General features: G+C 37.5%; 5 protein-coding genes and 1 pseudogene across 6 annotated transcripts; 4 read left to right on the top strand and 2 right to left on the bottom strand.

Annotated features, from left to right (window-relative positions):
• The first annotated feature begins 27,768 nt into the window (after positions 1–27,768).
• On the top strand, positions 27,769–70,744 carry LOC121423772 (serine/arginine repetitive matrix protein 2-like). Its single transcript, XM_041619258.1, has 6 exons — positions 27,769–27,820; positions 46,904–47,055; positions 55,971–56,111; positions 62,401–62,468; positions 63,220–63,391; positions 64,609–70,744. The coding sequence occupies exons 1-6, from the start codon at positions 27,797–27,799 to the stop codon at positions 67,493–67,495; spliced, it is 3,444 nt and encodes a 1,147-aa protein (XP_041475192.1). The 5' UTR covers positions 27,769–27,796; the 3' UTR covers positions 67,496–70,744.
• Positions 70,745–72,137: 1,393 nt separating this feature from the next.
• On the bottom strand, positions 72,138–76,219 carry LOC121424044 (annotated as a pseudogene).
• A 2,986-nt stretch (positions 76,220–79,205) lies between these two features.
• Positions 79,206–95,556, top strand: LOC121423880 (alpha-N-acetylgalactosaminide alpha-2,6-sialyltransferase 3-like). Its single transcript, XM_041619398.1, has 5 exons — positions 79,206–79,570; positions 82,015–82,347; positions 91,756–92,183; positions 93,702–93,809; positions 94,720–95,556. Exons 1-5 carry the CDS (start codon positions 79,499–79,501, stop codon positions 95,144–95,146), a joined length of 1,368 nt encoding a protein of 455 aa, XP_041475332.1. The 5' UTR covers positions 79,206–79,498; the 3' UTR covers positions 95,147–95,556.
• LOC121423881 lies at positions 83,988–89,194 on the top strand. Of its 2 annotated transcripts, none has more exons than XM_041619399.1 (3): positions 83,988–84,367; positions 87,083–87,235; positions 88,825–89,194. In XM_041619399.1, exons 1-3 carry the CDS (start codon positions 84,274–84,276, stop codon positions 88,953–88,955), a joined length of 378 nt encoding a protein of 125 aa, XP_041475333.1. In that variant the 5' UTR covers positions 83,988–84,273; the 3' UTR covers positions 88,956–89,194. The 2 variants fall into 2 exon arrangements, with proteins under 2 accessions (XP_041475333.1, XP_041475334.1); XM_041619400.1 differs by lacking the exon at positions 83,988–84,367 and adding an exon at positions 85,975–86,176.
• Positions 95,557–97,157: 1,601 nt separating the features above from the next.
• Positions 97,158–108,343, bottom strand: LOC121424382 (indole-3-acetic acid-amido synthetase GH3.2-like). Its single transcript, XM_041620047.1, has 8 exons — positions 108,062–108,343; positions 101,561–102,277; positions 100,581–100,892; positions 99,826–99,961; positions 99,298–99,462; positions 98,732–98,880; positions 98,253–98,328; positions 97,158–97,740 (listed from the first exon to the last, which is right to left on the bottom strand). Coding segments are annotated over exons 1-8 (1,686 nt in total). The 5' UTR covers positions 108,192–108,343; the 3' UTR covers positions 97,158–97,739.
• Positions 108,344–112,625: 4,282 nt separating this feature from the next.
• On the top strand, positions 112,626–119,012 carry LOC121424508. The gene is made up of 5 exons (XM_041620220.1): positions 112,626–112,916; positions 114,609–114,755; positions 115,018–115,158; positions 115,475–115,582; positions 117,843–119,012. Exons 1-5 carry the CDS (start codon positions 112,854–112,856, stop codon positions 118,074–118,076), a joined length of 693 nt encoding a protein of 230 aa, XP_041476154.1. The 5' UTR covers positions 112,626–112,853; the 3' UTR covers positions 118,077–119,012.
• Positions 119,013–144,179: the final 25,167 nt, after the last annotated feature.

Genomic DNA, 144,179 nt, shown 5'->3' with positions numbered 1-144,179 from the left:
TAGTGCTCCGACATAAGGACTTGTGGCATCGATGGGTGTATTGTTATCGTGCACTTAGCGAGAAGAACCGGTGCTTCTAAATGTGAATAATGCTCACTTGTTCAACAATCTGATGGCAGTTACGATCGGTAAAAATCATTTGACGATGCACTCTTAACTACCGTCGTAAAACTGTGCTCCTCTCTCCCCATTCTCTTTTTGTCTCCGCCTGTCTATCTCAACAAAAACACATCATCAATGACAGCCAAACATAGTACATGTAAGTCCAAATTATTCTTCTTTCCCCCTCTCATCCCTTTTCTCTTCTTGTACATCTTCCTAGCCATGCCGCCTCAGCTGTCAACTGATACACCCTCCCTCTCCCACCTTTCATTCTTTCTTTCTTTCTTTCTTTCTTTCGCGCTCTCTCTCTCTCTCCCCCAATGTACATTATCGTCTTTACAGTGTATCTGTGTTGCCAGCTTTTCCTTTCCTTTCCTTTCCTTTCCTCTCCTCTCTCTCCTCTCCTCTCCTTTCCTTTCCTTTCCTTCCCTTCCCTTTCCTTTCCTTTCCTTTCCTTTCCTCCCCTCTAACCCCCTCTCTCTGTCTGTCTCTCCCTTTATACACCATTCTCTCTATTTAACCTTTAAACGTAGTACGCTTAAATGCCGTCACAACAACCGCATTCGTACTCTAGTATATACTCTCCTCTTTTTCTCAACACTTAGTCGAAAATACTCATCTCTTAAGTTCTATACGGACTAGTTAAAATTACAATCTATCTTAAAACCTATTTATTTTCACTGAAGATCCGAGAATATTTAGGTTTAAGCACCCATTAATTCTGAACGATTTGAATAACTACAAGTCTGACATTAGACCTTTATAGGGAATGTAAAGAAATCGTTCTTTTATGGCATTTCTACCCCCAATCTCTTCCTATAACATCATCGTTTTTACCTCTCTGTATATTATCCCCTTCTTATTTCTCTTCAAGCCCACACCTCGCCAACCTTTCCCTAAATCTTGTTTTCCGTTTCCCTGTCTCTCTCGTTTCCTTTTCTCCTCACCATCATCTCCTTATCCTTTCTATAATCTCTCTTCCCTTTCCTTCTTTATCCATCACCACAAACCCCAAAGCCATCAGTTGTCTTCCCCTTTCCCCATTCCTCCGTTACCCGACTGTCGCCATGGGGAATAAAAAATGGCGGGAAGTGAAACAAGTGATAAATCGTCTGCAAGGCTGTAACACTTGGAGAAATGCGACTGTGAAACCCGCCATTTTTAGAATGCAGGTATAGTTTAGATACATCAATAAAACATACCTTGCCACCAGGCGATGAATTGGAACGTCACTCTAAACCCCCCTTCGACGTAGACCTAAACCAAGCACGTGCATAATGCTAAAAGTGTTTTACATACCTCTGATGAATTCAGAGTATAGTGTTCTGCTTCTACAGACCCTAATTGCCTTTTTAATTCAACCTGAAAGTTTTTGAAAGAAATCCATTTAATTATTATGCGTCGTGCACTCTTTGAGCTAAATTTCGACATGCAGCTACAGCATCATTTGCGGCGGAAGCCAACAATTCTAGGGGGGGAGAACAATTTTTTGACAAGCAAAAGAAAAAGTTTATCAACCAAAAAATTTATTGGTTTGGGTTCCGTTCCTTGTTGTGAATGTACCATAAGTTGAGTAGGTATACTGTCATTCACTTTCTAACACAGTACAATACACATTGACATCTAACATAGATGTGAAACGATCAGTCCAAAAAAGAAAGCCTACCCTGAAGCATAACATCTCTTGCTCTTCTCAGCCATCCCAGCATTCTCCCTATCTCCTAATCCTTTGGGGCCATATTTCCACATGATCATCGCTAAAAGGATTTCTTATATCACCTGTCTTTATGACATTTACGAGCGTCGTCAGACCACACTCCGAAATGTCAGGCGGACAATTCCTTCTGCTTCTCTGCCCCGGCACCCTCTCACCCCACTGAACAAATCACTGCTTGGATGACAAAAGGGATCAAGTGACATTCTAACAAAATGTATGTTACTGAGATAACAATAACATGCTCTGCTTTCGGTTGAACTTCATTCATGCGCATTCAGCCTGCTGGTGAAAGGTCAGGCAAAGTTTGATGGTTGGTCGTTTGTACTGACGTGAGCAGTGAACTTGACGGATACATTCTGCTCTTTCACGCTAATGCCACTTTCGGCATTTGTTAGCTTTTTGCTATCATAGGGTAGAAATACAAGAGGTAGAGAGGGGCAGTCAGAAAAGATGGGAGAGAGCGAGAGAGGAAAAAAAAGAAGAGGAGAGAGAGGGGGAGACAAAGGAAGAGGAATCGCCATGGGTATAATGTTCATCCAAGCGTTTAGTCACACTCTTCTTAATGTTTATTATTGTATCTCTTATCTGATCATTTGGTAGGATGGTTCGAACGGAGTAGATGTTTGTATCCTCTCGCTTGAGATCCTTATGGAGGCCATTTTATACTTTACTCAAAATGTTTTATTTCTAAAACGCTACGTCGCGTTCATGTTGAGCCATTTTGTATGAACAGAGGAATGTGTGAGAGGGGGAGAGGGGGAAAACGAGAGGGGTAAAAGAGAGGGACAACGAAAGAGGAATCGTCTCGGAGAGAACTTTTAGATTTCATTGAAACAAAGTAATTATGAATATTCCTTCGTGCATTTGAACATTTCTTATTTTTTTCTGTTCATTTGTCACTTAATTTGTATTCCATATGTATTTATTAGTAATTGCATTTGCTGATTCATTTATTCATTCATTTGTTATTTCTTGATCAGTGAGATTTACCCATTTTACATGTTATAATTCAAGCAATTCGAATTCCATACTTGTGATTTTTGTTTATACAACATTGTATAAAGCAGAAGCAATAATATTTTTGTTCTTTCCTACCGGGCGCCCGATCAAAATAAACACAAATGTAAAACTGCAATTTTTTTCCAGTAAAGGACATTTTTGAACTTATATATCTTCAAAACCATAACTGTGTTAGGCAGGCAAAGTCATATAATCTAGTAATGAATTGAAAGTGTATAATGTACTTTTGTTTTTTCGGGATTAACACAAATTGAAATATGCGTAGTGTATATGATAAAATGTGGCTCAGAATTATGAATCTTTGTTAAGAAAAAAGACAACAACAAGCACCCATATAATTTGCGGGAGTATATAAATTTGAAGGCGTCACCAAAGTGATCTGGTCGGATGGACTTCCCCCGGCAGACGGAATTTCATCTCCGTTAATACCACTAAAAATCCCTTTCCAATATTCCTGCAATTTTAATCTTTCGATTCTTCCAACTGGGAATGGAAAAGAAATCCACAAATTTTGCCAAAGATTATCAGGCCCCTTCACCAAGAGTCAAACATCTCCTTAAATCACTGACATGCAACAAGATCAAACCGAGTGTGTGGGTTGAATAAACCATAGCCTCTAGTGGGTATTTCTCAATCAAATCCTGTGGGTTGAGGGTTTAATATCAAACAGACCGCCGAATATCTCTGCTAGAATTCATCTCTATTCCTTGATGCCGGGAGGCCCTTTTCGATAATCTTTCTAAATGCAATTACCATTTACAACGATGTCTTTGAATGGGATGTTTGATCTTGAAATGTCTGGATGAAACAAGATTGTTCATGATCCAAAAAACTCAAAACTATATAGTTTTATTCTTGCAAAGTTGAGGGGTAATGATAATAACGATTATAATAACAAATGTAAGATATAGCAAGCTCAATCACCAGCATAATTTGATACTCAAGGCGATACTAATCTACCCAATGTTGTGCATGTCAAAATTTATCCATAAACCTGTAATGGATATACCTTTAGCGCATATTTTAGCTTAAAATTTTAAGAGAGTATTATAAAAGAAAGCAACAAGTAGTTACATCCCCACAACATGAATTTTAATCTAATTCACTTGAAATTCATAATCATTTCCCATTGTTGCAGTTCAAGTTCAGGTTTATTTTCCATTTCCGTCATATACTGCGTATACATAAGCAAATACAATTGTAATTACAAATCAACAAAAGATAGATAATGAAAAAATATACTATAGTATTAGCAAAAACTTCTTTGGAAATGCGAGGTACCCTGAGAAGCACTGCTCGTACACAGCAAAAAGTGTGGTGTTAACCGGTGTACATAGAGGACCACACCAGATATTTTACACCGGTGTTAAATTGGTGGTGTTAGTTTTACGCCTATTGGTGTTATTACAACACCTTTTGTTGTTATATTTACACTCTTTGATGTTACGTTTAATCTCTAAAGTGTAATTTTAACACCTCAGGGTGTGGTCCTCTATTAACACCAATTGTTGTCAGTTTTAACACCGCAGTTTTTACAGTGTATTAGCAAAAACTTCTTTGGAAATGCGGGATACCCTGAGAAGCCCTGTTTATATAGAGCGTGGATCCCCTATCGAAGTAAAGGCATTCTTTCCCGTGTTCTTTGGGGGTAACTTTATCTTTATAGATGTGGCATACTTTACAATATATGTTACACTGGATGATCAGATGATAAACTATGGGAACGATTATCCACCGTTAAATCATGCGAAAAGTTCCCTCCAAAACGAATAAACAAAAATCCGTTCCTACAGTATAACCTCTTTCTTTTCTGCATTTTACTTTTTTAAGAGAAATATCGTTCGATGTTTCTACTTTCTAACAAAATCAAACTGAACTTCCTTCCTGAAATCATGTAAAAGGCTATTTCTGTAACATCCCTGCAGCTTTCAAAAACATCTTACTTTCTATTCGATTTTAATACGGAAGTCGGGTCTATTTCTGGAGTATCGAAATAAAGGAATGCCAATACATTTTCTTTCCAAACAATACATAAATAAAAGAAACAACTGAAACCTTTAAACAGAAAATACAGTGCATATTTTACTGTTGATATTTAGTCCGGTAGCTAATGGGAGAAGGGGGGGGGGGGGGGGTTATCGTCGTTCTATTTTCTCGGAATTTTCTTCCTAGAGTCAAATTTCCAATAACGAAGGACAAATTCAAATTTTCACTTGGTTGTTAGGATTATGAAAAGGTCAAACCCGCTATCTACCCACACCTCATTAACTTGCAATTTACCCAAACACGCCTACACACAATGCAAAAATGTCATACTTTATCATTTCTTCGCTCTCTATCAAGTAGTACATGTATATCCAAGAATAAAGGCATCTTTTTCGATCTTTCTGCGGGAAGCAGGAAGGTTGATGTTGGCAAAGTCATGTTCCCTTGATATCTATTTTTGTAATGATTTCAATAAGCTACTTGCAAGCATGGCTATGGAGTTTGAAGTTCAAGGCAAAGTGTGTTTTCATTTGCTTTTAATTGGTAAAAACTGTCTCTTATGTAAATGAACAATGAATGAACCGGTCGACTTAGTAAAACAATAAGGAGAACAAAAAGAGAGCTATGCTAGTTCACTTTACATGTTTTTATTGGCTTCTGTAGTTTGGCTATCGTCCCGTTTCATCAAGACAATAAAAAGAAACACAATCAATATAACAAATTGAAAATTAGCCAATCGAATCAAAATTAATGATTCTAATACAGTAACTTTAAAAAGTAATTGCAAATTTGTTTGTGTATCAGGTGATGGCTCCCATGCAGGCTCGACTTGGTACCTTAGATTTTTTTAATTGGTAATAATTATATCATAATGATTGACAAGTTAGATGGTCACTTCAGTAGCCCGTTTCATAAAAGACTTGTAATGTAATGGCAACTACCTTGGTAACCTTGATTCTGATTGGCTGCTGAGCCCTGTTGCCATGGTTACTGCCAATATGCCAAAGTTACAACAGTTGCAAGTCCTTTATGAAACGGGCCCTGATGAATTTATCTGTTAATGGATTTGGTCTTTGCTTTTACGTTTTCGATGATCATGTAAAGACAAAGGTTACAGTATATTGCAGCAAATCATCAAAAAACATCTTGAAGCTTGATGTGTATTGCTCTTTATGATGTTCATAAAGATATTAACAAGACACCAAGGAAGATGAAAAAAAGATCATGCAAACTGTTTTTAAAAGGATTTAACTTTTTTTTAAAGAATTTATGTGGATGAACGTAAGGGTGTAATTGTAGCACAAGTAGTATTGAATGGTGTTTGGGACGGCATTTCCTTTGTTTTTCTCTTTCTTGAAGCAGTAATTAAATCTCGCGTGCAATTTTCCAGAGCTTCTTTTCTACAACATATCAGAGAAAAGGGTGTTAAATGGGACTTTGCAGATCAGATTCTTACAAGGCAAATCCAATATCTTTAATATTTAAGAATGAATATTCTAAAGGGACATTAATAGTGTTATATTGGCATTGCGATTTATAAAACAGCGTAAATGTTTTTCGCTGTTTGAGGTATGTTTGTTTATATTCCTCGGTATACACACTGCCCAAACTAATTATCGTCAATGAATATGCTTTTATGAATGGTTAATCAATTTCAAGGACAAGGTCTGTGCAGTATGTCGTTGGATTGCAAAAAAGAGAAGGTCGCAACCATATACGATTAATGGAATAATCCCGTAGCAAAATGATATTGCAATTTGTGTGTGGCCGGGGAGAAGGAGAAATAGATGGATTGATAAATCGTTAAATAAATTGTTATTATAATACTATTAACACTCGTCCCTTTCGCTCTCTCTCTCTCTTTCTCAATCCCCTTTTCTTTCTATCTACTTATCTATTGATATATAATGTATTCATTTATATATCTATCTATCTATCTATCTATTCATCTATCTATCCATCCATCCATTCATCGATCCATTCATCGATCCATCCATCGATCCATCTATCTATCTATCTATCTTTCTTTCTACCTATTTATCTAAAATATATTAATTTATCTTTTACATTATCTGTTTATCTTTCTGTATATATATATATATATATATATATATATATATATCTCAATCTCTCTCGCTTGATTGAGATATAGGGTGAGTTATATATATATATATATATATATATATATGGAAAGATAAAAAAATAGATAAATGAATATATTATAGATAAATAGGTAGATAGATAAATAGATAAGTAGATAGATAGAGAGGGTGGTTGAGAGAGGGATAGAGAGAGAAAGGGACGAGTTAATAATATTGTTTATTTAATTCATTTCCCATTTAAAGACTACAGTCGTTCTCTTTCAAGAGGCGCATCCATTAATTGAAAGCAGTTTTGATTTAATATTGATTACCGGGAATTGAGTATATAGATCGAGTATTTTGATAGACGATTTAATCTATTCCGATGAGGACGAAGCGATAGCTTTCACAACCAAGGGCGACTCTGATTGGATTAAACGCATCCACTAGATCAAATGACGTCATGGATTTTCACACGAGGATTTGTAAGAGATGGATGGATGGATAAGGGGAAGGGAGGGTAAATTGCCAATTCGTCTATTGCCAACTCGTCCACTCATCACATGGTCTACCTTCCTTTAGTCCATGCCATTCCGTCCATCAACATTTCATCTAGCACCCAATTCGTCCTAAAAACCATTTGGTCCAATAATCACTTCTAGTCGTCTAATCACCAGTTGGTCTATGACCATTTTGTCTCATAACCAGTTGGTCTAATATCCGTGTTATTTTCATTCATTTCACCCAATTTACACTTGGTCCAATTAGACCAAATGGTATATGGAATAAATGGCTATTGGACCAACTGATAAGTAGACGAAATCGTAAACGGGCGAAATGGCAATTACACCATATGGATAGTGGACGAACTTATGGTAGACCAAATGATAGTAGACGAGATAGTAATTGGAAGAATTGGCATTAGACGAATTGGAAATAAACCGAAGAGAGAGGAAGAGAGTGAGGAAGAGAGAGAAAGAGAGAGAAAGAGAGAGAGAGAGAGGGGGGGGGGAGATACCGGGGAGTGCCCAATCCATTTTTAAGGGGGGGGGGGGGTGGTCACGATAGATGACAACGTGGTTAACAGCCTCAAATCAAGGAAATACTAAAGCGCAATGGTTGGATTATTAAACGTATTTTTACTTTACATACATAAACTGCAGTTTATTAAAAAAAAACATGAAGACAGCATCATTAAACATTGGCCCGTCATTTTGATTGTGACACAAGACCGTGTCACTACATTTGACATATAATTTTGATAATTTCAAATGTTCAGATATATTTTCACTTTCTCATATTACCACCCCCATCTGCCATCGTTTATAATCAATTTTTTTTTCTCTTTCTAATTTCAGGATCATTTTACAAAGCAGAGGAGTTTGATTGCAGTACCATCAAGGTAAGTTTATATATTATTTCACTTTCCGGAAGTGGAGATCAATGCAGTATCCATTGAAAAGTAATAGGGCATTTCTGAGATTGATCGTACGTATATAATTGATTGCTTCCTAGAGTTTAAATGTTGACATTTTATCGCGAATTTCTGTTAAAAGATGGTGAACACGATTTCATTAACATGATTAATACGTTCCTCTGTGTTTGTCTTTTTGTTTAACAGCAGCGTCATTATTAACTTTTCTAAAGATGTTACAAATGGGTGGGGTCAGGCGCGTACACAAGGGGGAGGGGGGGGGGGGGTTCGGGGGTTCAAACCCCCCTTTTCGTTTCCTTTTTTTTTTTTGCTTGTCTCCCCAGAGGTCGGTCTGGTCAAGGAGTTATCGGGCAAGAGCCTGATAAATCCTTGGTTTGGTTACGGACAGTTCCCCTACCCAATAATGTATATGACAGCAATCATGGCAATAGTGAACAGAATCTCATGTTTCCGACGAAAAACACAGAAAAAATTTCCGCTCGTTTCGCTCGCTCCATTTTATTATATCTTTTATTTCCGCATGTCGCCGACATGATCACGGTATCGCCATTAACAAGGCCATACATGATTATCATGATGTATACTTATGAATACAAGTGAACCAAGACAAAGACATACGTTTTCTTACAAAATACGTTTTACCAATATGAAAACCAAAATGACGGAAAACGCTAAAATGTCGGTTAGCTCGCTCCGCTCGCTCGTAATAATTTATGAAATTCCATAAGTATCTAGTCTCCTGTTCAAGGCCGTATTATGAGTGTTACGAATAGAAGGACATGTAGCATCGACTAATACTTGATTTACTAACAAACTATTGACAAGAAATGTATGTTTTGACGGGAAAACGCGAAAATTTCGGCTCGCTCACTCCGCTCGCTCGTAATCATTTATGAAATTTCTTAAGTTTCTAGTCTCTTGATCAAGACCATATCATGAGACTTACGAGCAGAAGGACATGTATCATCAACTAATATGTAATCATTACCAACAAGCTATTGAGAAGAATTGTATGTTTTGACGGAAAAACGCAAACATTTCGGCTCGCTTGCTCCGCTCGCTCGTAATTATTCATGACATTTCTCAAGTTTCTAGTGTTCTGATCAAGGCCATATCCAGGCGCGTAGCCAGGGGGGCGGTCGCCCCCCCCAAAAAAAAAACGTCCCCAAAAAGAAAAAAAAAGAAGGGAAAAAAGGAGAGGAGAAAAGGAAAAGGGAAGGAAGGAAAGGGAAGAAAGGTAGCTTTGTGTTTTTTCTATTTATTCTTTATTTTTTCTCAAAAGAGAAACTCCTTCACTCTTCTTGCTTTAAATTCATATATGAATTTTGCTTCCGCGCTGCGCGCGGTTAAATGACAATATTGAAGTTCTCCATTGTTCCCCCACCTTTTCTCTAACCCTGTTTTTCCACCTCAGCTATGTGCTTCTTGCCAGTTAAAGTTAAAATTGTATACATTATAGGGCATGAATTTGAGTAAGGTTAGGCCGAAGTAAATGTATGAAGTTATCTTTTTTTTTCAATTGATCGCGCAACTTCTGGTCTGGTCGGCTCCGAGCGGGTAAAATCTTTATATCAGTTTCTGCCGTCACCTCCATAAAGTCAGCTTCTCCCGCTTTTCAGCTCATTACTATAAACAACCATAATTTGGGGGCAAACAGGTTCCTAATTTAAAAAGAGGAAGGTATGGAATTCGTGTCGTATTAAATAAAAAAGTATAATATTTTTTTTTATCAAATTGTATTAAACTTCATGTCATTTCCCTGTATACATTCATCTCCTGTCCTGTTTTGCGCCCTCAGTTTGAAATTTTGAATGACACTTAAGTTTCTTTATATTCAAAATGAAGCGCTTCAGGATAGGTCAAAAAAATTAATTATCCTTTATTATATAGATAGATAATTTCAATAAATCACAGAAGTTTCAACTTTATGCGCACTATTTTCCTTGTAATGAAGTTCAATAATCTTAGAAAATCAATTGAATTAGAGACGATTGGGTATTAGAGATATCTACATTTGATGAAACGTCCGCCCTTTGAAATTTCAGAGTTTCATTGCTCATCGCGGGGAGGAATATCTTCCTCTACCAATCTTCTCCTCTGTTTTGCGAGTTAAAAATATGCACTGATGCTAAATTGTTTGTAATCAAATCTGATCTTTCCAAAGAAAGTTTCAATATATCTTTGAGAATACCCTTTTCTCGGGACCCTTTTTATGGCAAGAAAAATTGATAAATCACTTTAGCTTCCGCGCTTCGCGCAGAGTTATTATCATTTTAATTTCCTCCATTGTATACCTCTTTTGTGCGTTTACAATCACTTTTGAAAACAAGGTTCAAAATCGCAATATAGTCAACCGAATTGGAGGTACTAGAGACAAGAGAAACGGCTCCTTTTCATTTTAATTTATGAAACACTAAAAGCTTCGCGCTTCGCGCGCTCTGTAAGTGTTGGCACGCTTCGCGTGCATTTACCGCCCCCTCCAAAATGAAATCCTGGCTACGCGGTTGGCCATATCATGAGTGCTACGATCCGAAGGACATGTAGCATCGACTATGATACCAACAAACTATTGACAAAAAGGTTATGTTTTCAACGCAAAAACGAGAACATTTCTGCTCGCTCGCGGGTCATGACCGCACTGTTACATACCCATCCCCACTTAAATGTTATTGTCTTATTTGCAGCGCTGAAAAAAAAAATCATCACCTCCCCCCCGCTCATCACTTTTTAGAGACTGGGCGGGAGATTTAAAAAAAAAAATCAGCTCGAAACCCCCCCCCCCTTTCAAAAATCCTGCGTACGCGCCTGGGTGGGGTTTCATGTTGATATCTGTGTTTTTAGGAGACCCGTTCTCTTTTCGGGCAGTATCACCTTTTGAATATAATGCTCATTAACTATGTTCCAAACATACACCGGTGACGTGATGTTTGATCATGGTTTGGCTAGCGTGACTCCCGACAGCGCTCAAGGATATTATGTTCATATAAAGACGCGTGATATAACAGATGCATTGCTTCGCCTCATGAATGCATCGATTGGTAGTTCATTTTATGTGCAGGCATATAATGTATTTTGTCCCAGGGCATGGGTTTATCTATTCTGTGGGCAAAATAAAGACATGAAAGAGGAGGCTGAATGCGTGTAGGCGGTGATTTTTCTCTCATAGTTTCCCCTTATCAAACAAGAATTATCGTTTGAATAGGTTAGATATGAATTTGCAATACCAAAAATGTTCTATTCTACCAGAATTCAAAAGGAGAAAGATGGTGGTGATATAGGGTTGAGTACGAACAGATGAGAAATGGAATGGAAAGCCATTCAAATCAATACAATTTCCCTCTTTTTTTAGGAGAACGTGATAATTCTTTAACTTTGTGACAATTATTTGGATTCACGTTTTGAGTAAGATGAAAACAAGAATATAAATATAAAAGGGGAAACAAAGGGGGGGGGGGAATTATGATGCTCGTTTATTTTTCCACTGGATTATAATGAGCGAGGGCAAATCTTTGTACCCATGTGTTCATCGCTAACAAGATACTCGTAATGAGCTGGCTTGCTGCTTTATTTTCCTCACCCAGAAATATATATAGCTACCACAGAGATCTTACAACATGAACGATGGTTAATTATATCTTATTTAAACTAAAATAGCCAAGGAAAGGCGTAGGATTTAAGGACTTTTTCGTGTGTTGTTTCAGATGAGATGGTTACCAAAATAAGTTGTTTGTGGTTAATTATCTCTTGGACAGTATTTTAGAAGCCAATTTATGTAAGAAATACCCCCTTTTGGAAATAATTGTGAACTAATGACCAAGTTTTCAAGAGATACTCTGATATTTGACCAAAATATTATGATGGTTTTATTTTGTAATGCAAAATGCAACTATATCAATCAACAACCATTCATAAAGACATATAATCATTCATAAAATAGAAAAGTGTACCTTAACATTTCACATTCCTGAATGAATAAATATGTTAAAGAAGCAACAAAAATGAATCCCTTAAAAATGACAATTTCTTTGTTTTTAATAATACTTTTAAGATTCATTCAGCTCAACTCATGAAAAGTTCATGTAATATACTGTATAAAATGTTCGATGGAAAATGTAACAGTATAAATCAACTGCCTGGATCAACAGATAAATTCACCTGGGCAGGTATTTTGTTCATATAACAAACCGACAATCAAATAGCCATTAATATATACTAAGAATTCACAAATAACACATATTTTTTTTAATAGTAATCCATTACATACAGAATTCATATCCCATTGCTCAATAATTCATGACACTGGATAGAAATGTAATGATAATTGTATACGTTGATGTCGATATCATGGAGGATTAAGGCTCCGTACATTTTAACGGCTGGTCCACGATCCGATTTTTGAATAAATCGCATTTTTCTCATTTTCTAAAAATGTGAATGAAAAGTATCATTACATTGGAGGTTCAAATTAACAGTAAGAATACTATTAAAACAAATTTCGATGATTACAAGTCTTTATTGTTTTTAAGTAAACGCCAAATTACTTTCAAATCATAGGCAATCGTATAATTGCTGTGAGGTCATTGCAACTGGATATCGAATTCGGAGATTTACAGATTCACAGATTTGAACATATATTATTCGTACGATGATTTAAAACATTAAAAAGTAAAATGCTCCATGTCTCAATATTAACATCGAATTCTACTACGTTTTGTTCGAAAATCGATTTGCAGACCAATCGCAAGGTGTGCGGTGGCCTTAAGACTCACTCGATTTTATTTCATTTATTCATTCATTTTCATTTCAATTAGCAAATGGGTTATGAAAATAATGATTACACAATTTCGACTTATTCTTACTAATCGGTCAAGGAAGAGCGTGGAATATTATGTTCTGAACATCTCGTCAACATTAATGTCGCAAAATTATAATTTCGATAAAAAAAATGTCATCATAACTTAAAGTAGACATTTCTCCTCAATTTTGTTTATCACAACGCCACTGTTAGTATTCGTGTGATCTTGTTAACTAATGGTATCATCATTTTGACTATTTGGACGATACTAGTCATAAGAGTCAAACGTGATCGGATTTATTCTTGTGGAGTGCTATCGTCACGTTGTAACAACCTTGTTTCTGTCATGTTTTATGGAGAGTTACTCGACGGGAAGCACTCTCATATTGGTCGACTTGCTTGATGCGGAAACAAAACATTAGCCGTTGCCTTGACGACGATTACATTTGATCGATCTTTGATTTTGTGCGCGGTGAAAATGGGTTTCGAACGTCTGCTCGTTGCGCAGGCCATTTAGTTTTTAATACGGTTGAAGAAATGAGTGAATCCTCGTGCTTTGACAATGGTTAATTAACCGTTACCATGTTTGTACAGCGGCATTTTTTTGACTCAATATTATTTTTCTTTTTGAACAAGATAATGGATTTAAGAAGATATTTCTTGGGGGTATCGAATATACCTAGAGAGTGAGAAATTCTGAACATGGTTAAGCAGAAGGTTTTAACAATAATTGTTATCTTGGGAGGTATATGAAATGTGTAGAAGAATAAACAGAATAACTGAGAGATATAAAATAAATAGAAATCAAAAGACGATGAAGTTCTAACATGGCATTACTTCTGGAAAGGCGAAAAAAAGAATAGGAAAACCAAAATTAGAGAGAAAAGAGAAAAAAAATCAGAAAAAAGATCTCGGTCCCTCTTATTGTACAGAGAGAGGGAACAAAAATGCGTCACTTTGGATTGTCCTGCTCCCCATCAAAATATCCTGGCGATGCCTCTCCATGTAAGTATTCAAATTCTAATTTATTTCCACAGTTAAAAATATACATATATACAATCATTGACCTTAAGAGATATATTACACGTTGAGGGGTCAAAGAAAGCACAACCGCTTGTATAAATTGGCCCCAAAGTAAGAATAAATCATATTAATACATGTACATCAAGTATATGGATAACAGAAAGGAAAATGGAAGGAGCAGAATAGAAAGCATAGAAAAGGTCATAAGGAAAAAAAAGAACAAAACAAAAAAAAACAAGAAAGGGAAGAAGAATGGGATAGAGAGAGAGAGAGAGAGAGCGAGCGAGTAAAGGCAAGCATGGGCGGAAATTCCGGGGGGGGGGGGGGACAGGGGGACGTGTCCCCCTACTCAGAAGGGTGGACACAATATCAAATGTCCTCCTCCTATTTGTGGTATTTTATGATGGTAAGAAATACATCATTCAAAATCGAAATAAAACATGTATTTTAGGACGAGATGACCTTACTTTTGGGATGATAAACTTTTTCCCTTTTTTTTTGCTTGACAAATTTTCCAGCCCCTTGTCTCCCCTGTCTTTTGGAAGTGATTTCCGCCCCTGAAGGCAAGAACGGGATATAGATGACTTCAAATCTGGATTTAAAAAAAAATCGCAGTGAGGTGACGGTGGAAAGAAAGATCAATCATGAAAATTGATATAATTTGGTCTGCACAGTGGAGGAGAGTATATGGTATACCAGGGACAGATCATGGATCATATACTAGAACGGGTGACGGGGGGGGGGGCACTTAATACAAGTGACCAACTTTCAAAAATAAAAGTGTTATTATCACTTATAGAGACTATTGTCCCACGAAACAAAAAAGACTAGAAAAACAATATGATTTGGCGGAGGATCATTCAGAAAAAAAGAGAAAAAAAGAATAGCAGAGTGGGATGAAGGTCACCCCCTCCCCCCACCGATACGGGCCTGCTCTATAGGTGACAGACAACAGGAAAGGGCCAGGTTGAGATTACGCTCAAATATACGCGATGGACCTCGACGGAGCCTATGTATAATAAAAAAGAAAAAAATGAGAATGGTTGAAAAGACATGTCAAGTTCTATTCTTTTGAGAGGCGAGTACATTTTAAGGATTTATCATCTTACATCAGCATCCCTACCATATACTCATATCTAGTCAAGCAGAAAGATCCATTTTAATACAAAGAGAGACAAAAAGGGTACATGAATAAAAGAGAGAAAGAGAGAGCGAGAAGGGAAAAGGAGGGGAATCTTTGAATAATTCGAGCGGAGCGGAGGATCGTAGTTTTAGGTTGAGCTTCCTCCCAAAAGGTTTTACTCGACACTAAGAGTGGAGGTAAAAACCTTTAGGTGATGCTGACCTCGCGTTTCCATGGCAACGTAGACGTTTGTATCATCCTTCAGCGCGATATATGGGTTAGTCTTATCCAGGCATCGCACATCTTTTTTTTCTCCTTCTTTCTTCTGAGTTTAATCCCTCATCGTTATCATCTTTTGTCCTATCATACTTCGAAATTCATCCTCTCCTCCCCCATATCCATAATGATATCTTGATTTTTTTTGTTCACAATATCATATCTAGCTTTACCCACTATTTTGTTGCTCTATGCATGCATGTATACCACATCAGCAAATATATATTTTTTAAAATACATTTAGCTGCATATTTAAGGTACATTTGTCATGATCAAAGCTTTCCTAAAGTTCGACATATTATGATGCATTACCATGAAATAATTATGCCCGACTGTTATCACTATCATCAAAATATTCAAAGCTACTCAAAGTATAGTGACGGTTTCATTTTTTTTTAATTTAAAAATTATTTCGGTCATATGTGTTACCTTCTCTGAAATGTTAATCATATCTCCCACAAAAAAACGCGTACAATAGATTTATCTATTTTTTCTTCAAATATCAGTTATCGTATCCAGGTTTTGGTTTATACTCTGTCCTTGTTTGATGCCGGACGAATTTGTCTTAAATATACTAAACACGAGGTTTTATGCAAGAAATGACCCCAAACAGCCCCTCAAAATGAAATACTGTTATGGGATCCCCATTTCCTAAAGTAAACTTTGGAAATTTCCATGTTTAATTTTACCTCTTCATTAGATTGATAGATTAAAAAAAGAGGGATAAGACATAGACAATAAAAATCAATGATTACCAGAATATTTTTTTTATCAGAATTATTAAAGAGTTCAAATACTTCCCTCATATCTTTGGTAATAAAGAAGCAATCCATAGATTACAATAATCTTGGCAATGATACTTACCCTCTTAAAATGTTGGGCAAAATACTGTCCATACAACAATTGGTTAAAAAACTTATCCAACTCTGGGTAGTTTTCAACAAATACTCTGTAATTTTCACCCATTATTGGTTTAAGACTACCCAGAGTTGGATAAACTTTTAACCATTGTTGTGTGGACAGTGTGTTCCCCGACATTTTTAAGGGAACATGAGATGTGTTAAGACCACGTTTTACATTAGGATTGGCCCTACACCACTTTACATTGGTAAACCTTTTGCTTAGTCCCGTATTACCGTTCATTCGTCCTCCTATATTATGCTGAAAAGAACTGAAAGATGTAAACTAGCGAAAAAGACTACTATAAGGTGAACTCTAGTAAGTTCAGGTTTTATTTCTGGCAGCTGTGTAATGGATATCATTCCTCTGGCATAGTCCATTAGTATAGATGTAGCAACGGAACGTATACATTGGTCATTAAAAGGGTTGTCATGAGGGAAAGGATTAGCAAGATGAAGACTTTACAACTTTTCCCTGAAATGTGTGCATGCGATGTACTGCTACTCTATAGGTGTCAAGAGAAAATCATTTAGAAGAAGATGAAGTAGTAGAGGAAGCAGTACCTGCTTATTATTACTATCATCATCTTTTTCTTCGTCTTCTTCTTCTTCTTACTACTACTACTACTACTACTACTACTACTACTACTGCTACTACTGCTACTACTGCTGCTGCTGCTGCTGCTGCTGCTACTGCTGCTACTGCTGCTACTACTACTACTACTACTGCTACTACTACTACTACTACTACTACTACTACTACTACTACTACTACTGCTACTGCTACTATACTGCTGCTACTGCTGCTACTGCTGCTACTACTGCTACTACTACTGCTACTTCTACTACTACTACTACTACTACTACTACTACTACTACTACTACTACTACTACTACTACTACTACTACTACTACTACTACTACTACTGCTGCTGCTACTTCTACTACTACTACTACTACTACTACTACTACTACTACTACTACTACTACTACTACTACTACTACTACTACTACTACTAGTACTACTACTACTGCTACTACTACTACTACTACTACTACTACTACTACTACTACTACTACTACTACTACTATTACTACTACTACACTGTACTACTACTACTACTACTACTACTACTACTACTACTACTACTTCTTACAACTTCTACTAACACTCTTTAAAATTATGAAACATGATTGTCTCTTACATTAATTGGGTAAAATCTCATGCAATGTTTATGTAGCCCATCAAGCAGAAAATAGACAGAATTGAAATTTATTACTGCATTTTCTACTCTACTCTATACCGTAGGTACAACGCTGTTATTTTGACTAGAGTCAGTACGTTGGGTTTCAAAGGTCGCCTACAGCAGAGCAGTTCCCCGGGCGAATTGACACCAAATATTGGTTGATCAACAACATGACATTTTAATGCACTTTTCTCCGCATGGATTAACTCACGAGAAGTCTTTTTTAACGTTTGCCTTTTTTTTGTTAATTCTAATCTTCAAGTTTTGCTTCTTTATTAGTTATCGCTTGTCATAGTTTTTTTTGAGCGATTGCTATGTCACTTTGCAAACATGTTTACATCGTGAACGTGCATTACTGCATTACTTGCCCCTCTCTCTTTATCTCTTCCTCTCTCTCTCTCGTATTTCTTTCGTCTAGTGCCGTCTTTTATTTTCTCTCTAACATGATTTTCCGATTTTCTTTTCCAATAGGTTCATTACTTTTTGTGCACTTTATTGTCATGTTTGATTTGTTATCTTGTTCATCTTGTAATTATGTAATACACATGGGACGCAGAACCGGGGTTGGGAAGAGGGGGTCGAGCCCCCGCATTTGAAGAAGAATTATGGTGATGATGAAGACGGAAGGAAGTAAGGTTGAAGAAGAGGAAGAAAAAGAAGAGAAGAAGAAGAAAAAAAAGAAGAGGAGGAGGAGGAGGAAGAAGAAGAGGAAGAAGAAGAAAAAGAGAAAAGGGAACAAAGAAAAGAAAAAGAAGAAAATAAAGAAGAAGAAGAAGAAGAGGGAGGGAGGGAGGAGACATAAAGACAATAAGAAGAATTGTTATTGACGATTAAACGAAACAAGAACGAAATGATGCAAAGAGAACTATATATACAGTGCGTATCAAAAAAAAGTTTCCACTTTGAAAAAGCCCTGGCAAATAAACAATATACAGCATGTGGGTATTTTTTTCACATAAATCTTAGGTTTGGGTCTCATCTATCCAATGCAAGTAAAAGTTTTTACAGAATGTTGCACTTGAGTGAGCACTGTCCATTTTTGTAAAGCTCGCAGAAATCTGTTTGCGCAGAAATGCTCGTTTTCACGCTGTGTCAGGGAGAAAGGGCGAAATCAAATTTACCCTGCTAAACATTTCTTACGCATTTCCTTTGCAAGTTTAGTCAATTGAAATAAAACAGATACATTCAAGCATTTTGGAACAATTTTGCCACCCAAATTGAAATTTCAACACTTAGTAAGCACTACCTTTACCCTGTTTGTGCCAGCTGGATCTGAGGACATAACTAAGTCTGAACAAAATTTTATAGCAGACATCTCAAGCATTTTTTCACTAAGTTTTTATCATTTAAAGTGGGTTCACATTTAATTTTTATCTAATACTTGTTTCTCCTTACCTTTTTCAAGCTTGACAATGATTAACAAAATGAAAATCAAGCCTAAGCCATTTCATGTAAATTACAGCTCAGTGCAAAGCATCACGATTGCCTCGGTGTGTGGGGGAGTGGGATGGGGCGCAATGCAGTCTTCGATGTGTTTTGGGCAAGGAAAAAGTCTAAAATGGTAAAAGATATCTTCAAATCAATTTTACTAGCTAAATGCCAAGTATTCTTCATTATTAAGGTCTACTTTTATTCCCATAACTATTTTAAAGCTATGCGCAATTCATTTTTCACTAACTTTCAAAAGTAAGTGGTGCTCATTCAAGCGGAAATATTTTTCGACAGTTATATCGTCATTTGCTTAAATGGATCTGTATCAATGTTAAAATGTGGAAAAATCTTCAGGATATTACAAATTTATAATTTTACAGGATTTTTTCTAAGTGTAAACTTTTTTTTGATACGCACTGTAGTGAGTACAGGAATTTCAAAACATAATCCAAACCAATACATATCAGAACAACTGGAAATTCTTGGGAAGGTTATTGATTCCACATCAATAGGAAGCATGTTAGAATATCACATGGGCTACAATGAGCGGGTATAGAAAGGGCGCCACTAGCACTCTGACAGTAAAATGTTAGAGAAGAGTAATCATGAACAATTCCTGTAAAAGTGTAGTTATCCATTATGAAGCGATCATCGTTACCGTTAACCCGTTTTAAAATGAAATCTTGTTTTTTGGATCTGCTATTGTTATGTGATATTAATATCTATGATGGACATTAAACAGTAACCTCTTATATTGATTTTGGACTGTGTTTTTGTCAGTGTTCAAAATTAGTTTTATTCCACACCGCGTCAATAAACTGATAAGCATTCATTTGAATTTCATTTGCGAAATTGATTAGATAATTGCTGAAATATTGAAAGAAAGTAAACTTCATATTATCACTAGGATTCAAATTATAAAAAGGGCATTTGGGTAAAAAAAAGTTCAGGAGTAAATCAACATTTCAGTATAATTGAAAATTTAAAGCCAAGGATTCGATGCATTTGAGAGGTTTTCTTCCGCTCGCAAAGGTAAGGCCTACTCCGCTCGTCCGAGTTGTCATCCATCGAAAGCTTAACTATTCATCTGGTGCCTTCGTTCATACACCCACTCCGACATTGCGTAGGAAGGTAATGAAAGAGATTCATTACACCTCGTCTCTCGCGTATCAAGTCAACTCCCCCTTAAAGAGGACAGGGATCCCGGGACAGAGTTTAGAAAGCGATTATGGGTAGATGAGATGGCGGGATTTCCCTGCGTCCAGGTCGGAAGGCTCGGGTTTATTATTTCAAGGAAGCCGTCAACCATTATTGCCCCTCGAGTGTTGTTCTTAAAGGCGATCAGTTCCCACGCTCTTAATAGTTTCAAATGAATGGGTATTGAGGCTAAAATGCCTGTCAAAGATTTTGATTTATCGGGTATACAATGGATATTTTTTTTTCGCCTTCAAAAAGTGTAGGCATAATGAACTTGATCGTTTGGCAAAAGTTATTCCTCTTTTAAAGAAAAGTGGTGTTTCGATGGGAGAAAGTGTCCAGGGCAATCGTTAAAAGTGTGCACCTTCCAATTTTTATTTGTTGCCGAATAGTGGCGTATGTTCGAAAATGGAGTATCATACTAAATTTATAAATAGTTGCGAGCGAGCAAAAAATTCAAAATTGTCATAACAAATAAACAAATTTTGTGATAAATTTTGATAAAATATTCAGAAAACAGTATCGAATTTCAGCCTTCTCTCTCTTTTTCTTGGTCGCAAGATTTTTTCGGGGGAGGGGGGGGGGAGGGGCAAGCGCCCCCAAGCCCCCCCAATCTGTACGCCACTTTTGCCACTCTGCTTTTTGTATTGTAAACATTTTTCAAATCCTTTTTTGTTTTTATAATTGGTATAATGGAAATGCGACATATAAGTTGCTCTATATCTTCTTAAAATCATCTTTAGACATATTTATCCATAGTAATTGTGCTTTCTTATGAAGATATGAATATGTTATTTTTATCTTCTTTTAATATGTGACTTTTAAAGAAACCTCGATTACATTAAAAAATAATTATGAACAATAAAAAAGAGCTTAAAACTATAACTAGATCGTAATAGGGGATATCATGATAAATTCATTTTTTATCTTGTAGGATTTTTTCGTAATTATTTCTAAGTACTGTTTGGCTTCAGAATGAATAAATGCTGTGCCGTTGAAATTAGGGATTTGTATTGGTCCTCATACCTGCCTTGTGTGATTATTCTTATCTCTTATTCTTGATTTTTCTGGAAACAAATGTTGACCCCACCTCAAGAATGGTCTCTTCCCCGTGACGCCCCAGCCTCTTTATGTCGATTCTGATGATAAAATCGCCCAACTTTTTTTTGCCAGTTTGGCCAGTTTTTATCATACTTTTAGACAAATTCACCTAGGAATAGATATAAATTGGGAGGAGTTATGTTTTTCATACGTGGTATTAGGCTAATTTTGATCAGTAGTAAGGAGTTGTCGCTGGTCCAAACGTTCATGATATACCTTTCAAAATTTGCGTTACATAAATTAGATTTAAATTTTGATGTTTGATGACTCCCGTGAGAGGAATATACTCACTTGGTGACTAGCAAATTCCTACATATTGTTTTTATTAGCAATAGAAGCAGAACTGTATTAAATTGTGTATGTGTGCGTGTGCGGGGGGGGGGGGCTGCTCGGGATAAAAACAAAACACAATCAGTGTCATTTATAGGATTATTGGAAAAATGGGGGTGGGGCGGAGGGGGCGGACTGAATCCCCACAGTGTCTGGATCCCTGGTCCGTGGTTTTGGTTTTCTTTGGAGAGTTGCCATCCCGGGAGATCTCGATCCCTAGAGATGTGCTTTATTTGGAAATCGAAGTTGGTCCGATTTCCTTTTATGTTAGTTTTATTGACATGTATGCTATCTACAGTAGATGTGAACCTATAAAAAAACAATGAACGTACAATATTTAGAGAATGTCCGCGTATTTGCACTATTTATTGGAAGGTGTAATCGTAATCTTTGTGCAATCCAGATTTTGATCCTTACTTAGCGGTGTTCGAGTACCCTTTTCAGTCCATTTTCCCATTTTGTACAAAACTCTTACAAACTGATATCAATATACTCCTTTTAATTGAATTGAAAGTTTTTGAGTAGTTTCAAACCGATTAGAAATACGATTTAAAACCGGTGTTAAGCAGTTATTCTGTTTTCAAGCATGTGTCGATTTTATTTTTGCAATATTCAGATCTGATTGTTGCCATTAAAAATGACATTAGGGTGAAAACTACTTGAAACACTATTTTAAAACATTCAAATCTGAGAACCTTTCTAACGTTAGCATGATAAAAGGCTCATCGAATAGTAAACAACACTTTTTCTTCAAACCAAGAAAACAATAAAACAAACTGTAGACCAATTGACTGCGAGCATGCATCGTCATGATAATTGTCAAATTGTTCGATCTTACCGAACAGCGTAACAGATACACAGAGTAGTTGATGTATACGGTCGCGTCAATGTGAGAATACAAAATGAATTTATTACGTTGGGTTCACGGTGACTCGTCGTCCACCTCAAGCTTACAGATGATAGCTGTAACGTGACTCGAATGAAAAGTATCTGTTACATTGCTGCCGCGTGGATTATCACAACATATACTGAAACAATACCGTGGTTAATAAGGATATCACATGCTTATAACAACAACGAAATGAAACAGTTTTGAAGGCGACATGAGATAAAACACTGTAAGTACTTTTGCTGCTTTCGCCTCCCAACCGTAATTCACCCGAAGGTATAACATTGGATTGACATACATAAACATGATACTCGTCACGTAATACTCCGAGGTAATCTGACTCCGTGGTTGGAAGTTTACGACCGTTGGAGTCAGCCATATAGATTAGGTTTAGTTGATAGGTAGAATATAAAAATCATCCCCCACATTTTTGTAATAAATACAATCCTTCATACTTATGAATTTGATAAGCACGTGCAAGCATGAATTATTAAAGGGAAACAAATAACCTTTCGTGGCCACGTGTGTTTTATTACTTCTTGTTATCATCAGGAGCTTCATACATTATTCAAAACCAATTTATTTAGTATGTTATAACAAATCTTGAGGCTTATATGATTTCCGAAAGAAAGGTTTTCAACCTCATTGGTCACGTGCCAGGTAAGAACGACTTTCCGTCAAAGGGCAAGATAGAACGCAATACCCTTGGAAGATTTACTGTACACACACCCCAACACACACCCAATCACACCCTTATATATGGGTATACATATATATATAAATATATGATATAATCATGATAATATTGAGATTTTAAGGTTATTCACTAAGATGTATGAGAGAGGTGCACGAGGGCTCATATCGGTATATGATAGAAAAATAGTTAGATAATGAAGAGGCTCATAGTAATCTTTATCATTAAGAGAGAGAGAGAGATAGGGGGGATAGATTGATAGAGAGAGAGAGATAAGGAGGGGTACGAAAAAGACAAAAAATGAAGGAGCATCAGTTTTGAAGGCGACATGAGATAAAACACTGTAATTACTTTTGCTGCTTTCATCTCTATGCTGCATTGTCATGACTGTCCTACACAATTAACTTGAAAAATAAGAAACACGCCGGTTTATAATTTTTTTTGGGATTACTCCACGTAATGGTGTTCGGAACTTGACATAATCAGGGCGTATGTGACGACAAGAGTTTGTCTGTCTGAATAATTAACTTGAATGTCTATTCATTATTCATTAACTGACGCCCCGTGTATTGATACTTCTCTTCATTTATCAGCTCTTCCAGTGAATATAAAATAATAACTCACTCTCGTCGTCACGCGAGGGCAATATAATAATATTAGGTTCTTCAGTACATGGCTCGTCCCAACGTAGGCATGCATCAAAAGGGTTTTTCGTGTAATTTTCCCACACGGCCAATTCCCTAATTGATTCATTTTAATTTGACCGATTGTTGTCAGTAAAGTCAGTTGTCAGTAGTGACTTTACGTGATCTAATCCATGTTAAAATACCCGAAGAATATTTTATTTCTTTGGGATAAAACGTTGGTAAAAGTAAAGAAATAATTCAAAGGTCTGGAGTGAGTTTCAATGATAAAAGGATAGACTGATACATGCATGTATTAATTTTGATCGGGTGAGAGAGAAAGAAAAGGAAAAAAAAGTGGGAGAGGAGGGAGGGTGAGAGGGAGGAGGGGGAGGAGGAGGAGGAGGAGGAGAAGGAGGAGGAGGAGAAGGAGGAGTAGGAGAAGGAGGAGGAGGAGGAGGAGGAGGAGTAGGAGAAGGAGGAGGAGAAGGAGGAGGAGAAGGAGGAGAAGGAGGAGGAGGAGGAGGAGGAGGAGTAGGAGAAGGAGGAGAAGGAGAAGGAGAAGGAGAAGGAGGAGAAGGAGGAGGAGGAGAAGGAGGAGGAGGAGGAGGAGAAGGAGGAGGAGGAGGAGAAGGAGGAGAAGGAGGAGGAGGAGTAGGAGAAGGAGGAGGAAGAGGAGTAGAAGGAGGAGTAGGAAGAGGAGAAGGAGGAGGAGGAGAAGGAGAAGGAGGAGTAGGAAGAGGAGAAGGAGGAGGAGGAGGAGTAGGAGAAGGAGGAGGAGGAGGAGTAGGAGAAGGAGGAGGAGGAGGAGGAGAAGGAGGAGTAGGAAGAGGAGAAGGAGGAGGAGAAGGAGGAGGAGGGTGGAGAGAGGGAAAGAGGGAGAAAGAGAGAAAATTGAGAGGAAGGGGATGAGGGAGAGACTGTGCATGACTAAGATGGTAAAAATATAGAGATGATTGTAGAAGACCATGAAGAAAAAAAATATGTGGACCAGAACCAATGGAGGGAGAGACAAAGAGATAAAAACAAACAAACAGACAAAATGAATTATGACTACTAATAAAGAAAGGAAACTGAAAAGCCTATAATCCAGAAAAAAAACAAAGCCTGTAAAAAACACAAACAAGAATAAATGACAAATATTATTGACTATATGATATAAGTAATTGAGAGTTGCTAAGTGATATCATGACGAACATGGTATGGCTATAATAACTTGCTCGCGTTATCAACAACAAAATAAGGCAATCAATTATCACTTAAGAATGAGAGGAAAATGAATTCCAGATCCCCCTAGGTAATGGAACGCCCATTAGTTTGATACACGACTGTTTTTCACCTGTGGGAAAGTATAAAGCCCTCTTAACAAAAATTCCACAATCAGCAATAAGGTGTAGTTGATCAAATCCACCGGCGTACAGGTGAGGGGGCTTGGGGATCTCATATCCCCCAACTTTTTTCACGACCAAGAAAAAAAGAAATGGAAAGAAAAAGATAAATGTGAAATATGATATTGTTTTCTGACTGTTATGTAAAAATCTATTACAAACTGGATTTTTGTAATAAAAATACTGTATATAAATCTGGCCTCGCTCTCTCGCAACATTTCATTAATTTTACGCGAGCCACCATTTTAAGCCCCCTCAAAATCTTGGGCTCACTACGCCTCTGATTGATTTATATGGTCATTTGAATATATGAAATGTACAACTACTGCTTTAGAGAAATAATAGATAAATTAATGAATGAACAACGTCGAAATTTATTATCTAGACTTGAATCATTAGGATCTGGATGTATACATTGCAGCATGATATCTAGTCGTATCGTAGGTGGCTCTTTTCAATCTTTGAATTGAACACCTCTATTGATGTACTGTTCACTACCTCTGATTGGAGATGGTTCCAAGCCAGGGGGGGGGGGGGTACTCATATTTTTTTGTTTTAATCCCTCAGTGTTTGTTGGGTGGATACTGTAACCTTTGTTGGGGTTCTTTATTTGTCTTTCTATAATATTGTAAACTTAGAAGTCTAAATTTTTGTTAATAAATGTATGAATTAAATCGTGTAAGACTAAGAGTGTAAGATTTAAATAAAAATCTCTATGGGTTGTATTATGAAAGCCACGGTTTCGTTAAAACTGCCTTAACTAAATAAATTTTTATTGAGTGCCATGCAGTTGCCGACTCGCCGAGTAAAGAATTGTTTAACTTCTCAAGGCAAAAAAAGTTGTAAAATAATAATCGTGACGTGATAACAACAGAGCAATAACTTTTTAAGAAAACAACGAATTTTCATGAAATAATGAACCCAGCATTATAGGGAAGTGTGGTCTTAAGTTCTCATTCAGACTATACCCTTGAGAATAATGTTGAATTTCGCACCTTCAGCAATAAAAGATTTAGAGCCAGTGGCGTACAAATAGGGGGCGTGGGTGCATTTGCACACCCCCTCCCCCCCAAAAAAAAGAAAAAAAATCACGACCAAGATTAAAAAAAGAGAAAAGGAAAGAGAGAAGGGTGAAATATATTACTTTCTGAATATCATGTCAAAATATATCGCAATATTGGATTTTTGTAATAAAGATGTCGAAATTTTTCCTAGTTCGCTTCGCTCACTTGCAACTCTATAAATTTTTCCCGTTACGCCATATCTGGCCCCTCATAATTTGTGGCTCATAACGCCATGCTTGGAGCAACGCTTACAGGTGTTAGGAACATACAGGGTGCTCCCACATCAAAAGGGTGTAAAGTTGCACCTCTCACAAGTTTATACACTTCCAGTTGGCATTGGGTCGCAAAATTTTTAAGGTGCGAATTCGAAACTTATTGTCTGGAGTGTATGATTTAAATCTAATTTTAGAGCTGGACAAATCACTATCAGCAGCTGATAGGAATCAATTTTATATGCCTTTGATGTAACAGGTTGATCCAAGTCATGAGATTACTGAAAGTGACAAGATTTTGAATGTGTCCATGCCACCGCAATGTTCTCATTTCTTCGTCGTGGAAAATTTCAGAAGTTTCGTTACGAATAACTTTATGAAATATCCCCAATATTACGCACCTATGAAACTAAGCTTTTCCCGCGCTTCGATTTCAGATAATCTCTAAGGATATCTAGAATATTACTCATAATTTCTCATACCGGAAGCGGAGGAGAATCATTGAGAATGGAACAGAATGATGATAATCATGGTCTACAAATTGTCATCTTGGCGTTTTTGTAGTATTATTAATCCTGTCTTTCACCTAAATCTGCATTCTTGATCAGTGTAGTGATCAGGGAGCTCGGGGGTAAACCAGTGGGCGTTATTGGCCTCGAGTGGGCGATGGGCTGAGGCACTAGACATTAATTTGACGGAAGGGCTATGTAAAAAGGGAGAGGTGTCGGCAATGTTGACTATCGATCGAGGAGTAAATGTCACATTGTTCATTACTCTTGATATCGGGTTTACGCGGGTATGTTGGGTAAATACGCGTTTTACTTTTACATGCTAGGCCTAACGCAGTTAATTCGCGCAGTGGCTGACAGGAAGGAGTGTTCATGGTGGATGTTAGTGTTCCTTTATGCCTGGATAAAGATAACGTATTATTCCGAGGAATATATATTTTTTTATCTAACATAAACTGATGAAACCTTATAAAATGCTGTGATTCTTTCTTTCCTTCCCTGAACTTGTTAAAGTTAAATCATTTCTTGCTCTCATTCAGTCAGAAGATAAAGAAACGCGTGGACATACGATGTAACTTAGTAAGAAATGCATCTTATCTAATCATTGCTTTTTTGCCTTTCTTACAGAACTGACGGCTGCAATCTTAAATTACCATGGCAACGCGGGACGGCTTAACGGTAAGTTTCAACAATGTTATTATCCGATGTTAACTTTTTAAATTGCCTTTTAAATTAACTTGAATTCAATCAACGTTTCCCCTTGTATTTACAGAAAAAGAAATGACACTAATGATATACTTGAGAATGGGGGGGCATGGTTCTATTTACTATAATGTCACAGTCACATTAACGAAATTATATATATGTATCGATCAAACCTATTACATTTTGTATATTTATGTATAAATCATTGTTCAGTATGGTGTGACCGCGGCATCAAGATCCTACCTTCTAAGTTTCAACCCATTCCATCGTTAGCTTCCATTAGCTTCCGTTAACGGAGAGCACTGAATTTGGGGTTGGTATCATACCCTCCTACGAATATGATGAAAGTATGCGGCATTTCTAGTATGATTTGCATCCTAAATGGTGCAAGTTTGCACCTTCAACGTGTTTACAATTTTTTTTTTCCAAAGGGTTTAAATTTGTACGTTTTTTGTTTTTTTGTACAACTTTGCACCATTTAGAGTGCAAAGTATAGCAAACTACGCCACAACTCCAGGTGCCAAAGAGCTTATTAGGGTGCAAAATTGTGTACCCATTGTTTGATATATCAAAAAAGTATGTAGAGAGGATGGTTGTCTGTGGCGATAATTAGGAGCAAGCACAGGAAAAATACAAGGGATGGTAGAAGAAGAAAAATGAGAGAAGTTATCAATCCTTCAACGGAATACCTCAGTAATTCGACCCCATGCATTTTGCCCGCTTTTAAGAAAGACACATATCGTTTTTCAGACCGGAACACGTTCCCCTCCCTATATCGCTCTGTCCTTTCTTTCAAATGGTATAGGGTGAGCCAGATAGTTGATGACGTCATTACCACAATGTAGGTAACCATGGAAACAGATGGAGGCATTAGGAGAAAACCCACGGTAAGATGGGATAAAGTCCGTGGTGAATTATTGGAGTGAAGGAAAACGGTTTGCTATGGGCTCTGGTCGGCAGAAGGTGTCGGGAGGGAGCCCCGGGGCATGGAGCCTTCGATGGCACCTGCTCTCATGATGCTAGGAGATTAGTGATAACTTGGATCTTCACCCTATTTAATGATGGAGATGGGGAAACTGACCTAAAAGAGAAATGAGTCAGAAAACGAAAGAAAGAACAAACGTCAAATGAATAAATAAGACAAAAAATAATGGTTTGCTAGAAAGGGAAGGATGTGTGTTTAAAGAGAGAGAGGGAAAGAGGGGAGAAGAAAAGAGAAAAACGAGAGAGAAATGCTAAGAAAGAAATTCACCCAAGCGGGTAATCACCCACAAAAAGTATATCTTTAGCTAAAAATTGGCTACCATACCAATACGACTTCTGCAACAACAACAACAACAGCAACACGAACAACAATAACAACAACTACTGCTACTACTACTACTACTACTACTACTACTACTACTACTACTATAATTCCTACTACTACTGAAATAAATTCCAGTTCTGGTAACGATCTCAAAATGACTTTTTACAGAATCTAATATAATGACCACCCAATTGTCTGTTTGTATTAAAAAAAATATGTGCCAAAGGATTCTGGAAGAAATTGTGTAATTGCTGAGAAATAAGCAAAATAAGCGCTTATTCGGTCACTTCCGTCTGGTCTTTATTCCAGCAATAACAATACACTGTCCCACGTGTGCCTATCTGTGTTAGTGATCTTCAGTGTGAACATTTTTTAGCGTAGATTTCAAGATTTCACAAAGTTCAGTTTATGTAACTGTACCAGATCTAGATCCTCGATGATATACTGACAATTAAGCCTGGTTTTACAGACTTTCTCGTGAAATTAGTGTTTACTGCAACTACTGACATTTCTCTTTAAGCAGGTGTTCCCTGGTATACTTATAATGAAGAATGAGGTGTTGAAAACATCTTTTCATTGTTTCTTTATAATTGGGACTCAGTTATATTTAATTTAAGGTTGCGATAACTATGGTATCCTCGAAGAGGAAGAAGAAAAAAAAAAGTTGACACACATTGGCGATGGTCACGTAGAGAAACCTCGACTTAAGAGGAAAACTGTACAATGAATGCTTGAAAACTTTTTACCTAAGTTGCTAATGATGGGAATGACCTTGATCCGTACTTATAATCTGATCTTGTTTTGATGTTAAGAAAAATCACTAATACTTGTGTTCTCATGTCCGATAGAGCATTTTGCCAATGGGAGAGAGAAAGGGAAAAAAAGATTAACAACACTTGATATTTACAGGGGCCTTGACCCAACCCCCACAAGTAGAATATTCTAACATTACACTAAGTAATTTGAAGCACTTCTTCAAGCTAATCACATTTTTTGAGAGTTTAAAAACCAAGTGTACATATACCATGTATACAGTGCTTATCAAACAAAGTTCCTGCAAATTTAGAGGGTTTGAATTAAAAGATCATGGAATATATCCCATTCAAATCTATCAAAATATGAAAGAGCAAACCCTTAATATTTTTTTGTATTCATATCTTACGTGTACCAGTAGCGTAAAGCCAAAAACTTTAGGGGACCATACATGGGTAAAATTTTTTTAAATCCTGTGAGCGAGCAAAACGTTGCCACTTCATTACAAAAATCGAGGTTTTGAATAGGTTTTTGAATATAAGTATTCCGAAAATAGTTATATCTCACACTTTCCCTTTCTCTTCCTTTTTTTCTTATTTGAAAAGAAGCTCGTTCAGCATGGCATTCAGGTGTTCAAAAACTGACCACATCCATTGACGAATAATTTATATACTCGACTGAGGCATAATAATAATAATAGCTGGATTTATAAAGTGCTTTTTGCCAGAGGATACAAAGCGCTGCTATTATTACCCCGGCTTTAGCTCGAGCTACCATCACCGGCGCTCAGTGCATGCAAGGAATTACTTCTGCTGGGTCGAGTGCAGCACAGTGTGGATAAATTTCTTTCTGAAGGAAAATGCGCCATGGCTACGATTCGAACACACGACCCTCTGTTTCAATGGCGAGAGTCAGAACCACTAGACCACGGCGCACCCACAGTCATTAAATGTCCTTCGAAAACAAAATGTAATTTCTACCATTTGTCTTAACATCATACGTGGTGGTAGAAGTTCAAGTAAGGTCTCTATCAATACAAACAAAGAAAAAAACACAAAAAAAGAATAAAGAGGAATTGATCTTTCGTTTATTCTGGTGAAATTAAATTGCAATAATCAATAACCTGATTATAGTCATGTGAATATTCGTAATTTGGACTATTTTAATACGTGCAGTAGGCCTATTATACGGGTATAGTGAATTCAGATTAAACTTGCTCGCACACAATGTTTGGACATTTCTTCACTTTTTTGGACTAAGCATTTTCATTTTTTTCAGGAAGAGTTTCTGGTGCCAAGTCGATAGATTGTTATTGAATGTTCCATGTGCTATGTTTACATTTTGCTGTATCCACGAGGCCAATATCTCGTGCCAAGGAGAAATATCTTATCCAATTTTATGTTAAGCGCATTAGAAAAGCCGTAGAGAAAGAGTGATACACTCAAGCGTATCACCATGCAGTTATCTATCTTAAATACCAATACCCTTTTGCTTCTCTTGTCGGTCCAAATTCGAATCTATTCGAAAGGTTTGAAACTATCTGGCACTGCTGATGGAATCTTTGACTTTGATATTGATCTCCTTATTTTCATCTATTCATTATTCAAAGGGTGTTTTTCTTGCTATATTTTTGAATCCTTCTTTTTAAAATGTTCTTTTTATCGCTTTACTTTTTTTTAAACTTGCCCTTCCTTTTCATCTCTTTCCCTTTCTTCTATTGTTTCTTCTTGAATGCTCTCCTGCTTGATGTTGATGTCCTTCTCCTTCTAAGTTTGGTTCTTACTGTTTTAATCTTTTCTGTAGGTTTTCTTCTTCTCGTTCTTATAAATTTAGTTGTTATTCTTGTTTGTGCTGTGTACTTCTTCTTGATATTGTTTTCTCGTTGCTGATCCTGTTTTTTTTATGTTGCTGTTCTTGCGTTTCCTCTCCCTATTTTCATCCCTGGGTATAGGCGCCAGTGGTATGTGCCCCTCCCCTTCTTGATATCCACTGCAGTGCCACCGTATACAATGTTTTACTATTAAACATGAAGACTTTCCTCTTTCCCCAATGGTGCGCGGTAATCGTACTTTCAAGGTATGGATTTTCTTCACCTGCAGTCTGAGAGTCCGTCTGCTGTTAAACGAGTATAACTGGCGGTATCCCATGGGTGCGTTGCCATGGCAATCTGAGAAGCAAAAAAGTGTACTTTGATTGTCTATCCTGTACTATCGCACTGTAAGTAACGTTACTGACGTGAGAAAGATCTATTTATGACCGGTTCTTGACGGGTTTTCTTCCTGTTTATCAACATTGCCTCATTGAGCCTTTAACGTCTTCACTGCACAAGGCCACTCAATGTAACTTTGCTTGATTTTATATTGTTATGGTTCCAAGTAAACTTTATTCAGAGAAACGTGATTCCTAAATTACACCTTTTGATATCGTTTCCTGTCTGTATCATCTGTGACTCTCTATGAATGGCTATTTTCTCATCTTCAGAACAGGTAGTTAATAGGCCTACTCAGATACAATTAAAAATAAAGATCAGAAGAAGGAGAAAAAGAAGAAGAAGAGGGAGAGGAAGAAGATGAAGAAGAAGAAAAAAAAAAGAAGAAGAGGAAGAGGAAGAAGGAGGAGGGAGAGGAGGAGGGGGGGGGGGGGGGGAGAAGAAGAAGAAAATTGCAGACAGACCCATCTGCACATTTCATGCGTTTCTCCCCCCCCCCCCGAAAGATACAGTTCAGCGGAAAAGCAAATTTGACTATTATATCAATGTCGTTTTTGTCTTAAGATATGTGACACCGTATGGGATTCATATTTCATGACAAAATCTAATTTTGCTACAAATATTGACATGATATTCAGAAAATATTATCATGGGCTTTTCCATTAATTGCACATTGCTATTTCGCAGTAATAGTTGAAAACATGTTTAGCAGATATGACAGTAGAGAGACGAGGCTAGTCATGACATCTCCTGATTGGAGAGAAATCACCTTTCACCGGAAGAAGTATATTCAAATTGTATGAAATGCATGAGGTGAATAAAATTTTAATGAAAAAAAGATTATGTTTTTATTTTATTCTTTAAAGTTTGAAATTTTATGCCTTGAGGGGACCATCATGTTATGAATAGATTTATTTGCATAATACTTTTCTTAGTGAATCCCCATTAGTCATGTTAGTTAGGGCTTTTCTGCATTTACATACGTCAAGTGATTTGAATTTATTTCCTCGTAATTGGGAAGTAGAACGGATGATGTTACATAATGTTTGACATTTTCTGACCAATTTAATTTTGGAAAACTTGTGTGTACTTCATGAGTCAATCTTAAATATTCATAAGTTTGGATTATTCTAAATAAGTTTGCCCAATGACATGCACAACCCCCTATCTCTAACAATCTCAAATAATCAACGAACTATGCCTTTACTTACATAGAGCCTTTTGGCATGTTTTGAAATACCTGGAACTTTTCGGGAAACTTTTTAAATGTATTCAAATTCTAAAGAATAATAGGAGACTACAGGAATAGTTGACTAATTAAGAAACTTGTTGCATTGCCCTTTTGCCATACGATGGTAGTAAGGAATGATAATAATAATAAAAAAAACTAATTTCCAAGTATTACGCCGAGATCTATGCCAAAGTTACGCAAGTGACCCGAAGGAAGTTCAAGACTATATTCACCCATGAAATTAATGTGTAAGGCTTTTTATTATGTATTGGTTATTTCAATTACCAATTGACCTTCTTGCACTTGGTCCTTTTTCCCGAACACCACCGTTTTGCACCCAGTAGCGTATAGATGTGGGTTGAAGACCCAGAAAAAAAGAGAGAAAAGGAAAAAGAAAGAAGGATAAAATATGATATAATTTCATATATATATATGCAAAAATCTCTTACAAAATTTGATTATTGCAATGAAGATGTGAGAATTTTTGCTCGCTCGCAACAAATGTTGCCTGAAACGCCATATCTTGCCCCTCAAAATTGTTCTGGCTCATTACACCACTGTCTGTACCGACATTCAATCTATGTAAAGAGAAATAAGGCGATTGTCGAATCCGCTAGCTTTGAGATTTCGTGTTAAGTCATGCTATCAAATCTTGGTTGAATGATATTAGCAGGTAATCTTCTAATGTATAACAGAGCTCCGAGGGGAAATCCATAGAACATATTGAGTTCATGTTTTCAAAATTACGTCGGAATTTCTTTCCTCGGCTTACAGATCACCCAACTGCCTCGCATTTCAATTTGGTTAGTCGGGGCAACTTAAAAGGGCATTCCAAAGATGGGAAAAAAATCGGTCAATTTTTGTTAAATATAAGGGAATCTGTGGATGTATTAATCATGGTAATGAATTACTCACCGGCAATGATATTTTGTTGCCTATATGCTAATCCGCCTGCTCAAATAATTTCGATCATGCCAGAATTTCCTCTAATCCAGTTGAACATGTTGAGCAAAAAGAGGCCTAGACATTTTATGGCTTTTCAAATACGGACTTTGATATTGTCTTAGGTTTTGTGTGTGAACATTACAGAGTGAAATAATGAAGGAATGTTACAAGGCAACATAATAATGTGAGTTGTGAATGTACACAGTATGTTTAGAAGCAGTCGTCAAGAGGGTGTATAAACTTCAATGAAAATGACGTTCGATGTCATCGTCAAATTCATTAATCATTTTGACGAAGTTCAACTCCTCTCGGGTATACGCCTACCAGTTTCATCACATCCAATTCAATGCTATTATTTTCGCAATTTTTCCCATATAGTACACAGAGCAACGTACTTTTACCAATGATATTACATACCGTACCACTCAATACTACGTGCTTAGTGACTTTGACCATGTATGATAACAATCAAAGTTATGATTGTGACAGATCAAATTCCCGCGAAATTCTAGCAGGGGAGCGTTTCATGAAAGGACTTGTCAGATGTTTTATCTGACAAGTACTGTTTTATCCGACAGTTACTATGGTAACAGTGCCATTCAGCGAATCATAATCAAGGAAAGTTGTCAGACCTGACAACTTGTCGGACGAAAAGGTTGATGAAACGGTCCCCTGGTGTATGTCTACGTGTACGTGTGTGGTAACATCACATTATTGGCATATGACAAAATGACGCTGCAAGATTCTTAGCGCGAGGGATATTATCAGTGGCGCCGGAATGGAAGTCGAATAGTAATTTTAACAAATAACAATGGTTCAACCCCAACTCTTTGTTCTTAGCCGAACATAAATCTGACCTCATTCTTAGCTCGTCACCATCACGCGCTTACTGTTAACGTGCGTGACGAACGCGCCAACGTATTCACCTTCTGCGTGCTCATATACGCACAAACCTCGCACTTGCACTCATTAAAATGACGGAGACAAAACATGTATTGTATGACGTCACTACAAAGTAATGAGTGACGATGAATGTATCAAAGGCGTATATTTTCATTCGTGTATGCCGAATGAGTTGAAGTGAATCTGGTACTAATGAAACTTGCCAGAAGCGATTCTCTATATATTGCACCTTCATCAATATACGTTCTCGAAAGAAAGATGTCGAATGTTAATCACTCATTGTGTATAAATGTAACGTAATTCCTTTCTGTTATCATGCATATGCAGTCTTCTTGTGTAGAGCAAACACATGAACTCCACATCGATCTAACAATTTCACAGGACACATGTAACGGCTTTAATTTGTTGGCCAGGAGTCGATATAACTGATGTGACTATGGCACTATCGAAGGGCAAGAAATTTAGATGGGGATGGGTGCGCTACGTGGAGCTAATCGGAGCCAACAGGCAGACGGAGATATATTACACGAACACACACATCCTCACCCACCTTTCCTCACACACACTCACCCACACACCCTCACACCCAGAATTAATTAGTTTGCTTCTCTGTTTGAGCTTTGATAGTAGGTTGGGGCAGGAAAGTGAAGGATAGATTCGACAGCCTATGAAGGGTTCAAATTACATTTATACATTTTCCCAACAATAAATAACGCATGCGCATTCAGCAAGTTGAGCCCATTTCTATTTTCGTTGAACTTATTATTCAGCAGAACAAAACCTACAAGGGGGAAAAAAGTATGGCAATGCCGAACAATTTTTATCGAACAACATATACAAAGCCATACATGACCTCAACTGAATCAGTTTAATATCACCAATCTTTCTGCTCATTCAAATATATTTTTGTATGTTATCGTCTGAGAATACTTAGAGGTTATCCTTTATAGTGCTTTGATCGACTGTTTTCGACAACAATGCCATCAGTAATCCATGAGCCCCCAAAATATATTTCCTTGAAGAAGAAGAAGAAGAAAAAAAAGCACAGTTTTACGATCATGATGAACTACTATTATCCTATAAGGCCTATAAAACTATAAAGCTTAAAGTCTGGACACGCACTTGAAAATGCGATGCTGACTCTCTTTAAGATCCTCTCATAATGTGGATGACGCACGGCCATCATTGAAGAATCACGTTCCCTCGTTAGCAAAATAATTCCGTTAGAAATAGTGAGCGAAACATCATTCTTTGATAATCAAAGATCCGAAGCGAATCACCCGGAGAACAACCACTGGACATCTCCCAGAGCAAAGGTGGTCTCTTCCATTCTATATACATGTACCCAGTCTTCATACAGACTTCATAGGGTTATTGACTTCCAAGGATCGACTCCAGACAGAGCCAGTGCCGAAATCCTGCCAGGTCCTTACTGACCAAGAGGTGTTACGTGTTGCATACTCCAGCACTTCTTGTTACAGAGCAAGAACGGAGTGAACATTATTTTATAACTGCTGTTCGACAACACCTGTTTCTCGAACACCCTCAATCTTTGAACAAAATCTTGAAAATTGAACATCAAGAATTACATTTTTTATAATGATGGAGTCAGAGGGAACCATTGACGATTGTGAAATGGTGAGTCGTAGCATTTATATAAATTAATTCAAAACTTTGTTTAAATAAAACACAAAATATTTGTTTATTGTTAATATCCTCTTTATAAATCAACAAGTCATGTTACAGAATTTCTTGAAATTAAAGCTAAACCATTTTTACAAAATAATTTACATCAATACGATAAAGGGATATCACATGACGGACGTTATTCAACTATATAATTTCTCCATAATCTAACATGTTTAAATGGGGAAAAAATAAAATTGGATTTGTTTCTGGTACCGGGGTAATCAAAAGGGGGTTTCCCCTAAATTATTCTGTTTATACTAAAACTTTCAATATAAAAGTTAAAATGCGAAGGATAAATATATTAAATTAGCCAGAACAATCAAGCCCCGCAATCTGAATAGAACGTATGGTTTCTTCTCGAAATTGATTTTTGAAAATATATGACCGTGGAAACATATACACTAAATGCACGTCGTGTTTATCAATATCAATTTCACGCCTTTTCTACATTTTAAATTCTTTCCATCCTTCTTAAAACCCCACGAATAACTAAAACTGGCAAAGTATTAGTACTTGTTTATCCATCTTTCAAAATATGTCTTATTGTTTATCAATGATCTAGGGGTGGTGCTTAAGTATTTTATTAAGGGATAGAAAAGCTGAGTTTGATACAATTTCAAGGGGTGTGCTGCAGGGGGCATGATGGGTAAGTGTCTCATTCCTCCCGACAAGAAATTGATATTTCAAACAATGCCTCGGGGTTAGAGGTCGTTATTACATTGATAACGTTTTATTCCACTTGCTATTTGTAATTTTCGTACTTGCAAACCAGTCACAAAAGGGGAGCGTTTCATCAACATTTTCGTCCGACAAGTTGTTACCAAGGAAACTGTCGGATACAACAGGACTTGTCGGATAAAAAGTCAAAAAAGTTCTTTCATGAAACGATCCCCAGGTAACGTTACCATGGTTACCTACCAAATAACCCTCTCTTATGACCCATGGATTCGTTGATTTCGTCAATATTTTTTTGGTACTATCCAAAAATACTCAGATTTTTGCAAACCAGTACTGCGAAAAAGACCAGGAAACATCGCGAATGGTTGTAAATTTTGTCATCAAACGACATAGACCAGGATAAAAAAAATTAAAAAAAACATTTTGTCATCTTATTCATGAAAGTTGACAGCTATCTGAAGCCATGCTGCATAACGAATTTCCAATCACATCTTTCTTTTTGTACCTGTTTGCTCTTTTAAATCTATGCGAGTGAATATTTTCTGCATTTTCTTCGTGACAGAAGTGTAGTTTCAAAATCAGCATAGACAATTGGAAGGTCACGTGATGTCGAATGGACCAATAACAGCACATATTATATACAACAAAACTATCGGCAGTAAAGATTATTCCAATTGGACAGTGTTACTGGTATCTAAAGTAGATGTGAAGTTACTATCAAATGTTAATCACTCTCTTCCTCCGGCGAGATACCGCGGCGCGCCATGACGTCACCATAGTAGCCTAAAGTCCAAAATATGCAAAAATATAATGGCCCGTATTCTGAAGTTGGGGTTAACTTAAACTCAGGATTAAAGTTGTGGTTTAAGTATGGATAGCCAATTGTTACATAAATCACTAACAGTAGAGATATCATATTTCAGCTCATTTGGCTCTCGAATCATTCATAATTGTCGTGGAAATATAAATAGATGATTGTCTTCACCATCGATGAATCAGTAAAGAGCACAGTAAATATAAAAAACTTACAACTTAATTAAAAAAATTGACACTTTTGGCTTCCCATAATTTTAGCACAGAGTTAGACCATGGTCTAAGTTAAACCTGACTTCAGAATACGGGCCAATGAGTTTGACTTTTCAAATATATACATGTAAGTCTTTTAAACGTCTCCGCCACAAAAATAACAAACATAATTTACGCTCTCACCAAGGCACAACATCCAACAGACAATTAAGAGAAATTTCCATCCAGTGACACGACTTTTGGTCTGGCGACTATTACTCTTGGCTCTATGTTGTCTAAGATATTGGGTTAGGGTTGCAATAGGGTTTTTATTTTAGGTTTAGGATATGGTACAGTGTTACATCGAAGGTTGAAGTTGGTCATTCCATTAGTGTGTGGAATTCACAGCGGAGCAATTGCTGCCGGGACAAATGTCTTGGAACTCTCCAGCCAGGTGTCATTTTGCTTCAGAGATGCTTCGATGCTGCGGCGAATCCTCATTCCCGACTTTTCGCTGGAGAAGGCGAACGCAGATTTTAATACGACGGTAGTTGATTTTGGAAGAGACTTTTGGACCCGTCGTAAAAGACTGTCCTGTAATGCAAGTTGTGTGACACGAGATTTTTTTTTTGTTTCGCATCTGCAACGGAAACATTCTATCTGCGTTTCTTGTGAAAAATCTGGTTGCTACTATGGTAACAGCGATACATCCGATTTAGGACGAGTTTCCAGGGCCACATTTGGTTCCTCCTAGAGCTCGACAGGCCGCCGGGGGGGGGGGGGCACTTCCATTGACGAGTGGATACCAGACGCAACCACGCGTAAAGAGGGATTTCCTTTTCAAGAGTGGGCACTTTGTATATGTAACGTTATAAGGGTGTCAAAAACGATATTCCAGATTTGAAAAAAGGCAGATATTTTGCTGGGAAAGCTACGTCTTTTCGGTCAAATGTTCAGTATTTGTTAATGGTGGGTTTCACACGTCAAAGACTTATTAAGAGATGCTGCTTTTTTCATAATCTGGAAAAGACCTGCTTCCCTTGTTTAGGGAGCTTTTCGAAACCCCATGGTCGCACCTGTTATCAACTCGTCATGGAAGGGGCCCCCGTGAATTCGAAATCTAATCCCCCATTTCGGGGAAAGTATAATGCCCATCACATCGTGTGCTAGATGGCTTATTGTGCGACCAACCCCCCCCCACAAATTCGGATGGTTTTCAGATGGATAGGCCTATATTGCATGCTGTAAACATATCAACATATGCGAAATGGTTTAGCTAGAGCAGGAGCTGGAGAGGTGATCTGATCCATGGAATCAATCGCCACTGATCCACGAATAATTCACATTAGATGCAATATCAATTCAATTGACTCTAATGATTTATATTTAAGCCTTAATTCAGTAAGTTTTTCCTCACTCAATATGTACTCGATTTGTTTGAAAAAAAATCTCATCCATGTCATAATCTACCATACGCTCTCCGTTTCTCATATCTCCAGCCAGCTGCCAGAGTACAGCTACGCGGGCTTATAGGCGGGCATATGCTATGATGACGAGTCATACATGCATGAAAGCGAGATTTAATCTCACATCTTGGAATGGTATGCATGGTGTTGCATGAGAGAATTTTGCACACGAAAATTAGATCTATAGGGCATGTAAACACAAAGCTTAAAAATTATCGTAGAACAGTTTTTACGTTTGATTCGATTGACTATATATCGAGTGTATGATTAATTGCTGACCTTCGTGTTACGGGATCCTAATGCTGCGTCCCAGAGGTTTGCGAAAACAGGCGTGTGACGTCTTTGTAACGCCTCAGAAACAAAATGATCTCTTCAACTGATGAAGTCGTCGAGGAGACGTCTCGAAACCTGGAATCAGTTTCGAAATGATCGAATGTTTGTAATTTTTTACAATTACTCAGAGAGCGCTCTTGTTTCAATGAGACGTCTTCGGACATGTAGGAGACAATGTGCAAAGTTCTTTCAACCAGATCGAAACTTTAAGTGTTAACTTTTCGCAAACTATATGCAACTTCAATAAGACCCCTTTAATATCCAATACCCCATTCTGTAACCTGGTAACTCGAAAAGCTTTCCCAACGCAGGGATTATCTTTAAGGCACAAAAGGCATCTGGAGAATGGGAAGCTTAATCGCTATTGAACTTTTTTCTATCGAAACATTCAGCTTGTCCAGAGGCCTTATCATGAATGGCAACACGGGCTTATCTTTATCAGAATGGGTGTCAGTATTTTCACTTATTGAAAGGGCAATGGCGCTGACAGCACCCCACGATTTATCTCGCCATGCGACGTGCTGGCGGCTACTGTTAAATGTTTTTAACAAGATGTTTGAATCGATAACGTTAACACGACACATGTTTTATCGCGTGGCGAAGACGTATGAAATCTTCAAATCATAAATCACGATTTGAACAAGGATCTACAAGAAGCCTTTGACGTCAGAGCAAGGAGGTGGTTGGCGTTCGACTATGATAAGAATATCGCGCGAAATTAGAGTCGCGAAGGGGATTTTATGGGAAGACGTGAACCGGTAGCCTACACGGCAAAAATATCTACCGATACCTGTGCGCTGCATTGGAAGGAATGTCTAAACAATGGATGCAAGGCAATAGATCATGCATTTAGGTAAGAAGCAGTCCCGAGAAAGAAAGAAAAAAAGTTTATCACATATCCACATGTACATGGCAGAAAGACGAGAAATTAATATCTCTGCAAGGCCAATGTAGATATTTTTCAACGATTAAAAAAAATCATTGTTTTTGTCTTCTATTTTTTCTTCAGTACGATACATCTATTCACCGTGTTCACTTGGTCATAATTATTTTCACATAAATCACAAGGCATTAAAGTCATTAAGGTATTAAAGTAAGTAATATCATATGATTAGAAAGAAAGGATATGAGATAGAGAAAGACAGAGAGGAAAAGATAGAGAGAGGGGGGGGGGGGAGAGAAAAGATCAAAAAAGGAGATAGGAAGAGAGAAAAAGGAGAAAAAGACCAAAAATGAGAGAGAGGGAGGAGGTATATGTTGATGGAACAAGCATGACTGGGAGATGAAAAAAAATTCGAAGGCGACTACCAGCCTACAGCAGTCGCAGACAGTGGCTGACATCATAATGTAAAATTATAGTAATTAAGGTAATTTTGCCCATAATTTGAATGGCATGCGATGATGACATCACCATCATCATCTGCAAATCACACTAAATTCCACTTCGTCTCGGCCTCTCAGAAGACTGGTTGGTTAATGCCGAAATGTGCAAATATTGAACAACGTTAAGGAGAGTAATGTGTATTCGGGAACATTCGTGGAATTTTATCCAATCGCAATTTGCGATCTTTCGTATCATCCAATATGGCCGACATTTCAATAGCCTCAAAAGGCGATAGTTTCGACCATGACGCCATTCGGAAGATTAGCTGAATTAATGAAATCGTGTGTGTATATCGCAAAAGCAGAACTGATATTTCCGAATGCCCGAGAACGCATGAGACTCGGATCTACCTCCATGTTTTAGTCATTCTTCTGAAATGATTACCACCATGTGATTCAATAATTATCAATAACCATGTGATTTCATTAGCATAATTATATTTGTTGAAGTCTTGGCCTAATGGTGTATCAGTGAAGAACGTTCACACAACATTGCGCGAAAAATAACTGTAATATCTCAGAGGCGTCGATTATGGGGGGGGGGGGGGGCAGGGGGGGGGGGCGATCGCCCCACCAATGAAAATATTTTGGGGGGGGGCAAACATATCGTTTTGCCCCCCCCAATAATTCCGCATGTGCTAAAAATAAAATAAGATTGTAATGTTACGTAGAAATCAGCAAGCGAGATTGAGATACACAACTCTGAAATCTTGCTCTAAATGTCCACTTTTCAGATTGGAATATCAAAAAATTTCAGCTCGCACTTCGCGCTCGCATCATTTCTGTAACAAAGACTCATACTTTCCATGATTAAATAGGTGAATATGGTCCCGTTTCAGTTCTAAACCTCAAAAGAACTCCCACTTCGATTTGCAATAATCTTTTGTTGGATATATCTTGTTCTTTATTAAAAACGTCCAATAAACTCATTTTTTTTTCCATATCGAAATATTAAAATTTTCAGCTCGCGCTTCGCTCTCGCATTAATCCGCTGGTGAGATATGTATATATATATATATATATATATATGTGTGTGTGTGTATATATAGATACATATATATATATATATACACATATATATATAGGCATATGTGTGTGTGTGTGTTTGTTTTGCGTGATCGAGCGCCTTCGGAAAATTGATTCATGATTTTGCCCCCCCAATCTGAAAAATGGATCGACGCCCCTGATCAGTATTTAGTGTCACATTATTTTTCAGTGGTGTAAAGGGTCGGGGTGGGCCCGGGGGGGGGGGGGCATTCTCAACTCCTGAAACTCACCTCCATTCGCCAATGAATGTGTGTTGTTTTCGTTTTTAAAAATTGCTTTTATTTACAACAGTTTTATTGAATATTAAGATGAATGGAAGAGATTGTTCTTTTTTTTCACGTAGACGACAGTACTCTATCCCAGTCTAAAACTACATTAAACAGAGAAAGAGAAGGAGGGAGAGGGGGGGGGGGCAGACTGACAACCAGTGATAAACATCGACTGCAGTGGGATGAGGGGAGAGGGGTGTAACGGAAAGGAGCGGAAGTGAGAGTGACAGAAAGAAACTTCACCCAGGCTTCTCCTGTTCGACATGTTGAGGTTCCTAAGAGTGAGTGTACTTGACGAATCTTGACACAAGTGACCCTTTGGACGTAAATATTTATCATCGTCAGAGACTATAACAGGGGAAAGAGAAAGAGACAGAGAGAAGGGGGGGGGATACCTGCTCATTATGGTTTCTTTGTGAATGGTCGAAGTCTTATCAAACTCTTCCCGAAAGACATGTAACCCCCCAAAAAAAATATGATGTTTTTGTTACCGTAATTATCTGTGATTTGAATCCGTTGCCTTTGTCGTTTTTTGTTAATGTACAATTAGAATAAAGCTTGTAAATCAATTATTGAATTAAGTTTGAGAATAAAGATCTACCGTAACCCTAGTGTTTAAAACTAAAAACAAAGCTAACGAAATCAGCAAAGTAAAAGACCCCCCACAAAAATAGCACAAAGAAATGAACGACTCCTCTCTCCCTTCCACACACACACACATATACACTCAAATTTCTTTTTTTTTTAAGGTTGTTCGTTGCATCTTGTCATTGTCATATTGACTCAATGTACAAAATACTCGAGAAATAATGAGAAAATAAATATTCAATTTTCAAAAAAATATGATAGCTGGAATAATTTGAAATGTTTTATAATTGCGTTTGATACCAGCTTAGTGATCGTGAAGACAGGAGACAAAACACGATATGAAAACGTAATTAAAATCACACTTTCCACGTTTACACGTTTCATGGACACAAAAGGTCGTTCTAGCTATCTTGGACTTGTGACATTGGCCGGAAAAAATATGCACCTGATTGGAATGAAGCGGAAGTGTATAGGTGATTGAAGACAAATAATGCCGTAATGCTTCGTGAATCACGAGCTTTTGAATAATAATAATACTTGGATTTATATACCGTTTTTTTTTCCCAGAGGATACAAAGCGGCTTTCGATGCTTTCGATGAGACAATTAGGCAACTTGTGTTTTACATTCTTCAATGTGGAATACTTGTTGGCCAATAATAAGAGTAAGATATAAATACACGTACTCACTATTCAGAGTTGAAGGTAACGTTATAATGATTGAATGCCATCATTGAGCAATGTGGTGATAACATTATCACACTGTGTTGGCTAACATAACGATAGGAAAAGAATATCCAAAATATAACGATAGGATGTAATCAATTTGAGCAAACTATTTCAGATCATTAAAGGCATTGAACTCTTACAGAAAGATCCATGGAGGCTCATGTGTTTGATAATTAGTATTGAAACAAATACATTTTAATAAAAAGAAAATATTTCGTCAGATTGGAAAAGTAATTACGATGACCACTTGATCAAGTTAATGAAAGGGAATGTTTATGAGCGCCTTGTAAAACTTAGTTGGTTGGCAGAAAATATTTGTGGTATCATATTTATATAGCAACGAATAAAACTTAAACAATTAAGATATGACAAATTGCTTAATTCAGACGATAGCTGGCGCTATTTAAAACTTATGTGGCACACCGTCTTTAAGTAGGCCTATACCAGAGATACATGCAACATGAAAAATACAAAATAATTATATGCAACAAGTTTTTTTAATATCCTTTAGTTACATGTTCGTGGACTGAAAAGTGTGTTCATTTTTATGACTGGCACTTGACTTGACAAGCAGTTTTCAACTTAAATAGCATTCGTAACAAACTGGGACATAACAGGGAGTTTAGGCTCCGCTACGCAGAACGCTCTTACATCACATCACATCAGGTACGGAAATGAAGGACGTCTCCTGTAGATGTTCCGATCTTTACTTCTGGTAATTGACGGTCTAAACAGTTTAAACTTGTGAAACTCTACGTGCGTTGAGAAATTGAGGTTTGAAATCTTCCCCCACCAAAATATATCCAACATATGTTTAAACATTTCCACAGATTTTGCCTCCACTACTTCTGTAGGCAGTTTGTTCCAGTCAGAAATTACTCTTTGACTAACAAATTTGCTCCTAAGTTCCAACCGAGATCGTCCTGTGAAGAGCTTGAACTTGTGACCTCTAGTTGCTGAATGGATTGCTGGTGTTATCCTAGAACAAGTTTTGTCAATTGCCCTTCAAACAAAGAGCATCCAAGAAGGCTTTGTCTAAATTTGCTGAAACAAAAACAGAAGTTTTGTCACGGACTCTGGACAAACGACACGATTCGCAATTTTCGTCAGCTCCGAAACTTAGGACAAAACTGCTAGTCCGGTTCACCAATTTTCGAGAAAGACAACCCAGCTGTTCAACGTGATTTGATTTGCATTTACAAAACTGTGTTCTTGAGCCTGTCGTTCGTCGCGGAGCTAAAACTCCAGGGGCCCGTTGCAGAAAGAGTTGTGTTTAAACACAAGTCAAAAAATCAATCGCAAGTCAAAAATGCGCGCTGTTGATTGGTTGAAAATCAAGTTGCGCGTGATTTTTAGAGTTGCGTTTGATTGCAACTTGTTCTGCAACGGGCCCCAGATTACCTTGTGGTATTAATTGACAGGATGTGTACAAAACAAATTGTTTGCTTTTGGTGAAAGACAAGTATGGTTTGTGGTCCACCACGGCAGAGACCTGGTATGGAACAGCCACACTAACTGATCCGATTTCAAACTGATCAATGATAATCCATTGGCAATAACGTAATAGCTTTGATCGGTTTTGATTCAATTTCATGGGTGTGACTGCAGCGGAAGACCTGTCAAGTTGTGTCGTATGTACTCTTGAAAAGGAACTGCTTTTCAAATCTTTTTAGAATGTAGTCCTTAGAAGAGGTCATTTTTTCTTGATTTATGTCCTAGATCCACTAAACTGCGTGCGTCCTATTTTGCGTTTTAACTTTTAAGCACAACAAGAACAAATTTAAATATCGCGTGCATCAAACATTAACAGATGCATTCCTTGTTGAATCTAGACCTGATTGATAAGAACGTTTTCCAGTTCTTTTTTTTTCAGTGTAGCTCTGCAAACAAATAACTGATATTATTTATTAAAATACTGTACATACTTGTTTCGACATGACAATTTGAACAGATTAAAAGTAATGAATTTTTCGATTTGCACGTCCACAAGTGGACATGACATCATCAAAGCAAGGTTTTGTGTCCACGGTATACAAAGCCGATGTTCAGAGTTATACTTCGCGAACAGAGCATGCGGGAGCACGAAAGTTGGCTGTTACTCGATTTTTGATGAAATCAACTTCCTTGCCATTTTGACTAGTGCATGGCCAATTTTGACTAGAGTATTAGTAGTTAGTGACACGGTCCTTCTTGTTGACAAAATTTGTCTAAATTTTATCTACAACCATGCCGTGGCCCATGTGATACATTCAGCTATTCAAATATACACCATGTAAAATAAAAAAAATATATATATGTATACAAAGCAACACTCAATTATCGTATATCTATTGCTATCCATAAACAGGGATGATATTAGTTATAATATTGATTATATTTGTTAATGATTCAAAGACCTACATCCATGCTGACTAGATTGATCAGTATGTGAGTTTTCTTCAGATTCGTTTTAATTACCAAATCATTTAAAAGAAATATGCAAAATTGTTTCCTATTTCTTTCTCTCTTTTTTCTTAAATAGGGAAGCAGTGGTTCATTCACAGATGCCCTTCATGAGAACCCATACCTGACTATAGTGATCCTAGTAGCCGGTGTTGCCGGCGGTCTGGCATTGGTAATCGCTGTCATCTTCTTCTGTAAATACTGCGTTAAGGGAAAGCGAGGACTGAACAGGTAAGACATTCAAAAACTCAAACCCCCCACAAGGGAGCACCCGTCGCTATGTGATGATAAACAATGAACGAGAAAAATACCCCCCCCCAAAACGAAGAAAAAATACCAAAATAGAATAAGATCCCTATTATTCAATTGAAAAAAAAATAGTGAAACCTTATTGTGTCCCCCAACCCATTTGAAAAAAAAATCAGCACCGCCCCTTCCCCAGCATATTCCTTTGACATAAATACCTCAAGACATATACCGTAAATACATATGCATTGATACACACAACTTAAAACAAGTATATGCCTTGAAACAATAATTGGAATACATCGTGATTACTGAGAATTTCGATGGCCTTTCGAAATTTATTATACAAGAATTCTTGAAAACGAATGTTAAATTGGTAAATAAGCCTTACTTGTATTTCATACTACTACTACTACTACTACTACTACTACTACTACTACTACTACTACTACTACTACTACTACTACTACTACTACTACTACTACTACTACTATTACTACTACTACTACTACTACTACTACTACTACTACTACTACTACTACTACTACCACTACTATTACTACTAATGATCATACTAATAATAATTATAATAATAATAAATCTTATAATAATGTTAATGATAATAAAGAATTATAATGATAACAATACTGATAACAATAATAATGATGATAATGATAATAGCAATGATAATTAAAATGATAGCGATAATAACAATGGTAATGATAATAGTCATAATATTCAATGTTCATGCATCAAGGTTGCATTTTTATCATAACCTACTTTTTAGAATTGAGTAATTGTCTCTTGACTGTGGAAGGTGTGGAAAAAAGCAGATGCGCAGAGTGTGTTCACGCGGATGATAACGTTAGTAAAACCACGTGATTGATGGTCAAAGCAACTATTCATTTTGATTATGTCGACTCGATGACCAATGTTCATTTGAGTGCGGTGATGTATGTGTGTTATATGTGGATCGTGCGTGTGTGTGTGTGTGTGTGTGGGTAGGTGCCGAGAATGTCAGTGGACCTTTCTGCACGTTTTGGTTGTCTCCTTTCTCTTTTAATTCTCCCTCTTTTTCTTGGTCTCCCCGGTTTGAGAATTACTGTCCTGTCTTTTCTTTCTTTCTTTCTTTCTTTCTTTCTTTCTTTCTTTCTTTCTTTCTTTCTTTCTTTCTTTCTTTCTTTCTTTCTTTCTTTCCTTCCTTCCTTTCTTCCTCCCTCTTTCTCCTCTGGAATCATCCACACCCATCCTTTCTGTTGTCTCCCCTCTCTCCCTCACACATCCTCTATAGTCGGACCGTGATGTTGGCGGGGGGATACCGTTCAATTCACATCTTTCCCTGTCTTCAATTATTAACATCGGTGCATGTCCCCAGAGACCGATATTTCTCAGAAGATACAAGCGATCCCTTCTTTAGTCCAATTATCAGTAAATAGTCTTGCACCCACGAGTACACAACAATAGTTTTTTTTTCCTTTCGAAAATTGGACCACCATCCGATATCTTATCCATCGATCTAGTTCATTATCAAGGTTAATGCAAATGACTTTTGCACATTGATGGAGTCGACGAAGCGAAAGAGATCGCGGCATCGTCAACGAGATCATCTACAGTAGTTTGTTAAATCGAATTAGACCTCATAAAATCAGTAATATCTGGAAATTTCGCGTTGAAGTGAGACTATGAGCTGTAAGACATGACACGGTTTAATCCCTTTTCGCCTGGTTGACTTCTAATATCATTTGGTCGACCAAAATAAGAAGCTACAGAGATATAGAGTAATCCTATGCTTCTCTCTCTCTTTTCTTTTTTAAATCGCAAACACGGAGAAAACTCTCTTCGGGGACGAATGGAGTAGAGAAAGGGCGGCGATTTTCTAGGTCTGTTAACGGTGGGGAGCGATTGGATTTCAGGATCATGCATGGGTACATCATTTTCTTGACATAGGAGATGGGATTGTGCAGGCGACAAATATGTCAAAATAAAACGCAAAGCGTGCAATCGAATGAAATTGAGAGAGAGAGAGGTAGATAGAAAGTTAGAGAGAAAAAGAGACATAAAGAGGAGAGAGGGGGAAAGAGGGGGGGGGGGGGGGGGGGGGGAAGAGGGAGGGGGCGGCAGAAGAAGAGGTGGAGGAGGGGAACTTTGGCGTATCTGGGTAATATGGTCGGCACCAACCAAGCTTTATGCCATTGCTTGCTTTATGAGAATCTAACCATATTAACAACACAACAAGGGCCACAATGCTTTCGTGTTTTTTTTCTTTTCAAAACAAGAACTGCACCGAAAACCACAAGGATGTCAATCTTTCAAGAGCAGACATCCTTCATTTCAAATTCTAATTTGTAGGGATTTCGCCCTTTGAAAGCTCGAATTAGACTGTTGAGCATAACAACGAAACGAGTTATATATCTACTGGGTCAAAAATAGATATTTGTTATCGGATAGTATTGTTGATTCTGAGCGCTAGTTTCGGCGAAGGAGAAATAATGATGACTTCAACATCCGCGAAAAATTGGAGTATTATATATGACAGGCATCCTACTACTACTACTACTACTACTACTACTACTACTACTACTACTACTACTACTACTACTACTACTACTACTACTACTACTACTACTACTACTACTACCACCACTACTACTACCACTACTACTTCTACTACTACTACTACTACTACTACTACTACTACTACTACTACTACTACTACTACTACTACTACTACTACTACTACTACTACTACTACTACTACTACTTCCACTACTGCTGCTACTACTACTGCTGCTGCTACTACTAGTACTACTACTACTACTACTACTACTACTACTACTACTACTAATATCTTTCTTCTTCTATTGCTACTATCACTTCTATTTATATCACTTCTATACTATTAGTTCTGCTATTAGACCATGTTCTGATATTAGAATATATTCGGCCATTAGAATATGTTAAAACTACTCATATCAATGTTTTACTACATTTCGGACGAAGATGTTGACCGTGATGATGATAGTGGCTAATATTATTCTCACAGTGATATTGCAAATAATGCCAACTAAACAAAGTACCTTACGTCCTTTTTCTAATGGAATAGAAGTCACATGTCTATTTCGTTCTTTACCCATGTAAAGCAGAAAACGTACGATGCCATGTCCCCTAATGCTCTTAAAAGTACGACTACTGGGTGTTTCAGTCTTTACACACAGTCCCATAGACGAAACCGACTCCAGACCGATCAAATCTATTAGGTTATTACCAATGACGATACCATCGGTCGGTTTGGAGTCCGTTTTGTTGGTGTGACTGTATCAATGAACGCGAGAAGCCTTGTAACGCTCGATTTAATCATGTTTTCGTCTGGGAGAACAATTATCTTCTGTACGGCACTCGATGTTGAAATTGATGTCGTGATGAATATTACGTCTTAACCATGAAGCAATGTTTATTAGCTCCAGGTCTTAAGGAATCAGACCTCATTCGGTCGTTTGTTTTGAATTGCTAAACTGTCAATAAAGTTGTATTCAACTTGACATTGGTTATCATTGATTTAAGCTTTCACTAGCTTTCATTGAGCTATGCATAACCATTCCTTTATCAATTGTTAATATACTTTAAGATTGATTGTTCTTAGTAATCAATGCAATCAATCGTAGAGATCAGTACCGACGATCAATCACTAAGCTTTATGTTACGGGGGCACTTGTTCTTTGACAAACAAACCGCTGTGTTAACTGATTTGGTCTACCTTTACCCTCACATGTTTTTGTATTGTGTATTGGCGCAGAAGGGAGAAAGATACGGGGAAAGAGTACCCCTCCATAGCCTGTATCACCTAATTTAAACAATTGTCTTACATTCAAAACTATTGTAAACTCATGGAGGTATTCCCTTCGTATTCGAGTTGTAAAAAAGGTGGAAGGCTAGAAGGCACTTAAGCTCCCCAGTTTGCCCCCCTAACAGTCCTCCTTTTATTACCTTCTTACTCACAGACTTGGACATAAAGTTGGTTTTGCATGTGCTTGTGCTTATAGGAAAAGAAGGTTAGGGCTCTACGTGCAATATTGAGACAAAATTAGTCTTTGTATTTGAGTGTGTGATCTTCAGAAAGGGGAGGGCTATTTTGATTGATTTGAGATTGATTTTATACCAATAAATACATAAATATAAAAAAAGAAAAAAAATGGAGGGCTAGGGGTGCAAGTTCGCACCCCAGGTTCCCCATAAACACGCCTTCCTGCACCTTCTTCTTCCACCTTTACACACATCTGACCTGCATTCGCTTTACCCCCCGAATCCAATTTCATACGTTCCCAATCGCCCCTTCGTACACGTGATTGAACGCACATCCTGGAGGTATCTTGAATTATGGAGAAGTTAATCTATTTTATGCTCTGGTGTTCATCAACCCATACGCGCTGCATCACACGTGCTTATCTGCCTTCCTGCATCTCCAATGTGGATCTTCCAACGTTACTTCCAGATCGTATCGGTCTTTTCACATCTACGGTAGATAGTATGACAACTGGATTCCGATTTCGATGTGGACGATGTTATCCATGATGATGATGATGAACATGGTAATGATGGTGATCATGACGATGGTGATGATAATGATGACGATAATGATGATGATAATGATAATGGTGATGATGATGATGAAAATTATGGTTATGATGATGGTAGTGGTGATGATGGTGGTAATGATGATAATAGTAATGATGATGATGATGGTGATGATGAAAATGATGGTAATGATGATGATGGCAGTGGTAATGATGATGATAGCGGTGTTGTCGATGATGGTGACGATGGTGGTGACAATGATGATTACGATGAAGATGATTATGATGCTAAAATGGTGATTGACATAGTAGTGAAGATGGCGGTGGTGGTAGTGATGATGTAGGCGCTAGTGATATCAATATGAGCATCTATCTTAAAGAATACTTCGACGACAATGATTATGATAGTGGTGAATGAGGAGGTGTTCGTATTCGGAAAGGTAATGGTAATGACGATCGTGATGATTGCGATGGAGATCGTGATAATGACAATGCTGATTGCGATGGTGGGGATTCGTTGTTAGTGAAGGCGAGGAAGGCCATGAAGACGACGAAGACATGATAAACTATAAACCGTTGCCAAACTAGTCGATCTGTTCATATCTTCTATAGATCGTGACCACTGGTGTATGTGTATTTGAGGATTGTGTTCATGACGACGAAGATGGTGATGATGATTTTGATGATGATCTTGATGATGAATATGATGATGATGGCGATGACGGTTGTGGTAGAGAACGACGACGGCGGCGGGGGCGAATGGTAAAATATACACCGCTGTCGAGCTGATTGGTCTACCCACATCTACTAAAAACCGTGATCAATGACGCCTTTGTATTTTAGAAGAACGGGGTTTTATTTGTGGTATTCCGATACTCATTGATGACGGTGATGAGCAAGAAGAAGAAGAAGGTGATCATGCTATAGACGGTGGAGGCCATGGTGCTAATGAGTGCCATACCGGGAATCGAACCCCACATTTTCTCTGCATGAAGTGAGGCGTCTTAGACCACACGCCCAAGGACTCTTCATTATGCCTATTTTGATTGCAATTTCTATGAAGCTACTGATGATGAAGAGGAAGACGACAATGATGATTGTAAGGTGTTATCGTTGTCGATGATGGAGATAATACTATGGGCCCACCGAAGCTGCTGATGCTGTTCCGATGTTGATGATGGCTATGATGACGACACTGATCACAGAATTGTGGTCACGACTACAAACCCAATCGGTCTGCTCACATCCACATTAGCTAAAGACCAATGACGGGGACTGTTTATAGATGATAATATTTAATATCAATGTTTTCATTTCTGAAGTTGACCTCGTGGTGCCTCTGTTCCTTTATTTCGAGTTTATTGTTTCTTCATTCAACAATTTCATTATCAGGCGACGGATACACAAACATACCCCCTAAAAGAAAATCCATAAAAAGCCTAAGTGTTGTCATGGTCGCTTAAAGCCGATCAAATTGCAGTGAAAAAACCCCTTATATTTCGAGAATGATTGTAATCTGCTTTGCCTTCGCAACCATGAACGTAAAACTATCAAGAGACACTTGACAAATCTATTTGCGACTTTGATGACCTTTCGACCACTCTCACTTCGATTGATTGCAAGAGTGCACCGTAGAATATGACTTATCGACAATCTTGACTGATGAGAGAAAGAGAAAGAGAGAGAAAACAATTATTTAGAAAGAGGGAGAGAGAGAAATGCAGCTATGAGTAAGATTTGGAGGGAGAAGGGGGAGGAGGACATGGAAAAAAGGGGAAACGATTTAGAGAAGACAGCGTATGAAATAAGTTTGGGAGAACCTGATAGAGATGGTGGAGAGCGAGAGAGACAGAGAGTTAAAGGGGGGAGCGGAATCGATACAAAGAGTGAGATTAATTCAAGTTGTGAAGATTAATATGTTACCCTGACAGGCCCTCCAATTTGCTCTGACGAATCTGCAGCTGGACGGCATGTGACAGAGTAGAATTTTTACATAAGGCCTAATGTCAAAACCGTTTATTATATTGATATAAAATAAGGGAAAACATGGAAAATAAGGACGTTAAAAGCAATAGTTAACTTGACCTCCACTGAAAAGTATTGACACTCGATTTACCCTCAAATCATGATCGCAACTCAATACCTGATGACATTTCTAAACAATGTATCTAAATTATTGTGCTATGGGTGAGGTATAATAGGGAGGCTGGGGATATGTGTCGTAACAATAGTACACAGGTGGTAGTGAATTAAAAATTTATATATATATATATATAATATATTAATGATAACAAGATGTGTAGATTTTACTTTGAAAAAATAATGTAAAATAAAAGATGGAAAATGTGAAGCTACAACGAGACTATGAAGAAGCAGTCATACCTTATAATGAGTGTATTTTCATTTCGTTATTATGGGTGTCAATATACAGTTTGCCAAGTATAACACTTAATTATTCAAACCGAAAAAAAAATCAGGTTTTAGAATTCTGTATTTGGTGAATAGTATATTTTGATCACTCCGGTATGTATGGCAAGTGTGGTAGAGGAAAATTAAGTTTGAATAGAAAAGAAAACTAACATTCAATGAAAAAGATGTCTTTGGAAATGAGTCTACAATTCAGCTCAATCGAGAGGTTGTTTCCCGCTATCCGTTTTCCTTTTATCGGCCGCTGTCTCGTGGGTCCGTTTTATTTCATAAACGACACTTTAATCGGAATTATAGCATACTGGTGTAGCTGTCACGGTGATTAATAAATTCTTCAAAATAAAAGGGTTGATCATTTTCGATTTTGTAGAAACACCGTTAATTTCCGTCATCAGGGAATTATTTTCGACGTTGAGTGAGTATCGTTTCCCCTCTCACGATCAGATAGAGCGTGGCTGTTGAATCCCCTGTTGAATTATTCAACACGATTTGACGTCATAGCTATGGTATCTTTAATAGAAAAACACAATGGTTAGTGAAGAAGAAAAAAAGTGATGGACTGTGAGGAGAATGCAAATGCATCTGTCAACATAGATTAAGAGCCACGATCAGTCATATGAAACTATCAAATATGTGGAAATATTCAACGCGAAAGAAAGAAATAGAACGCAACTGAGTCGAAACATTTGTCTCGAATTTGGAACAAATTGGCTGAATACATGCCAAAGTCGTCGATTTATAAAGCCTCGTTTGAAAAACAATTTTGAATCTAGTTTTAAAGTCGCTGCATTCCTGTGATTTTCTTGATGCGTGGATTTTCATTGTTCTAGAGTTTCACGATCCTTCTGGAACAATCGATCCTATATATTTAGTGCTAACAATAGAAATGAAATTCAAGTGAAATGTATTTAATTGTAGAATTTCAAGCACCATCCTCTTTCCCTACTTTCATGCTATTACCGAATTTCCTATACCCTTCAGTTCTTTCAGGATAGTATTTGTAATCCATTGTTTTTGTATATAATAACCATTACTTACAATTTCTATTTTGTAATATACAATTACCTTAATCCTCTTTAACACTGATATTACATTGCTATTATTTGTAATGATTTTAAGTCTTTGATATTTTACAGTTTTAGACATACATTAATACTTTATTGTTTCATCCAATTTTCTATATTTTTCCTATAATGCTATTATTTAAATTCATTACTATTGTTTCAGTGTTTTTCATCAGAGAATGAATTATACAATTTGTAGTTTTATAATCAGTACCTGTTCCGTTTGCATAACTTAGATATTTAAGTTTTATTCATGTTACGATTTAAGTCATTTTTTTAAATATATATTACCAAGCATTGTTATCTTTGACTCATGCAGATTTTGACTTTATTTTCATGAATACATGTAATATGATTTTTGTTATTCTTTTTTATGCTTTCATCTGGTAATTGATGAAAGACAGTTTTATGTTGACCTTTTGTACCTGAATAAATCTGTTCTAATAAATAATAATAATAGATAAGTAAATTTATATTCCGTTTCGTTTTTCTTCTATTTTTGAGGAGTAATTTTAGTTTGCAGCAAAATGTAAACATAGCATTGGCATATAAAAACAACAAGGACCATAGATTATAAAAACAGCAGATACCGTACAAATCATTGATTTTCAATAACCTTCAAATAGTTGTTCATATCTATGTCGGTTGTCACACCCTTCCGTTCACTTACTTGTATATGTTTTTGAAATCTGGTAAAACTATTAAAACAAGTCAATCTTGAGGAGTAACCAAAATGTTTATCACCTATAACATCAATGCTCAACTAAAACACCTAATTTCTAGATCAAATCATCGTTATATCTGTGAGCTTTTAAAAATTGTCTAACTTTTTTTTCAGAACACCTGCCTTTTTTAATCGCCTGCCATCTGAGGTAGAAGCTGAGAGGGCCAGGAGAAGAAGACAAATCTTAGAAGCAGCAGCACAGAGCCGAGCAGAGCAGCATAAAGCGTTCATCACCGCAGATGGTTCACCGGAACGGTAAGCACTGTGCTATAATATTAGAATATTGTTAAAAGCACATCACTTGGCTGCGTTTGGGATAAGAGCGAGCATCCTACACCAGTATTGACTTCATGATGTTAGTTCAACACCGACTCTTTCCGGAAGATATTAGCGAGTTTTCGCACTCGCAACGGAACGAACGGGGACGGATTCTACAACATTGTAAATCTGCTGAATGTAATACATGGCCGTAAAATCACTATGAAAAGCTTAGAGGCATTGTCGAAAATTGGTAAACCGGGACAGAAGATCGTCCTTAGATGCGGAGCTGACGAAGAAATGCAAGTAATATGTCGTTTATCCAGAGTCCAGGATGTTTGATTCACCGAATCATTACAAAGGCTCCTTTGTCATGAAGGGCTTTGGCAAATATTTTTATGTTCCAGAAAGCGCCTTATATATGGTTTGCTGGCGCTGCGTCTGCGTCTACATTAAAATAAGATAACGCCGCGATAAACAGTCCGGACTTTTCGCATCCACAACAACGGGAACATTAGATCCGTGGTTCGTGTGCAAAATTATTGTTGCTACTATACATGTATAACAGCGACATGTCCGTACATAGATCAACGCATGCGACACCATGCATGCCAATACCATTTCGAAAATTCTGCAACGCAAGTTGTCACCTAAACAAATTGAGTACATATTAACGGAGAAAAGAGAATTTACTCAATTAAGACTGAAATCTATCTGGATTAAAAAAAAAATATTTTGCTTTGGCTCCACCTACACAAACGGCAATTCATCTCGCACACAATGTGAAGGACTTGTACCCCGTTGGCATTTTGTTTTACTTCCCCCGAAATGGGGGATTCGATTTCAAATTATTCTTACATTGTTAGAAAATTAATTATACGGAGGTGGTGATGATTATCAGATTCTCTTTATATTCAAAACCTGAATCCGTTTTAGACCAATATACTATGATTGTTTTTATCGGGAAATAATTTTTGGGCATAGGTTCCCTGTACAGAGGGTAATGATATAAGACTCTATCAAGAAGAGTGCTGATTGACTGCTGCTTCCATATTACAGAGGCGCTCTCGAGATCTACGACGTCGCCCATGTGGCTCTTGACGGTTGTAAAAAATTGTCCCAAATCGGAGATGTCGCTGTGACCATAGTAGCAACTAGAATCTAATAGAAGAAAGGAAAGGCCATTTGTGAAAAACCAGCCCATGCGGTAACTCCAAAGTGATCTTTTCACTCGTTTCCGTCATCACTCGTCGTAGTCGTGAAGTATGATGCCCACGAGCTCGCCGAGCACGTACCAAACGGCCTCCAGGCGCGCTTCAAAGTGCAAACACAATGTAAAGAAGACGAAAAACTAGGTGGGAATATACCCGGAAGCAGCCGTCTTCTTTTTGCCTCAGACAAGACTAAAAGACACCAATGTAACCCCGAGGAAAAAGGATAATGTTTCTGTTTAATGAGCGGGGGACACAACTCGAGAACTTTGAGGTTGTCTGTGACGTAACAACGCACGCCTCTTGGTCATAATGATCGGTTGTCCCGTGAACACTATTGCTGCGACGTGAGAAACATGAATAAGGAAGAACATGACTTACTCGTGTGTTATTTGATATTTATATAATATTGACTGGCCTTGAGGGGAACATCAAATATATTGCCAGCAAATGAATCATATTGGCCCGAGTCTTTAGACGAGGGCAATATGGGTCATTTAAGGGCAATATATTTGATGTTCCCCGAAAGAAGAGCCAGTCAATATTTTTATTATCATCCAAATCAGATATCTAGAGCAAAAATCATGATAATGGGGATATTTCTTTTAAAAATAGAGTTCTATTGTGTCATGTTAATATCGGTCTAGGCTCTGCACTTAACCATTATGACGTACTTGCAAGCGCTCGGATTCAGCGTTGTCTTTATTATGACGTATATTGTTGGTGGGCGGATCCTTATGAAGCGTATCTCTTTATACGCATCTACAAATGCCCGGATGTGAGACCAGGGAAAATACAAAGGTATATTTTGCTTCGTCTCTGCATGCAAAGTAAATACGCGCATTGAGACCGAGGAAAATACAAACAATATACCTACCCTTCCCGATATTCAGAAAATGTAGGGCAATACGGTTTTGTAAATGACCAGCTCAGATGTCTGATACGGGTGATAATATGTGATATTTACCCTGGCAGTGATAGTAAACATAAAAAGGGGGGCTTCCATGTAGGCCCGAAGTTTAAGGGAGAAAGTTATGATTTTCGATGCATGATTAATGAAAGAGAATGAAATAAGAGATTACTCTAATACTCATTTTATGCCAATAAGCTGTATTTGACAAGAAAAAAAAAGAGAGAAAGCGATACGGTCCATATCAACCCCCATATATACGATAAAGGCAACAACAACAGAAGCACAACAACTTATAGACGAAATCACGCAAAACGAATGGAGGGGGTAATAAAACAATCCCATCCTCAAAAAGGCCCCCTCCCCAAAAAATTGCACTAAAATGAAAAAAAACACACACTATAGATCATAAAATTTTGAACAAAAACTGAAAGGCATATATTATATTTAGTTTCAGTTTATTTCTCATTCTTTATAACAAAGTATAAATGAATTTGATTCATACGATAGAGTATACACATTAGAATTAATTTAGGAAAAAAAATGATTGTCAGATGTCAACGTTAATAGAGATTGACTAGATTAACTGTATGAGAGAAACAAAATATATATTTTAAGAACTGTATGTAATCCCGACGGGCAACTCGGGATCAGAAAATTGGCATGTATGAATGATGAACAATAATATCTCTTAAGTCACCACTTAACAATGATAAGCCAAATTTGACATGTTTGATGAAACTCTGTGGTATTAAAATGTTCATGCGTTCGTTGGTAACCGTTGGTGTGCTGGTATTGTCAGTGGTACATAGTGTGCTCACATTATATTCACATAGTGGGTTACACACTGTGGACATCTACATAGTGTGAGCCTTCAGAGTGTGTTAACACAGTGGATGATGTGAACACTACTCTCGTCCACATCTTGAACACTATGTGGCACGAAATGTGGGACACTGTGTACTTTGATATATCCCCCCCAAATACAAATGTTTTTCATCCTTTATTTGATCGATATAAATTTCCCCCTTCTTAAGTACACCAACCTAAACATTAAAAAGCATTTTTCGGGTTTTATGCGGCTTCATGTCTGTATCCATGGTATTAAAAGAGCAGCTGTAAATTTGAAGGGTGGATATGAGTGACACCCCCGTCTTACTGTTGGCACAAGCCTATTATCATAGGTAACAAGCTAATGTTGTTAAACTCTAAAAGGAAACTGTGGCATCGGCCCTTTATATGAAGCATTGTTTAGATTTTTCCTTTCTATTTATACCAACATGTTCAAGAAGAATGTAATCAACTGTTCGTATCAGAGCCAATCAGATACAAGGATTTCAGTAACTTATAACATGTATCAGTAAAAATCAACGACTAGCAATAATTTGTCGCATGGAATGCTCTCATGGTGTCTTTCTTCCTTCAGGTATATGTCTGAACAATCAAGACATGCGTTAGGACCTCTATACCTTGCACAACAAGCCTCATATTGGCGGGGAAACTATTGATATGCCGCTTATTTGCTCAATGTTCAGGCCATTATGTACAGACTCCTCGGTTTGAGACATACCTCCAATTTACACAATATAAAATGAACAGATGCCCTTAATTCTCTCTCGCATCGCTTGTTCATTCAATTTCCCCTCCCTCCCCTACGCACATTGATCTAAGAGGGCGCCCTAATAAATACACTTTTTATTCCAACCTGCCCCAATTACCGGTGATGCATGTAAGTCATAGAGCTAGCTGACATCCCTCGTCTGTATAACTAATCATGCTATTACTCCACCGTGTCAAGATGCCTTCCTTGTAAAGAAACTGTGCGTTAAATATCATTTTGGCCTTTTCGCTCCCTAAAGGTCCCATTATTATAATGACGTAAAAACGAAAACCACTTGCATTTTAAGAGAGCCCGAAGTACAGTCGCCTCTCCCCCGAGTCATCCGCGCTTCCTACATCTTCTAAACCAGAGAAAAGGAAACAAACAGAAAAAAATTCTTCTGAAAGGTCGAAACGGAAGAGGAAACGAAGTTTTGGTGTGAATAGTTTGTATGCGATCGATTTCTTATTCTTTAGACTGCGATATCGATTTCTTTCTATATATCACTGTTTGGAAGACGATGTCTTTCGAAATGGGTACAAACTTCACATATTCAATGCTTGTAGAAGTTATTCATTCACAGATCCATTCCTTTCGTGAAAAAAATCCCAATCCCTTGAATTAATCATCCGGGGGCCGTTTCATAAAGCTGTCCGTAAGTTAAGAGCGACTTAAAGAACGACCGGTGAACCTTTCTTACGTGCCAAACCATCGCCAATGAATATACCATTTATCACAAGGATCACCAGTTGCTCCTAACTTACGAACATGAAACGCAGACCTGGGCTCCAAACACAAAGGTTTGCGATGGATTGCAAATATGAAAGAACCGCTCTGATTGGTTCCTGGTCAGTATTTTAAACCAAATGCGCGTGTAACATTGATATTGATTGGCCAATTCATTTAGCGATTGATCGCTAATCTTTGTGTTACGGAGCCCTGGTTGGTGTTTCATAAAGCTGTTCGTAAAGTTACGCACGACTGGAACATATTCTTATGTCATAATTGATTACAAAGGGATATCACATAGAACAAGAAAGGGTCACCAGTCGTGCGTAAATTCATTCGTACCTTATGAAGAGCTTTATGAAACACCCACCTGGTGCCTATATTATTATATTATGAATATTTTTGTAATTATCATTCACCCTCCTGCAGTGGCGTACCCAGGATTTTCCAAAGGGGGGGGGGGCAAATTCGTCCGCCCAAAAAATTGACAGGCAAAAAAAAGGTCTTCAAGTTCAAAAGAGGGGCCACTTGTGGCTCGTCAGGGATCTGTTGTGACTCACCAGGGGGGCAGGGGTAAGTCCCTTGCATGAGTTGTGACTCGTCAGGGGGGCAGTCTGCCCCCCCCCCCCCTAGGTACGCTAGTGCCCTCCTGTACAAAGGCTTATCCTATTTGCGCTAATACTTGCTAAATCTAGGTGTGATTTTCAAGAGACCCGTGCACATGGTGCATAGACGATGATACATGTGGATTGTAATTGTGGGGGGGGGGGCAATTTAGATACCAATGAATATAGATTCCTCACCAATTATTGTGCATGTAAAACCAAACTACCACTGACAATTTTTAAGAACTTTCGTTATTTAAAAGCCTTTCGGTATTTTCTTGTTGGATGCAATTAAGGTTAAAAAAATACTAATCTTTGTTGAGATGCCATGGCAAGTGATACCTGGCTGTATGTGTACCAAAATAAAATTTCAGTCTTTCTGAAAGGACAAGTTGAATTGAATGAAAGAGAAAAATCCATCAAGCATAATTCATCAAAATTGGATGCAAAATAAGAAAATTATGACATATTAAAGTTTTGCTTAATTTCACAAAAACAGTAATATACACATTCTGGACAGTATGCTAATGAAGGGACTGATGACATCACACACTCACTATTTGTGTTGTATGTTGTTATATGAAATGTGAAATATTCTATATTTCTCCTCACTGTCCTGAGAAACAAAGTTTTATTCCACCCTGAACATTTTGAAATTACCGTTCTTGTTTTAATATTTTATGGTTCAGTCAAGTTGGCCCTTTATGTTAAAATCTATAAAACTTGAAACATTGCATAATTCCCTACCCCCCAAAAATAAAAATAAACCAAAAAAAATGATGAGCGAGGGTAATCATCGACTTTCTCATTTGGATGTAATTTATCTTAAAATTGTGAAATAAAAGCAGCTTTAAAATGTCAACTTTATTGTACCTCCGATGTCGATGGAATTTTCAGCGTTTTAATTGTGTGATTTTTCTCTATTTATTCACATCAACAATTTTCTAGGGTGGACGTGACCCTAGCTATACTAACAACCCTATAAAGGACATAATCCGGAGTTATCGAATAACAATTTAAAAACTAAATAAAAACTAAACGTACAATCTTCTTTTCTCCCTCTCTCCCATAAATTCTCTTGCTCTTACTATTCCTTCCATTCCTCCATCTCTTGTTCTATCCATTCTCTCCCTCACACTCGTATACTCTTATTTGTTCTATTTTTCCTATCGCCCCCTTCTTCTTTCCATTCCCCTGATCATTTCCCCTTCCTCCTCCCCTCTTCTTACAGGTTACTCCGGGAGGATGGGGCTGCTAACGGAGATGGAGAAACATCAGAAAAACACGTCGAAGAGGAAGGTGAGAAAACAAAGACTATAATAAAAATCATAAATATGAAATCTCTACGCAAATGGCTTTTATGTCGCTTTGCGTCAGCAACTGTCATTATATAAAAGAAATAGAACATGAGTAATGAACAATATTGTTGAGAAGAATTAGCATGTTGTTTGCTCACACTTTAGCCGGATAAGGCTTTTCAAAATGTCTTTCGGGCTTCAATCATTATTTCATTGAATCGGAAATAATATTGAAGGTTTATTTCACCTACATAACATCAAACCTGGCCTAGTAGAATTAAATTTGCCTTCTTATTTCATAAGATGTAATACCTTTGCAAGACCAGGAAATCTTTACCGAGACAAAAACGATTGTACTTGCCGTAGATGGCGCTGGTTACAGTCAATTGTATCAATGACAAAGCCTTCAACTACAAGTTTAAAAACCAGACTATTTTTCATTACGGTGCGGATAGTAAACAGTACAATGTATATCTACACCCTCTTTCCACTGTAGCTATCTTTTTTTCATATTTCAATATCATAATTCATGATAACGAATAACATTATTATTATTGTTATCAACGTTATTTTCATTGCAATTATAACATCATTCAATTGTAATTTGTATCAACATTAACAATGATTGTTATTTTTTATCATCATTATCCTCCTCCTCTTCCTTCTCCTCCTCACCATAATCATCAATCTCATTATACAGACACTATAACCATTATGATAGCCCTTATTACTGACCTTCATTGTTATTGCAGGAGATAATCGTTGGAACCCACCGACCTACATACCCCCTACCTGCACCCTGGGTGAGATTACTGAATGTGACAGTGAGAACCTAGAGGGGATGGACACACCCAGAACACCCTGCTCCAATCACACATCGAGGAGTAGAGAGGTTTCCTTCTCCGTATCCGACAGAGATAACAGGTAAACACTACATAGGAATATTCTTTAAGGTACCTTGTTAATTGTCTACGATGAAGTATGGCAGTTCTTAATGGGAGACCGCTTGCGGGATTTCCACGCAAAAGACGCGGTTCTGACTTTCTACAAGGTACTCAAAGGGACGGGAGCATTCCTAGATTTGCAGTTCGGAGAACATTCAAAAGCTATGAGCGATGCACTCAAAACCCACTTCTTAACATGCGGAGATGCTGCCGGACTCCGTCTGGATGACTTACACGCCATTATTATACAAATTAGCATTGTTTCTGTGAACAAAACTTTATGCATTGCAAATTCGTCTGCAGCACGGCAAATCTCTCTCCATATGTTTTTTCAAGATATTATTCAGCTAAAATAAGCTTGGTTTGGTAAACAGTTTTTTTTTGGAGAAAGTGGTGATGCAACCCAAGAATTATATGAATACAGTGAATGTTTTATTGGATGGGTGTCCATGTCCGATTGGCTTCCATTGTTTTCCGATCGGGTTTCAGTCACACCATCGAATCTGACTCCAAACTAACCGATGATGTGTCATGCAACCTAAATACGCAATATGGTTCATCCGTCTGTAATCGGTGTTCGTGGTGTGACTGTAATCAGAAAAGCTCCCTGCCAAGCATGATTTATGTAACATACATTTTCTATTTTACTTTAGATCTTCAATATAACCACCGATTTAAAAAAAAATAAATCTTTAGTTCGTGGTTTGTAGTTTCTTTATCTGTAATAATTCCTTGTTCTTGTGAGTTCTCAGAAATATATAAAGAATCAGCACATTGCATTCCATAAATCATCTTTTGAAATTATGCAATGTTTGCCGGGAATAAGGCAGGATAATGGTTTAGTAGGGCTTAAGTAAGTTCTTGTTAATGATTTGCTATATGATTCCTTTCGAAGTATTCGTAATCAGTCATTCGGTCATTGACATGAAAAGAGAGATAACACCTAACATCACAAACGGGGTTTCCCCTTCTTATATTCCTAATAATCACATCCAATACCCTAACTTGCCAAGTATTGTAGTATGAATGATAATCACTAGACTAAATGGATATTACCACGTATGTTGTATTATTTTTGGTACAGACTGTAAAGCGTAACTGAGCATAATTGAAATCTCTTTATGTTCCAAGCGTAAAGAGACCACAGTGGCTGATGTTTAAAGAGAGGTTTTTTTTTAATATTTTTTTTTCTTTCAGATACTGCGACCATAACGGTGATGTACCCGACAACTCACAGGTTGTGATAAGACGACATGGTGACGTCAGTCCTTTGCACCCAATTCCGGCTGACGAATTCGAGCGGGTTGGTCGTTACCGAGGAAAGTCACCGAGGACTCTCCTTAATCCCGGAGAGGTTGTCAAGAGCGAGGCCACTAAGTCTGGCGATTCTCTCACAGTTCATGTCCAAGTCCATAACCACCCGGTCAATGACCCTGCGGCAAAGAGAGAGCTGAAGTCAGCCGATTTCAAGAACAGTAAAGGCGATATCAGCCAGATACGGCTAATTGATGACAGGCAAAGGAGTCCTATCAGGGAGACTGGAGGAAAGAGGGAGCGTGATAGAAGCGCAGATGACAAAGTGCCTATCAAAGGAGATCGTTCACCATCTCGAACGAGACGAAAAGACACACCAGATGCAGAACGACACTCGCACCAACCCGCTGATGACGTTGACCGGCGAAAGGAGCCCGCACACAGTCCAAGGGAAGAGGTCAAGAATCAAACCGCACGTGCAAGTGAATATCGGGACCTCTGGCAGCTGAGGTCAACACTAGAGATGCAGCATTCTTCGGAAGAATCGGGATCATCTGAATACGATACTGTCGCAGCAGCAAATGTTGAAGATAACATGCTTCCTCCCCTCCTGAGGAGTCCAACTCTAGAGGAGGAGAGTAGTGGACAGGAGAAGAGCGACGGGAAAAGTGGTATAGATGATAGCTTTGAGCAAGCTGTAAGTAGTATTAGCGCGGAAGAGTCAGACATATCCGAAAGAGACAGGGACAGTGGTGGTTCAGGGAAAGATGGACCGAGAAATCTTCGCAGAATGCACGGGGACAGTGGCTATGCATCCATAGAACAAAAGACGGAGACAGAATGGAAACGTCGCCAAATGTTCGCAGCCAGCGATCATGAAAGCACAAGCTTTGAAAGTGCACAGACTTTTACCATGTCGAGTGATAGTAGTAGTCCGACGGTAGATAAGCCAATGGTTAACGCCGTCGTAGGACGAGCGAGCGAGGACAACAAGCCTATGACACGCAACAGAGGTGATCGCCGTACTGCGTCAACGAAACGACGAGAATTCGTAGCCGGAAGAGAGGAAGCTATCTTTGGCAGTTTTAGCTTTCCTGAAGAAGAAACTGAAACATCTGGAACGGAATCCACTGTCACAACAGGGAAAGAAAGCGACCAAACATTAAACGACAGACGAGGAGCGCTGCGAGAGAGGAAGATCCGCCGTACTAGTCCTCTAGCTAGATCTAGGGAGGATGGACTTAGTTGTTACCCAAAGGGTAGAGATTACAGTATAGATGAGAAAACGGATGCCTTGTTCAAAGAGTTTATTAAACAAGATGTTCTCTTTGATACCAATTCTAGAAGGTCTCGTCCATATAGGAGCCATAGATTACAGCTTCATAACAAGCAGCATAGTGATTCCATGTTAGAATATCCAACTAAGGTAGTATGTAGTCAAGGGAGTAATGAGCCTAGGAGTATCAGCTTCGAATCACGAGCTGGTGGAGAAAGCTCCGCTAAAGAACGGCTGACTACTCTCTTGCCTGGTACCGGTAGAACAAAGTCTCTTATATCCCAAGATAGCATCGAAGAGGAATATTTACGACAGGAAAGGAAGAAGGCCTATAGTACAGAAGGATCACCCGAGTCAAAGTCTTCTAGGGAACCTTCCCGTGAGGCATCTAGAGAAGCATCTCGTGAACCGTCTCGTGAACCGTCAAGAGAACCTTCACCAACTGGTGATCCGAAGTCCCACACAATCACGCCTTTCAAACATTATGATCGACCTGAAAAGACTCCTTCTCTCGACTTACCTCCCAGGTTAGAGGACGTCAAGAACAGACGAAGCGCTTTCCGGTTGGTGAAAAGATCGCCCCAGATTCGGCGAGCAGGGGCGGCTTCGTTCCAGGAATGCGCAGTCACCGCCTTCAGTGCAGACATGTGTGAGGTTGATGATGAGAGAGAAAGAACGAGAAGGGAGAGCATTCCTTCTAGACATTCATTAGATCTTAGGGATTTACGGGACAGACAAACCATTGAGCCGCCTACCATCCTTGTAGGAGGATACGAAACACCAGATGAACAACACACACCAGAAAGGGACGACAGATTACCAGCACGGCCTAAAGAACCTTTACCTGTGTCACCCGGCAGAAGGCCCCCTCCTGAAGACTTTGCTCGTCCGGCTCGATCAGAAGAACGGTCACGCAGTCCTCGTAGTAGAAGGCATCAGCGATTCCATGATGCCAGTCCAAACAGAGGGGAATCTCCAGGAAGGGGCGTATCCCCCGGCCGTGGATCTAGCAACGCTCACTATAGGGCATCTAAATCTCCAACAAGGCCTCGGCGAAGTATGGAGAGCCTTAGTATGGATAGAGGCGATCGGGGTTACCACGAATCACCCGACGGAAGGAGAGATTTTCTGCAAGTGCCTGGAAACCGAGGAACGGGAAGATCAGCAAGTTCTTCACCACGACATCGGCTCAGGAAGCACGACACATTCGGTGGAGTCAGTCGACCATTCAGTGAAGAGTGTCTGTCACGAAATGACGAACCCATTCGTGACCATCCAGAATATCAACAAACATTCCATCAGGGTAGATATGTACGACCTATAGATTTCGAAAAGTTAGACAAGAGACATCAGAAACCACATTCCAAGCAAGCTGAAAAGATCCTTAGATTCGAAACCAGGTCGGGATCTGAAACAGCTCTACTTGACTGCAGGGAGGAGCGAAGCAGAAGGGAGGCACGTAGGTCACCGGTGAGGGCGCATAGTGACCAAGACGTACTGTCTGATTGGAGAAGAAATGGAGAACATAAAGCAAGAACACCAGAGAAATTTTGATAAAGGTTTCATGTGTTACCCGCAGTTGAATATGACTATATATTTTTTCGTTGCAGCTTACTATTTTGTTTAAAATGTGAACGCAAAATCCAGATGCGCTTTGATTTACCGATTTCAGTCTATTTATCTAAAAGATCGTACGTTTCCATGATTCAGAGAAAAACGTATCATCATCACTAATTCACACCAGTGCAGTTTATCTTAAGCAAACTAAATTATTATGTTACCCTTTGAGGATAGTTTGATGGATATTTTGGTTTCCGAAGTAGTTTGTTTCATGACTTGTCGACCGTTGTCTCATATCGTAAACAAACATTTGCTAATTTAAAACGCCAATACTAATTCGTTACTAATCATTCTGTTGAAGAAAATGAATATGCGTCAATGGCTTTGATTGGCTTCTGACAGTGTACGATCGATTACAATCATCAGGGTCCAGTTTCATAAAGATTTGCTATAAAAACAAATGACTGTTCGTAGCATTTAACTATTATCATAACAAATTTTATGAAACTGGCCCCAGGGCTATCTGAGTTGATAGAGTACTTCTCCCATGATAAAAGTGAACAACTTACATTTTGGTGATTTTTAGATGTTGAAGGAAAGTGCTATGCGTATAGCATGAAAATACTGTTCGCGCCTCAATCTATGTAAATTTTAACATGCGGATTATGAAACGAAATGCCTCTTTTAATTGTTTTGTTCTTCGTAATAAACATGATATACCATGCATACTTGAGTCACTCAAGTAGCGCAAGTAGCGGCGAAATTCAGGTTTTCCATTCTGGGATGGTAAGAGGAGGAGGGGGGGGGCAGTGTAGTCTGATAGTATTTCATAGTGTTATGTTAACAGAAACGTAGGGTGTAGACTCCATTTTACAACCTTATTTTCTTTAATTTCTTTCAAAACATTTTTATTCAGGTTATAATTCAAGATGCATCAAAACATGGCTACCTCATTTTTGTTATCGGAAAGACTATCTTATTTTAATAACCCAACATAGCCAGCGATGTCAATTGGTTTAATAGCATGTATTCAGTTAGGACCTTTAAGTCTGATAGGAGTTATATTCAAAGAGCTGGATTGATAAAAGGTAGCAGTGAAGTTTGTTTGCAATTTGTCATTCCCCTTTTAAGATTCCTTACCACATTAACACACCCATATTATACACCAATGGTAATAAGGTTGATAATTTGAACAGGTATATTTCGTTACATTATTCTACATGTACTAACTTATCAGGAAACTACTACGACAACGCATGTTGGATGAGTGGTAGAATGCCCGCTTCATGAACGGAATGTCATAGGTTCGATCGACAGCCGAGTTATACCAAATATTTTGAAACTGTTTGCTCTGTCTTTCTGTCAGGCGTTCGAATAAAAAGGGTAATAAAAACATTGTGATATGTTGGACTTGCTGGAAGATCAGCCCAATAGCTAAAGTGGCGAACCTGGATACAGAAGAAAATAGCTTTGTGTCATACGATGCACGGAGGGCCCAAGAACATGGTGAATGTATTTAAGATGCCCTTAAAATTACAAAGAAAGTTGAGTTGTTGTTTTTTTACTCCTTGTTAGCGCCTCGTTTTTTCCCCCACAATGTACGGAGGGTTCAAAGAAAATTTTAAATGTATTAAAATACCCGTAAAATGGCAAATAACTGTTGGGAGATCTTTGTAAAAAAAAGTTATGAACCGGAACTGCAGTTTCGTCCCAATTTTCGGAGCTGGCGAAAAATGGCAAATAAATCGTTTGTCCAGAGTCCAGGACGATCTGCTTTTTCGAATCACCAATTTTCTAAAAAGTCTTCTTGGTTCTTCTTTGTTATCGATGACATTAAAATTGTTTTATTGTTCTTGAACCAACTGTATACAAATACTATTATTTTTTTAAGGCAACCCCTAACCATCTTGTAAGCACATTTGTCTCATCGTTACGAGTTTTACTTAAAAACTACATTAGTTATTTAATTACTTCTGACTTTGGTTACCGCGTGCCATTCATGTAATTTCCAACCGTACAAAAGTTGAACTGCATTGGTGTAAATTTTACGAGGCGTTAGAATTCGAACGTAATGAAAACAAAATACGCTAAAAATGTACCTCAAAAATTCTTGATAAAATTAAATGGAAGAATCCTGAAAGATTAAGATGAAAAATAAGGTCATTAGTTTATGTATTACTAATTCTTTCATTTGGATAGTGGAATTAAAGTTCCTATCATTTTAGCTTGATCCGAATAGAATTAGGAAATCCTTTATTTGACCAAGAAATTATTTGACTCATCATTTCATGTAGAACTTGTTCTTACTTTTGTTAACGATTACTACCATGCTACGGATTATTCATGAAAAGAAACTAACATCTGTCGTGCCTTATGCTTATATTTTATTTTGTTCGCTTGCAGTTATCCAACAAAATTATGAAGCTTGCTTAAAGCTGAACAGATAAGGGAGAGGGCGCAAATCACATTGAATGATTGTTGACTCTTAGTGGGTGCAGTCACACCAACGAAATTGACTCCAAACCGACCGATGGTTTGCCATGCAACATAACGCAATAGCGTTGATCGGTCGGGGTCACTTGTGTTGGTATGACTGCGACATTAACGATCAAAAGTGTGATTCGCGAATAACATCTGTGCTTCTTTTAACGCTATATCGGTGGATACTGTTTATTGTAGACCATCTTATGCATGATCTGTCTCTCAATGTTGTCAATGTTTACATTTAAAATATCTATGCTCCTCACCGTATTAATGAAAGCTACTCACACCAATTATGCAATCACGTCGATTTCTCTCTTCAAGTTTCATAAGTTTATTTCTGTTTTTGTATGACATTCCATTACACAAATTTATGTAACATTTTACATATTAAGAAATGAACCTATTGGCTGCCTGTATGTGTATATAACGTAACAAGAAATATTTTTGTATATACAATTTAACTAATTTTCCATAGGATTTAGGTAGCAGATGACAATTTGATTAATTACAATTGCTGGCTTGCACAACGAGTATTGCTTTTAATGCAATCGAAATGCAATAGAAAATATGGTTGTAATATAGTTATATGATACACCTTTCATTAAATGCATATAATATATGGTAAAAAGTAGTTATGAAGAATGTAAACTATTTTAGATGAATACTTGAACTGGACAGCCTTCGACTGAGTTTTTAAAGCATGCAAGATAATGACGATGAAACATTTGAACAACGAATAAATGAAATTGAATATATTGTTTAAGTATTATGGCTTATGTGTGTTTACTTTCTTTCGCTTTGAGAATTACAGCCTTCATGCTCAATTAACACACATGTTTATGCAAATAAGTACAAATCATTATATTCATTTGTTTATGATTGAAAACAAGCAAACACATTAAAAAGTAACATGTTGTTTAAGCCTCTCACTCAAGCAAATATTCATTAAAGTTTTAAACCATCGTTTATTTTTGGAAATTGTTCGAACTTTTTAAAAGCCTGTTTAAACCATGAAATAATAGTTGTTGGAGTGATGTGCTTAAACAACGTGGTAATTTCGTTTAATTGTGTATGCTTGCTTTGGAGCACCGACAAAACAAATCTGATAATTTATACATATTTGCATAAATACATGTGTGAAAAAAGTATTCAATGTGGAGAGATTAATCACATCACTTGAATTTACAACTTATTGCCATTTTTAATATTCCCAAAATTCCTTATATTTCATGTTTTGAAAGGGGAAGTTCACCCTAACAAAAAATTGAGAAAACATATTGATGAAGGTTAAATGAGAATTATGACTATTAAGACCCTTTCGCTCTTTAAATGCACACACTAAGAAATAAAGGTTCAAAATTGAACCCCGAAAGGTTGATGCAAAATCAGCACCCTATGGGTTCAAAATTGAACCCCTGATCTGGGGTTCTAAAATTGAACCATGCGGTTGGGGTTCATTTTTGTACCCTGCGGGTTCAAAACTGCACCCCGAGGGTTCAAATTAACATTTATGGGTGCAGTTTGAACCCGCAGGGTGCAAAAATGAACCCCAACCGCAGGGTTCAATTTTTGAACCCCGAATCAGGGGTTCAATTTTTGAACTAAGGGTGCTGATTTTGCATTACCTTTCGGGGTTCAATTTTGAACGTTTATTTCTTAGTGTGCATATGAGCTAATCCGGTCCCTAATCACACTACTCTCAGAGTGAGATGAGGGACTAGTCCTAATGGAATGAAATTCAATCTTTCAAGAGTGAATTTTCGCCCTTTTCGAGTCAAAGTTAAAAAAATCAACACTTTCACTCCAAAAAGGCAAATAATCGTGTTTTTTACCTTTTTTTCGAGTGAAAGTAAAAAAAATCCACACTTTCACTAAAAAAAAGGTAAAAGTGCACTCTTGAAAGATTGAAATCTCATTCCACCAGGGCTGGTCCCTCATCTCACTCTGAGTGGAGTGTGATTAGGGACCAGATTAGCTAATATGCATTTAGAAAGTAAACTTTTAATTTGGTGACGTCACAGACGAACAGCGCTCCTCCATAATGTGGTTTGATAAAAAAATAACAAAAATGCAATATTGTCACAAAGTTGAAAGTGGTTTTATTTTTGCGGTTGATCATTTTTTACCCCCATTCTATCCGAAAAATATTGTGTATTCGTCGTGTTCCATTAAAAGAATTTAATTTATGGGGAGTTGCTCACATATGACGTCACATACTAAAAACTAAGAACTAATTGGTCTTACAAATGTAACAGCCTACCCAAGTCGAATTTTCGGGACCACATAAAACTGTTTGACTGAGGATAAATTCGACTTAGAGGAGGCATAATATTTTGCATAATCTGATAAAAAAATGCTCCGATATGGAAGATCGAATCGTGTAATTCCGCAGGCCAACGGATGGCACATGAATTGTTTTATTTGCACATTTTCTGAATTCCACATTTGACAATGTTTGATGTGCTATTTATCCCCATCATTATGTAAATGGTAAGTATCGGGATTTAGACATGACTCGACCCATGCGTCACCGGTGGGGTCTTGCGCTCGAATTCTCGCCATGTCTCTCGAAGACTCACTCGTCTGGTACCGCAGGAGGGGCTTCTCGTCGTCGATGATGCCCTCGATAATGTCGACGACCTCGTCCACCGGCTGGGCGATGTCCTGTAGGGTTCTTTTTCTCAGCTCGATGCGATCCCGGAAGACATTCCTAGTTTCTTCATCCACCTCCTCATTTTCTAACTGTGCCAATAGGTCATCGGATATATCCGGATTATGTTCAACTTTGGTTAAAACCGGACCCGGTTGGACCGACGTAACCCTATATTGAATTCACCAAAAAACAAACATGACCAATGAAAAGGAATTATCATGGTTAAAACAATACAGGAGAAAAGACGCCCTCGATCCTACTGAAATTTGTATCACGGATTAAACTTCAGTCTCTAGATTGAAATGAATCATTAAAGGAGAATGAAAACATTGGAACAAGATAGCTTGTGTGAAAACAGAAAAATCAAAGAAACAGATCAACCAAAGTTTGAGAAAAATCAGACAAATAATGAGAAAGTTATGAGCATTTGAATATTGCGATCACTAATGCTATGGAGATAGCAAATTGGCAATGCGACAAAGATGTGTGATGTCACTTGTGAACAACTCTCCCCATTACTTCAGTATATATTTCACTAGAATTGCCTCTTTTATCACATCTATCCATATGTGTTCTGTCTACATGAGGTCATGTAATACATATTTAAGAATACATCATGGATAAAGAGTTTGTATCATCATAAGAAAAAGCAAAAAGAGACATTTTGAGGGTATTTTATAGTCCACCAAAGGGAAAGTTGTTCATCAGTGACATCACACATCCTTGTCGCATTGCCAATGTGAGGATCTCCATAGCATTAGTGATTGCAATATTCAAATGCTCATAACTTTCTCACTATTTGTCCGATTTTTCTCAAAATTTCTTTATTCTTATTCTTTGATTTTTTTGTTTCTACACAAGCCTATTTGTTCCAAAGGTTTCATTCCCCTTTAAATGCACCAAGAAATGCTCACTCTCACCCTAATAGGTGCAAATATGAACACGTTAAGGTGCATAGTACTTGACATCAAAAAGGGTTCAAACTTGAACCTTTATTACATTGTTCAATATAACACCCTATAGGGTACTTAAAATAGCTAAATGCACCCTCAAATGAGCATAATTACACTCATTAGCACCCCTGTTTGGGTGCAGCTATTGTACCAACCCGGACGGTTCAAATTTGGTGCACCTATTTCTTAGTGTGTGCAATTATGGCAATTACCAAGGTAACATTCGTCATCCCGATCGTCCTACCCATACCACTAGAAACGGCTCACTCCCAGTCTTTTCTCTTTTATTTGCCACAGATCAATGCGACCTTGTGAGTTTATGGCGCAACCTCTGATAAAAGTAGCTTCAGGAGTCCATTATACGTAGTAATTGTCATGGACCTTCATTGCCAACAGCGGTTGGTAGCATAAACTAAAACCGGTTATGGTCGATTTACAACTCGTTCCTTAAATTAATATCAGGGTAAATTTGCAACTTATCTCAAAGGTTGACCTGATAGTGACCCCCTAGTGACACACAATTAATATTCACTCTTTGTTGTGTAAAAGGGCATGTTGCTTAAGATGCAAATTTATCAACTGCATTTATCAACATCAAATTAATCACTAAACAACCTGCAATTTCTACACAACTGCTGTTAGAGAACTCAGAGAATACAAGTCTGTTCTCTTTTTTCTTATCAAAAGGAAGTGTTAACCAACCAAAATCATAATAAATACGATATCTTTTGTAATTACCTGCAAAACCAGCAATTGAGCTAATATTGACGATTCTGCCTGACCTCTGTTTCTTCATAATGGGAAGTACTTCCTGTGTCAGGCGAACAGCGCCAAAGAAGTTGGTTTCGAACATTTTCCTGAATATGTTCAGGTCTGTTGCTTCCAATATACAAGGCCCCGCTATCCCAGCGTTGTTTACTGTATGAAAATACGGGGATATAATATCGGTATTCGAGAAAAAATAATAAGCCTACCCCCAAAATAATATTGAATAATAATAATTTGAAAAATCTATGATTTCCTATCATTTCAATGGTTCATTTTGACTGAAAGTATATATATATATACACACACACACATTTCTGTTACGAATTGGGTCTGATGGTGAACTGATAGCAAATGTAAAATGACATTAAACTCTCTAAGAATTACACTTCGGGCATTAACCTCTCATTGCACATGGCGGAAAAGTGACGTCAAAAAATATAATTAATAATCAAAAACGTTTTTCGTCATACCGTCACTTGTGTATTATTCTTTCTCTGTCTTTGTATTTGTTTAATAAAAAAAATCAAGTTGATGACTTGATAGACTCTCTTTAGTATACACACCTAGTATATCTAATCTGCCATGTAGTGATTTGATATGTGATACAACATCAACGATCGTGTCTTCTTTCGTCACATCTAACCTTCGAACGAACAGGGTCTTATCCAGACTATCGCCGGCTCGGAGGTCGATGTCATCACGCGATGTCATCTTCCTCATCGTTGCGTAGACGGTGATAGGATCTTTCGATCGTTGAGCGAGTCGTAGAGCCGTTTCCATCCCGATACCAGAGGAGCAGCCAGTTATCAAAGCGATTCTGGACGCCATTCTGTTCAGAAGAGATTTTTTTTTTAAATATGCACCTTTGCTTTCCTTCATCAGGTAATTTTTAAAAAAATAGACACAAAATCGCAGGACATGAAATAAAACAGTTTTATTTGATAAAATAAAAAAAGTTCAAATTTTATCAGGTGCCCGGTCGAAATGTCTGCCTTTTAATTTTCTTTTCTTTTAATAAATGTGAAACTTTTTTTCAGTCATTAATCTGTAAGATATTTGCTCAATGATTACCCTTTTACGCGAGAGTTAAACAATACCGAGAGAGGGCGGTATTACGACTGAACAAAGATTCGCTTCAGCTACCGCACTTTTCTAACACGATTAAATTGAAATTTTGGATGATACTCGAGTATATACTTTGTAATAGACTTTCAAATCTTGCTAATTCACACACACACACACAAATTACTATATGATATTGTCGAAGAACTGTTTTTCAGAAACCCATGCCATAATGCACCAACATAGGCTTATGACAACTTATAATCCACATTACAGAACTCAATCTCCTCGAGAGAAGACTAGTCAGAATAACAACGAATTCATACTCGGGCAAGCGTTGTTTTGCCAGCCTTCCCTTCTAGTTCCATTGAGAAAAAATGATACATACGTTATCAAAGCGTTTTATCTGAATAAACACAATTGTATTCAATAACCATATAGGGTTAACAAACCTTCGTGATCAACATCACGCATACATGTAATGATCATAGTTATACCCGACATTCGGGTATAGGACTGCGCTATACTATTGATGTACGATAGACATTCCCAGTGTATAGTGCTGTCTGCAACCTTATAATTTTCTATCTATCTTTAATTAATAACTCTGCCAGACAAACTCTACTTACCTCCAACGAAAATACACCTGTACAAAAACTATAAAAATGGTACGTTGACACAAACCAGGCAGAATATGATACTGCAGGCCAACTGCTACTTAATTTACGTATGCCAACGATACACACATGTAGACCTATACAAGGGACTGCTCAATTGAACTTTGTACTTGAACTACTACCATCATGTCCATGGGCATCTGAATGGAATGTATAGTCTTAACATACAGACCGTTATTGTTGAATTGTTCTGTCGCACATTCTACTAGTTCTTCATCATTTCCTCTATACAAAAGTATACATGGACCTGTCAGAGTAATAGGTACATGTTCTAGACAATAATGAGCGAGAAACTAAAACTGAAGCCTATTCTATAACTGGGTTGGCGCCATGCAGGATTGATGGGGGGGGGGGGGGGGGGGGAGGACGAGATGTACTTTAGCTACGGGCAGGGAATTATAAGGTTACGCGGCGCACATGGCACCCGTTTACAATAAGTAGTACTTGGTTATCTGATAGTACTGATTTCAATGTAGTTACATGTATTTGTATGATAATCAAATTGATTATAAAAATACTTGGGGCGAAGGAGGGATGGATAGAGGATGAGTCAACAGAGATCTATCTATCTATCTATCTATCTATCTATCCATATCCATCCATCCATCCATCCATCCATCCATCCATCTATCTATCTATCTATCTATCTAGCGAGAGAGGAGTGGAGAGAGGGAGAGAATTGGTGAACTTCACCTTGGTAAAAAAGTTTATTGTAAAAACAGAAAAAAAAAAATAAAACATATTCGTGAAGGTTTGAGGAAAATCCATCAAAGATATATCAATATTGTTTGATTTATGGCGTCATAATTATGCAAGCAGCAGTGGTGTACCTACGATTTTCCAAGGGGGGGGGGCAAGGCAAAACCGTCCGCAAAAAAAGCAAAAAAAAAAGGTCTTCAACCACTAATAAAGGATTTCGTACCAGAAAAAAAATGACAAGCAAAAAAAAAAGGTCTTCAAGTTCAAAGGAGCGGACCACTTGTGGCTCGTCAGGGGAGGGGGGGGGGGGGGGGGGGGGGGAGCAAGGATACGTCCCTTGCATGTGTTGTGACGCGTCAGGGGGGCAGTCTGTCCCCTCTGCCCCCCGTAGGTACGCTGATGGCAAGCAGCTTTCCATGTATAGTGATCTAAAATATAAATCAACAATCATTTTCCCAAAAAAATGATAATGATCTTCATTGTTCGTTCAGTATACATGGTATATGAACTGACATGTCGTTTCGCACCCGCTCATGAAAGAGAAATTGTATTAGTCATCACGGACCATAGATATTGAAATTCAATTCATATTACATAATGGCGCAGCTACTCGTATACGTCTTAAATAAAAAAACTTAAAAATTATATTACTTTTCTTAATCTTTAAAAGATTTTCATCACAACTTCACCAATAGTTTTAAATACTTTTTTTGTGGTATTTTTGCATTAAAGTTTAGTCAGGGTGAACTTCCCCTTTACTTTCAGATTGGAGTTTGTGGTATTCTTGCAAAATTCCAAATAATGTTTAGGCCTAGATGTCCGAAGGCAGATCGGTGGGCAGTTTCATAAAGCTGTTCGTAAGATAAGAGCGACTTTAAGAACGACTGGTGAACCTTTCTTACGGGCTAAACCATCGCCAATGAACATTTGGGTGTATACCATTTTACCACAAGAAAGAATCACCAGTAGTTCTTAAAGGTCAGGTCCACCTGAGAAAAATGTTGATTTGAATCAATAGAGAAAAATCAGACAAGCACAATGCTGAAGATTTCATCAAAATCGGATGTAAAATAAGAAAGTTATGACATTTCAAAGTTTCGCTTATTTTTAACAAAATAGTTCTATGAACGAGCCAGTTACATCCAAATGAGAGAGTTGATGATGTCACTCACTCACTATTTCTTTTGTTTTTTATTGTTTGAATTATACAATATTTCAATTTTTACGAATTTGACGCTTAGGACCCCCTTGCCTGAAGCACAAAATGTTAAGATAATGGAATTCCACGTGTTCAGGGAGGAATGAAACTTCATGTCACATGACAATGACGAGAAAATCAAAATATTTCATATTTCAAACAATAAAAAACAAAAGAAATAGTGAGTGAATGACATCATCGACTCTCTCATTTGGATGTAGCTGGCTCGTTCATATAACTGTTTTTATGAAATGAAGCGAAATTTTGAAATGTCATAACTTTCTTATTTTACATCCGATTTTGATGAAATTTTCAGTGTTATGCTTGTTGAATTTTCAAGTTTTTGTTGGGGTGGACTTGTCCTTTAAAGTTGCTCTTAATTTACGAACAGTTTTATGAAACACCCACCGGATGCGTGTCCAAAGTAAATTATGTGTGTATGATTTACACAAAGGCAGTCTACTTTTAACGTATCAAATATAACGGGATATTAATGCATACTCTAATCAAACGATCGTTTATTCATATGCAAGAATGTCGTAATAGAGAGAGAAATCTCAACTGCTAAAATCAAAGAACTAACCTTTAAGTTCAGCGACAGGGTGATGCGATATCAAACATACATACATCGCCATAGCAACGCAACGCAGGAGACCTACATAATAAGTGCAATTATTCGCCTGCCAGTGATGTTTGCTGTAGTGGCGGGGTAAAAATGCTCTGTCATTTTTAATACCATGTTACAATAAATCTGTATCGCTTCCTGGTGCTTGCAGATAGGATATGATCTACCATGTCGAGTCTAGGATCCTGATGATGGTCGGCCATAGCTAGCATTTATCTGGGGACTGGGCATTTACCCCCCCCCCTCCCAACTCAACTTTCCAATGATTACATTCTTTTCAAAATCGACATAAAAGTGAACCAAATTATTCAATACCAAGTTTAATATCCAGAAAAGAGCGCACCCGTGAACACCTCGTACGTTCGATTTAGCTCGTTCGCTTTTAATACTCCCTCGCTTGTCTAATACTCTCAACGCTTTACATTTTCTTGCCCCCCCCCCCTCCTGGTTGAAGAAAAAAAAATCATGCGTAAACGACCGTGGTATGAGGAGAAAGCATTGAGGCCCGCACCCAAGTACCAAATATTTGCACGAATATCTATCTTGTCGACAGTATCTCATTATCGATAACACTGATATCGCCTGACAGTTTGCCGTCATAGAAACTGAGGTACAAAGTCTACATATTTCGTACCTATATGAAATAGTCCAATGTTTATGACACTGTAGCTGACATTATGTCGGATTTATGGCATCTGTGGTCATTTTTTTTCAAGTTATCATGAAGATGTATCACCCACTGGACTAAGGATGAAGCGATTTGGGCAGTGTGGATTCACTTGCAATATACTTCATGTCAGAACACTATCTGTAAGTGATAGTTTGCAGAAGAATTCAAGAGCATGGACATGATCCAAAACTTTCCTTTATAAGGTTTAATGACAGGGCCATCTTGGACAACGATAAGACTTTACTATAGCCTAGGAATTGACTCTTTCGATATGAACAAGGTAAGTTCATATTCTTTTATATTCTATTACCGGGGCCGCGGAAGGGTTTTGAAAGTGGAGGGCTGAGCCAAACGTGGGGGAAGGGGGGGGGGGGGCTGACCATGCAAACAAAAATCACAAACGGATGGTAATTTTTGTACGTTTTTGTACAAGAAAAGTGTGTGTGTGTGTCGGGGGGGGGGGGGGGGGTTGGGTGCTGAAGCCCAACCACCCCTCCCGTTTCCGCGGACCCTGCTTTATCCCCATAATCATCATGAAGGATCGCCAAATATGAAGAGGTGACCAATGAAATTTGAGAATAAAGTTCTACATCTAAATGGAAGAGCCATGGTACGTGCTTCCGATTCTTGTCGATTGTAATCAGAGGGTCGTGGATTCGAATGTGTGTCCTTTAATAAGTTTGGCAAGGAGTCCAAACGTTTTCTCTCTCCATCTAGGTGCTCAGTGTTTACCTGGCACGAAGAGAAAGTCATGATACCGGGATGATAATATATCAAACAGTATACAATATCATTATTCTCATTCATCATTCTCATCATCATCATCATCATCCATCATCAACATCATCATCATCATCATCATCATCAGCAGCAGCAGCATCGTCATCATCATCATCATCATCATCAGCAGCAGCAGCATCGTCATCATCATCATCATCACCATCATCAACATCATCATCATCATCATCAGCAGCAGCAGCAGCAGCATCGTCATCATCATCATCATCATCACCATCAGCATCAGCATCATCATCATCATCAGCATCATCATTCATCATTCTCATCAGCATCATCATCATCATCATTATTATTATAGTAATGATGACGATTATTATTATTGTTATCATTATTATCATCGTCGTCATCAATTTTTATTACTATTATAATTATCTTACAGTCAATATTTTTATTATCATTACTATTGATATCATTTGTACAAAATGTGAAAAAATACAGGTGACCTGCTAATATCTTATTACATAAATAATATAAATCCACTTGTTATGGTATTATGTTGATTAAAGTATTGATCAGCTACAGATGATAGGCGAGTCATTTACTTTGAATTACCACTGTATGTACACCGTCGGGTTTTCGCATTTCTAGTTTGTATGGCTTGTTCAATGAATGTTGCCTCCCAGAAACGGCATGAATGTTATGCGATTGAAAGAATATTACCATACATCCATCATAATTCTACTCTAGAATTTGCAGATCTTCCTCAACATGAATTTCAGACTTGAAATTTGCAGATTGAGCACGAACACTTATACACATAGACTATGAATGAGGGCGAGTGGGCCATAAATGAAGAGAACAATGGATAAATAAGAAAAGAAGGGGGGGGGGGAGGGTATTGAAAAGTATGCTTGGTTGTGTAATGACATATACTGATGGTTCTATCCTTATTCTTTCAGGGGGGGGGGTGTCACTTTGCGTCTCTTTCAAACCTGTGACCCTGCATAATTATGAGGGAGTTTTTGATACATCATTTAAGTACAAAAATATGGTTGTCGAGTCTCACTATTTAGGTTCTACCGTGTTTTCTTTTTTTGATATTCACACCTCTTCGAGCCTCACTATACGACAAAAAGTGTTGTAAAGTATAAAAAAAATTAAACAAAACAGAAAATATTACTCCTGGCAGGGCCCTGGGAACGATTTTTTAGTGGGGGTGCTGAAATGAAAGGTTTTCACTACAAAATGGAGGTCAAATTGTTCCAGAGAAATTTGAAAAGCCAAAAAACAAACAAAACAACAAAAACACAAGGTTTTCAACACAAAATGGAGGTCAAATCGTTCCCAAGAAATTTGAAGAGCAAAAAAAAAAAAAATGAAAAAGGGTGTCACTACATGAAATGATTTATTGGTTACATTTTTCATTTGTACACGACTTCCAGAATACCTTGGATGCTGTCCATGGTGAAAAATACACGCACTACGGGGTGACCACCCCCAAGGAAATTTCTAGGGGTGCTTCAAGGACCATGACTGCAGGAAACATCACTGTCTGACTAGGGGAAGATAAGATTAACACTGTTAAAATACTTAAAAATGAGTAGGGCCTGTGTGAATAACTTCACACTGTGGACATCGCGCTAATGTGTGTGTGTGTTCATAGTGTGTCTACAGTTTGAATGGTGTGAACAAATACCAAAATTCAAATTCAGCAGTGGCAATTGTGTTCGACCCTGTGAACACTCTATAGGACATGATGTTCCTTCCAATAAGTATGTAATGACATGAAATGTGGTTTAATTCATCAGTCACATTTTCTCTACGGCGGCCATTCGGCACGTCGAAAACAGTCGTTTTATCATTTTTTTAAATTCAAACCAAGAATAATTATAGCTGGTACAACAAAATTGTTAAAAAGGCCGTTTTCGACTCGCCGTAGAGCAAATGTGACTGAAGTATTATTCTCCTCTCCCACCCTCTCCACAGATCGCATTGTTGAATTCGCTGCTCCTCCTAGCGTCCGCCCTGATGCTACTGATATTAGTTATCTTCACAGGCAGCGTAGAACATCGACTGATTCTAGAGTACGTTCCCATCTTACCAGAAGCATCGAAAACCGACTCGCTGAATAGGCGCGAATTTCAGGATGATTTGAATGACTCCAAGAATGATTCCAGAACACCAAACACGACGTTAAAAGTTGGAATCATTTTGAGAAACTCTGATGGCCAAATCAAAAATTTATCTAGTCCTTCAATAAACACAGTTGGATCATCGTCTTCGCGGAAACACGAGTATTTACTGCTAGATTCCAGGAAGGTACACGAGTTTTCATTTGTGTTCTTGCATAGTGACCACATGGTTTCTAAAGTGTGTACCGAATGCTTATATCATGGAGCTACCAACGGATTTTGGATTTACCAATTAACCTTTCTGACGAGTACTGCAAACTCTTAATGATACGGAAGCTTAAAAGTGCCACCGAGATGACGAGATAATTCCTCGTCTTCTCGACTTTTTGGGTCCGATAAAGCGAGAAGGCGTGATCCGGTATCTCGTCTTCTCAGCCTTTTTTTGTCCCATAAGGCGAGACGGTGAAATTCCAAATCTCGTCTTCTCGGATACGAGAAGGCGATAGAGCGAGATTCCAAACCACGTCTTCCCGACTTCTCGGGTATGAGCAGATGAGAAAGCGAGATTCCAAATCTCGTCTTCCCGTCTTCTCGGGTATGTGAAGGTAAGAAAGCGAGATTCTAAATCTCGTCTTCTCGACATCTCGGGTATGTGAAGATGATGAGAAAGCGAGATTCCAAATCTCGTCTTCTCGACTTCTAGGGTATGATAAGGTGAGAAGGCGACATTCCAATTCTCGTCTTCCCGACTTCTCAGGTACGAGAAGGGGAGAAGGCGACATTCCGAATCTCGTCTTCCCGACTTCTCGGGTACGAGAAGATGAGAAGGCGAGATTTGAAATTTCGCTTACTCACCTTCACATACCGAGAAGACGAGATTTGGAATCTCGCTTTCTCATCTTCACATACCCGAGAAGTGGAGAAGACGAGATTTGGAATCTCGCCTTGTCATCTGCTCATACCCGAGAAGTCGGGAAAGACGAGGTTTGGAATCTCACTTTATCACCTTCTCGTATCCGAGAAGTCGAGAAGACGAGATTTGGAATTTCACCGTCTCGCCTTATTGGACAAAAAAGGCTGACAAGACGAGATACCGGATCACGCCTTCTCGCTTTATCGGACCCAAAAAGTCGAGAAGACGAGGAAATATCTCGTCATCTCGGTGGCACTTTTAAGCTTCCGTATAAGGATGTTTGTTTGCAACACGAAAATCTGTTTGGAGTTTATATTCGCATATGTTTGAAGCACATTATCAATCAGTCGGTCTATTTTTATACAGGATCCAGGTCGTTCGGTCGTATCACTGGCGAATACAAGAGAACTTCAGCGAAATCATGTTATAAAACGTTTGCAAATGCTTATGGCTGTATTGCAAATACTTTATTTATTTATTTTCCACTCGTGGGCTGGATTGCCCTCTTCAGCCACAGGCTGTTCTCTGAGGGGTCCAGAGGTTTTTTTTTTTTATACAGGATCCATATACTAGACTCTATAATGGACTCTATCAACAGTTTGTGGGAAAAAATAGATTCGCAAAGAAATTTTGAACCCACTCATTGATAATGTGCGTCAAACATTATTTTGGGAACATAGACTTGAAAGAAATCTTTATAAGAAAACTGTTTGCAACAGCGAAACCTGTTTAGAAACTTTCTTGCAACAATTCGCTACGTTCGCAAGCAATCGCCGCTCAGTTATGGCTTTGTCATCTCAACATGCCTAATATCCTACACTGCAAAAACCAGGGTGTTAAATATTCAACACCAGCATGGAATAGAAAAATATTAACACCCTTGGTGTCAACTTCATGTCTAGTCGGCGAATGATAACACCAACGGTGTTAAAATATTCAATTACAGGTTGATGGTGTCAAATTTGGTGTTATAAAATCGCACATGCGCATAAGCGAGATAAATGGAGGAAAATCATTGGACGAAAGTTGTCATATGATCCGATATGCCTGCATGCGCATGCGCTGAAGCTGGACGCCATAATTATCTTGCGATCGAGAGCTAGCTGGAGCAAGGCAATAGAAATCCATTGCCCGACTGACTTGATTTTCAGGAGTATTCTACAGTTTGGCCTAGATACACATCTTGAAGTGCATGCAACCATGCCGTTAAGCGTCAGGGTCTGCTCAGCGGATCGAAGTATTCGAAAATACCTGCCTATAGATCCAGAAGACACAGTAGGATTCTTTGAACTTAGTAAGTGTAGACCTTGGTTCTTGTTAATCAATCCATGTGTTCGTCGTTGTGTAGGCCTAGCGGTATGGCCTAACTAGGCTAGGCCGTGTCTGGACCGGTTCACGGTTGGGTATCCGGCCTGATGCCATTTAATATTTTACGGATTTCTGCAAAATTATCACTGATGAATACACCAAAGAGCAAACAGTAATGATAAATGTAGTTATTTAATACATATTTGTTGCAAAATGTAAAGAGAAATCAGTGATCCAGGGCTTAGCCTAGCCAAAAAATAGAGCTCAAAATGGTGAGGCCTGACGTTAGCCGGTTAGGGGCTTCAAAATTCACTGTATAATGTTAAGCAGATAAGTATGGCCAAATCGTGAAATAAGCCACCTCTGTAGTCCCGCGCGCGTCTCTCTTGTGTACAAAGTCTTTTCACGAGAATGCCATAAGTATGAATAGCTCTGTGGAATAGCTTTTGTTTTTTCAAATTGTCAAGAGCTATTCCACAGCTATCCTAGCTAAAGCAGACTAGGCCTACAACAAGTGTAACTATGGAGGTTCATAGGTGGACTAGGGCTAGGCCCAGTACTAATACTAGTACTAATACTAGTATTAGTAATATACCAATGGTATGATGTTCTATAGTGTGCACTTAGCTTTATGAGCGTCGTGATGATGAAATTTTTAATATGATTTTTGATATGGTCATCACGACGCTTAACCCTATATAGCCCTGGCTATTTTGAAATTGCATAGCCGGGGGGGGGGGGGCTTATTTGGCCCCCCACACACGTCGCCCATGACGTAATCTCTAAAACTGTAGATCTATAGTTAATTTTTCCAAAAAAAGGACAATTATGCAAATTATGCTAATTTATGCATGGAATACGATTTTGTTGCTCTAAATCACTCAAAGCTAAGAATATGGTGATTTTTGGTCAAGATAATCATTATTACATTCTTAACAAACATAATTTTTAAAAAATCTGGTATCAGAATTTTTTTTCTTATGTATTTCATTGTTTTTCAAATTTCTTATGTATTTCTTTGTTTTTTAACCTTGTTATTTTTACTATGTTTTCAATGAAATTCACCGACAACACCTTTACAATCATAAGTAGACTGAAATTAATAGATTTTGATATGTAAAAGCAAAAATAATTATAGATTTTAGTTAAAAACACAATTTGTATTGGAATTATACATGAAATCACGTTTTTGAGCCATTTTTGGTCCGACGTGCAAGTACAAGTAGCTTCTGAAGTGCATAGCCGGGCGTCACAAATTTGGTCTCAAAAGATGCGCGAGATATGAAGGAAAAAAGTACTGAATTTACAGTGCATGATTTTTATGCGTAAAAAAAATATCGCGAAAAATGTAAGGCCCCCCCCCCCCAGGCTGCATAGGGTTAAAGGCTTTGGTTAAAATTTCCTCCCCGCTGTATGTAAACAAAAAACTTCTAACAGTTTTTTAAAAACTAGAGGGGTTAAAACAATTTACTATGTGATTTTCGCTTCGATATCCACATGTCATGTTTTCATGTGTTAATTCGTGCCGTCACAATACTCCATTTGCACAACAAAGAAAGCCGATCGCATCTGATCGCACGCACTAGTCTCGATCTTCGCGTGCGCAGAATATTTCGTTCGGAAAAACTCAATGGTTGCACTTGGGGGTTTCCAAGCGAATATTTTGCACACCTTCAGATCGAGACTAGTGAGTGCGATCGGCTTCATGTTGTGCAAATGCAGTATTGTGACGGCACGAATTAATACATGAAAATATGGCGAAACGTGGATATCGAAGCAAAAATCACAGCGCTGGGTAAGAAATGTTGCTTATTTTTCATCTTTTGACCGAATTAGAAATGCGATCCACCCGCGCAAAAGGTGTTCGGCCGTTAGAAAATTGTTTCAACCCTCTATTTTTTTGTAAAAATGTATAGATTTTCTATAAAATGTAAGAATAGTTTTTTGTTTACATACAGCAGCGAGGAGGAAATTTTAACCAAAGGCTTAAAGCGTCGTGATGACCATATCAAAAATCATATTAAAAATTTCATCATCACGATGCTCTTAAAGCTAGTGTGCACTGTGCGTCATTGTTCAGAGCAACAAACATGGCACCGACATGTAAATGTATGGACCTCCATAGTTTTGTGTGTGCTGCCTTGTGTATCCTGGACTTTTTTTGACTGAAATAAGGGTTAAAATTACAACAACAAAAATTAAGAAATCATGCCAACCTAGTCTACAACATACAGATAAATGCAAAAATGATGAAAACAGAAATTCAATCTTTATTTGTACTAGCACACCCAACAGTCCCAACTCCATCCCCACCCCCAGTTGAGCTTGATCATGGTCAATTCCATGATAAAATCATTTTATGTTACGGCGTTACGGTGACACTTTTGCTCAAATTTTCACATTATAACTCTAAAATCGTAGGAATTTGAATCAATTTCTGTTGTGTACCGTAACTATGACTCTAACTAACTCCTGACAAAGTAACATTCAGAATAAAAAGCTTCAAAAATTTAGATGCATTAACAAGTTATCGTGGAATTGACCTGATCCCATTTAACAGGTTTTAGAGTGTACTATAGCACAGTTGGGCTTACTTGTAGCAGTAGTTTTTGCAGAATTATTATGAGCCACCAATTTGTATTAAGAAATTTGAAAGTGCACTGTGATATTTTTTCTCATTTATTTTGAATCTCTCCTACAGTCAAAAGAAAATTCCACATAAAGGATGGTGAAGACCTTGTACTTGTGGATGAACAAGAAGGATTTGGTATAGACGATGATGTACTAGGAGATGTGGTGACAAGCCATCCCTCAGTCAGCCTCATGGTGCTAAAAGAAGATGAAGAATGGTCTGGTAAGTTTTTGATAAAGTGCATTATAATACAAAATTGCAAACCCCTGCTATGTTTAGCGGATTCAGGATTTTAAAATAGAGGAGGCGCAAAGAGCATATTTAAATAAAAAGGTTGCGCAGATCATAATTTAACCTTGGTAATGTGCATGTTCACGAGGTAATTCTCAAAATATAGAGGGGGCACACCAGCCATGTGCCCCCGCTGGATCTGCTACTGTATAGAGTCTTTGGAATAAAATTCTTACTTTTCATAAGCCCCCCCCCCATCCATGAGGAAAAGAAGACTTAGAAGGTAGTGAAAAGCTTAAGAACACCTGAAAATGACAATTTTTATTGTATTTCATATATCTATCTACCATTTTATTGTGATTTTTCAATTTATGTGAAAAGGAAAAAAATGGTTAGGCCATTTTCTGACGGTCGGTCGATAAAGGCTATTCAAACTTTTTTTTTTACCTAAGCAATAAATGAATGTGCAGTGCAAATTACAGGCACAAGTGTCAAAACTTGGTCAAGGAAAGAAAAACATACCCCTTTATTTGTGCTTGCATAACCTTGCCACAATAGCCATGATTTGTGGGCAGTCAATTATCTAAATTCCAGGTCTAAAGATTATCGAAATGACGGATTCTTTTTAACATTTTATTTCTTAACAATGCAAACCTGCATTTTTGTTCTTCTTGAAATGTCTTTAATTGTGATTTTGAGAGGGGGGGGGGGGGGGGGGGGGGGGGTGGTCTGTGGAACGGGGATCTGTACTTGTGTGTGTCTGTGTTTGACCTTTGAAATTTTGCTTCAAAATGCTACAAAAGACCACTAGAAAAATCTGAATATTATTTCTATTGATGCATAAGAAATTAAAAAATAACAAAATGATAAACAAAAATAGCAGTAATGCAGCTTTATTGTGTACTGAATGTAGCTTATAGAGCGTAGCATTGATTTAAAAAATGCTTGTATTATAATTTACTTAGACATGCATGAATGATTTTCAATTAACAATTAAAATGTCTATAAAAATGCTCAAGTATCATAAAATTAACAATAAAAATGAATGGGTTGAAATAAACTGATGGTTTGTTAACCATCATGAATCATATATAATTGCAAAATCACACTTACAAATTTTCTGTCAGATCAATATAACTTATGTTGGTTTTTAATGGTTTTAGACTAGAAATTTATATAGTTGGACTTCCCTTATCCAGTCTCCTTTATCCAGATCACTCTGAAATTTGCCTACCGGTATTTTACTCAAATGAATTAGCGGAACCAACAAAGATTTCAAGCATACTCATAGTATGGCAAACTATTCGGGTTACTTATATTATTCCCAACTTTTTTTATTGCACATTGAGTTAAATTTTTCATGATGGAAATATGCATTCATTCATTCAAACTCTTGGCAACTGCATGTTTTGAATATAGAATTTCCTTATCTGGTCAAATCCCTTGTCCAGATTAGTGCTGGTCCCAAGTGTGTGGATAGAGGAGGCCCAACTGTATTCAATTGTACCAAAGGTTAAGATACTAGTATTCATTGTTTTTTAACAGTGATCATGGCTTTATCTCTCTTTTCATTATTAAAGGTTCAGATGTACATAGCTTCACAAGTGCAGACAACATCAAGGTGGATACCAGCTCCTCTTCCCTCAGTAGCTCAGAATCTGATTCAAGTTTTGGCATCTGCAGAAAGAGACCACGATTAGATGCCCTCTGATTGTGCAAGAGCAAATTCAAGTAGAGGATCTTTCTACTGAATTCTTTGATGCCAACTGGGTTAAAGTAAATGGAACACGTTATCAGTTGTCACTTCTGGTCTGCCATGATGTTAGCGAGCTTCCTCTGTTTGGTCAAATAGAGCATATCATTGTACACAACAGCAATGTATTTTTTGTACTTGTCCAATTAGATACAGTGTATTACAATTCACACTATCATTCATACGCAGTAGAATTCAGTAGAATTCATTTTTCCACGTCGTCATGTAGTGAAGAATCAAAAGGAACTTGTTGACTACAAACCACTAGATTTGATGACAACTTTGTCAAAGACAGACTCAAGGAAGTATGTAGCACCAAGGCATGTACTTTCTAAGTAATTTAAAGCTTTCAAGCTAACGTCTGGCTTTGCTTAGTTGTATCAATTGGTTTTAAAAATAATCTTAATCAAGAATATTATGGACTCTTGTAAGCATCTGTAAATTGGTTAATGCGAAACCAAATTTAGTCAAATAGCTGTTGTATATTTTCCTATCTTTTTTTCTTACAGGAAAAACAATTTTATGATGTTTGTGCATGAAAGCCAGTGAAATGAAAGTGCATAGACTGATTTTGTTGTTGTTTATACCCTGTTGGAAAAAGAGCAGTGAATTAGTTGATAGAGAAACAAATAATTTTTACTTTTTGTTATTTTTTTCCTGGAAATTGGGAATACATGTTTGTAAACAGAAAGCTGTAAAGGAATGTTCACCTTTATTAGGTTGAATGTAGAATTTATAGTGTTTTTTAATGCTTTTTGAAACTTTTGTTCAAACCTTGACAAGTAGTGAAGGAAATAACTTCTGATAAAATCCCCATGAGCCATGTACTGAAATAATTAAATCATCCTAAATCTCAATGGTTGCAGGCCTGTGGTAAAAAGTCTTGTTGAAACTGCTGGATGAGGTTTATCAGTTTTGGTATAGTTCTTGAAGACTGCTTCCTAGCATAAGAAATTAAAAGCAATACTTTAAAAGGGAAAGTCCACCCTACATATATTCATATTTCAATGAAAGAATAATTTGAACATATAAAAAAAAAGAATGAGCGAAATTGATCAAGGAATAAAGAAATTACAGTCATTTAGATTTTATTGAAAATCTACATTTGCTCTGCAAAATGGCAACACTTGATGGCGTCGTATGCGATTAGCTCGCCATACCTTTGTACATGGACTGTTACATTTTCGTATTTATCTAAAAATTTACCTATTTTTTTTATAACCTTTGGACGAAGTATGTTGAGGAAAATGGCTTTCTATATAATATAAATTGACCGAGGGTATAAAATTCATATTAACTTTGGAGAAAAATGAGATTATGTGAAATTTTGTGTACAATATGAATGGAGAGCTGATCATGCATAATGCCATCAAGTGTTGCCAATTTGCAGAGCGGATAGTGATTTACAAGATAATGAAATAACGAAAGTTTCCTTATTCCTTAACCAATTCCTTTTTAACGTGCTGCTAAAAGTATTTTCTGTGTATTGAAATAGTAAAATATTGTGTGGACTTTCCCTTTTTTGATGGCAGTGTCCAAGGATTTTTTTTGTGTGTTTTGGCGAGGGGGGCACTCTTTATATTTCATATGAAAAAGATTCTAATATTTTCCTTCAGCAAGCATGTAATAGGATTCAAGGTGAAATGTGTCAAAATTCTCATTAGCTACATAATTCACTCTGATGTAGAAGCAATTTACATTTTATTTGTTTTGTCTTCAGTTATACATGCATTTTGCATCCTGTTTAGTGTCTATTTATTAGAAAGTACTTTGATTTTTCATTCCTTGAAAGGAATTATAACATTTTTAAATGTTTTAAAGAGTTTAGTTACTTGATTCATCCTCAAGCCTTATTTTTTCATCTTTTTCTTCTTATAAGGGTGCATTCATATTTTGAGCAAATTTTGAATGATTAAAAAAGATAGTGTGTTCTGTTGTATTCAGACAAATGAGTCACAGATTTTGAATATATGACAAAACGATTTAATGTTGAGACATACAAGATAAAAACGTTATAAGCATCATTGAATTCAACATGAATGAGAACAAGTTGTTTAATTTATTGAATAAATAAGCACCAAGTGTTTGTTTCTTTTAACTTATTGTGTGTATTTGAATATTTTCTGTGCATGTGTTATGAATGAGTGAGCTGAATTGAATTGTTGGTGTTGAAGGAATGATGTCTTGAGTTTTTTAAAACACTAAGACTAGCATTGAATTGCAATAACAAGAGTAGAATTGAAATATTTAATTCCAGATCTTTAGTGTTATATAACACCATAAATAGAATTGGATTGCAACACCAAGAGAAGAATTATACTATTTGATTCTATACTTGGTGTAAAATAACACCAAAATTAGGAATCATTGTAACACCGAACACGGGTGTTGGATTTTGCACAAACACCAAAAATAGAATTGAATTCCAACACCAAGAATAGAATTAAAATCATTTGATTCCAGACCTTGGTGTTAAATAACACCGGAAATCGGATTCATTGTAACACCAGAAAATGGTGTTGGATTATATATTAACACCAAAAATAGAATTGGATTACAACACCAAGAGTAGAATTAAAATATTCAATTCCAGTCCTTGGTGTTCGATAACACCAACTGGTGTTTTCCGATATAGATACCGGGATGGTGTTAATATTAACACCTATGGTGTTGAATCTAACACCCTGGTTTTTGCAGTGTATGTATCCCATCAAGTACAAATAGTTTCTTACGTTTCCCCTTCTTATTTTATTGACAGGAACTAGATCTCCATTGTAAGCAATGTGCGTTGGTGTTCAGTTCTGGCCATCTCCTCGGGTCTAACATGGGTAAAGAGATCGACAATACAGAATGCGTCATTCGACAAAACATGGCGCCAGTGCTAAAACATGTCAAAGATGTAGGCATGCGCACAACCGTACGTGTGGTTGGACACAGCAACATCAAAAGAGGTCTCCTTACCCCGCAGACAGTATCGAGGGAGATATTGTCGAATCCAAGAACAAGACCCTCTATTATTTACGTTCCATGGCTTTACAACGAAACCATTGACAGGACTACGAACAAGGTATTCCAGCATGTGAGGAGTTTGAACAAGCTGTACCCCAAAGTGCAATATTATTTCCAGAGCGACGATATGATCGGCGAAATGGATGAGATGTTTATGGACGAAACTGGGTTAAACAGGTAAGCCAATGCAGTTGACAGTTTGTTAGAAATCCAGGGGGGGGGGGGGGTGGTAGAAATATACATTAAAGAATTCAGATCCACCGAATGGTATTTACAAAAGAGAAATCAAACATGACTCAAGTTGGGTTACATTTTCACTAGCACCGTTGCTCGTCTTTCAATCCCGTTTATCTCTCTAGTGTCACACTAGACAATCGTCTGGAACGAACACCGCATGAAATTCCGTATCAAAACACGAGGTGCACAGCCGATTACAGTAAGACACACGGTTTAAAACAGGGGGTGTTTAAACTTACACAATTGGTGTTTCTAGGCGACCACACCCTCTGGTGTTCAAAATTATCCCTCAGATATTGAAAATCATACCAATATTTGTCAAAGTAACAACTAAGCATGAAATGCGTTGTTACGTAAAGGTGTTGAACGAAACCCAACCCCAACAATTATCATGATTTTCACCGCAGTAAAATCACTGGTGTGGCCCTCCTTACACACCAATGAACATTCCAGTTTTGCTGTGTATTTTGTCTATGGAGATATTTCCTTGCATTTTACCCACGAACCGGGGACGTCCTACTACCGGGGACGTCATCGGTCCAGGTAACCGTGAACATCAATCCGTCACTTCATTTCAAACCGTTGAATATAATAAAAACACGATTTGTTAAAAGATCCCTTTAGGCCCGAAGTCGAGCTATGTCTGTAAGGAATAAAAAACGTTCCTGAGTAGCGAATTACAAGATTTTTTGTGAGGGTGTTTGTCCCGGGAGCCACTTACATTGTCGAGTGGATACCATGCGCGACCAAAAAACACGTAAAAAGGATGTCTTTTTCACGATAGGGCACGTTACGTACGTAACGTGATAAGGGTGTCAAAAACACAAAAATAATGAAAAAGGTATCTATTTCGCTAGGAAAATTACGTATTTAGGGTCGAATTTGCGGGGATGATAAAACAAAATTAAAATGTTTTATAAAGGATGTCCTTTTTGCCCCAACACTTCGTGTTTAGAGTCTGATTTGCGTGAGGTGTAGAAGGTAGGGTCGTACTAAACCAAATAAGGTAAAGCCGACGACCGAAGGACCCGTAACAATAAAACATTCATGTACTTGTTTAGGGGGTTCATTTCAGGGAATATTTGCCAAGAGTATCGTTTTGTTTCCAATACTTGTTAAGAGTAGGGTTTCACACGCCAATACTTGTTAAGGGGTGCATTTTCAGAATATGGAAATTACGTGTTTAGGGTGCTTTTCGAGACCCCATGGTCGCGCATGGTATCCACTCGTGAATGGAAGTGCCCCCCCCGGGGTGTGTGTGTGAGGGATGACGATGTGTGGGTGTGAGGTTGTGTGTGTGTAAGAGAGATTCCACGCTTATAATTACATTCACACTTTGTTGTTTCGTTTTCAAATAAAATTCCTTTTTGTTTCAACAATCGTTCTATTACTGCAACCCATACGTTGGTATTTGATCACTTATCACAATTGTATTATTTTTTTCTCTATTTTTTTCAGAACGGAGATTGAATCGTGGTTCAGCACTGGATATATGTCAGTTCTATTTGTTCTTGATATATGTGATAGTGTTGTGTGTTACGGAGTTTCGGACGCAGACTACTGCAAGTATGATGATCTTTTTTCTCATGAATTCATTTTTATTCAATTATTTGATGAAATATTTTTCACTTCTCGAATGAGACTACGAGAGTGATGTGTTTGAAAATTGCATTAAGCACCCAACTTAATTTTGAATGTTGAATATTTTTCTGGGATTACCAAATATTGTTGTCATATAATACTCTATACCAATTGTAGGATAACTTGTCTTTACTTGTTTTCTCTACTTTTAATAATTATATTTCTACCATTTTTATTGCTTATACTGTGATTTGAATTCCTTTACTCCTTTGTGGTTGTATCATATTTTACTTGTGTATATGTTTTTATGTTTTTAAAGATTGTCAAATAAATGAATTGAATTGAATTAAATGCGATTTTTCGCCAAGTTTCGTCAAAATTGAATTTGATTTCAAGATCCGATTTTGCAATTTTGAACAAATAATTATTATTTCAAAAACTAAACCAAAGAGCGAAATATATCAAAAGAAATCTGATCAACATAGTAAAGATACAACACTTTCACCTTTTGTTATTTAAATTTTGTGGAATTTCAGGTAGTCGGGATTAATGTTACATCAGATATTTACCAGATTTCAATTGACTTTTTTCTATTCAATAAAATCCCTTCTCAAAATTGGCGAAATTGTACGACAACTCATTGGATTAAACGAATCTCACTTCCAGTGAATAAAAATTACTGGAATGATATAAAAATAATGATATTGAAAGGTAAGTAACCCTAACCCTAACCCTTATGTAAATCTTAACATGTTTGGAAAATTGGCGAGAAAATATACTTTAATCCTATTTCGTTTGGAATAGTGTAGTTTACAATCGATAATCGTTTAGGATTTCTTTTACATCTTTTTTCTTCTTGTATATTCGACGTGTGTAATGTCAAAACCAAATAAAGACGAGAACCGGAGTCTCCAGTCAGCTATCACTACTTCGATACGAGCAAGAATCCACTCCGAGAATGCAGCTATTACAACGAGCGGGAATATCTGGTCAAAGGCGGTCACAAATTCTTGACGGAGAAGAAGTTGTACGCCAAATGGGCACAGCACAGGAATTTAACGTTCCGCGCACCCACATGGCCAAAGAGTGCGTTCAACTGGAGCAGTGAATTTGAATCGCCATACTTGAATGTGTACAGGAAGGCAAAAGAAGACGGATCATTTGCAAATTATGTTAATAAGCCAGTGATTGACAATAATCCTAAACCATTAAGCAATAATAAAGTCAAGAGACCACTCCTCAGAAGGTTTAAAACAAAAAGACGACAAGTACCTATTCGTTTGCCAAATTTAAAACTCCCCCGATCCTTAAAAAAGAGTTGATCTAGAATTGAAGATTTTGTTCACATGCTCTTCCGACGATGCTTTGAAGTGCCGTCTATGTGATTATCGTGCGAAATATTGGTTTTCATATCTGGGGGCCATTTCATAAAGCTGTTCGTAAGTTAAGAGCGACTTTAAGAACCTTTCATACGCGCTGAATAATCACCATTGAAAAATTAATGGTGAAAATCATTTACCATAAGAAAGGTTCACCAGTCCTTCTTTAAGTCGCTCTTAACTTACGAACAGCTTTATGAAAATGCAGCACCCATCAGGTTGATAAAAGGACAAGTCCACCCCAACAAAAAGTTGACTTGAATAAAATTTCATCAAAATCGAATATAAAGTAAGAAAGCTATTTTAAAGTTAATCGTGCTAAATTGTATACACCAAAATGTTCATTGACGAAGGTTAAGCGCGTAAGAAAGAATCAGCAGAAGTTCTTAAAATCGCTCTTAGCTTACTAACAGCTTTGTGTAACAGCCCACTGGTCGGTATGCAAATGAGGGGACTAATGACATCACTCACCATTTCTTTAGTATTTATTATATGAAATATTTTAATGTTCTCCTCATTGTACTGTGAAACAAAGTTTTATTCCTCCCTGAACATGTGGTATTGCCATTGTTATAACAATTTATTTGCCAGTTAGTGTCAAATTTGTAAAAATACTGTAATTCAAACTACAAAAAACGAAGTTAATAGTGAGTGACATCATCAACTCTCTCATTTGCATTTCACTGATTTGTGCATATAACTGTTTTGTGAAAATTAAGCGAAACTTCAAAATGTCATATCTTTCTTATTTTACATCCGATTTTGATGAAATTTTCAGCACTATACTTGTTTGATTTTTCTCTATTGATTCAAATCAACATTTTTCGTGGGGTGAACTTGACCTTTATAGTCTTATCATTTCGACGAATAACCTTCCTATTTTTTATTCTAATATCATTTATTCTTTTTGCAACATTTTTCATAAAAAAAATCTGGACAAGAAAATACATGTAGAATTTGACATGAAGATAATGAACTAATGATTTTGTGAACAAAATGCATCATTAATAAACGATTTTAGCGGTATTTCTTGTTACACAATAAATTGAACGGTTGCAAGGGTCGTCACAAAAGAAAACCGTGACAGCCCTGGAAAATAGCCAAAATATTTATCTTGTCATGAAACGTGCAATATGACGTATCTTGCCAAGTCAACTTCTGAAATGTCTGAAAACTATCATGTAGACTTATAAAATGGTATAGGCCTATGTCAACTTGTTAATACTATGAAAATATACTATGAACATGTTCATGTTATGAAGACAGTTATACGCTAGTAAATTGGTCTTCATTAAAAAGGGGAATATGCTTGCATGTTCCAATGATTTTTATCCTTGGAAAAGTGTCGTTGCATAATAAGGTGATTTTAGTGGTTATGAAGAGTAGCGAAAACTATGCTTTATTTGACGACTATTTGTGTTCAAGTTACGACATAATAATACATCAAATTTTATAGAAGTAGGTTCTACAATATATAAACATTTATTCAAACATTCATGTTTTCTTTCCCAACTTTGCACGGCATATCGTACACATGGTAAATGCATTTTAGAACCCAATTGCTCTAAGTCTATGCACAAATCTAATTTTGATTGTTTCGAGCCAAAATCCTCAAATGTAGGTCCCTCTCATTATTTTGTTTTTACTCTCACTGATTGAATTATCTTTCATGTTGTGTCACTAACATTTCTATCAAATCAAAACATATATGAGATGGGCCTACAGAACGTCTGAGCTGGAAAAAAAAAATCGTATTTGCAAATTTTTTTTTACTAACGGGCAATTGATATTTAACGTATTAAGTAGGCATAAGCAATAACATAATTAATAAAATGAGTCAGTCTTTTAAACCAACCTAACTTTTCAATCTGGTATTTCTTGATAGCGCGTTCGACGGCCGAGATCCTGAAGTTGAAGTTGGTGGTGGGGGGGGGGGGGTTAGAGACTCCCAGCTCCCCGGCTGTATGATTCAAATACGCGTATATGTAATAGTTAGGGTTTAATAGATTGGTGATGGACTATTTCAACTTCATTGTCCAATTAAAATGTGGGGAACAGCACATCAAACTGCTCAGAAAAACATATTTTTTTTTCTTTTCAGTGTTTTGGTACACTTCTATTTTGACCTGGGACCGTCACACCATTAGTAGGATCCATGGTCACACAAACATGAAAAATGACTTTGTTCAACGTAGCTTAATAGAAATGATAAAACCATCGATTTCATGTTGATGATTTGGTTGAAAATCAAGTATCGCTTGATTTCATATATCGATCACGTGCGGTTGCTAACAGTCAGATTCATCGAACATGATTGGACGATCCACCTTACTCATCAAAACGTCATACTGTTCAACCTTCAGAAGTTTGTTGGGAACTTTGTACTGGATCTCAGAAGCTCCGCCCTTGGTGACGGAGTAGTCCTGAAGCTCCTTGAATGCTCCTGGTCTTAGAACGTGGATCCTTGGTGGAGCGATGGTGTTGTCTGATCGGAGCTTCTCATAGTCACAGCAGCGATCCCGGAGCTCAGTGTCAATCTAGTGAAAAAAGGTTTCATCATAAGGGAGCTTTAGATTTCACAACCAAGACTATGACGCACCATCTTCTTCAGTCTTTCCCATAATGCTGTGAATTCCTCCATGTTCACACGCAGTAAGGCTGATTTACCCCCCAAACGATTCCACTTTCTTTGAGAAATCTAAAACTCCAAATTGTAATGAAGACAATCACACCAACAGAATGTTCAAAAGCAAGACTAATGGGTGTTACAATTATGTTTGCAGTGATTAAGGGAGGAAGAAAGACAGAGAAAGATAGAAAATAATGTGGGGGAGGCTTAAAATAATAATGCATGGCAGGGAATGAAAAAATCTCGCACTCTGTTGAAAATGTATATCAAGGTACGCATGATGACTTGTATTATAGGTGGAAATTCATCTACAACCCCTAGAAGACTGCCTCCCAAGGGATGGTGTTTGTCCACACTCTATTTGCAACATCTTGAATTTCTAATATGTTTGTTTTAATGAGCTTGGATATATAAACTTACCATTCCCTTTGTTTCTCATCAACTGTTCCACTGCCTGCCAACTCGATGAAAATAATGTAGTATGGTGAAGCACTGCCTGCAAGGAGAAAAAAATAAATCCGAGAACATGTTTCATTCGCCATTATCCTCCCCCTCGCCGCCTTATTTTATGTATACACTTACAATGCAAACAAATGTCATCTACGCAAATTCCTGAATGGTAATTCTGTTAAACAATGTTGGTGACATTACACACCCCTGGAGTATTACCTGTCTTGATTTTCGTGTTACCTGTAGTCTTATTTGGAAACTGGGTGGCAGCTCTATACTAAAAATAAAGTCTAGATATTAAATGTATTATTCTCACCATTAAAAATGAATTGCTTTTATAATTTTAATCAGATGCTGGTTTTCGTCAAAATTTAGAGAAAACGTAACACACACATGCACCTCCCTTTTGTTTTTACTTCAATTAGTGTCACACGAAAAAAAGACCATACCCTGATCGGAGGTATCGAGCAACGAACTCTCCGCCACGGCGTAGTTAGTCAATTCCGTATCACTCCATTGATTGACTACTAATTTGAGAGAGTCATAGAACATCTTTTGATCGATCTTTTCGTAATATAAGTTTAGCATCTGTCCTTTCCTATACAAATGTGTTAAAGGAAATGAAATGAAAATACAAGTATCTGTAAATCATGGAGCATTGCATTAATCGTTCAATGAAATGAGGAATAGTTGTAATAGGAATAGTTCTTATAGTACTGATAATCATTAAAAATGTTCAAGCCCTGGAGGGGGAGGGGGTTCTATGAAAAGGTTATCATCAAATCAAAAGTGAAAAATACATCTTTACCTACGAAAATTTTGCACTTAGAATTAGATAAAAAGAGCTCTGAACAAGCACAGCTGCGCCAACAAATTGATGTTTATTATCATTATCATTATTATGTGTATATCATTGACAAAATACATTGGCACGTTGACCTTTAAAATACAATTCATTCGTGAGTATCCTTTTCCGAGAGGGGCATCATCGATAACCTCAAGAAAAGTACCTTACCTGTGACTGAATTCGAAGACTGGAGTTGCCTGTTCAAATCTCGTCACTCTAATGACGTCACCCATTCGATACCGATATAGCCCGGATGTTTGCGTGATGACCATCTCATAACACTCGCCTACCTGGAGTTCTTCTGGCAGGAGGGTTGTTGGTTCTGCATCGTCTCTAAAGAAAATGTGAATCATATTTTTACAACAACAAAATAATAAAATATGAAGATCAAATTGATGGTGAATGTGATAGTACAGGTGGAATTGATGAATAAGTTGACAATAAAGATGTGGATGACGAAAATGATAAAGCTCTATCTTGACGATGGTAATGACGATAGAGACAATAATAAGGAAAGGGATGATAGTGTTGACGCCAATAATGAAACGACAAATATAATGATCATGACGCCTGTTATCGTGTGTAAACAATATCCATATACATATAATATATACGTCCAATATTGATTTTTCATTGGCTTATGGTGAATGATGGACTGTAGGCTTATTCTTTCTACCTCCATGCACATATTCTTACATTTGTGATACAGGGATGAACTCGAAGAAGTTGTGAAGAAAAGATGGAACATAACCAAGTTTCTTATCTAGAGGCCACATGTTCATACCTAAGAATCCCTCTGAAGCTCCGATAACGTAAGAGTATATTGGGATATCTGAAAGATAATCAATCATATTATCAAATGATGGAAATACCAATGGAAATATCTCGTAGAAATGTTAATAATGTTAGCGCATTTCGCTTGTGTTTCTTCTTGATAATTAGCTACATGAAAGAACAAGGTTTTCTGGTCGCTACCTCCATCTTTCTTTCATTTATCTTCTACGTGTAGATTTGTTAGCTAATATAGGCTTATCTAATTGTCTCGGGAGCAATAGACAAAGCCGGGAATTTGTAACATTCAAAAGAATAAATATTGCATTGGAAAAGCTATAAGATTGCGAGATTAAAAGATTTTAGTTCCAGATTTCCTAAATAAAATAGAGAATACAACATTCAGAAGAAAAACTTTTGATATTTCTGCCTTACTGAATTTTAGAGTTCACCCGTGAGGAATGTCGAATGTCCAAAAAAGAAGGTTATTTCAGACCATACACCTTTACCTCCACGGAAAGCATTTTGTGAAGAATTACGAGAGTGATTTTTCACTTACTAAACCTACTAAACCGATATCAGCAAATCAGACGCAAGTATTTATAGTAGCTTTTAACACATATCTGTAAAAAATCGCTGAAAAAATATTCTTTGTGAAACGCTTCTTTGATTAGACTCACCGCCTGTATACTTTCTTGCAAGTCGGAAGCGGACATCCTGAGGGTCAACACCCATGATGATTTTGGCATGCGGCCACACTCTCGGCACAATGTCCTGGAACCCCTGTTGGAATTCTTTTCTCAACTCCTTTGCCCGACTGGGGTCCCCCTTTCCATTCAGCTCACGAGAAATCTGGTCACGTACTCCAGAGTCGAGATTAAGAGATGATCGAATGGTTCCGCGTTCGATGTCGTCAACGATGTCCTGCCAACAATTCTCCAACTGAAGGATAAGAACCTCAAGTAACGAAATGAAATTACAGCCGATTATTCCTATAAGAAAGGAAAATAAATCGTACACGAATATTTCATTCCCCTGCATGATGAAGTCATTTGTTTGAGGTAACACTCTAGATTTTACAAGATTGAAATTACGACTAACATGATTTCAATGATAGAATTATAAAAGCAGATTTTCCGAATCCATTTATTTTTCTCGTCTATAATTTTGACGGGAATTTAAGCTGACATCTTCGGAAAGTTGTCCGAGATTGTCCTGTAACCTTGAATCCTCAGGATATACCACATTTTACGAGCACTTCCTCGCTGACCCGAATGTTCTTGAAGGCACCCACGGTTTGACAAGGTTCCCGAATGCAATCGAAAGCCCATCAGAAAGTAAAAAAAATCGAGGAGTCATTGCGGATATAGACCTTAGGGCACATCGGAAGAAGAAATATTCGCTGAAAGTTTCTGGCTTAATTTATCAGAATGTTGTTATGGATAGCTGAATCACAATTTACAAATAGAAAAGTAATTCAGATCTGTGATGGCTAATGAGGATAAGGATGATAAGGATACCTGAATAAATCCGAACTTACCCAACTGTGTCCCTTTTTCAAAAATTTGCAAATATAAAAATGCCCATGTGGTAGAGAAATGACATTATTCAAGTTAATGTTATTGGAAAAAAAGTTTGGGGTTCCTTCCACTACACTTACCAATATATTTGTCTTTGAGTGCAAACAACAAGTGGATATAATTTGCTTCATACTTTGTCATGATGGTGAAGCCAGACGGTGGGGTGTTGAAAAGTGACATCAGAAAAGCATTGTCAGCCGGAAATGTGAGAGCTGTTTCTATTGGTATACCCGCCTTGGAGCGAGATGTTACTGGATGAACATAGTACTGCAACCGTTTCTGTAACGGACCAAGACCAGGTACTGTCTCCTGGAGAAGACCTGTTACCAGTGATGCGATATCCGTTAAGAGGCTTTGTCTATCAAGAAGCGGGAAGTACTTAGGTTGCCCTGTCGTACCTGATGTTCGAGTGAAAGACTTCGGTCTGGCTGACGTCAGGACCTTTTCCTCCCCATCCATCATGCGTTGCACATAGGGACGGTAGTGTTCGTATTTGGTTAAAGGATGTTTGCGGCGGAAGTCACCGATGTCCTTCAAATGGGCTAGACCAAAGTCCTTACCATACACCGTGTCTTTATTGTCCTTGAGGATTTGAAGTAGGATACGTTCTTGGTAGTAACCGGGGCGTTTGAGGGTCTCTCGAAACTTTGGTAGCATTGATCGAGCTTTATAGAAAGAAGCAGCGGAGACAATGAAGTGCAGGAGAAGCTTCTTGAGGCTTTGATGTGGCGTTGTTTTGTGCATCAATAAACGAACAAACACCAAAGAGATACTTCCAAATATTACCACGAGCAGTACTGTTGGGAGAGAAGAATAATTCTAATTTTGATTACATATTTTCACACTGCTTAAAGTATGAACACAGACGCGGAACACACAAAAAATAAATATATGCGTCCTGGATTTCTTCATCAAGAATAATGAAAGCAACCAGAGATTGTTTTCCGCATTCCACATGAAGATTGGAAATGCATTTTTCATATTTATTGGTAGTAGAGTGAATGTGTGGAAAAGTCTTAATGTTGAACTATTATTATTCATTTCTAAAGAATAGATTCAATAATTAAATTTTTGCCACTTGCGTTTGAGTTACCGCCCCCCTCGGTGCCGGGTAAAATGGCAGAGGTAATAATGGCAAAGGTAAAAATGGCAGAGGTAAAAATGGCAGAGGTAATAATGGCAAAGGTAAAAGTCGCAGAGGTAAAAATGGCAGAGGTAATAATGGCAAAGGTAAAAATGGCATAGGTAAAAATGGCAGAGGTAAAAATGGCAGAGGTAATAATTGCAGAGGCAAAAATGACAGAGGTAAATATTATGACATGCTAGATCAGCAAGGAAAAGATAGAGCCTTTCCAGTTAATATCAGTGATAGTTATTGACCTTGAATGGACTCCTATCGACAAAATGAGCATTATGATCTGATAAGATATTATTTGGATTAAAAAAAAAATCATTTTAGGTCTATACTTTATCGTTGATATGATTAAATTCAAACATGTTCATGCAAAAATGATTTCAATTAGTGAGTGATGAAAGGATTTATCTTGGCCAGTTCGTATAGTAGAACAACACTTCATCACATACATACCAAACGAATTGTAATGTAAACACCAATGTGCGCTATCATTAACCCACTGAAATAGACGAGTTCTGGATTTCTTTGAACCACTTGCATAACTTGGATAACAGAAAAATAACAAAAACTGTCTGTAATAAAAGTAATTTTTCACATTTCAACATCATAATGGATCCGATAAATATTGGTATGATAGGTATATAGTTTAATGTAACTGATATAATAATAGCAACTAGTGTTCATTTTTTCAGAGTAATACCTCATTGCAGCTAGTCCAAGTGGATATCAGGTTCCTTTGCTAGTTTCTATGGTAACGGTTACCGCATGAATTTTGAAATGTGTAGCGAATCAGGGATTTAAATTTGTAGGTATTTCTTAGGTACCGTTCTATCGACCTGTTTTGAAGGGTTATTCACCCTGATAAATGGTTTACTGTTAATATAGCAGAAAAAATATATTGATGGTTTGCGGAAAACCCATCAAAGATTAAGAAAGTTATTAGAAGTTTGAGTTTTTGATCTGTGACGTCATATATACTAGTAACTACCCCGTATTTTATGCACCAAAATGTCTACTTTTCTATTTTTTAATAAGTAGTTCATGATTGCTAATAACAAACCTTTCAGGAGCGGATGTGAAATTATTTGTATGTCCATAAACTTAAGGTACAATTAAAACCATTTTATTTTTTTTTTAAATGGCATTTCATTGATATTTTTATTACACCATATATGGGAAAACTGCTCGCAAATGACGTCCCCGTTAACTTTAGCTTTTTAAATCTTTACCTCTGCCATTTTTACCTCTGCCATTTTTACCTCTGCCAGTTTTACCTCTGCCATTTTTACCTTTGCCATTTTTACCTCTGCCACTTTTACCTCTGCCATTTTTACCTCTGCCTTTTTTACCTCTGCCATTTTTACACCGAACCCCCCCCCCTCACACGATGATATATAATGTTACGTTGATAGTCTTTCATAACTTGGTTGTTTGACTGTATTGTTTTATTTTGTTTTGATTATCATCGCAATATAGTCTGGTTTTCTCCCTGTGAACCTGTTGTTGTTGTTGTTGTTTTAGCTCATACGGCGCGTGTCATTCAGTAGTGAATATTTGCGCCAACCGTGTGTGTGTGTGAGTGTATTTGAGTTTTGTCAGACGTGTATCAATCAGGTATGATTATTTACGTCTGGGGCCGACCTTTAACGTCACCATCCGAAAGACGTGATCAGGGCTCGAACCTCTGCATCAATTTTTAACTTCCCCACAGCTTGGATTACAGACGCACGCCACAACGCCCAGTTTTGTGGCCACAACCTACCAAAATTATGGTTAGTCTTTTTCTCAGGCTATTTAACTTTTGTTTCAGCTGGACAAGTACCCGGTTAACGTATTTATTATTTTTGTCATTTCATTTATTCAAAAAATTATTTCAATAGGGTGCCCTCTTAGAAAAAGCTGGTATTAAAAGCGGTCATAAAAGCATAAAAGGAAACAATATATACAAAATATAAAAATATACAAAGTAAATACATTATACAGTCATGCTAGATACAGAGAGGCATAAAAAAGTCGGAATCACTAAAATATTTGAAACACAGGAACCATTGACAGTTTAACATCAGCCGGACATAATATATGATATGAGTTATTCTTTTTTAAACTAAAGAGGATGGGTAGGGTTTTTAAATGAAGGGATAAGGAATTAAACATTGATATTGAGGAGATAATGAATGAGCATTTATTGTGTTCAGTATTGCATTTTGGGACATAGAGTTCTATGTTGGAGGCAGATTGTATTTACGTTATGTTTTTCGGATAAAAATATCAAGTTATCATTCAAAGAAACCAGAAGATAATTTATTTAAATTGTTAAATAAAAACACACACACCTGCAATGCATTACTCTATTACATTACCGTGGTTATATCGATAAATGGTTTAGCTATTTAAAGCAGTTTATCGTCTATCACAACACCTAAACATTTAGTAGAGTGGACCATCTTTATTCTTTACCTTCAAACGTACTAGAAATATCTGAATCAGATTTATAATAATGATAATTATACTTGCTTATATAGCGCTTAATACTTACTTTGTCAGAAGTCTCTAAGCGCTCTACAGTATATGCAGCATAATTACCCTGGCTTTAGCAGTGCAGCTGTTACGCGCGCTGCGTTTCAAGGAATAAATTCCTGCCTGGTACCCATTTACCTCACCTGGGTTGAGTGCAGCACATTGTGGATCTTCTTGCTGAAGAAAATTACTCCATGGTTTGGATTCGAACTCACGACCCTCTGTTTCAAAGTCCGGAGACTAATCCACTGGGCCACAACGCTCCACTTTTTCTCAGGCCACTTTTATCATATTTGTTCAATCTTTGTCTTGACCCCATGTCTTTTCAACATTGAAAATTAGTTTTAACCAATTGTTTACAGCAATCACATCTTCTTGTAAAGCCAATTTCATGCTATATATATCTATATACATGTACATCGGATCCTGATTAAAAATAATGACGTGTCGTCGGCATATATTGTAACTTGGCTGTTTTTTTTTTACATTAGGCAAGTCGTTAATTAGGACCAGAAAGAGTAGCAGACCAAATACAGATCATTGTGGTATCCCGATAGACACATTTTCTTTCCCAGAAATAGATTTATTATAATGCACACATCATGCACATTGCGACCTCATATTTAGATACGAATCAGTGTTTTATTTGAACAGCCAATAGACTGGAGTTTATTATAACAGAGTCAAATGCACGTCTAAGACCAATATAGCAGTGCACACAAACTGACCATTGTCTATTTCTTTAGACCAGTGATTACCAGTTTTATTGTATTGCTCATTGTATGATTAATGCCAGTGAATTAAAACGAAATCTACGGAGGGATTCATTTTTGATGGGCTGTGATTTGACACGTGAGAGAATGGGAGTCTGTATTACTCATGTGTGCCATGCAGTGTGGTAGCAGCTCCGTAATACAAATTTCCAGTCAATGTTTGATACCCCAAGGTCACGTCGGGTTATAAAAGATCTAATTTCAAGGGAGTCCCTACAAATGAGTATGGACCCAATAATAAGGTTGAATCAGATATTGACATGATTGAGTGGTGTAGGCATAAGTGTATATCGATTAAAGGCAGTAGCGTATCTAGGATTTTCCACAGTGGGGTGGGGTGGGGGGGGGGGCAAAATCGTCCGCAAGGAAATTTGACAACCCCTAAAAAAGGTCTGCAACTAAAAATAAAGGATTTCGTGCCAGCAAAAAAGAAAATTGAAAAGCAAAAAAAAAAAGTCCTCAACAGAATATAAAGGACATTTCAGAGCAGAAAAAAATGACAAGCAGGGATAGGTCCCTTGCATGGGTTGTGACTCGTCGAGGGGTGGGGGGGGGCAGTCTGCCCCCCTGCCACCCGTAGTGATTAAAGGTAAAGATCAGGTAATCCAAGAGAAGGCATTCTACATTCATAAGGTATTATTCTAACAAATATGTCACAGTGAAACACAGATGTCATAATTAGAGGCAATATCACCAAATATAAAAGAAGCTACGCATGCGGACATAAAAAATAATAATGATACAACGAATATGAAACAAAACAGAATCGGGAATGTTTTAAAAAAAATGAAAGAAGAGATGAAAATGAAGAACAGTGATGTCTATGGTCATGACTGAACTAGTGTCCTTCCGATATTTAATATCTTTTTTGGACTTTGTTATTTTTATCTATGATGTTTGTTTTGCACGTTTATCCATATTGAAATATTTTCTGTGTACATTATTGTGAATGTCAGGGAAGAAACACAATACAAATTCTTCAATATTAAGAAAATCCAACCCTAAGACGTTGGCGAATCCAGGGGGGGGGAGCGAGGGGACCGGCCCCTCCCGAATTGGCGGAGCCAAAAATAAAAAAAAAGGGGAAAGAAAAAAAAAGAACAGGAAAAAAAATAAGAGGAGGGAAACGAATAAATAAAATAAGGTCTGGGGAAATCTTGGAAAATGATTAAAAAAAAAAATTTATGTCGCTACATTAAATTTTCGCTCTCGCTTCGCGCTCGCATTGCCTGTTCGATGAGATACATATATCTTGCTCAATAAGCTTATATATAGCGTAAAATATAAAGTTTTGAAGTAAATATACAAAGCATATTTCAGCTCGGACATCAAGCTTTCAGTATTTCGTTTGATTTACAAATTGATTTTTTAAGTGCTCTATGTCCATTTTATGTTGTGAATATCATTTGCAGCTTTTTACGGAGTGCGCTCGCATTATTTGATTTGCCAAATAGGCCTACACATTGTCTTGTTTATTCCATAAGATTATATCAATTCTATAACAAACTACTTAAAATACCCCTTTTATGACGGTTTATCAAAAATTTCGTTTCGCGATTTGCGCTCGCATTAATTTTTGCAAACATATCAACTCATGAATCCTATTTATGATTACAAAAGTGCTAAAAACATCCAACTGTCAGGCCTCAATATCAACAAATTTCACTCACTCATTAGGCTTGTTGAATTAATAAATATGGTAATAAAATTTTCATAGAAAATTCCTAATAACTACATTGTCTCTTTTATCCCCCAATTTTTCACGACCAAGAAAAAAAAGGGAAAAGGAAAGGAAAAAGAAAGAAATATAGGCCTATTTTTTTTCCAAGTGTTATGTAAGAATCTATCACAAACTTTGATTTTTGTAATAAAAATGTCATTTTTTTCTCGCTCGCTCGCAATTGATTAATTTTGCGCAATACGCCGTATTTTTGGCTCATTACGCCACTGGGACAACCCCTTCAAAAAAAAAACATCTTTAAGCGGCTGATCGAGGAAAATATGGGTGAATTTTTTTCGCTCGCCCCCCCCCCCCCATTGGCGGAAGCTAGATCCACCCCTGTAAAAACAATGACAATGCTATGGTATACAGATCGCGAATATGAATTTCAATATGAAACCCGGATGAAATGAGATGCCTTGACACAATTACCTACCCGCCACGAGCTTTAGCCACCAGGGAAGTACATAGACTTCTAATATGTGTTGAATAGTCACGGGAAGAATACATCCAAACAAAACCGTTACGAGCACCAACTTAAGCTTGAATTTGTACAAGGCATCCATGATAACGTAGACGATATCGATGACAAAAATAATGACGACGACAATGATTATGGGGACGATCTGCAGTGAGAGGGCAGAGAAATATGAACACAAACATTCCTACGCAGCGAATCAATGATAATTGTCCGAAATCCAAAACAAGCCAGTTCGTAGTTCACTTTGCGCATGTTCAGAAGGTTCTGCGCAGAGGAAGGTCATTGTAGTAAAGTGACATGGTGGTTTAAAATTGAAAAAGATGAGCACCAAATGTTTTGTTTTGATTATTTATATATTCCTTTGAATTGTGTTTTTCATTTACATCCACAAAAAAACCCCAATGCGTCCAAGAACGACTGGTATATCACAGTTTGCCATCTACATTGTACAAGGTGCTATAATATGCATCCAAAGTAGAAATGTAACAAATACCTTCATAGAGTGTTCATTGAAGTACTCTTCTGGTCACCTGATCTATTCAGTTTCTCAGTCGTGCCATGTTAGGCATGCTGTGATATTTTGCTTTGAAATCTGCCTGTCATAAGGAAAGAAATGCAGGATAATTAGACCAAAATTTTCAATGAAGTAACTACGATCTTGCAGTTTCAAAGGTCACATTACCATGATTACCTGCAGTTGTTAAACAATAACGGTTGACTGTGTTTGTAAAGTAAAGAGTGCGACTGACAGATTTTGTAACAGTTTTTTTTAAGCGTGCGTGTCTGTTTGTGTGTGTAAATGTGGCATGTGGTGGTGTGCAAATGAGGTTTGAGAAGCTGTACGTTTATACCTGTGTATAACTTTCTTACCTTTTACCAGGCTATAATCGGGAACTTGTTACAACCGTCCTCGAATGATAAAAACCATGCAAATTATATTCATCATCACACTTAATAATATCACAGACAATGTATGATATGTTAAAAATAATCATAATTCCAATCAAAGGCCACTGATCATGTTCATACCAAATAAAAGTACAATATTGAATAAGAATGCAATGGGAATCAACTTTAAAATATTTTGTCACGCAATCCAAAAACATGTCATACATTTAAAGGGATACTCCAAGGTGAAGGTAATATGATTTAACAGATAAGAAAAATCAGTCAAATAAAACACTGAAATTGTGATCAAAATCGGACAAGGAATAACAAAGTAATGACATTTTAAATTTTGAATTTGAATTTCTTGATGTATTTTATTTCAATAACCATTTTTCCATAATACAAATAAAAAAAAACACAAATACAAGATCAATACAAATCATTCTTAAAAGGCGCTTATATAATGCAAACTGGTAATGACAAACAATATATAATAAACATGATAGATAAATCAAACCTTTTAAAAGAACGTGAATAGTTAAAAAAAATCGCATTATTCCGGTGAAACATTTCGAGGCATCTCTTCATGAATATTCAATGAGCAAACTAATGACGTCACATTCCATGTTATTTTGTATTGTGTTATATGAAATTATGTTTATTCAACTTTTTTTTCATCTAAGAACTAAAGAAAAAGATTAAACACTGATCTAGAGCATTAAATACCGATTAAATACTCGTTGCTGCAACTTATTTCATTACAAGGGAGACATATAATTCACACATGCATCAAATAATGAAACGATTATGATTTCATTGATAACATAAGAAAAGGGGAAGAGGGATGTGACGTAATCAGCCCCCTAACGAATACTCATGACGACGTGCACATAACTGTTTGCACAAAATATTGTTAAACTTTAAAATTCAATAACTTTTTTTCTTTAGATTTTGATGAAATTTTCAGCATTTTGCTCTATGAATTTTACTTTCATCTATGTTCATCCCGGAGAACCCATTTAAGAAGGCCGATTCATTTTTCACCCACAAATTACAGTTAGAACTAAAAGGGAATCGATATTTCTAGCTATGTAATGCATGCCATATAACATGTATGATATTAAGTCAACCATTATACGAAGAAAGGGAAACCCAACTTAAATCAGCATGTCAAGGATACCAAAATTAGGTTTCTATGAACTAGCTTTACCATTGTTAGTTGCAGAATAGCAGACAATCCATGTCCACTGACCTGTGGAAGTGGATATTATTGTCGCTATAAATTTCTTGCTACACATTTGACATTGACCGTGTTGACTTTCTCAAATGCAACGTTCTCGCAACTCGATAACTGACTGTTAAAAGTGATGGTAGGCGTGTAGAGTTGTATTTGTCTTAAGGAACACGTCACGCGATTATATTACGGGCGAGCAGGGCGCGGGGGGGGGGTGTTGTCACGAGACCCCTTTTCTTTGCTATAGATAAATTTACGAAAGAGAAGACGGGAAATGACCTGAAATATTATAATTCCTACTCGTGGTTGTGTCCAGTGACATCTATAAAGTTGTTAAGTCTCCCCTTATTAAGCAATACAATGCCTGTCTAATATTATGGAATGTCACAATATTAAACTAGTCCATTAATCAAGAATGGGACTGGTGCCTGCAAAATACACAAGAATGAATTACAACACAGCAAAACAAAAATGAATGATCACCTTATATTATAGGATAACTGCATTATTGTAAAAGCTGAAAACTTGCCAAGTTTCATACCAAGAGAAAGTGCTTAGTGCTTCCACTTATCATTTCCTGTATAATCTTCGATACATCGCCGATGTGAAATTAGAAGAAAATTATCATTATCTTTTTTTATCTGATATTGAAGTGTTGTGATAAAGTATTTTTCTTAGCTCTAGTTGGTACCGTTTGTTTCTGTACACTGTATAAATTAACTGTTATCATTATAATGAATAATAATAATGATGATAATAATATTGTGTTACATATAAGAAGAATTGTAAGAGCAAATACATTCATTTATTTAGTTATTTCCTCTTTAAGGATTGCCGAGAATGATTAAGAACATTCGAAAACGTGTTTGTAAAAGCTTTTGTTAAGCAGGCCTCTCCCTATTTAAAGGCCAAGGATTATTGTTATTTCTGAATAGAGATTACTTTACAATAGAATTGTATTGGTAGTGGAAATGAACAATAGCCTTAGCTATTTTGTTGACACATGTTAATTTCACTAAGGTCATTCAAGAGTCTTCCAGAATGTGATTACTCCAGAAAGAAGGAGAACGTTCTTTTCAAAGACAATACTAGAAGGATCTAGAATAGTTGTAATTAGTATAAAGCTGGCAGATTCTTCAAGGACATCATCACATCATACCAGATCACTTCATCAGATCAGATCATATCAGATCAGAGCTAAAGAGTTTCACGCCAGACCTTACGTCAGAGCATACTTTATTTCCACCTGGAATATTTACCCGTCATCAATGAACTGTTTGCAGTTATTTTGAGAGAGGAATTCTCAGTTCTCATCGAGATCATCAACCTGTTTTAATGAACGCTTTTCAACCCATGGATTGCTGAAATTAACTGTTAATCATCATCAACATCGTCTTCACGGACATTTCAACTCATTACAGTGACTCTTATTATTCATCGTACTTCAACATCAGTTTCATCATCGCCATCATTGAGAACTTATCTTCGCCAACCAACTAGGAGTTTATTTGGATTATTACTTGGATATAGTATCATCACTTCGGGATTTTACATCGGACACTTCAAGAGATTTATGTAAGATTATTATTTGTTTTATTTATGATTATTAATGTATAATCAATTTCCTGTAATAAAAGAAAAGGAAATTAAACTTTAACACTCAAAGTTTACTTGTTATTTGTTGCAGTATCGTAACAATTGATAATAATGATAGAAGTAGTAGTAGTAGTAATAATAATAATAATAATATAAATAAAAATAATAATGATAATAAAAATATAATAAAAATAACAACAATGATAATAATTGCCATCATCATCGTCATCATTATTATCATTATTCTAATTTGATTTTGTCATGATATGAGGTTGCTGCAAAATTATAGTCGATGTGTATTCAAAATAGAAATAAATAGCATAATTATGTGGAAATGAGGGCGATTAACTCGAAAGAGTGCTGGAAATCATGAAGTACATGTCTTATAAACAGATCGAGTATTTCACTTGTTTGTTTCTTCTTATACATAACACGAGCATGCAGAAGTTAGAAGTTAGAAATGATAGCGCGACAAAGGAACCTTTTAACCCCCGCCAGCACGGTTTGGTATATCTGCCAGTTTCCATGACAACATGCCAATCGCTCATCAACAAACTTGACCCGACAACGATGCTGGAAGAACGCGACGATCATTACGGTCCCCTACTGTGAAATGCGCTTCATTTTGACCCCGTTCCTCTTCCTAGAAAAAAGGAAACCCAGTCAATGGAGATTATGACGTCATAGTAAACGGTGAACCACTTCGAGTTTTTCTCAGAACTTTGGTTAACTTGTATCATGTAAACACAGACTGGGTTCATTCGCCTGTCTGGTGTGTTTTCTTTGAGAAACAGCAAACACGCCGTCGTGTTTTCAGGAATGGAGGACGATAAATCGTGGCCCCCCATCGGACCAACCGAGGCGTTCAAAACCTATAAAGATACCGTCATGGTTGTGTGGAACATCATTTCAATTTCGAGACATCAAGACAGTGTTCCGAGAACGAAGCTAAACAAGTGATTCTGTGCAAGTCAAGGTCTTTCCTGCCTTCAAAGTTTGTTCAAATTGAGAGAAACCAACCAGAGAACCATGACAGCAATCAGTATGCCATTAAACACTAAGGAAGAGAAGGATGTTCCTGAAACGAAAACGGTAAGCAGCTCATTTTTTTCATAAAAGAGGAAATCCAGCTCGCACAGGCAAGAAAAAAATGAAAATTAATTTTGATATTAAAATGGTAAAAGTTATGACAGTTTTAAATTTCAGTTATTTTGTTTTCAAATGACAGAGTCGTTGCTGTCACTCACTCCTTTCTGTCGTATTCATTTTGTATGAACCAGAGTATTTTCCTTTTCACAGATTTGACAAAAAGGAATCTATCAATAAATCGCCAAAGGGTTATTTAAAAATGGAAATTTCACTTGTTTAGAAATTAATAATTTGTTTCCCATTATGAGAAAGAAAGTTAGAGTTGTTTCTATTCTACTTAAGGGGCAAGGGCAACCACGTACTCTGTATGATTTTTCAATTTGAAAAATAGAAGAGGAAATGTTTTAAAAAAGGAAATAAAGATGAAATAATTTTCTATATCCAAGGTAAACAAATACCAATTAGTTTGTCAGGGGCGGCGGAGCGAAGTTGAAAGTGGGGGGGGGGGGGTGCAGCACAGGGGAAAGGGACACAATTTCTTTCGAAAAGGGCACTGTCTTAAACAAAGAGAAAATCTACAGTGGCGTAATGAGCCAAAAAATGAGGGGGCTGGATATGTCGTATCATGTAAATTCGCAAGAAGTTGCGAGCAAAGCGAGCAAGTAAAAATTTCGACATTTTTATGACGAAAATCCAATATTTTGATAGATTTTGACAACTATGATTCATTTTCTTTTTTTTTGGTCGTGAATCATTTAGGGAGCTAGGGGAAAGAGCCTCCCAAGCCCCCATATGCACGCGAATTCTTATCTACTCCACTCACATGACATATCAAACTTTAATAAGGCACGTATAGGATTTTCCTTACAAGTTTTTTTTTCACTTATAAAAATTAGAATAGTGCTTTCTTGTTTCGAAGGGGCACTCGTTAACACATAAAATGGGTCTTTCTCAGGTGAAAATATGAAAAAGGGCATCTATAACAAGGCAAAGGGGCACTTGCAAGCGGAATAAAAGGGGTCCTTCTCAAGTATGAAAGGGGCACAGAACACGTTCGAGAGGGGCACTGATAGGAGGAAGGGCACTTACAAGAAGGCAAGGGGCACTTGCATACACATAAAACGGGTCTTTTCAGGTAAAGGGGCATTGTCTTGGGTAAAAATGGCACTGTTTCGAAAAAGGGCACTAACAAGAAAATAAGGAGCATTTGCTCACACATAAACCGGTCCTTTCCGGGTGAAAGGGGAAGAAATTACGTTCGTGAGAAGCAATTTCTTTGCGTAAAAAAGGACACTAATTCGAGAAAGGGCGCTTACAAAAAGGCAAGGGGGCACCTGCTTGCACCTAATTCGGGTCCTTCTCAGGTGAAAGGGCACAGTTCACGTTGGTGAGGGAGCATTTTTCTTGCGTAAATAGATCACTTTGTCAGTGCTTCAAAAAGTGTCGGGGCACTGTGCCCCCGCCCCAAGGATCACCGCCCATGAGTTTGTCTATAATTTTAAGACGGAGAGTTTTGATTAACTTGAAATATGTTCCGTTTATGTTCTGTTTTATTCATTATTTTTGTCTTCAAGTTAGTGTGGTGTCGGTCTGCTTGTAATATAATATTTTTACAACATCCTATTTTTTCCCATGTCGTTCAAGGTTGTATAGGACATATTATGATTAGATGAATATATTTTATATTTCCTGCAGACGAGAGATTGCTCATTGTTGGTTATAGCGGTTGTCGTAACAGTGCTCACTCTAGTCGCTTTTGCGGTGTCTGTCTTGTATGCAACTATTTTATGCACAGCGCCAACTTGTGGTCGACATAAGTCGCATCCAAGAGCCCATGATTTGGTGAGTTGGATTATTTTTCTTCTTCTTCTCCTTCTCCTTCTTCTTATTCATCATCGTCATCACCACTATCATCATCATCATCATCATCATCATCATCATTACCATCCTCCTCCTCCTCATCATCACCATCATCCTCCTCCTCCTTCTCCTCCTCCTCATCATCATTATACATAATTTAGTCTACTTCGTTCAAAAAAAGTTGCGCATTACTTGTTCTGATCAATTTGCTAATTACAAACTATCACATAATTGAATTCCTCAGAATTTCAAGGCACATGGAACAATAGGGGATACCGAATTCGATGATGACTTCCATTACGACCATAAAAATAACGTTTTAATCAAGAAGATTACGAGTCAAAGTTCAAAGGATAATGCAACGGTCTTTCATGATTTTACAAGGGTGAGTACATTATATAAAAGCTTATGGGGGTATGCTCTTATATTGTTCACGTACGTTTTGTTTTGTATTTGGACGTAAGTTTCATCCAACCCATTAGTCTTGTGGTCATTATTATTGTTATTATTATTATTGTTATAATTTTCATTATTAGTGTTGTTATTGTTATCATCAATATATTATTATCATTATATTATTAGTATCATTAATATTATTATTATTATTGTTATTATTATTATTATTCATTATTATCATTGTTATTATCATTATTATCCTACTGTAATTTGAATCCACGAATAATACTCTTTTTTCATTACAGGGTGTCACTACGTATGTGCTTCCGATGAAAAAGCGATGTTTCATTGGAGCTCTAGAAACAGACAGCTATGATATGGTCCTACACGCACAAAATGGCGGTTTCAGCGAGGTAGGCCATTTTGGGCGAGAACCGTAAGGGAGGGGGTAGGGGGGGTGTTATCGCAAGGTGGGCAACAGACACTTGCTCGTACACAAATTAAGGCATGTTCTCTTTGCACTGTGGTTTTATTGAGTTTTAGTTCATGATCATTGCTCTTCATTTTGATATGTATGATTTTTTTTATGTATTGCTGTAATAATGTTCATGGACTTGCTGAAAAGCAGTCTGTTTTGACTGAATGTAAGTTTTACCGTGATTTAAAAAATAAATGCAATATAATACAATGTATAAAGTGGTTATTTTCGCGTTAGGGCGCTGTATGTAGTGAAAAGTGTATCCAAATTGCCAAAATCAGGAAACGGTCTATTCTTTTCATTACAGTCTGCTTACATGTAATAAGTATAATTCACTGAACGTAAATATTTGAGGAATTGATTTTGGGAAAACATGCCAGCATATTTGTTTACGTAATTTCAAGATTGTTTAGTGATTTTTAACCACTGGCATAATTGACGGGGGAGGGGCATGTTACAACCGATAATGTCGCAGCAACGCATAATGTCACAGTCAACGCATCATGTCACAGTCAACGCATAATGTCGCAATTGCAAACATTATCGGTTGTAACAGGGCAGAGTTTAAAGTTGATAAAGATATTTATTTGTTTATCCATTAATTTAATAATTTCTAATTTTTCCGGAATTGACGGCGATGTTTGGATCTTTTTTAAACAATTTTTTTAATAGCATTTAGAAAATTGCTGCCCCATGAAGAAATTTTCCATGCCACAAGTGTGTTTAAAATGAGTAAAAAAACCTGATAAGAAGGTCAAATAACCTTGCTTGACAGAACGCAATGTGTTCACATTGTGGAGATATGATTCACAGTGAACACAATACAGTGTGATAGTTTCACAATTTCGACACATTTACTGTGTGATTGATCACTTTGGCCCGTGTTCTGAAGTCTGGTTTAACTTAAACTCAGGTTTAAAGTTGTGGTTTAAGTATGGCGAGCCAATTGTTACATAAATCACAAACAGTAGAAATATCATACTTCGGCTCATTTGGCTCTCAAATCATTCATAATTGCCTAGGAAGTATAAAAAGATTATCGGCTTCACCATCGATGAATCAGGAAAGAGCACAGTAAACATAAAAAACATACAACTTAATAACAAATTTGATACTTTTGGCTTCCCATACTTAAACCACAACTTTAAATCCGAGTTTAACTTAAACCCGACTTCAGAATACGGGCCTGTGAGTCCACACATAGTACTTCGTGATAATGTGAGTCACATTACTATAATGAATACCTTTACCAGTGTGGAGATGATTTCACAACGTGTTCCACACTGTGGATAAATCATGCGACACACTGCAGGAAATAACATTTTTTCAACAATACGTTTCCATTCTTATCTTTTAAACAGAAAGAAAAAATCATACATATCATTTGAGATAATCTCCAAACAATCTTTCCATTTCAGTTTTCCATTTGCTACCTTAATAGGGAGCAAAGGCTTAAACTTTGCACGATCTGACTTGTGAGGATGAAGATAAATGTAAAATATGTATTAGAATTTGATATCATCACATTTTGCATACTCGAGGATAAATGGTGGATCGTGTAACGCTCAGAAGGGATTTGCCTCATCTCAAGTGTTATTTCTGTCTCGTGAACGTGAGAATATTATCTAGGTAGATTGATAGATATGGGCTACATGTACACATTTAGAGTGTGAAGATGTTTTCGGTTTGAACGCTATGTATGTACGGGTATAGTCTGGACTCTAGCCCTGATCCATGCTTGAAAGAATACACTGTTTTACATTGTGTCCCACAGTGAATTCACAGTGTGAATTTCCCTCCACACTGTTTAATTTGACCAAGGTAACAGTGTGGATCACATTTTCAGAACTTCTACTAGTGTGAACACACTGAACACCTGCACTATATATAAGGAGTGGGACTAAGGCTTCACCTACTCCTACATGTATATTTGAGCATGTAAACAGCTAATTACGGTCAACTATGTGAACATTGTGAATCCACTCTGTGACAGTAGTCACTCAATCTGTGAAACATTATGTGTTTTTTTTCTATTAGGGATGCTGTGTATCATGAGCAGCTTCACCAGCTTGATCCATGATGGATGATAAGTAATAACCACAAATTTTCCTTTTTGTTCCTTCCTCCTCCTCCTCTTCTTTCCCCAACTCCTTCTACCTTTCCCCGTTTCCTATTTTCCTACCATCCCACTGCAGCTCTCTAACCCTCGGGCCCGTCAGTACTTCTCTCAAGGCATCGTATCCCCTCCCTTCCTGGAACGGACAGCAGGCCCTCTCGTCCTCAGCCACTGTCTCGGTCTTGAAACAAGCTGGATAGAAGCACCCTCGATACAACCATCGGTAGAGGGCGCTTCAATAGAGAAGAGACGAGCTCAGGATACTGTATCACTGTCAGATGGTACTATCATTATTATAATTATTATAAGATAGAGCTCACGTTAAATGTATAGTGTTTAATGCTGCAGCCACACCAGCGAATCGGACCCCGGTGCCCCGTAACTCTAAGGTTAACGATTAATCTCTAAATGAAATTTGCCTTTTTAATTGGCCTATCACGATAATTGTTGCATGCGCATTTTGCTCAGTAGACTGACTGGAAACCAATCAGAACTGTTTCTTGAAATTGGGGATTAATCGTTAACCTTCGTGTTACGGGCTCTGACCGACCAAAGGCTATTGAATACTGTCACTGTTCAACGATTGGTCTCTTTGGATTCCGCTTTCTGTATGTGACTGAATAGAACACATTGGGATGGGTCTATACATGTACATTTAATCAACAAGTTCAAGATGGAAACTGGATCAGGGTACTGTTCCCTCCGGATGTGCAGCATCTCTACTTCGTCTTGAAAAAGATGGCTCATCGTATATTTAGAGCGATTCCATAACTTGCCTTTTAAAAAACCATAGATGCAATAATTTCAGTTAATTATACCACATACCTGTTTAAATCAAACCTGGTCCTTAAAGAAAATGTTTACTTTGACGAAAAGTAAGTTTTGATGAAAGCAGAAAGAAATTAGAGAAAGACATCCGTCAAAGAATAACGGAGTTATGAAAGATACAAATTTTGAAGTCAAATTTCTAACGTCATAGACAGTTATGTTGCATATCTCTCATAATGGAATGTTCCACTATTTTAATAACATATCAATTTTTTTTTAATGGATTGAGACTTTACATGGTACTTACTTTCAATATGAATTATTTGTCATTATCCATTACCTGCTAGGCTATGAATTTAGCCATCATTTTGGCCTGATTCGGCTATGATGGGCCCGGGGAAAGCGTTGTACACCGATTGCTTTTACAACGCGGTTCCGAATTTCTCATGAAAATGAAAGTCGACGGTTTCTCACATAATTTCTCACATAATTATCCCACATCAGCTTTTAAATATTTACGTATAAGTCAATGCATGAGGTAGAACTACGTAAAACTGAGTCAGAATATTTTGCATGATAATGCCGTCAGTGAGGTTATAATAATAATAAAACATTTATAATGCGCAAAACATATCCACCCTATTAGTGGTGCTAAAGGCGCTTACAATAAACTTAACTCGCCACTGGTACAACTTACAATTTGGCCATTAGATAGGTTTTCAAACTGGCCTTGAAATGTTCTACTGATCTACAGTCTTTTAGTTTAGTTGGAAGATTGTTCCACAGACGGGGAGCAGCTGATGCAAATGCATGATCTCCCCATGACCGTCTGGTTTTTGGAATAGAACGATCGAGAGAAGAAGTCTTAGAAGAGCGAAGACCAGAGCGACCAGGTTTGCGAAAATTAAGAAGAGATGAGACGTATTCTGGTGAAAAGAAGGTCAGCGCACGATATGAATAATTTTAAGAAGTTAATGTACATTTGCTTAGGATTTTTTGTTTTTACACTATATATTTATTTTCTGAAAACAGTGAACTGAAATAAAAATTTATCGTAACTTTTAGACAGTTTTGCCATTCATATTTTAGTGTTATCATAAAAGATGAAAAAGACGATTGTCAAATAAACAAGAAGGAAGGGAACGACAATAGAAGAAACAGAGACAAAGAACGATAAACATTTTTGAAGATGAAGAAGTGAGTGAGATGATATGTATGTATGTGTGTGTAAGTACCTGTGACTCAACATTCTTTTTCTTCAGATTTATATCCTTATAGGCGTCATCATAAACTATATGTAAATTTAAACACACACACCCTAACACACACACACCCTCACACACACACACACACACACACACACACACACACACACACATATATATATATATATATATATATATATATATATATATATATATATATATTATGTATACATCTCGAGAGATGAAATGGAAAGAAGGGAGAATAGAGAGATGATCGAGGGGATTTGAGTTGAGTTGAGGGGGCATACTATTACCTTCTGCATTTGAAGCATATCATTTGAAGAGATTTCGAAACATTCATGGGTCAGTAGTACTTGCTGGCGATGGGGTTACAATTCACATGATTTCAAAATGCATTTAATATTTATGCAAAACACCTGTATGATATGGGTATTGCATGCAGTCTGGAGAACAGTCTACATGTTATCCCCCTCATCTATGCACCGTGGGGTCATGCCAACACGCGTGTCTGTCGATTGGAGGTACGTCTCCAGGAAATTACCCCTACCGTGAGCTATCAAAGCCGACAAGAGACATAGCACCACAGGGGTACACGTGTGACCCTTGCTTCACATTAAACCACATCGAGCACGGAATGCTAACAAGCGTGCTTATTATCCTCAGAAAGTAGATAAAAATCATTCTTGTGACGTGGCTCTGAACATCATTGTAAGGTTCCCATTTGGGTTTCGAGACCTATTTACAATCAACGATCAAGCAAGAAGTTGTCATTCCTGAGGAAACCGATCTCGCTGTGGACCGTGGGTGCATTAGATCGAGGCCGACATTTGCGGAGGGCGAACGAACTCGTGTGTGACGGCGATGACGGCTGATTGACTGGGTTATTTGTACTTTTCTCGCGTTCCTGGCCACCACCTGTCTGGTTGATCGTTCAATCAGATGAAACAAGGAGTTACTGAAGATTATCTGAGACGTTTCTGGACGAACTGACTGGATGGGATTGTTCTTCAAGTAGGTAAAATCTCGATAATCAATATCACAGAATATATCAGTTATATATGCATTTTTAGATGAATCAATATTATTGTGTGTGAATATATAGGTCTCCATAACCTTCGAATGTATAATTAGTTACATTTTCTGGTAATGATTGCACTAGCTATAAATGCCACCAACATGACCAAGGTCAAATACCAATTAAAATTTGAAATTCTATAATACAATTAATATTTCAGGGTGCCTTTGATTTTATAATGATAAATTAGTATGACCGAATTTATAATGTTATTATTACATTTCTGCAATGTTTCTCTTTCTTCGTCTTTATGCGTCTTTTTATCTTGCGATATTCGTGTGTAGGCATAAAAATGCAGATATTCCATTTGTTTAGAAATGCCGTCATAATATAGGCCTATCCGTGGTTTAGTCCGAATATTAGTGGGCGATATTAATATTTTTTTCCTTCTCAAAATACTGTCTTTTTCCCCATTCCCCATATTTCAAACCTCTTTCAGCTTCATATTTCCTCCATCTGGGATCTTGAACTAATTTTGTGTCTCGTATTAGGTATAGAGGTGGATGTATGTAGACACTCAGATGAATGCAAAGATAAGGTGCTTGATTGCTTCAGAAACGGTATCAAATTAAATGCAAAAAACACAAAAATCTGACTTTAAACCTGTCATAAGCGTACATTTTAGTACTCCTTTTTTAATAGTCGTTTGAGAATTATGAATTAAAATAATCTACCAATAATTTTGTAAATTCAAACCTTTTTCCTGTAGACATGATAACAGAAGGCTCTAGGCTAACAGTAGAAAATACGAAACCCAAGCTCTCAACCATTTCAATAACAATGCTTATACACCTGTGTTTCAATCAGCTTATTACGCATGTCACGTGTACTTGGAGCTGAAATTGATTATGCTATATCCTGTCCGTATTTAATTAAATTTATTCATTTCCGTTTCCGTGTGGACTGATTATTATGAAGAATTTGCCAATTTTGGTATAGAAAAATTGAGAAAATTGTGAACCAAAGTTGATTACGGATTAGGCCTTGGTGATTACTTTGTAAAATATCAGTTTATGAAATGTAATTAAAGGTATTGTTTAACTTTGTGAGCAGCCGATTTCAAAAAATTCTCAAACCAAGATGAAACATGTGTACAAATGCATGTAGTATTAGAACCAACGTTCTCGCCAGGTCCACTCTGACGGTTGTCGGCGCGAAGCGACGCAGCCGCGCAGCGGCCTCGGTGCGTGCGAAGCACGCACGGGGGGAGGGTTCGGGAGGGGGGTGTCCCCCCTCCCGCGCGAAGCGCGATAGCTATCGAAAATATCAATATCGACGAGCTTAGATTGCTGCTAAATGCACCACATTTTATGTCCGTTTAATGCTTTTCCGGCCACACAGCCGTAACGGTTGCGCGAATTGCGATTGAAGCAGAAAGGCAATTACTTAGATCTATAACTTAAAAAGGTGAAAGGAAATGTCGATCTCATTTTATACTTACAGTTCATTGATTTATGCACATTGATGGCATCGATAAATTAAGTCCATTATTTCAATGTTTAGACCGCTACATCCTTGTAAAAGTGCGATTAATTTTGTGAATGCGTGTTGCTTATGTCAATGACCGACTTCATCTACGGACCACATGCGTAGCCCTTTGAGCTTGCGCCGTGTCACGCCCTTACGAAATCCAAGGATTGTTCCGACTTTGTTTGGAAGCCTCGGAAGTCCAAGTAATGGACATCGGTATTCATGAGAAGGGGTCCCCAATTAACTTATATAATTTGCATGAATTTTTGTTTTGTTTATTCAGATACTCTCTGAAAACTCTCATAAGATTTCTGTTGATGATGTTTACACTTATACTCTGTTATCAAGATTCTTTTATCACTGTCAATTATTGCTGTGTTTGTTCGTTACTCACCTATAAAATAATGAATGTGCTCATCACGAGCGTGAGAATTATTTTAGTCATTCATAAAACTTTAATATTACGATTTTGTTATTAATTGCGATTTATAATGTTTTGAAAGTATAGGTTAATTGATAGGAAAAATATTTTTAGGTAATACACTATGTAGGCCTACAAATACAGCGTACAAATAAAAAAGAGAGAGGAAGAGGGGGGGGGGGTTGTAGACGGGAAAGAGCGATAGGGGAGGGGTCGTGGCGTGGACAATGACAAGGGGATATGGAGATCGTGTGTGTGGGATTGGTGAAGAAGTCAATATTCGAAGCGAATATATTTTTTTAGAATTCTACTGATGATGATGGCTGAATAATCTTTCTTTACATTTAAATTTAAAAAATATTTTCTTGCATGATGAGTGGGAAGATCGAGGTACGTGATTCAATAAATTGCATCAAAATATCACTTTAGGTGAGTAGTTTTAAATTTACAAAAATTCACGTTTTAACAGTTTATTAAAAGTAAAAATATTTTCTTAATCGTAGTATAGCAGTCATCCAGCGTAAACAACATGAAGAATATTTGAGGTCACGAAATCAGCTGATTCGCACTCAAACAACAGGTTAAAAGGTCACACACGTGGCACACATTCCAGGGTGGGAAATCGGGAAAGTCCGTTCAAGCACAATGATTGGCTCAAGCCCAAGATAATGAATACTAATCAGATCACGTGCCATCGGCTTTGGCGCGTCTCGTTAACTCATTTCATGAATATCATCCACTCGCAGTAATCAGGCTAACGACGTTGTAAAGCTAACTGTATAAAAGCACAATTCCGATAGAAAATATAACATCAGTGAAATTGAAAAATTCATCCAACGATATTCAAATTATACCAGCAACTCATTGTGGGCGTAAACAACGAAATACATATCCTCTAAAACGTTCACACAATTCGTGAATGAATTGTCAATCCCCCTGTGTACTTCTATCGAAATCTATTGAATCACGTACCCCTCCCGACCCAAGGTGGATTTTTCAATCGCCATAAAGATTATGCAGCCACAATGATCAATCACAGTAGACACATCCATAAATGAATATTAATTTCATTCGCTCCGAACATTGACTTCTTTTCGCCAATCCCCTCCTCCATAAAGTCACAAACATCCCATCATTTGCCCACGACCACCCCCCCCCCTCCTTTATTTTTTTCTTTCTCCTTCACACAAATCAATTTCAAATAATATTTTATTTTAAAACGTAGTTGTTAAGCAAAATTCATAAAGCATTCAATGTGATGATTAAACACATTTCTCAGGACCGTGACAGGTGCGCTCATTATTCAATTGGCAGGCCATGAGCAATAAAGAACAATGCAAATGAAAATACACTGTATGTACGTATAAGTCACATTAAAAAGATGAGTTGTAATGATGTGAATGATATTAATAAAGAACATTGCTTATGAAAATTGTAACAGATTCAATGGATATCTGAAAAAAAAACCATTCAAACTGAATTAGTTTTGGATCCCATCTAATTCTGGAAGACTCGGATCCCCAGATCAAGGATTTTGATGCCATGTGCGATTTTTTTTTTCCTGAATGTGGTCGTTGCGAGCGCTAGTGCAGTGATACAGAACTTGGTACACACCGTCGCGAAATTAATCAACACTTTGAAAAAATCGATGTAGAGATCAAGACTTTGGAAATTATGGAGTAAAATCGGAATATTAATGTGAATAAATCATTATGCTGTAAGTAAATAAGTTGGACATTATGTCAATCCATTCCTTTGGCTTTGTCTTTATCAACGTGATCTTTGATTAATTTTCTCAATTCGCTCGATCTAGGGAGTGTCATCAGAAAAGCATTCAATGAATTCATGTACCGTAGTCGATGTAGCCCCGATGTAGCAAAGGCTGGGACGAGATGAAATTAAAATCCGATCGAATTTTGATATTATTTTTGACACTTTATTTTTGACAAAATAAGTGAATACATCCGCGGATAATATCAAATGAAATTCCTAATAATCTGATAATTACATTGCCCAACCCAGTAACCTACGGTACCCCTCTCAACTCACTTTATTTTTGAGCGTATTTACTGCCATTTTAAAGACGTACCGGTAAATAATGTGAGCAATGCGATACGCAAATGCGAGGTAAACATCTTCGCGCTTCCCACAAAAGAGATTGGGCCTCGAGTCGAGGTCGTATCGTATAGCGTAGTGAGTGAGTCAAAGAAATCCCGGGAAGAAATCTTGGACGAAATAATCGTCAAGTTTATTTTAGGATCTGAAAAGCAGATTGTGTTATTAAATATATTCAGTTTTTTTTTTTGTAGATCTAGGCCTGTTTTACAGTTGTCGGCCACGGTTGTCGGGGAAGTTCACGGTTGTCGGATTTCCCCTGAAAATTTTCAGGGTTGTCGGCGCCCGACAACCGTGACGCGTGGTAGCGAGAACGTTGATTAGAACTAATAAACCGTGAAAACAACCATTATTGAGAATGAAAAGCTAAAACTACAAGGCAAACCCTGATTTGGTAAATAGGTGTCTTATAGACGCCTTAATAGTACACATAAGTGTATGGGATGAAATTAAGATGGTGTTTCCGGTCACTTTACATTTCAATTTTTGAAGCACTAAATAATTATTTTCGAACGCAATTTTTTCTGGGCTTCATTTTTGACACAGGTGACACGTGTGACCTTCTAGCTCAGATTTCTTAAAAGTCAAACCAATGTTAACCAATCAAGACGGGGCACTGGGCAATAAAAGAAAAGCAATCACGTTCTTCGAACGTTTTAGGCGACTGGACGGAATAGCCAGATGGTTGTCCGTCCATAGAGTGCAACTGAAAATAAATAAAGGCTTGAATACCGTAATTTCAGTTCAATCAAAATAAACCCATATAAATTTTTAGAAAATTTGCGAGCAAGCGAAGGGAGGTTGCCCCAAACTGATACATTTTAAAATGTTATTGATAGGCCTACACGAAATTTAAAATGTTATTGATAGGCCTACACGAAACACCTAAGAGCTGCTTGCAGTTTTAGAAAACATCACAAAATATTAAAATAGAGAATGACAATTCTCGTACAATTCATCTGACAGATATAGGTTGAACAGTTAGTAGGTCCATGGTTGAACGTATGTTTCGCAATACGATGGCCCGGGTACGATTCCAACATGATGCATTCGTGACATTTGGCATCTTTAGTGAGGCATTTATCCTCATAAACAGGTCCCTCGGATAGGGCCTTAAGCCCTTGGTCCACTATTTGCTCAGTGGAACAAGCATGTATACTTTCTTAGTAAAAATATCTCAAGTAAAAATATCACCACCATAGCAAACTATTGTAAAAATGTATATAGACCCACATCTGCAGTGTGTGTATCACAGCTGATTCAAGGAGTCTGCATAGCAGCCTAGGTCTACTATGGCTGCAGGTGGCTCGCTTCGCTCGCCCTTTCAGGCTGGTTTGCTTCGCAAAAAGTCGCAGGATGAACTTGAACTAAGTCATGTTTCTATGTTTCATCCGAATCACATTATGGCGATGATTAAGAACTTATTTACGGTTCACGTGTACTATCCAATGGATAAAAAACAGGGGCACTAGCGCACCAAGGGGCATGGGGCGGCAGTGTGCCCTCTCTGACAGAATTCGATGACCCTTTTTCGCAAACCAGCAACAGCGCGCTTCGCGCACTGAGATATCCCACCTCACGAGCCACTCCGAGTCTATCATATCAGACTAATAACAAACCCATCTCTCATTCTTTGATGGATTTTCGTTGAATATTCATCGTGTTCATTTTTCTCCAGACCCACTCTCCCTCTTCTATTAAAAACAGACCCCTTTAAGCATCTGGTTTTCATGAAGAGTAAAGGAAACGTCACGCATATCCGTAACCTTGTACATTCTATAACAGATCCATGCTTAAAGCGACAGCAGCCCTTTAATATGTCAAAGTCAAAGTCAAGGTCGCAGAATGAACTTGAACTGCATCATGTTTCTATGTTTCATCCGAATCACATTATGGCAATCATTACGAATTCATGGACGGTTCGCATGTACTTTCGAATGGATTAGAAACAGGGGCACTAGCGCACCGGAGGGGGGGGGGCGGCAGTGTGCCCTCTCTGACAGAATTCGTTGATCATTTTTGAGACGTGGAAAGGTCCTCCGAATGTTTGGTTCGCTTGTTTAACTTGTTTTGCCCCGCCCATTAGGTTATCAAGTACGTCACAAGACTGAGAAAGAGATAAAGAGAGAGAGTGAGTGAGTGAGAGGGAGGGGGAGATGGGGGGGGGGGGGTATAGAGATGGAGTGAATGCAGTCAGTGGAGACAAAATTGAACATCTTGAAAATTACTCTTGTGAAAGGGGCAGCTGCTGTATCTACAAGCAGTTGGAATCAGATTTTAAACACCTGTTTAAAATCTTGACTAGCAGATGACAATGGTATGCAATGGGCATTTGTGCTGCCTATTCAGCCGTGCAACAGCCGCCTTGACTGAGTTGGCTCTTGCTGACGATGTCGAGCTTGCTACGGTGAACCGCGATGCCCTGCTACTCGACGATCGTGAAGACCGCACTGACCGTCTGTCGTCATGGTCGTCATCAACGTCGCCATGCATGCATCTATATAATAATCATCATGAATGCAGAAGTGTAACAAGACAAGGACATTCAGGGTGACATGGCGTGGATAAAATGGCAGACCCCGGGGCAGCCCATCCTTATATAAGAAAATGTAGTATACTTAGAATGAAATAAAAATGAACCCCCCCAAAAGATCAAAGAAAAAATACCATGAAATTGTAATAAAGTGAAATAAAAACAAATAGAAAAAATGAAAAGAAAAGAAACATATAAACAAACAGTCATGTTTTCAATATACTGACGAACATTTTGATAGGCTCTACGTAAAGGCATCAAATTATGAAGATAATAAAGGCACAATTGTTCAATCGATTAGATGTTAGGATAAACAGAAATTCGACGAATTTATTTTGTTAACAAATACACAATTATTTTTAAATAAATATAATTTGTGTATTTTTCAATGGTATGGGGAAGTGTTTGTGTGGTCGCGTGGTTTGTGTGTCTGTGTGTGAGTTTGGGTGTGCGCGAGGGTGTGTGTGTGTGGGGGGGGGTGGGGACTTGTTTATTCTTATAACGGTTTTTAGTCGGTGTAAATTTATATTTTTGTACAGGTGTTCAAGTTGAAATTCAAATTGTGTTCTAGGGGACTAAAGGGCACATACCCCGTATGCTATACGCCCTCTCAGTATGTTTAGTACTTGGGTCGACCCCCTCCAAAATCAACAATGTGTGTTAATGGGAGTCCCTCAGTGAGGGTCAGGGGTCGAAACGCATGGAGAGATTGAGTTAGCGTGAGTGATTTAAAAAAGATGTTGACAGCCTAAAGGTTTTCCTCAATCATTACAGTGAAATACGAGAACGTATTTCGAATTTGCTGGACCCATGCCGTCTGCATTCCTATTAATTTAGCATTTCAAACTTCCCATAGCCTTCATTTCAATTCAATTCAATTCAATTCTTTTATTTCATTTCCATTCAAAACATAATACAAAGTAATATAAAACAATACAAATCAAATACAATTTTACAGAAGGGCATTCTTACTTCGTAAAAAAAAACAGTATAATATAGAGCATAAATGGATATGGAAATGAAAATGAGGGGGATCCACTAAAAAGCAAAGCTTGTAAAATTGTGGATCCCCCTTGGAAAAGAAGAAATTATAGTCGACTTACTATATGCGTACATGCATGTATTACAGGAAAGAAAAAGAGAAAAAGAAATCATATTGACGGAAACATAAAAACTGAACAAATGCAAAGCTTTTCACACATTCATGACATTAGACGAGTACCCATTAAAGTAATCGAATAGGATTAAGTTTTTGAACCAACTTCATGTGAAAACTGCAGTAGCAGCATAATGGAGACGTTATTTTCCAGTTTGAACATGTTGAATGATCATTTGTCTATAATGATAATGATAATGATGATAATAACAATAATAATAATAATATTAATAATAATAATAGTAATAATAATAATAATAATAATAATAATAGTAAGCATTTATGTAGCGCCATCTGTCTAGAAATATTCTATTCCGAGGCGCGTTGTTATTATTATTGTTACCCCGGCTTTAGCTCGAGCTGCCTTTCAGCGCTTATGCATTCAAGGAATTAATCCTGCCGGGTACCAATTCACCTCACCTGGGTCGAGTGCAGCACAATGTGGATAAATTTCTTGCTGAAGGAAATTACGCCATGGCTGGGATTCGAACCCACGGCCCTCTGTTTCAAAGTCAAAAGACTTATCCACTGGGCCACAACGCTTTCATTATTATTTTTTTATTTGCAAGCTCCATATTTCAAGTCCTGTCTTTGTTTTTATTTTTTTTTTATCTAAAGTAAAATCATGTTTTCATGACTTTTTACAAACCTTAAAAAATACCATGGATAGAGCCTACACAAATGGTGTTATGATCTTCTTAGATCATGGGAGTGACTCCGGGGAGTGACTTCTTGACACCAAATCAAAATGAAAAGAGCGCCTTTCTTGAGACATCCAACAAGGACGTCTTTGTGGGACCACAAGTCGAGAAGGGATATGTATGTTTGGACAAGTTCAAATAAGAACATCAATCCACACGTTTGGAAGAATTCCCCTATTTATGGCGGAATTACTGAAAAACGTTTATCCAGAAGTGAGAAAGGTTAATGGACTCATACCGGTATTTGGTTGGGTAAATAAACGGACATCTATTCGAGAAGGTTTTCTTCATAAGACAAACGATCCTTATCCGGGATTCTGGCTTGTTCACAAAAAGACATATATATATTTTGTAATTCCGTTTCATAGAAAACAAAGAAGGGGTTAGTTTCGTCTTATGATAAAGAAAAGTAATTTTTAGAACCACAGTTAGTTTAATGAACCATTTTTTTATTTGATTGATGAAATAACTAAAACACGTCAGCCACTATGTCTGTTTCCTAGGTAAGCTGTCCTGCTAAGTTCTTATGGGAGTTACCATAAAACTGAAACAGAAATCACCAGATTGCAGCTTTGTCAACCGTTGTGTAAATTAATTTCAGACTTATATAGGGACTATTTCTTGCACTTTCGCTTCTGCGTCTAAATTTATCTTATTTTGTATCGTATGCAGGCGTAATAGGGAGGAAACGTTCGAACGCCATCCCCTTTGTGTGTCTATTTTTCATCGAAATTATCAAATTCTTCATTTCCATTCATTATTTTGTTCATCTATATTTTTTAAAATGAGGTACCAACCATAATTTTTTCATCACAACTATTTGTTTCAGTTATGTTCTGTTGATACCTTTGCTTTGCTTTATGTTATCGATTTTTTCTTTGTGTGTAGATACTTTTGTTCTCATTTTGTTCTTTTTAATGAATTTGGAAATAAATGCTGAATTGAATTCAAAAGTTTAACCTATTATTGAAACTAAGAATGTAACATCATAAATATTTTCACTAAGTTTGAATTATACCAGGATATATTCATGAAATTGTTAAATATTTCATGGTTTTTATTGATTTGATACCTTGAGGAGTGGAATTATTAGACCACAGGCTCAAAAAGGCAAAAGAAAAAAATTCTCAATGAGATGCATCCAAAATATCTACATTTTTCCAATCAGCATATTCAATTTGAGCTGGTCTCAATTAGTTTGTAAAGGTATTCATTATTCCAGGTTTGTGAAACCTCGATCTCCCCCGACTCATTAAAATTCTTTGGTCAGTCAGTGGCTTTTTGACATAAATATTTAGAAGGGTCAAGCGCTTGCTGATACCATGGACCTATGCTAATACGAAATCGTATCAGTGAAAAATTATTAAAAGATGTATTGTAAATTCAACCAGGCTGACCCCCCCCCCATATCACCCATTATATTTCAATTGGAGCTATAGTCATGATAGTGGGATCGAATAAATAGGGTATAGTTTGTTATTTGATTGATTTGAATTTAATTTTGTTCATCATTGTGAACAGTTATGCTATCATCATGTAGATAATATATACATGAAGGGATCTTAATAAGCTTGTTTTTGGATAGTAGTTTTGGATAGTGAAACAGCTATCGGTTGTATAAACGATCATGATTATCCTAAATGGACGATGAATGGATAAAAACACAAGATTTAACTTGTAGGAGAAGATGTTCAACAGTGAATGATTCTTTACTGCGTTTGATAAGATCAAAGCCAAAGAGGTATAGAATGTATGTGTGACTTGATTCAATGGACTGGCATGCATGAATTGTGTTTGAAAATTGCAAAATGGTGTTTTGATGAGTCAATAAGTCTCTGCAAGGGTTAAGGGCTATCACTCTAAAAACACTGAGTAAAAATTTTACCCAATATTGAGTAAAAAGGGAACATGCATGTTTGCTAGGTATTTAGTTACCCTATCATGCCTATATTGGGCTATTTCAACGCAACATTGCGTAGAATTTACCAAATAGTGGGTATCTTTTTACCCAACATTATGCATGTTCCCCATTTACTCATCATTGTGTAAACCCTTTTTAGAGTGTATGAACCACAAGGTTAAGGGTTCGAAACTCAACCGCAACACTCATGTTCCTAAGGTGCTATAGGCAACGAATACTCCCCATAGTGTGCACTGGTGTTGTCTGAATGGTATCAATCCACTTTAGCGTATAGACCTAACCCCAATTAAAAAAAGTTGGGAAATAATTTTAACCTGTATAGGCCTACCCGATCTCCCTTGAAAATGGAATGTGGCTGTAGGATAGTTGACAAAAATATTAGGTTAGCACATTATTTCATGATAAATATTTTTATTCACGTAGATTTTACACAGCATCTTGGCGTTTTTTTAAACCCCTATACCACCACCCCAGCATTTAGTTGAACCTCTTATAGAAAGTTGTCACGTGTATGCCATCTTAAAAAAGATATCACTAAAATCAGGCATAAACCTAATATGGTTTGATGTCATGAATAGTATATTTACCCTCTTCTAACGATTTTTCCCCAATAAAAGGGCCGAATACGTTATAGCATTCGGAATTATGGTAAACTGCCCCTTTAATATGTCAACTTCCATTCACCCCAGAAATGGGCTGCCTGTAAGTAAACCTTGGAGTAGTTGATATATTTAATAGCTTGCCCAGAGCTAAGGTCAAAATCGTTACTTACGAGTATTCCCTTGACGATGGGAGGTTGTTGGACCTTTGTTTTCTGTTGTTAGGGGTTTTTGCTTTGAATAATTCATCTTCCTCTCAAATCCTAAAATGAAGGCTTGTGATGTGTGGATCTGCATCCCATAAGGGTTTGAATGTTAATATTTCTTTTCAATTTTTAATTATGCAGTAAATGAATTGATTTGCTCTCATGAAGCCATCAATCTGACGCAATCAGAACAATATACCAATATTGAGGATGAACTATGGACGATACTGGTCCAAGCTTGGGGTCAATGCATGGGGAGCAGGTAGGGCGCACATGGTGAGCCAAGCGAGCCATGTAGATTTTCTCCAAAATGGCGCCTCTTTTTATTGCGCCACCTGCCTGGGAGCAAGAAAGAAATGTTCGATTTTTAAAGTTTTATTTTGCATAGTAGAAAAGTGCACCCCTTTCTGCAATTTTTCTGATTCTGCCCCTGACATTGTTGTCAAATTGCAGCAAAAACAAACAAGCAAGCTAAAAGCAAAAAACAAACAAAAAATCAATGGAAATGTCTGGTGTCTTTTGTAAAAAAGTACATCTGATCATTTTCATACAAACAAGTGCCAAATCTGAGCTGACGTATTTCCAGAACATGAAAACAGCAACATTTAAAATGGTCAGGGTCAGGCTCTGCGTGTATTTTTTGTACGTTCGATCAAGGATTCGAATGCGATCTTGACTATGCACTTGAAAGTAGTCACACGTTTACAGGATACTATTGCACGATCACCCATGGTCTAGTGTATCCTTTGACTTCTCGAGAGGTAGGATAGTTTGCACTGCTCACTTTAGGATACGGCGGGCAAGGGACATTTTATAGATGAGAATGTATGTTTAGGAGGATATGAAAAAATATGCGACGGAAATTGATAGAGTGTGGGTTTCATCCGCAGGGGATTATGCTGACATTCAATTCTTGACGCTGATTGGTCAATTTTCGACTAGCTCCATCGATGCTGAAATTAACGCAGTTGGTAGTCTGATTGCCAGGCGTTATCGAATGACCAATGTTGTCTCGAATCGCCTTCTTCGGTGAGCCCAATTTGAGAGCCTGTTCAAGAGGCTAAGAAGAAATAGTTTTTCAACAACTTTTTTTACGGGTATGGTCACTCTTTTTCGTGCGCACGAGTAATAATTCTTACCAGATGATAAGAAAGCAGGAAATGGAGTTTATACCTCTTTTCATTTTGTATATGAATTGTATTATGAGACGCATAGGCCAACATTTCAACTGTCTTCATAAAGACTAATCGCCAAAGGTGAGCTGAATACATTTTTTGTTGTTATTTTGATAGAGTAAGGGCCTTTTCACATGTGAATCTTGAAATTAACACAGTTGGTAGTCCGATTGCCAGGCGTTATCGAATGACCAATGCTGTCTCGAATCATCTTCTTCGATGAGCCCAATTTACGAGCCTGTTCAAGAGGCTAAGTAGAAATAGTTTTCCAACAACTTTTTTACGGGTATGGTCACTCTTTTTCGTGCGCACGAGTAATAATTTTTACCACATGAAAAGAAAGCAGGAAATGGAGTTTATACCTCTTTTGTATATGAATTTGTATTATGAGACGCATAGGCCAACATTTCAACTGTCTTCATAAAGACTAATCGCCAAAGGTGAGCTGAATACATTTTTGGTTGTTATTTTGATAGAGTAAGGGCCTTTTCACATGTGAATCTTGAATCATCAATGCAGTGATGATTGCAATTCGTCTTTAGAATCGTCTGACCTTTCTCACAGAAAATTCGTAAAGTATTTTGAGTGAAACTTAACTGGAATTCACCTCCAGAGTAGAATGTGAATTCGTGATTGTGATTAGCGTTCGTGATTTTAGTTTGGTTTCACACGTGCTAATAATTCGTCATTAGCCTTATTTTTCACTGAAATCATCATTCAAATAACGATTTTTTTTAAGGTGTGAAACGGCGGCAAATCAAAGATTTTATTCTGAATGTCGATTTATCTTGAGATTCGATGTGAGGCGTCGTATATTTTACTTTTTTCGTCCAGCCATTGGCGGAGAAGGTGGGGGGGATGGGGAGTGGACGGGACAACCTTCTCGCATTAGCTACCTTACAATATTAAAATCCCGCCCGCCCCAGGGTCGTCACCAATGACCTCCTTCGTTTGCTTTTTTTCATCCGATGAAAGATAATTCTTTTCGTGCTTGATTTCATCTGCAGGCTTATATTAAAACCAACGTGATCCCAGCCCTCTTTGGGGGATCATCTCGTTATACCCCACCCTAATCAAATTTTGTAAACACGATAAAGCCTTTAAAGGGGCGATTCCATCAATGTATAGGAACGGAGGGGTTAAGACGACATGACTAATGTGACCTCGCGTTCCACAATAAAAATGGGTTTGTCCATTTCCCCAACCCTTTTTCACATATTTAAGTTAGGGGTAAAAAAATACCGATTTTTTTTTAAAAGGGGTAGTTTCGAAAGCCTCTGGTCAATGCCCCCCCCCCGGGGGGGCACTTCCATTGACGAGTGGATACCATACGCGACCATGGGGTCTCGAAAAGCACCATAAACACGTACTTTCCATATTCTGAAAATGCACCCCTTAACAAGTATTGGCGTGTCAACAAAACGATACTCTTGCCAAGTATTCCCTGAATTGACTCCCTAAACAAGTATACAGCAATATTTTAATTGTTATGTCACGCCACTGTCACGGACGTCGGTCGTCGATCGGTTTTACCTTTACCTACATCATTGGGTTTAGTACAGACCCACCTCCTACATCTCGCGCAAATTCGACCCTAAACACGTAGCTTTCCTAGCAAAAATATATACCCTTTTTTCAGTATTTTTTTTGTTGTTTTTGACACCCTTATTATGTTACGTACGTAACGTGCCCTATCTTGAAAAAGACACCCTTTTTACGTGTGTTTTTGGTCGCAAATGGTATCCACTCGCCAATGCAAGTGCCCCCCTCGGGCGGGGGGAGGGGGTCAATGGTCAATCGCAGGGTCAAACGTATTTCAGGTATTTTTTTCCAAAGCTTTTCTTTTTTTAAGACTAGCCAAACGTGTTTAGGATATGTTTCCCCCCCAAGCTTTTTCCCCGGGGTCATATTGTGGCGACAACTTGTTTAGGGGCCAAAATGTGTAAATAAAGCCCATGAAAAACTTGGTTAGGGGTTTATTTTGCACACAGAGAAAAACTCGTTTAGGGGGTGTTTGGAAATAATTTGGCCACGTGTGTGTACAGCAATACATTTGACTGCCCCCCTCCCCCGGGGTGCCCCCCTCCCGGCCCTTGATGTTCCGCCCCTAAATTCAATCAATTCAATCAGTGCATTGTCAGGGGAGATTCCCTTGTCGCCAAAAGGGTAAAGGCTCCATGTAATGCCTACTTTGGGCACTCGAGTCTCGACTACGGATTTCCCCTCATGGACCCTTCACGATGCCTTGGTTTGAAAATATTCGTTGTTGTTGAAGTAGCGGATATCAGGTTTGCCTTCAGCCGTGACCACCGGGGGAATGTCTTGAGAGTTTCTCCGATGATCATTAAATAGGTCCCCTGCCTCTTCGCGTAACAATATCTCATCCTGTCTCAATTATCAGCGCTATCACTGAGAACAAAAAGTATCGCCTTCTTGCTTTCTTGACACGAGACAGACACTCAGGAGAAGTCTAGGAGGAGTGTTTAGAGAAGGGTCTTTGCAAGGGCCGTGATTCATATCACCGACATTTGAATGTAATGCCAACTTTTATAAGAAAAACAACATTCGGACACAAACATGTTAGTCTCGATTTAGCCCATGGCATTACCACCATATCGTTTATCAAGAAGGCTACCGGTCTTCTAAAGTTCAAACCTTTAGGAGAAATTTAAATTACGATATTTTGGAGAAAAAAAACCGAGGAAATGTCATGGCTTTAACGGGAAGTTTGAAGTTCATATCAGTTGTAATCATCTAAGGTTTACATGCAAGCAGCAAGACACAAATGTCATTGTCAGCAATACATGTATGTCAAACTCATTGGTGCGCAGGTTTTTCATATTAAATTGTCCCTGTTGCAAAATCTATGTTTCCATTTTGATGAGTTTTGGTTTATCACCATCCCACCATCAACTGTATCTCTGTATGTTTTTTGTTATGTCATGTGTCTACTCTTATAGCAGTAAATAGGCCTACATGTTTGGAGGAAGGGGGGGGGGGGGTTGGCATACAAGTTGACCCTCTCCCTCGTGGCAAATACCCCAAAATAGGTCCCACATTGATGCATATTAGACTATTCTTTTGGGAGCACTTTCTTCAAATCATTCTTGCTTTTTCTATCATTTAAAATCTTAGTAATTCGGACAAATACGATTTCTATGAAGAATGAGCGCTAAGCTAGAGGGGTGGATGCAATTACCATGAAACGCATTACAAGTATTATGATGAATATGAAGAGCGATTCAAAAGCAATTCAAGAGCAAATTTGGCCGAATCGTATGTAAAATATTATGTGTAGACCTGGCTTTGAGATGGGGGTATAATTTATCAAATAACAAGCATCCAAGTCAATGTTCTAATCTTGTAGAGGGATTGTTCTTTTCTTCCTTTTTCATGTTTTTTGGTCCATCTCACTACAATGATTGTAGTGTCCCCTTTATCTGATTTCGCCAGTTCCTTTATTTCCACCCCACCCTTAATTCTGTCTTGTTTTGTCGAACAAGTACATGTCAGGAATTGTTTTTATTTTCGTATTTCACGTCCGGTAATGATATAAGCTTGTTTGATTTTTTTTATCGATTTTCTTCCAATCAGCCTGTTATCGGGGGAAAGAATATCTTAAGAAAAAGTGGAATTCGGTCGACTCCATCCTCTGATGTGTGTTCATGATGTTCCTTCTCTTGAACAACACGCAACCTACTAAATTATCGATGTCACTGTTGCCATTGTACTCTTGTTTTTATACAGTATTTCCATCGCTTTTTGCATTAACGATACTGAAAGAAAAACACCGTCTATACTCTTTAGAAACAGTTACCATGACAACATTACGAGATCCTCAGAAGACGAGAAATCAGGGGTGATGTTTTCTTCCGCCAATAGCCTCAGCTTCAGGAATCATGGCAGTAGATAGATCGCGGTCATTTGAACAAAAAAGAGGAAAGCATTCTGGATTATCATCAGTTTAGGCCAATCTGATAAATCCTGAAAACAACAGTTCGGAGGCTTGAAGAAGTATTTTCAAATATATGCGTAGATTTCATGGATATCAGGAGTCGAGGAACAATATTAATCGAGGGGGGGGGGTATGTCTTTCAGATCACAATTTGATAGTCATTTTCATTTTTTTACACGTTTACTGGAAACGGGGGGGGGGGGGGGGTGCTGAAGACCCAGATAGCTGTTCAAGAGCTACTACACCGGAGACTATACTGATATTCTTTTCCTTTATTGGTACACTTTGTGTCGAATTCATGATATACTTGTCATTTTATGGATGTAGCAAATTGTGATGAAACAGATGAAAGCCCTGTTCAGAATGCAGAAGCAACTAACTTGGTACCTGAAAGAAGGGGTTTTATTGTATATAAACACTAAGTAAGCGGAAGATGCTAGGGATCATTGGGGTGAAGTTACACTATCATGACTATTCTGATGACTAGGCTACTGATGACTATTATTATGATATGTAGACTTACCTTACCGCTGTTCCATCTCCTTAAAGAGGTTGGATGTCATGGTTTTCCATCCGTCTCTATTCAGTGCCATCTTGCAGGATTCGTTTATCTTTCTGCCTGTCATCTCTTTCAATATTTCCAAGCCAGCTACTCCTTTTTACATCCCCTTCCTCTTCTGCCTTTAATTTTTTCCCTCCATGATTTTCTTTGGCAAAGATTCTGACCATAATAACAGGAGTTTGTGTTCCTTTATTGATATTAATAGTTCTTCCCCTGTGAGATCTATTAGTTATAGGACATCGTCGTTTGATTTGCTTTCTTTCCATGATATCCTGCACACCCTGCGATATGACCACATTTGAAAGGCCTCTATTTTCTTCTCCAAAAAATGAGTTTAATGTCCATGTCTCACTGATGGACCATGATGATGGACCTGGGGCCCCTTTCATAAAGGACTTGCAACTGTTGTAACTTTGCCATTATAGCAACTACCATGGTAACAGGGCTCAGCAGCCAATCAGAATCAAGGTTGCCATGGTATTTGCCACAATGGCAAAGTTATAACAGTTGTAAATCTTTATGTAACCGGCCCCCAGATGATGCGGAGGCCTCTGTAATCATAATTATGGTTCGGAAAATTTGCGCAATATTGAATCAACATGGTGCGAGTGAAATGAAACAATATTGATTCACTTATTGCGTGTTTTGGGGTCTAAATAAGTTAATAGCTCCTTAGAATTTAACATTAGTTTGATTATCTTAACATTTTCCAAGAGTTGCCATGATAGCCTGAATTTTCCCTATTTTCAAAATAGTAGGATTATCATGTGACATTCATGGTAGGCGTATCGGTTTATTTTTCAATTGGTCTAATGCCAATTCGTCCATTTGCCAACTCGTCTACTATCATTTGGTCTACCATCAGATCATAAACTATCCACATGGTCTGATTTTCATTTCGCCCACTTACCATTTCGTCTAATAACCAGTTGGGCCCATAGCCATTTAGTATACCATTTGGTCTATTTGGACTGTGTTAATTGGGCGAAATGAATGAAAATGGAATGGGTATTAGACCAACTGGTTATGAGACGAAATGGCCAGAGACCAACTGATGAGTAGACGAAATGATGATGGACGGAATGGGACACGACTAAAGGAAGGTAGACTTGAGTGGACGAGTGGCAATTTGTCGGCGTGGTAGGCTGATGCTTTAGCCACATCGGCGAAACTATTCCATGCAGACCGAAAAAAGCTCTCACGCTCTTTCCAATGACATACCACTGGTCGGTTTGGAGTCGGCTTCGTTGGTGTGACTGTATCATAAGCAGGCTAATGAGAACCACATACACACACACACCCTCACACATTCACACCCACACACACACACAACAAATGTGAAAAGGGGTTTGGTCAGGTGCTCATCTCCGAAAATCACTCCTCACTTATGGAGTGGGTATGTACACCCTGCACACACTGTGATTGCAAGGTGAAGAGGGATGGTAAACGCAAATGTTTATCATGTTCCAGGAGCTAATTTGTCTACCATTCCTCACCCAAGGCAACATATCAGGGGGCGCCTGACTGCAGGGGCGGCCACACGAGGGGGCAGCGGGGGAGGGGGTGGTGACCGCCCCTGTGATGTATGAAGTGATAGGGGGAAAATACGAGCATAGAAAAAAACAACAGTAAGAATAAAAGGAAGAAGGTAAAATGAGTTGGAATGATAGAGCGGGGTCCTGATGTTGTGAATTTTCCTGATATCTCTTTTTTTTAACATCCAGTTAATTCTATCAAAGTTCCTGATCACTGATCTACGAATGGGCGTGGGGAGTGCTTCCACGACAAAGATAAAGAAAACTAACTAAGGGATAGAAAAAAAAGCTATAAAAACTAACTAAAAAAGTTAGAAAATGAGAGGAAAGTGATATCATTTTTAATATTATGTCAAAGTCTATATCAAATTTAGATTTTTACTTTAAAAGTCTCGCTCGATCGCGACTTTTTAGATTTTTTTCCACATCCGCCATGCATGTTATGCCCCTTCAATTTGTTTTGACTCATAACGCCATTGCATTGTACTAGCTGCATTAGTATTGTATACAAAGATGATTGAAAGAATAGAATGACGTAGGCGGGGTGATTGAATATATCCATTTAATAAAATTAATGAATATTAACGTGTGGATTGGTATAACTGGAGTTGATTACTCCTTTTTCAGTTCTTGTTTATGACTTGATTGTCCGTTTGTTCAATTTATTTTGTGTTTGTTTATCTGTTCGGAATTTCCGCGATCAATAAATCCTTGCTCATGTATACAAGTTAAAATATTTATTTGGCAACAATACTATAGATCAAACATTACCCAACCATGGGGATACAATTTCTAAAATTCATTGCTTAAAAAATTATCATTATTTCATATATTTAGGAGATTTCTTTCAACTCTCATTTAAAAAAAATCATAGTTAGTTAATAAAAAAATTATACACATAGAAAAATCCGAAAAATAACCTCAAAATTTTCGGCAGCGAACTTCTGCCTTCTTCAGCGTTCAGCGATAACTGAAGTGACCCGATTTGACCTAGTGACGTAATTATCGATAATCGGGGGGTAGTAAAGTTCATGTTAGTAAAAAGGTTGCAATAAATACATGTATATACGTGTCTCCTCAAGTCAATTTCGTTTTACTGGGTACTTTCAAGAAAGTATGCTCAGACTTTTCGAAATTGCCAGAAGAATGTACTGTAGATTAGAAAGAGAACAGAGAGTATAGGCCTATATATGACTATTATAATATATCAATGGCGGAGATACTTGATAGAGAAGGTGACCCGATGTAACCCTTAGGCAGTGAAATGGTAGAGTAATATTTTGATTGTTTTGTAGATATATTTCAGACCATGTCCCATATCTTTGAATAGAACTCCACAGGTCTATACGTATTATGTCCTGTTTTCCCGTGACTACTTGGTCACAAACAAAAGATAGTATTACAATATTAATAATTATGAAAAGATTTGAACTTTACTAAACCACAGGTTTGTCTTACTATCGCAACGCGTTGAATGTCAAAGTTCAAATTTATTCAAATGAAGTGTATTTGAGTTACAGGTAATAAACCAAAGTTTTCGTGATCTGTCAATTTTTTTTCGGATTCTTTCTCCGTCATTCCAACTTTTCATCAGTCATTTAGTCTTAAATACGAGTGGTAGATTGGAGGAACATTATTGATGGGGGCCAGGGGTTATTACCAATTCAAAATCAGAATTGTAATAGTACACCAATCTTTAGTTTTATTATTTTCCAGTAATTTTGCCTATAGGACGTACATTATCGCAGTGAAAAGTTTCTAAATATGTAAAGCACTCTGGACATGCTGGAATTTATCTTCAACGTGATCATTTTTTTTAACTTTCTCTTTCACAAGTATTACTTCTCATGTAAATATTCCCTTTGCATCCAATTGCACTTAACCGATGGTTCCTATCTAAGCATTCTACTGGCATGACTGGTGTTGTTATAAGCGATCCATCCAATGATTAAAGCGCAAGGCTAGATCGGCCATTGTCCTGTTGTCCACTCATGCTCATGTGTTTTGTTATTCCAACCCTTCCTACTTCATCATCTTCACCTGATTTCTTCTCACCAACGGCACATTCTTCTTGTTTCACCTGCCCCAATATAGGCTCATATTTCTCGATCGATCAATCATCTTCTTCATCATTTTCTACTCGCTTTCTTTGCCCCCTCACTCCGAACCTAATTGCACCCTCGCACACCTATACATAAATACGCACGCGCGCACACTTTAAAAAAAATTATTTTTTTTATAGATATAATGATTGCCCCAAACCCATCAATGGGTGTAAAAATTAAATTCAATAGTGTTAGCACGAATTCCGTAGACTGAGTAGATTCCTACACAGAAAAACACACGCACACCCAAACGCGGGCACCCGATACTCACACACGCACGCACACCCCCTCACACCCACCCACACACCCACACACACACACACACCCACCCACACACACACAATAGTGCTTTTGTGCAGAAGCAAATAAAATCCCGTTTTCTCCACTCTATCTATATTTCCTATTTATCAATAGGGGAAGGCGGGGAAAGTTGAGCATAGGGGCAAGTTGAGCCACCACCCCCAGGCCAGTAATGAATGAGTCAGACATTGTGGTGGTGTCATGTATTGATGATTGAAATCCTTAACCCCACCACATCGTTTTCAACTTTGGAACAAAAAGTACCTTTTTAGGGGTAAAATACAAATTTTAGCCAAAAAAAGGGTGCAAAATAAATGAGATGTTAGTATTTATAGTGTTAGCAAGTGAAAAGACTTTGAATAAAAAAAATGACATGCTGGTTTTTCCCGCATACAATTTGTACATAGTTTTTTTTTAGCTCAATTTCCCTCAGAAGGTGGCACAACTTACCCCCACAGATGGGGCAAGGTGAGCCATTTGGCGTCGTTTTTCCAAAGGTCATGATTTTCAATGTAGGGGTAAAAAATTACATATAGGTGGAAAATATTTCCTAAGAATCAAATTTAACGGCAAGGTACTTATTTCTACAAGATTATTAGTCATATCATTTCTAGCATGCAGAATGCAAAAAGTGTCCCCTACACATAAACACCCACACAAAATACGCACTCCAATACTACAACTTCATATCGAATGAACGACTTTGTCTTCGGGCTGACCTGTCCAGTAGGTCTTTTTCACTTAGTTTTTAATCTCGTTTTTAGATGACCCAAAAGAAAATAAGGGGGCGGGGGGGGGGGGGCTCAGGTTGTAACTTGACCCCTGTCTGCATATCTGTGCCCACTTCCCTCCCCTTAAATCTTTGAGGAAGCTGCATTTGCTGGAGCTGAGACACCTAAGCAAACGTACCCCCATGTCCAAGGGATAATGTTCAGGATATATCCTAGAGACATCGTATCATATGAGATGCTCTCTACCATCGTCTCCCTCTCCATCTCATTCTCTGCCTCTCACTCCCCTGTTCCACTTTGTCTTCCAGGAACCTAAAATGATACTTTTCTCCCCTTTTCGCGCCTTCGATTCAACCATCGAGCCTCTATACCCGATATATCGCCCATGATCGCTAGAGGCGAGAAAGCGATTGTTTTCATGAATGATACATTGAAAACAAAACCTCTGAAAAAGAGGAGAGAAGTTTGAACATTCTCGTCATGAAAGATTGGTGTGATCAATCGTGCAGGGGTGTATTTATCAAACAATCTTACATTTTGATTGAAAGTTGAAACAAGTTAGACAGTTACGGATGGACAGAGGCGATTGTGATGCAGTTGGAGTGTATTTGCAATAAAGACGATTCTTAGGACATTTTTATTAAAAATGCAGCTGGTTAATTGTATAAAAACACTTCGATAAACCATTATTGTGTTAAACCTCAGGGTAGGTATTCAAAAAGCTGGTTTACTGTTCTTCTCTCAAGTCAAATTCATTCAATACAATTCGCGAATTAACTATAAAAGATGATTTTAACCAATTACTTGAAGTCATTACATGAATCATATAATATTATCAAAGAAACCGTATTGTACAAAATGAAATATCACAATTAAATGAATTACAAATGTACGAAAGAAAAAAAACACCGATGCACTTCCACACCCTCTAGCCCACCGGTCTTTTCAAGTGGTATAAGGTAAATCAGACTTGGCCTCATGTGATCCGCCATGTCCGTATGGCGTTTAGCGAATAGCGTATATTGAATAGAGATTTTCATATATACTTCTGTAATTGTGAACTCAGCCTTAAAGACAAATAATGTTCTCTCTTTTGTTTACGATCGATTCGTTTCCCTCAAATTACACGAAAATGTATAGGAATCTCATTTAGCTTTTAAAGTCACGCAGTCAGTCATTCGAAGAATCCTTTTCAGGGATTAATATATTTATATTAATTCATATTATTAATTAATACATGGCACACACAAACACAGATATCTTTCCGTGTTTAAGCTGTTTAAAAGTCGACCCCAGAAAAAATGTTGATTTGAATAAATAGAGAAAAATCAAACTAGCATAACGTTGAAAATTACATCAAAATCGGATGTAAAATAAGCAAACTATGACATTTTAAAGTTTCGCTTATTTTTCACAAAGCAGTGATTTGCACAACTGAGTGACATGCAAATGAGACAGTCGATGATGTCCCTCACTCGCTATTTCTTTTATTTTTTTGTCTGAATCATACAATTTTTCATTTTTTAAAGATTTGATAATAAGGACGAACTTGACTGCATCATATTACACAATGCTAATTCCACATGTTCAGGGAGGGATTAATATTTTTTTCACTTGACAATGAAGGGAAAATTAGATATATATATTGCATATGATAAAATACAAAAGAAATAGTGAGTTGATGACGTCACCAGTCCCCTCATTTCCTTACCGACCGGGACGTCCATAACTGTTTTGTGAAATTAAGCGAAACTAAAAAATGTCATAATTTTTTATTTTACATCCGATGTTGGTGAGATTGTCAGTGTTATGCTTGTTTGATTTTTCTCTTTTTTTCAAATCAACTTTTTGTTGGGGGTGGA

This window comes from Lytechinus variegatus, chromosome 11, assembly GCF_018143015.1.
Source record: "Lytechinus variegatus isolate NC3 chromosome 11, Lvar_3.0, whole genome shotgun sequence".
NCBI classification, from domain to species: Eukaryota; Metazoa; Echinodermata; class Echinoidea; order Temnopleuroida; family Toxopneustidae; genus Lytechinus; species Lytechinus variegatus.
The sequence above is the reverse complement of the archived record's forward strand: the minus strand, read 5'-3'. Positions and strand labels throughout refer to the sequence as shown.

Bases quoted from the DNA above. Each gene is read 5' to 3' on its own strand.
- LOC121424382 (XM_041620047.1), bottom strand. From the start codon at position 108,191: ATGGATGCCTTGTACAAATTCAAGCTTAAGTTGGTGCTCGTAACGGTT. The intron at 102,278-108,061 runs GTAGGTAATTGT...CTCTCCCAACAG, and splicing joins GTGGCTAAAGCTCGTGGCGG to TACTGCTCGTGGTAATATTT. The intron at 98,329-98,731 runs GTATGGTCTTTT...TTCTCCTTGCAG, and splicing joins GCTCGATACCTCCGATCAGG to GCAGTGCTTCACCATACTAC.
- LOC121424508 (XM_041620220.1), top strand. From the start codon at position 112,854: ATGACAGCAATCAGTATGCCATTAAACACTAAGGAAGAGAAGGATGTT. The intron at 114,756-115,017 runs GTGAGTTGGATT...TGAATTCCTCAG, and splicing joins ATCCAAGAGCCCATGATTTG to AATTTCAAGGCACATGGAAC. The intron at 115,159-115,474 runs GTGAGTACATTA...TTTTCATTACAG, and splicing joins TCTTTCATGATTTTACAAGG to GGTGTCACTACGTATGTGCT.
- LOC121423772 (XM_041619258.1), top strand. From the start codon at position 27,797: ATGGCAACGCGGGACGGCTTAACG. The intron at 56,112-62,400 runs GTAAGCACTGTG...CTCTTCTTACAG, and splicing joins GCAGATGGTTCACCGGAACG to GTTACTCCGGGAGGATGGGG. The intron at 62,469-63,219 runs GTGAGAAAACAA...TTGTTATTGCAG, and splicing joins AAAACACGTCGAAGAGGAAG to GAGATAATCGTTGGAACCCA.
- LOC121423881 (XM_041619399.1), top strand. From the start codon at position 84,274: ATGCCGTTAAGCGTCAGGGTCTGCTCAGCGGATCGAAGTATTCGAAAA. The intron at 84,368-87,082 runs GTAAGTGTAGAC...TCTCTCCTACAG, and splicing joins AGTAGGATTCTTTGAACTTA to TCAAAAGAAAATTCCACATA. The intron at 87,236-88,824 runs GTAAGTTTTTGA...TCATTATTAAAG, and splicing joins AGAAGATGAAGAATGGTCTG to GTTCAGATGTACATAGCTTC.
- LOC121423880 (XM_041619398.1), top strand. From the start codon at position 79,499: ATGACAGGGCCATCTTGGACAACGATAAGACTTTACTATAGCCTAGGA. The intron at 79,571-82,014 runs GTAAGTTCATAT...CCCTCTCCACAG, and splicing joins ACTCTTTCGATATGAACAAG to ATCGCATTGTTGAATTCGCT. The intron at 82,348-91,755 runs GTACACGAGTTT...TTTTATTGACAG, and splicing joins TACTGCTAGATTCCAGGAAG to GAACTAGATCTCCATTGTAA.